Below are 142,751 nucleotides of genomic sequence, written 5' to 3' on the forward strand. Positions count from 1 at the left end.
TTCACGGAGCTGAGCAAGGCCTTGCTGCAGCACTTCTCGCTCTGAAGAGCGACCTCCTCAGCTCTCACATCCCTTGCTAAAGCCCACTGCAGAGCAAGTAGGTCTCAACTTCTCAAAGCACAATTCTCTGCACAGCCCCTCCTTAACCCTGGCCTTCCAGCTTTCAAACCACAGGCTATAAACAGCAGTTTCTGCTCTCACCTGGCTTCCTCCAGCTTTGTTTCTCCTTCAGATTACTGTTCACAAAGATCTTGTTATTTTCCTGCAGCCAAGCACCGTCTGTCACCACATGGAGATTTTTATCCTCCCTGCTCCTCTACCTTACCTCTCCTGCCACAGCACCCAGCTGCAATCATTCCTCACCCCCAGGTGTAGCTGAGGGCTAATTAGGTATTTGGGCTCTTTTCTGCTAAGTCTGAAATTCCACCACAACTTTCCATCCCTATGGGGATAAACGGGCAGATTTAAATCCCTGTTGTGTACAGAAGACATTCAGGAGCTTTTGGGTTGCTTTTTCACTTGAACAAAGCAGGAAACAGCCTGCTTTCCACCACTGCAAAGATCTGCGGCAGTTTAAGAAAGACATCTGGTTTTGCTTTGAGATGGATCCATATGTTTTAAAATCTACAGGGATACACTGAGATAGACGTGCTCGCTCCAGAAGAGCAAACAGTTCAAAACTTAGGTTGTTTTGCTGAGATCAAAGAGACACTATTCATGTTAAACTGACTGTGACCTCTGTCCCTTAGATTGCAAATGAGTGTCCTGGTCACCTGGGTACACTCGCATGTTTGTACTTGGTCTTGACTAGGAATTCCATTCATGTGGGAGAAGTTTTCAGTGAAGGGGTATGTTCTTGCAGAAACTGCTGGCTTACCACTTTCTACGAAGAAAGAGACAAATGATTTCCTTCCTCACCAAAAAAAAAAATAAAAATCAAAAAATCTTGCCTTTACTGCAGCAAAGATGAACACAGCATTCTCACCACCACTCTTCAGCAGGTTCAGGAGCAAAGTGAGGAGCTGCTCCTCAGCCCAGCATGAAAGAATAGCCCAACTAAATAGCTCAGCTGAATAGCCTATTTTTTTTTTGTTTGTTTTGTTTTGTTTTTGCATGTAAAGAAAGTAACCTCTACAGCCTGGTTGTTAGATCTGCACAAGGGAAGACACGGATTTCAGTCTCTCTTTTGGCAACTAGTAATTCATAAGAACAAGAATCCCCATCTTCGCTTTTCTTTGGGAGTGCTCTCACCAGCAAATAACACTCATGGTTCTTGATCCAAAGCATATTTAATTATTCCATGCAAAACTTCACTAAAGGGAATTCAGTGAGCAGGAGACTGGAACACTTTATAGGCTGGCAATCAGGGCATTGCCTTTCAAATTCCTGCAAGCAGTGATTAAATGGACTTTGTGTACCTATTGCCTGCATGAATGCTCTAATCATTAAGCTCTCAGATAAAAGAGGAGAGGGTATAGGCCACTCTTACCAGCCTAAGATAAATAAAACTTTTCTATCTCAATGTCCTTTTAAACACAAACAAAAAATACCCATAACACGTCAACCCACCAAGAAGCAAAACATTTTCTCTACCTGACCCTTCAAGGCTGGACTGTGGAACAGGCCACTGCCACGTAGGGTCACCTGGGCACCAACACCCACTGAATAACTGTCCCTTCCAGAGACACCCAGCGCTGGACCATCCACTTCTCTTCCTGGGCTGGTATCCAATTTAAACTGAGCTCTCCAGCACCATCAAGTCTGAGACACCCCTGGGCATACCACATGCCTGGAGGGAACTCTATTAGCAGAGAAGTGATTACAGATCCTTTCATGCAAAATTGCAGGAGAGTGTAAAGTTGCAGGAGAGTATAAATTTTAAACTTACAAACATACATACCGATTAAATCCATCTGTGGATCTAACCTTTAGTCCTTTTAAAAATAAAATTAAACATAGAACATACTTTCTCTTTCCCATCTAACCTGGGAATAAAAGAGACAATGAGCTCACAGCAAGGCCAGAAACCAGTCTGGAAATAAAAATAAAAAATAATAATAATAATAAAAAAAGAAAGTCGATTTGCTTGACCCTAGTCAAATGAACCCCAAGTTTGTTGTGCATTTATCCTTAAAGCACATTCAACAATAGGGCAACAAGATGCTGAAATGCTCAAAGGCAAACCTGTTCTGGTATAATCGGTTTATGCACATGCACAGCGTGCTGTTCATTGTATGCCCAATACAAACCCCTTCTCTGTGCTAGAAGACAGAAGGGTTATGGAGGTTTACTGGTCATGGAAGAGATTTCTTGCTGTATGTCACAACATAAGCTAGCAAATGTGTCATGAATCCATACCCTTACATTATAATGCAGGATAAAATCAAAACCATAGCAAGATACATCTTTAAAACAATGCAATCTATATGTGCATAGCATAGCTCCTTCTCAGACACTGGAAATATGGGCTAAATGTTAGTTTAAATCTGTGCAGCAGGTTCCTTGACTAACATTTGGCTGTCAATAAAGAGATTACTGTAGGATTAAGCCTTACCTTGGGAGACAGAGAAGAAACAAATCTCTAATTATCTCTACTCTTGTACTCTGTTGTACTCTGGCCATGATTTCTGTTTCTCTGGGGAAAAATAAGCTTTGTGTTGTCTTAAGTTTAATGTGTGTATTCTTTCAGTTAGTTTTAATATATTTTAAAGTATTAATAAGGTAACTTCTCACTTTTATTTTCTCATCTTTACATGTACTTTTTAATAGGAATATTTTTGTAATTGTTCTTACAGCATACACACTTATTGAAGCTAAACAGCCTTGTTTTATACATTTTACCCTATATCCTGATCTTCCCTTTCAAGAATGACCTAAAACACCTGAACCACTACAGAAGAAGGAATTTTGGATTTGTAATCAAACACTTTACCTTTTGTTACTAATTAACTAAACTACTGATAAACATTTGCAAAGCAAACTCTGTTAATTACTAAACACCAGCATGAACAGAAGTAACTAACCTTCCTCATTTTGGGAGGAATGCCATTCAAATACCATCTTATTCTTTCTCCTATAGACAAAGTTGAAGTCGGAATTAAAATAAGTGAGGACAAAAAAAAAGAAGTCTTGATCTAGAAAAAATATATCATGGTTCTGCTGAGTGGAGTGAAGAGGGAAGGAAAATTAAGGACATACTTTCTAATAGTGTGAGAGAAAACAACCCAGGATGCAACTGAGGGAGAGAAGGAGAAGTTAACATTGGAAGAGAGCTGCAGTTTAAAGTAAGAAAAGCATAGCAGAGTGCTTTCGGTGAATTTGGTGAAGAGGAAAGAGAAGGATGAATGAATAGAATGCAGTAGAATTATGATAAGAAAAGGTGTATAGAAATGAGGGTGACTGACCAGGTGTCACAGGGAGGTAAAGGAAGGGAGTAAGGGAAAAGCATGAGGTAGACATGAGAAAAAATACAAATTGTTCAGTGAGAAGGAAAACCATGATGATTACTGATGCTGCAGATGCAGAAGAAATTAAAATTACCAGGAAAAAATCACTAGACTGTAGTACAAAACATGAGATAGAAAAGGAAAACAAAAACATGAGGAAAGAAAAGAAAAGAAAAAAAAAAGAAAAAAAGAAAAAAAAAGGCTATTTGTTATTTATTCATTTGTATTAAATCTAATTTAAATTACAACACTTCTGTTTGACTTAGAGTAAGTTAGGAAAGCTCTACAAAATATTTTCTTTCCCTGGAAAGTGAATGTCCAAACTCACTTTTCCTGAAATGTTCCTATCCTGTTAGGAAAAGCAGAACAAAATGTGTTATTCTGAGTTAAACTGAATCGGTGTTAAGTTTGCCTAACCAATCAAAAAGACTCCTTATGGGTTAATCTATAACCAAACTTTTCCTGTATGAATTGTTGTAGGGTTTCTGGGAAGTTACTGTTCAACTATCACATTCTTTTCAATGAATTAACTTTCCAGGAGGCTGCAATCCCACAGCCTCCCATCTGCTAAAACTGTTAGATTAGACACTATTTGCAGGAAAAACATTATGTCACGGGATACTTGGACTAAACAGACACCTAGTCTAAAGACCAAAATGGGAAGGAGGTACAGAAGTGTTTCTTGCATAGAGCTCCCTCTTCCCATTTGTACTCATTTTTTGCACCCTCATGATGTCTTTCAATTTCCAGTCCTCAGCTCCTCTCACAACCAAAGTTACTTCTAAGCTCCATGCTTTATCTCTTATCATTACTTCCACATCTCTTTCCGCATCACCCCTTTTTCTCTCCCACCCAATCTTTATTTACTAGACACTCTGCCTGCTACGAAGACTAGTATGTCTGCTGTGAAAGGTTATATGCTCCCCTTGTTATTTTGGGCACATCTGCCTGTCCAGGCATCTTCATTCTCAGGTGGCTGTCACTCAAATGCTTTCCATGAACCCAGAAAACAAGTTTCTTAGCCAGTGCTAGTTAAGGGGTCAGTTGAGGATGTGAGTGTGCTTGTAACACATGAAGCTCTTGGTGTGTGCTGGCACAAGAAATACGTATTTATAAGTCACACACATATACAACGACAGCACCAACAAAGACTTTCAAGCATATAAAAGAGAACACTTTTCAATTACGTGTTGTGATGTGTATGCCCAGGGGTTTAACACATATGTGTGTGTATATGATAGGTGTGCTGATGATAAGAAATGTTTTCAGTTCTTGCCGATCTTTTCTTTACCCCTAGGACTTGTTATAGAAGAAAACATATTTCCAAAAATATATTACAAAAAATACAGCAAGATAGTTGTTTTGATAACAGGCATTTAAAAAGTACAAAAGCAATTCACTCTTGTATCACGGTTCAATTGTAACTAGAGTTCTTCTGGCTTCTTTAAAGACATCAACTTTATGTATTTTACAGAATAAATAAGCTTATATGCAAAATTAATTGCTATGTGTCACAAATTTGTAAGACTTTTTAGCCTTTCCTTCTGGAATCAACTAACCTCACTGATTAGTCACACAAGACAAAAACCTTATCAAAGCTTCCCTCCAAAGAACATTTGTGTCTGAATTATGACAGACCTAAAAGATGAACTAGTCAAATGTTTTCCAAATCCTGAGTAAATCGGCTTTGTGTTGAGATGAGTTGTCTTCCTCCCCCACAGAGGAATTTCAAAGGTGTGAGTTACTCAATGTACTTGTATTTTTCAACAGAAATAACAGATGTTCTCAAGTTTCTCCAAGCTGTGACTCCAACTGTTGTGCTGAAAAAAGTCATGACCCAGCTCCTACAAACATATTAAAACTGATTTTATTTCGCCATACATTTTATTAGCCAGTTGCTCTGTCTATTTATACTATTAAACATGAAGCTTTCAACGACAAAGGGACTCATCACACACTAACTGAAACCAATGTCAGCACTCCAACTGGGTGCCAGAGTCTCTTACAAACATTGCCAAGCATACTCAGTGAACTTACATTTTTAAAAGTCCAGTCTTTGCATAATTTTGAATGCCTTGAGGTAATCAGAATACCAAAATAATAGGCCTGGGAGCCAAAGCGGTTTGTCAGGGAGCTGTCCCTTCTCAGTTATACCCCAGAACTATAAGAACAGAATTGCCCTCTCTCTATTTTAGAACAGTGGTATTATTAGATGTCTGCTTGTATAAAACACACATAATTCAATGATGCAAACATAGGATAAAGCTCACAAACTGTTCATTGAGAATGAGCGCAGGGCAGGGCATGACTCAATCCAGTTCACAGTGGATAAGTGAACCTGTAAAAATACACAACAATCATTTGCATGTTCTCCCTAGTCCATCTCATCTCCTACTTGTGAGGTTGACAAGAGGTAGAACATGATGTGCAGCTTCTGAGTTAGGCATATGCCAACTGGCCATCTAGCACACCTTATGGAAATGGTAACAGCCGAGCTTGTTCTAAAACCTTTTCACCATGGGAGCACTCATGTCAATTTTTCTCTCCCCACTTGTCAATATTCACAAAACTTGTAGGGTTTCAAGTGTCTTTGATATGTAAAAACAATTTTCCTCTTAAGTTTGGCTGAAAACAGTCCATAGATTCAAAACTTGTTATGAACAAAATGACAGACCAAGACTTGAAACCAAGTAAAATAGCTCTATTGCACAAAATTAACGTGCCCCATGCTGAATGCATAAAAATTGCTTGATTGACAGGCCCTACAATGTAATTACCATGGTGAAATCATTAACTAGTACCACGTTAACTCTGTGGAGCTCTGCAAACAAAGATTCTTTTAGTTTGCCAGTAAACTAAGAGAACAATATCTTTCTCTTCAGGATGTGCAGGTTGCAATATTAAAGAATTTGTTATCCCAGTCAGACAAGTCTATCACAGCACAGTCTTCACTCAAAATCTCTGTTGATAACACCAGTCATTTGTTAGAGCCATATTCATAATCCCAAGAAACTGTCTTAAGAACAATACAAGTTGCACTTTGTTGCTTCAGGAGAGACCAGATGATTAAAAGCAACAAAAATGATTATTTTTCTCTCTTTCATAGCAAATTGCACAAATTTTAGTTTAAAGCCAAAGAAAGAATCAGTCTGTCTCCTTACAGCACTGTCTCAGTTGAAATATAATTTTGAAGAATACAAAATGTTTTGATTGCTGACAATTGAACTGATTTTATACAAAATAATTTCTGTGCTGCCTTGCTTTCTACACACAATAGATAATTGTTTAGGGCCCCAGCTTGCTACACATTCATGCCTCTGAGACTTTTGCACATAAAGGAGGAGGGAGCCTTCCTTGCCTTTAGTCAGAGAGGTTTTGTCTGTGTATGGTTATGGTTTATTTATAAAATAGAAAAAAGGCACATCTAATGTAATTTTGGAGTGTAACTAGGAAAGGACAGATATTTGACCAACTGCTTTGGTTCATGCACCCGATATAATATTCATAATATTTGGTATTACGAATACCTCAGTAAGTTAGGTACTACACAAAGACTAGCCATCTTTCAGCTGAAGGCATTAGGAGGGAATAAAGTCACAGAAATCATGGAAAAAAGGCAGGCTTACTGCAGAGAGCTGTGACGTAACAAACAACTATACAGAAATCAGGTTTCATTTGTCTGCTTCCCACACAACATCTCTTTTATGTAGGCTGCCACACAGAATAAAACAAACGTCCTTCATAAACTCTAGTGTGTTACATCAATAGAGCCAACTTTATCAACTGTACTCGTAATCTTGCCAAAGAACAATATGAAAGTTGTTTGACAAGACCTGCTTTTTCTGAATAAAACAGGCATTTCATGGTCATGAATGAAAATGTGATATTCTAGCTCCTAAGAATTGAAAATGTGTAGATCTCCCAGTTCCCTAGCTCTCTGTCCACCTCTCAGTGATGACTTAAGTCTCTAAAAATCTTGAATGGCATACCCTGGTTATTAACCCATATTCTGCTCCACTCTTATACCTTCCAGTTGCTTTTCAGAAGGTATAGCTTACAACACAATATTAATATTCACTTTACCTACATGAGAGATACTGAAATCAAAACATTTCCAAAATGAACGGAAACAACCAACCACTTCATATTAGCTCTTCATAAAACAGAATTATGCAGAACAGCATGCAACCCCATCCTGAAGACAAAAATTAAATGCAGATATGGCCACTGTTTGTCCAGTCAGCATTGTGGATGAATACAACTGTGATGCCGGTGGGGGACCTATAAAAACCACCACTATGCCCCTATCCCACCAGCCTCAGCACGATCCTCGCTGAGTGAGACAAACAGGGTGACCGTGAGCCCTCAGGGTGCAGTCTGGTGATACTACTAAGTCAGTAATGGTCATATCCACAGAAGGCACAGCCCCAGCCTCCCTTTTTCTCTCTTAGCCCCTATGGCAGATTTGTTCCTGGAATCAACAGATGTAAGAGACTTCAATATGGCAAATTAAACATCCTATGTTGGAGCTATTTTTGGAAGTTATCGACAGATTTGCAAGCAAGACAATTTAATTTGCTTTGGTTTTTATTATTAATTTTTACATTTTAAAATTCCTGCACCTAAAGACTACCCACATTGTAGTTTGCACTTTACAGACAAAACAAAGAGGCTCTTTTGTCTCAGAAGTGCTTATTATTTCTTATTTGGCTCACAGAGAGAAGATGAGCAATAAGAGAATGGGATGCTGGTTCATATGAAAGCATCTAGCAAAACAGTTGTGTTGCTATGCTTAGACTCTGACAAACCTAAGGGCAGAGAAGAGATGTTTTACAAAGCACAGGAAGATGGGCTTATGGGTATTTACAGAGATTTTGTGCTATGCGTAATCAGCAGCATAGGTGGAAGCCTGAAAGTATATGTACAACAGTGCTTTAAAAGACTGACATGATTTATATAATGGCAGTGACAGACTACTTCTTGGTATTGTAGAACAGACGGCTTGAAAAGTAAAGAGAAGTTGGTCGTATTTCATACAGTGAAGGAAAAGGAGCCAATGGCATTGTGCAAAACAGAGGAGTGACAGGACTGGGACAAAGAGCCAAGAAAATAACCCTTGCAAATGGACTGAAAGACAATGAAAGTGTTGTTAAGCACACATAACTCCCAGCAGGTTATTCTGTGGAAGAAGAGGGTAGAAGGCCACAAGAGCTGAGAAGGTAAGCAAGACATGCCTGAAAAGATAAAAAGCAGTAACTGGATGGAAATCAACTGTTAACAGACTAGAGCCCACAGATTAACAACTTGAACAGCTGGTTTGGATGAGATGAGGCAGCACAAGTGCATTCTCCCATTACATGTCCCGTAATTAAAGGTAAGAAATATTTTGTAAGAAATTCACATAAATATGAGACTGCAGTCTGGAAAGCAGCAATAATGAAGACTATAACTCAGAAACAGTACCAGTCCTGAAACACGTAAGCATATGCTGAACCTCAGGTAAGCTGGACAATTCTTGGTCTTTCTTAAAACAGATGTGAACCTCAATTAAGCTTAAAGCAATTTCATTCCAGATACTGTCTTTCTCCCAGTGTCTCTAGTTTTCCCACTGAGACCCAAAAACTGTGAGCAAGCAAAAATGATAGCCTTAAGAAAAGGCCTGTCTCCTGCTAGAGCTCTTGAGAACTGATCTGGGGATACAAAGAAATATATTTGGATTTGCAGGCTACCTGGAGCTTCTCCCAGCATACTAAATTCCCCTGGATCATAAAGGTCAGGGTGCAGTATAAACAGTAATGAAATTCCTGCTTTGTCCAAGAAACAAACCTTGTTTTTCTTATTCTGGCCAGGTGTCATTCTGTCAGGGAAAATGGATTTGCTGTAAGCCTTTAAGAGTAACACACTGGCCAATCCTATATTAAAAAGTTCCATGTGGACAAATCAGACTACAACATTTATGGAGACTCAGGAGAGTCTAAAGAGTACTTTCATGCAGCAATAGTAAGGAATACTCTGACAGCTAGGAAACTTCAGCTGTGAGCTGCTAATTATCATGTGCTCCAAACCTCTTCGCACAGACTAAAACCCTCGGCAGCTGAAGCTCTGCAGTCTCTGAAAAGCTTATCTGGAGTTTATCCTCCAGAGGCTGTGGGGAGAAGGGGAGTGACCCTTCCCTGACTAATTATGTAGCTTTATGTGCCTTCTCTGATGGAGACTTCCGAGGAGGAACCTGAAAGAAATTTCATTTTCAAAGGCTGTTATACACTCTCACTGTACTTTTTCCTGCCTTAGAAAAATAGTTACTCAATTTTGCACTTATCTAAACAAATGCTGTTTGAAATACATGCCTCTGAGAAATGGTCTATCACCCTTTCCTAGGAGGAGAAAAAGTTGCCTTGGTATAATCAGTGCCTCTTTCTGTGCCTGCAAACAGTCTGGTGTTTTGATCCCAAGCTGTATCCAGCCTGGGAAGAAGTGGTACCTCCCCGAGGTTGCCTTACAGTGGAGAAACGAGCACCTTTACAGCATGGCCTGTAAGGAATCAAAGACATTACTACCCTGTGGTGGTAGCTTGCAGCATTAACAAGATGAAATAGTCCTGTAAATTTTTAATATTCTGTATCCTGTATCCTTGGTAGTGCTCTCCCCCTTACCGCTTCTAGGGTTGGAACCAATTCATGTTTTGTTCTGATCTACAAGTCTATGAACTCTTAAATACAGAGCCATCAGGTCTTGCAATTAGACAGTTATTTATGACACACTGTTGGGGTTGTCTGGCAGACTTTCACATGACAGTCTTCTTAGCATAGTAATGTTTCATCTGGTATTTGGTAGAATACAGATAGTTTTTATATCTTTGTACATTATCTGCTAAAAGCATTTATTGAGCAACACTTCTTACCTAAATAAAAGCAGAGCACTACATTTGGTGCTCATTTCTTACTAACGGATTCCCTCATATTCAGTTGTGGAATTGCCTTAATTCTCTCTATACTGTTTCCAGCTGTAGCATGTTTCTTTCTTTAAGAAAGGGGTTTTGTTCCCTCAATCTTGGCAAGATTAAATCTAATCACTTTTAAGCCACTGTTCTGCATTTAAATATGAAGAGAAGCAAAGAGAAAGTACAAACTCATCAAAGTTTCCATCTTGGAGATCATTATCTTACTGTTTTCTTGTACTCGGCAAATAGAAAACCCCAAGCTTGTGCTTGCTCATGGTATCAGCGGTCAAGGCTCTAGCTTACAAATAAAACAAATAACATGGTAGCCATACGCTTAGTATTTTGCTTGTGTTGTTCCAGTTGCCTTGTTTGTGTAAATGATCTCTGTGCAGTCACTGTAGGGGAAAAAATAAATAAAAATAAAACACACACACACACACAAAAAAAAACAACCTCTATTGCTGGCCCAGAATTGGAATATATTTGATTTTTGCCTGTGTTATATTTCGAGTTCCTGTCTGCAGTAATTAATTATAAACCATCGCTCTCAGGCCTTCATCTCTATTACTGTTTTCTAAACAGCAGTGCCTGATTTTGTATATATAATGATTATTATTTCTTCCCAGGTGTATTACCTTACACTTATCTATATTAAATCTCATTTCACTTTCCTCTGTCCATCTCTGAGAAGCTGCCCTTAGCCTTATTCTCCAGTGAGGAGAGATCCTTACTCAGAGCTGCTTTGTTTACGGGATACAATCCTGGGAGGGCGTAATAGGTGAAATAATTGTGTAGCTCTTCTAGACTTTTCATTTCCTCTTTTCTGCATTCCAATTCTGCTCCCTCTGATGTAGTCATTGACTTCAATACAGTCAAGAACAAGCATTTAAAGAGCTGGCCCATTGTATGGATAATGGCAACAGTCCAGTTATTGAAATTTCCTAATCCTTTGTTTGGATTAAATTTCTTGTTCTCTTCTGAAACAGGCATAGGGGATGAGAGAAGAGATTAAACTATATTACACTGCAGCCCAAGCCTGCAAAAATATTTCATAAAAGCGCCTTGTAAATACTCTCAGTGTCTGCTGTTTTTCTGCACCTGAAGGAGTTGTTTAATTTCATGCCAAGACCTTCATTTTGGCCTGTTTGGATTCAGTTGTGTCTCTGCTGGACTCAACTTTGATTTTGAGCTGACAGAATTTTGGTTCTGGGCTAGCTTTTGGCACTGCAACCCCAGTACTGTATATCATCATTGATTTGTACCCTGATGACTCTGAAGATGAACTAGCTGACAGCAACCCTTTGGGTTTTAGATAGCCTTTGACAAAACCTTGCCCAGAAAGTGAATTTGTCTGATCCTAGTCAGCAGCCTAACTGAATCTGAGCAAGCCCCTCATAGAGATGAGAAAATGAATCTTTTCCACCAGTGTCACTTGAAATGTTCTTGAAATGCGCTATAGATGCCAGCATTGCTTCAGCAGCCTACTCGGGGGTTTGGGAGTTCCTATTTCCTTTCTTGCACTGGCAGTAATGATCATGCAGTCCCGCAGGGAGTCAGCTCAACAATGATACTAATTAATTACTGCAGACAGGAGCTCAAAATGTAACATTGTTGGAAACATCAAATGTCTGTGCTGTTTTGTCTGCAGCTGGTCTCTAATGGCTGCATTTGAGGAAAATCTTTAGCATAGCTAAGAGCAAAATCTCATTCTCTCTCACTGCTGTTAAAGAAATATAAAACTGAACGGTGGCAAATGCCACCAATTAGAAGCTGGCTAAAGTAAAATACAGGGTAAAGAAAAAATTAGTTTTCAACAGTTTTAACAGTAGGGTGCTCTTGGGAAGGATAGTGCTAGAAACATTTGTCTAGAAGACACCAGCTGGGTCGCTGAGTCAGTCCCTGCAAACACAAGCTGCCATTCAATAACCATTGAGTCCAGAATGATCCACAAAATATTGACTCCACATGCCTTCATACACAACAGGCCTCTTTCAACATCTTACAATAATCTTAAGACCTACTGTGAACACAAAAAGTGACATTGATAGCGAGCGTCAGGAAACGAACAAGTGAAATCATGGACACTGTCAGCGTCCAAGGACGGGGATTCATGATCCAGCCTTTCTCCCTTCTTTTAACCACATGAAGCAGAACGCTGCACTTGAGCATGTTGCAGGTTTGGCTGAAAACTCACTGTATAAAATAGTGATTAATTTTCAGCCACATCAACTTCCTGAAACCAGTTGAGAACGACCAGCTTCTTTTTTTGGCAAGCTTAGCTCTTGGCTGCTAAGCTTCCTGGACCAACCCACTGCTCAGCTGCACTAATACCAGGAGGGACCATGGTAGCTCTGACTTAGATGAGGGTAAACTGCTAGGGAACTGCACTCTGGAGATGAAATTTCTCTTAGCAGCAATGCCAAATGAATGACCAGCTGCTGCCAGACGGAGCAGTTCCGTGCAACTCTGCCCCAACTGGCAGTTCTGCTCAGTGAACCATTCAACAACTACTCACTGTTGAGCTGGAGTTTGTTTTCTTCTAGTTCAGCTCACCATGGCCACTAGAGAAATGGAGGGGAGAAGTAGAACCACCTCACTTTGGACTGGCAAACTGCTAGAGTCAAGTGGTTGTATTAGAACTGCTTATGCAATGTAGCTCTGCCTTTAAATGCTCATAATAGTATAATAATAATAATAATATAATATTTGTGGGCCAGCATACATGGTCATGAAGGCTTGTGATGGACAGAATTAAGGATGCAATCAAACTAAAGAAGTCTGGAGAAAAAAAAAAAAAAAGAATCAAGTAGATATGTGTAGCAGGTAAGGAGCTGAAGAAGCTGTTGACAAAATTTTCACATGAGGAGGTCTCTTCCTGAGTGAGCTTTGGTGACAACCTGCTTCACACACAAAGCTGGCCACGGCGACTTCCAGACACCCCTTCCAAAACTGCATTTCTGTGATTTTATATTTTCTTACTACAGGAACAAAAAGCCATAACCCTGTACTCACAGCAGTTTTAGTACAATGTGCTAAATGAACTGTGCTAATAAGTATATTTTAAACCTGCACAAGCTATTAATTACAATGTTTTTCTTAGCAGTTTTCATATGTCCAGACTTAAGCCAGCCAGCTCAGTTAAATTTCAGCTCTTCTTGGGGAAAACTCCTGTCTGGCTGCTATTTCCACTCTTGCTGCCTGGGAAAGCAGTCACTCAGAGCTTCCTCAGAAGACAGCTAATGTGCTCTCTGAATGCCTTTTTGCCCTTTTCCTCCCTTGTTTCTTCTGCTCTCAACCCAGCAATAGAATAGCTCTTCTGCTTCTCTTCGTAACACAGGACCTCTCACATGAAAAGGGTAGAATTCTCTCTTCACAACCTAGCCTTTATTTAGAAAATTTGGGATTGCAATTTAGCTGTATTAGTGGGATTTGTGGATAATCTGAGTAGCTCAAAGGGACATAATATGTCAGAAGATCCAGTGTTGTTCTTTTAGTTTACAACACGCGTTCAGAGTGCAAGTGTTACACCTGTAGTTCTAGGGTCTATATTTACCAATCTATCAATACATGCAGCATATTCAGCAAACAACAGCTGCAAAATATAGTAATTGTTTATTGGCTGTATGAAAAAAAGAAATAACTGCTAGGGTGTCACCTTGCTCTGAACACCACACCAGAAAAGCCAGTGCCTGTGACTCAAGGATACATAAACCCAAGAGAAAATTCAGACAGAGGGCAGCAAAACAATCCAGAGGTTGAAAAAGAATCTTTATGGTATATGGTTGAAGACATCTGTTAAATCTGTCAGAGTGGTGACGGCATCACTATGTACAGGTATATACGTCAGGAAAAGATACCTGACACTGGGGGGCTTTTCAGTTTTGCAGACAAGAACCTAACAGGATCTAATGACTGGAAAATGAAATGAGACAAATTTGAGATTGAAATAAGATGCAATTTCTTAACAGCTGGGGTAATTAACACAGGAACAACTTACCAGGGGAGGTGGTAGAGTCACCATTGATTGGAGTCTTTAAGGCAAAATTAGGTATTGTCCCAAGAGACATACTTCAGTCCAGCCTCTAGGAAAACTGAAGATTAGGCAAAAAAATCCTTAAAGTTGCTTATAGCCAAGAAACCTTTTCATACAATCCCATGAATATAGCCCACCAGAGTGCCAGCTATGCAGTTTGAACTGGGGAACTGGGGCTGGGCCTACAGTATCAAATTTATAATGTCCCTTCTGGAAGAAAATGTGCCCTCATATCCCAGGCACAAATTTGATCTAAATATTTATCATCTGCTAGCAGCAGATGGATTTTTAAAATAGAAAAAAACTCAGAAATCAAACATACACTGCCTATAAATATTTACAAAATTTTCATGGTTAATGTTGGCTTTTGTGTGTTTCTCTTTAATAGCATTTTGCTAAGTGCCGTGACTTTAGAAGTCAGAGATATCTAGCTGTGCATGCATAAATTTTCCTGGCAGACACTGTGGAAAAAAAATTAAAAAATTGAAGATAGCAACAAAAAGGATAAAAAAAGAAAACTTTGTTTTCATGACTATTTAATCTGTGTATGCTTTTCTTTTAGCAATATTATTTCTAAAATTCTATGTTTCTGCTATTGTGTGTTCACTATCACCATCATAGCTTGGATAAAAAAAGCTAAGTTGATGACTTTATAAAGTTTGCAATGATTGCTCAAATCTTCAGGGAACTGGATCCCTCCCTGTGACATTAAACAATTTACAAAACACCAGGAACAACCGTTCCAATAGCAAGAAGCTATTAATTTTCATCATTTTCATAATTTCACAGGTGTCAAATCTTAATCCATTATGCCCAAGTATATTATGCTGCATAGTTCCTTGCTGACTTGCCATGGGCTAATTATTGATGGTTCACTACATTCTAATAAAAACCTCTATTTCATCTGTCTGTCAAATGGAAATGAAATAACACAGAGAAGTTGCCAAAACGACTACTTGAGGCCATTTAAAAAAAAAAAAAAAAAAGAGATGTTCCATTGCTTCCATCCCACAGGTCATTCTGAATACTGCCTGTTGAATAATGCTTTTGCTTTGCTTCTTCAGTTTAACTTTTTCGTACTAACAATCTTAGAATCATAGAACAGCTTGGGTTAGAAGGGACCTTAAAGATCATCTAGTTCCAATCCCCTGCCATAGGCAGGGATGCCAAATAAGCACCTGCCTTCATACAAACATCAACTTGAACCTTTAAATTATTTTGAAAGAACATTATATTTATGGATATATTCACCAGTTATTTCAGAATACAGTAATTCAGTTGTCAGTGCTTTGGGAAAATACTTGCCACCCAGACAGGGAATTTATGCTTTAGTTGTGATTGTATCTCTAACCTGAAACATTGCTTTGTCTCACTGGAGGGAAAAGGTAGGTCTCCTGATAAATGCAGTGGAGGAGACTGTGCTTTGCTCTTTGCCACGCTGCTGTCTGCTACTGTGACCTTGCAGTAGACTCACCATTTCTATAAAGTTATGGTGGCTGAAAAAATTACCATCCTGGTGTCTTTCCTGCTCTCCATCAATACTTACTGCTCTAATTAAGAGGTAAAACAGACCTGTTTCAAGCAGAAGCTAGGTTGGACGTCCGTTATTTCACAGCAACAACGCACAGCCTGAAATACACACTTAAGAGGGCATCTTCTATTTCTACCAAGAGGGAGGTAAACACTGGCACAAAGCCACATCTGACACCTGTACATGAAAAATGCATCTGCTACTGCAGCTAAACCCTACAGGAGTAATGAATAAAAGGCCATGGGCCAACGATTTCTCTCGCTGGACGTGCACATATGGCTTGATGCAGCACTATGTGCGGAAACCTCCAGCCAGGTCTGAGCCAGAAAGTCACAGGTGTATTTGCATGACCACCATGTTGTGTCCAACCTAATTAGCACCGTGTCCAGCCTAATTAGCACCACCCACCAACAGGGTTAAGTGCTTTGGGTGCAGCAACACTCGTATACAAGTCTACAGACATTGCTTCCTGTGCTCTGTTGCACAGTTTAGAGGTGCCCTGACAAGTGTTTTTATAATAACAATTTCAAGTAATTTTATTTTATTGTTTCCAAGGCAATGTGAAACTTCACTCGTTGCTATTTTTCCATACCTTTTCTGTTTAAATGAATAGGAAAAAAATGCTTACCATGCCAAAATACTAGAATAAAATATGTTTAGGGTATGCTTATACAGGTGTCTAAAAAGAACCCAAACACTAAGAGCAGCTAGGTGAAAAGAAATCCCCAGGTCTCTATGCTCAGCTGCTCATTTAAGCGCTGACTCCCCGCTATCTTGTCTCTGGGGCAGCAATTTACAATTCTGTTAGATGTTACTGTAAACTGCTTAGTAGCAATGCTGTGTCCATTTGCACAAGCATGAATGATGATCCAAGGTGCGAAGCAACAGCAAATCAGCCTCTGCTATTTATATGTGACCTTAGGGAAGTATATCTGCTTCAGGGCATAGCTTTGAAAGTATTTTGGGGCGAGGTTGTGAGGTGTTTTTTTTTGTTTTGTTTTGTTTTGCTTTGTTAAAAAAAAAAAAAAAAAAAAGATTCTGTAGCAGTTTAAACCCTTTTAGTTTCTCAGATAAACTGGCAGAGCATACCTATTTCAAGCTAATGCACAGACACATTAAGTGCAGTAATGAAATCCATAATTCCTACAAGCAACTAAACTGGGCGTTATCAGCTAGCAGTTTACTGTGGCATCTTCAAACCTTGAGAGATTTGAAGGATGCAGTGATTGCCTCAGGGAGGATATTCCATATGTTGAGGGTGACCAAAAGGACATCATTAACACAATTACAAGAAAAGCAGATGGACTAGATAAGGAGACTGTGAGAGAAGAGGACAGCAGATGACAGGAAAAGACAAAGTTTGTGAAGTGTTTTTGTGCAACTGAGAATGCAGCTGAGCTGACAGAGCACCCAGCTGCTGCTGAGGGCAGGCTCCATGGGCATGCAGCACAACAGCCAGGCAAACCCTTACAAGAAGCAGCAAATACTTATGTGATAGGCTGGCTCCCACATCTGGCTCACTGGGGAGCTAGATAAGCATCAGTGTTGGCACAGGGAAAGTCACAGGAATCCAGGAGGAGGGGAGAAGAAGGAGGCAAAGCACTACTTCAGAAGCAGCTAGCTACTAGCTGGCTTACCTCTATCATCAAAATCAGGTCACAGCTCAACAGCTAGCAACAGTACCACCGAAACCAGCACAAGCCATTGCAGCCTGCAACTGCTCATCTCTCACCGCTTCTATCTGCCCGTGACCTAACCCCTCCGTGGCACCAGCAAAAATGCTGTTTGATAGACCACACCACAGAAATAGGCAGCTGGAAAAGGTGCTTCTCTTCCCTCCCCCATGCTGCTTTTCAGCCAAATCAGGTTCCTAATCTGGATTACCATGCAGCCGAGCAAAACAACTGTGTCAGCAAACTAGCAGGGATATCAAAGGGACAGGAGTGAATGGCTGTGAGCAGAGATTGTCTTAGGCCAGCACTGCTGCCAAAAAAAATTGTCAGACTGCACTCTCAGAGGGCTAGAGGGCTTGCAGACACAGGGAAATCTATGGAAATACACTAAAGGGGAGTACAAAAAGGAGCTACAGAAAGAGTCCAGGGAAATAAGTATAACAATAGTGTTTCAAGGAACCTCTTTGACAGGTCAGATCAAGCATAGGATAAAAAAATGTCATAAGCAGGATGAGAGATAATAAAAGCCTAAAAAAGCCCATCTGTGATATGGACAGAGATAACAAGACTTTGGAGAAGAAAAGGAAGCAAAACTCATATACATCAAGATAAACAGGTTTAAAAACACAGACTGGAGTCAAAGAGGTCTCGCAAGTTATAGGTCTGATTGACACTGAGTAGTTGTGTGCCTTCCAGGCAGGATCAAAGTCCCTACCTAGAAAAAAACAGGGGTCCCTGTGTAGGGACTGCAGATGGAGTTTCAAGTTCGGAGGATCTCTGAAATACTATACAACAGTTCCTCAACAGGTGTAAGCTCTTAATTCTGAATGAATTCCTATGCATTTTTTTAAATGAGCTTAATAGCTAACATACTGAAAAGTGTACCTGTTTGTAATATTAGAAATGGCTGATACAGACAGCATTGCTGTGGAGGACAGAGACCAAAAAATGTTGGGATGTTTTGCATACCTTCGTATGAGAATCCAGAATGAGCCAAAGCTGCATCTTTTAGTTTTCACCTTTTTTGACAGGAGAAGTATTTAGATTCAGAAGCCTAGATTTTGCCTCCACTGCAATTTTGCTACTGTCAAAAACCAGAAGTACATCTAGGAGTGTTTAAGAGCTGGTTTTGATGACAAAGTATTACATCGGGATGGAAAATGAGTCCACATTTGTCTATTTCAGTAATGGAATGAAAAAGTAAGCCATTTGCACTTTTTGAGGTTACACTGAACTTCTAGAGATATTTCCATGCGATCTTGTCTCCTTCAGTGCCATCCAGTGGCGTTAATGTGCAATATCCGAGAGGATATACAAAAACACCAGAGCAGACAAAACAGCTCTGTATTTTCAGGAGGTTCTGTTCATACCAGGTAAATTGCAGGTTGTCAGGGATATTGGTAGAACAATAATGAAAAACAGAGCCATGATTTTCAATAGCAATAATTCAAATTAGATTTGACATTGTTGCCTGGAGTCTCGGGAAAGCTCCTTATATCATTTCTAAAATAGTTATTTGTGTCTGCAAAATATGTAGCACATACAAAATTCATACTGGTACAGCACGATATAAAGATTTAATAGCATCCATTTGCGTAATGCGGCTATCCACAACCCAAGCCAATAAAATATTAGTTGTAATTTTTCTCTTTCTCCAAGGCATGAATAGTTTGACTGAAGGAGCTCAGGTATCTAGATTTACAGGTTCTTACACTCTCAATAATGCAAGTGTATTTAAAACATATTCACATATATATATGGTACTATATATGGTGTGTGTGGACATGCATATACGTGTACACACAAAAGTTCAGTGTGTTACAGCCTCATTAGAGATTCTTTTTTTCAGATAAGGTCTTCTTGCCCTTTTAGTGCTTTCCCGAACCCTCTTGAATTACAATGAACTCAAGCCAATATTTGCATTAAGATTCTTAATGCAGTTTCCTTGCTTTCTCCAACTCTAGGCTACAGCTGTCTGCCAAAGGCCTAAGGCTTCCTACCTAAAAACTCTTTAAAGAGTTTTAACTCTGCAAGATGGATTTCTGCAAACAAATGGATTTCTACCTCTTTTGTTCCTTCCTGGCACACAAAAAAAGACAAGGAGACATCTTATACAGAATTAGAAGGGCAGAATATTTTCTTGGTGTTACTTACCCTAGCAAATGCTTACTGCAAAGGAAAAATCTATTGAAATGCTAATGTCTCTGTGCACACAGAGTTTTCACTTTCCCTTCTCTAAGTCTGTTCAAATCCCAGTGGTTCCTCTGTCAATGCTCCCCCTTCCATCACTGCTTGTCCCTTGGCTCAGGGCTGAGACTTGATTCTGTGCAACTTTTTCTGCTCTACCAATATAAACAGCCTTCCAGATCTATCTTCTCATTCCTCTTAGTCCCAGGCTCCCGGCATACAGTCCCCCTCATCTGCATGTAGTCGTCCTTTTGTCTTGAACTCTTCCTCACTGATTTCTCCTCGAGAATTTAATTTCCTCCCTCACCTAATTCAAGTATCCTGTCCCAGGTTAATTTATTCCCCGTCCTTCCCCCTCTTCCCCCCAGTAGTTTCACTCTCACCATGTCCCCTGCCTCAATTCTTACTGCTTCCCTCCCCTCAGTCAGGTACATGTCCCCTTACTATTCCTATCAGACATACTCAAGCACCAGTGAAAAACAGGAATCAGCAGCTTTTCAGGAGCACAGGGAATGGTCTCTGTAACCTCACTTTCAGTGCCCAGTTCCATCCTAGTCCAGTGTGGCAAACAGAGCTGCAGCTCATAAACAGAATGGGTTTGACTGCAGCAGTGTGTGTGTGGGGGGGGGGGGGGAGGAGGGGAGTGGAACGGGACACATGCTAAGTCAGGAGTGTGGAAAGTTAATTTCTTCAGATGCTTATAAATTTGGCCAAGTGTAGTCAGAAGATCAGAAAACACCTGTCCCAAATTCAGGTTTTCATGACAAATTCCAGATCTGCTCTAGAGCATAAAGGCACTTCAGAGATAAGATCTCCACAATATTTCACCCTAGCCCTTTTTTCCTCTGCTTTTGTTCTTAGATCACAGTTGGTAGCAGGAAACTCATCCTAAACTGCCACATGGAAAATTTCATGCCAGACAATGGATGTTTCGCAAGTTGTATGCTTTAGTTTAACTAACTCATATGAAAGGAAATAACTGACAACCCTATTGTAGGCATTGTTTCAAGTATAACGTAGTAATACATGCAAAACCATACTTTAAGCTAGTAGTAAGAGCACAGGAGTAAATGAAAATGATTATCAACTCAGCTCTTCATTTTTACCTTTAGTTTTATCCACTGCAACTACACAGTACGTTTTCCTCCGTTGAGAAGTCTCAGGAGAGTGGGTGACTTTATAATCCAGAGCTGCTTACAGTAGCATAAGAGTAGCATACCTGTGGTGGAATAAAAACACAGATTTACTTTAACCTTCCTTCCATTGGCAGGCTTACATAGTCATTAAAGCTCTTTCAGCACGTATTTTCTGTCATTCTAAGGACAACTTGAAATGATGGCATCTAATATGCTTCCAAAACCTCAGGTACTGAGGTCAGAAAGCAGATGCACATTTCCACCTCTGGTTTACTGAACAGCAGTGTACTGAACAGCTACCTTGGCCCACGCAGACACGTCCCCCTGAAGTGCTGTCTCTTGCCCGGCTAGGAAACCTTCATTCAAGGCTCTGCTCCAGCAGAACCAGAACATTACCTTGGGAAACAGCAAAAGGTCTCTTTCCCTTCCAGTGTCAAGCTGCATTCCTAACGAACACAACCCATGGCTCTCGAGTGCTTGCTCATTACTTATTGTAGGTACCAGCCTACAGATGGTGCTCAGAGGATTTATTGTGCCAGGCCAGTCAAATCCCACGGCTATTACCCTTCTGCGACAATAACTCCAAGCTTTATCTTTTGCATGGTTGTGATGTTAAGGGCACACTTCTCATATTAAGCTGAATAAAGAGTGTCACTATATATTAACCTTAACTGCACAGAACATAATTGAACTCAATGGGGCTGCTGGCCTCTGTGTTTCAGCGGGACTCGAGTCTGGAGAAATAATAATTCACTAGTTTACAAAGGCAGAAATAAACTTTCTTTATTATACAGCGAGTGCAGGTGCAATACTGTGATTATAGACGCTGGTATGATTCACCTTGAGATTTTAGTTGTATCTTGCCAAAAGAAGCTATTATCAAGCCCCAAATGACTCTAACAACACTACTATCAATGTGGTATTTAGAAGTTCCTTCCCTAGTGGGAACAAAAACATCTCTTTTCTTCCAATCTTGAAAATTAAATGCACAGTATTAGCACCATCAATGAGGTGTTTAACTTCAAAATTGCCTCTCCTGGTGAGAATGAAAACACTACTTGTTTCTTTTTTTAAAATTAACAGCAGTGTTTTTCTCTCTTTTCTGCTAAGCGCACTTTTTTAATCAACCTGAGACACAGTATGTCCCTAGTGCTCAGGGAGCACTGCGGGTGTACATCTACGTGTGTCTGCGAGCCCGTGCGTGACATCACACGCTCTGGGGCTGGCATCGAGCCTGATTCCAGTGTGGTGCAAGCACACAGTCTCCTTTGTCCCAACAAAAAGGCTATGTTGATTCAAAAGAAGCACTAAATAACCCCAAGCTAACAGCACAACGTGCCAGAAAGGTGCCACACCACAGAAATTGCTCACTGCAGCCAAAAACTGTTGTGTGGCATGCCAGGAGCGTGATGACTCTGACCTTTCTCCAGCTGTCACCTGTGTTTGCACTCACCCATATGGTCAGTGGGCAGAGAGGTGAAACGCCTCCCAGTTCATTTGTCCTATAAAATTGGGCAAGGAAAAGTTGCAACCAGCTCTTGAGCCACTCTAGTATCAGATCATGCAGTAGGCTTTGTAGCTGTCATCAACACTGCCTAAGACAATGCTTTTCGAGGAGCCCATGTCTCACAGAAGATACCCAGATCTCAACACTGCACATATGACTGCTGGGATCCCTCTGAGCGTACCGCGTTGCCACTCTCACTCCCTCAAGTCCAACCCTGCCCAGCTCCTACTCTTAACTGGTCAATTACCAGTTCAGCAGGGGCTGGTCCTTAGCACTTTCACTTGGCAGCTCAGGTGGTTGCAGAGGAAGACAGGGTGTTCAAGGCTGTGCTGTGTGCTCTGCTGCCTTCACAAGGTTACTGGCAGTTCAGCCAGTTACCCAGGCCTGCTGGAATTCCTGCTGGCTCTTCAGGGCAGGTCCCAAGTCTGGGCCAAGCCTCAGCTGTCTTTGTTAGAAAGAGAACTGGTTCATTTGGGGCCGTGAACAAAGAGGCTGGCAGCATGTATGACCTCATCTTGAGCCCAAACTCAGACCTGTTTGCCAGGGATTCCATTCTCCGTTGCCTTTCAGTGTCTGTATCGACCTCGTAGTCCAGAATCCTGGTATCACGGAGTCAGAGGTTTGGGAGACAGGCCCACCCCATCTCTAGCAGGAAATCCTTGTGTGCCAGATCACATCTTTCCAATATTTCAGGGTGTATTACCAGATAACCACACACAGCACTAATCTGGGTAGAGGTGGGTGACACCACCCTGGTGATGACCACAGTGCTGTTTCTGAGCACTCTGACACCACCTGTGGACAAGCCCATTGCTCCCAGACACCCACACCAGGCAGCACACAGACCTTCTCCCGTTTTCTTGCCCTAGCTGCAAATACAGAGCAGCGAGTTTGTCAGATCCCATCACGCTTGTTACTGTCCACTCGCTCTGTCCCCAGTTATCCTTACTGATGCGACAGAGAACACCGGGTGGGTTAACTAAGTAGGTGACGGAAAAACCCTTCCACCCTACCAATGGATACTGAGAAAAAGAGCGTTGGTTTTCCTAGCGTTAATTCTACAAGCAGCACCTCAGCAGGCTGAGGCTGGGGATACTGTCACAGGGCACTCACCACTTTTTCCACACAGAAATCTCCACATGCGTTTGAATAAAGTTCAAGGGCGAACTTTTCCAACGCAAAGCCTGCCTACAGAGGAGCACAAGCAGATCCGCGAACCCTTCACGGGCAGTAATTTCCATTCTTCGCAGGTCTCGTTTGTTAAATCTCCCTCCAAAACGCTCCCGCACCCGCGCCCCCCCCGCCCCCCCCCCCCCCCCCCCTTTTCCCCTCCTCTCAGGGATCCACTCGCGGCCCCGCCCCTCCCCGCGGCCGTTGGCGGCCGTTGGCGGCCGTTGGCGGCCGTTGGCGGCGCGAGCGCCCCCTCGCGCCCGCCGCTCGCGCCGCCGCCTCGCGCCGCAAGGCAGGCTGGGGCGGGCGGCGGCGGCGGCTGTGAGGTCATCGCGGGCGGCCGGAAGGAGCGGCGCGGAGCGGGGCGGGGCCGGGCCGGGCGGGGCGGGGAGCGGCGGGGCCGTTGGGGCCGTTGCGGGGCCTGGCGGAGGGGGGAGGGGGGCGGCGGGCCATGGCGGGCAAGGCGGCGCAGGGCGAGCCGCTGGGGCGCACGGCGGAGGAGGTGGCGTGGGCGGAGGCGCTGCGCGGGGCCTGCGAGCCCGAGCAGCACTGGCGGCACCGGCGGGAGTTCCTGCTGCGCAACGTCGGGCGGCCGCCGGCGGCCGGCAGCGCCGAGCTGCAGCGCCTCGTGTCGCTCTCCATGGTGTGGGCCAACCACGTCTTCCTGGGCTGCCGGTGAGTGCGGGCCGGGCGGGCGCCGAGCCGGGGGGTGGGGGGGGCCGTCTGACGGCCTTCCTCCTCCTCCTCCTCGTCCCCCTCCTCCCCCCCTGTCGCCCCTGCAGGTACCCGCCGCAGGTCATGGAGAAGGCGCTGGAAATGGCCGAAGGCATCCAAGTGAGCGACGCGCCCGTCCGCACCACGAGAGACGAACTGGTTGCCAAGGTGAAGAAAAGAGGCATATCAAGTAGCAATGGTTAGCAGATCATAGCTGTGACAATACATAGGAGTTAGACAATGCTTGCCTGTGAATGTTCGAGCTTTACCTCGGGTTTAAAGTCATCCAGTTAATTTACTCTCGACAATCCCTAACCGTCTCCCCTCTTTATGCTGTTTTTTCCCTCACTAATTCTTTTAAAGTAGACGCATACGTACTCCGCTGGTAATTTAGAGCTCTTGTTTTGAAGACAGTCATGTTTGTAAATCTACAGCCTGTGCACACCTTAAGCCAACTTTTTAATGTCATCTAGATGATTGTACTCCAGTTTAACTGAATTCTTGTTGCTTTGCTTTATGCTTTTTAGTCAGACGCTGCTGCTTTGTGAGAAACTTAGCGTTTTGTTCTCTAAAGAAATTCTTAAATTGGTATTTTAGATGTTTTTATGATATTAGTACACAAAATGCACTTTTTCTTTTCTTTTTAGGTCAGACAATCTATTTAATGTGCTTTGGTCACTTTTGTTCTGGCCTGCAAGAATACAAGTACATACTTGCCTTCAGATCCCAAACCAAAACCTGAAGTCTAGCATATGGGCACTTTTAGATTTTTTTTTCTTTTTTTTTTTTATTTTTTTTGTGAAACAAATACTAAAATGTTCTGAAATGGTAGGTTGCACTCTTTGTTTTTTGTCAAAAATTCCTAAAATATTCTGAAATCGTAACTTAATTCCTGAAATTATGGTTCGAGGTGTAATCCAAACACATACCCTTTAACTTCAGAGGGATATCTGTTAGCAGTTTTTAGATAAATTGCTTCTAGATGAATATTTCACAGTGCAGAAATTGAAGAGGATAACGCACTTACTTTGTTTTGCAGAAGGGGTAGAGGAGCCCCCCAAGAAACGAGCTGTTGAGAAAAGCAGAGACGCTACGGATACTGAGAAGGATGTGAAAACACCCGAGGCAGAATCCCCAAAGGAAACAGAGAGTACATTGCCAAAAAAGCAGGAAAAAGATAGTAGCAAAGATTCAGAAAGTTCCCAGTCAACTTGCAGTACAAATCAAGCAGCAGTCGCAGCACTGAGCGCAGAAGCAGAAGAAAAACCTGTTAATGCTGAAAATACTACTGAGCAAAGTCCAACCCCGTCTTCATCTGAAAAAGAGTCGGGAGAGAATCCACCTAAGGAAGGCAAGTGTGAAAATGAGCCGTCACCTGAAAAAAATACATTAAGTTCGGGTCCACCGGCTGCTGCCAAGAGCACCCCGCAGGCGGCAACAGTGCCACCGGCTGCTGCCAAGAGCACCCCGCAGGCAGAAGCGGTGCCACCGGCTGCTGCCAAGAGCGCCCCACAGGTGGCAGCAGTGCCATCCGCTGCTGCCAAGAGCGCCCCGCAGGCAGGAGCGGTGCCACCGGCTGCCAAGAGCGCCCCGCAGGCGGCAGCGGTGCCAGCGACTACTGCCAAGAGCGCCACGCAAACGAGCGCTTCCTTGCTGTCTTCCAAAAACCAAGCGAGTGCCACGCCATCAGTGACCAAGAGCGTCACCCAGGCGGGCGCCTCGCTGCTGCTGGCCCCTAAGAGCGTCGCTCAGCCAGGCACCTCGCTGCTGCTGGCGCCCAAGAGCGGCGCCCAGGCCGGCACCTCGCTGCTGCTGGCCTCCAAGGGCAGCGCTAAGGCGGGCTCCTCACTCCTAGCCTCCAAGAGCAGCGCGGAGGTGGCTGCCTCGCTGCTGGCTGCTCGGAGCGGCACTCAGCAGGGTGCCTCGCTGCTCACCTCCAAGAGCAGTGCTCAGGTAGCTGCTTCGCTGCTTGCTGCTCGGAGTGGCTCTCAGCAAGGTCCCTCGCGGGCTGGGGCACCCTCCAAGGGTGGCACGCAGGCTGGTTCGCAGCAGCTGGCCTCCAAGAGCAGCTCGCAGGCAGGTGAAAGTCCCGCTAAGGCTTTGTGCAAACCGTTAACCAGTGAAGATGCAAAGGAAAGACAACCTTTTTTCAACAGACTCTACAAAGCTGTAGCCTGGAAACTGGTTGCTGTGGGAGGCTTCAGCCCTAGTGTAAATCATGCCGAACTTCTTAACTCATCTATTCAGTCTGTAAAAGCTACCTTAGATGTTGCTTTTGTTCCCCTGAAGGAGCTTGCAGACTTACCTCAAAACAAGAGCTCTCTAGAAAATATCGTTTGTGAACTGAGGTGCAAGTCTGTCTATTTGGGTACTGGCTGTGGTAAAAGTATGGAAAATGCCAAAGCAGTTGCTTCTAGAGAAGCTCTGAAATTATTCCTCAAGAAGAAAGTTATTGTGAAGATATGTAAAAGGAAGTATAAAGGTAGGGAAATTGAAGATCTGGTACTTCTGGATGAAGAATCAAAACCCTCCAATTTACCTCCAGCTTTAAGAAATCCTCGGGAGATTATGTAGGCAAGAGTCGCTGTTTGTACCACGTATAGTATTTCAATACAAGGACTGAAGGTTAATTTTGTACTTTAAAAATGTAGGCTTCCAGGTATTTTGTATTTCTTTCTCAGTTTTGCAAGACGATTCTCTTCCTTTCACTTGGTAGCAATTGTATAAAACTTGTTAGAGATGACAAGTGTGCATTTAAAGGTATGCCTTAATACATGGCACACTAGTGTGCTGTTTTATTTGCAAAAGTCTACCTAATTCTTCTATTTTTAATTAAACGATTAAGGTACAACTTGCTGTTTAAAACCTGACAATTTTGTAATTCTTACGATTTGATGGCGGTGTGCTCAATTGTCTACCATGTCGTTTTTTTAGTCACGTAGACGTATGTATATAGGGACCATAATACTTGAATGATTGGAAGTTGTTTTAAGAACTTTGATCAAAAAGTTGAATCATCCATTTCAGACGTGTTGCTCATAACGTTCATTGTTCCTCTTACTAGGAGAGAAAATAGTTGGTTGACTATTTCTATGGGACCTTGTAATACTTGCAATATAAATGACATCGTGATCCCATTGAATGTTACACTAGCGGGTAGATGCCATTTAACATTATAAGAGCAAATTGCCATTTAGCAGTCAAGTCACAGCTACTTCAGCCACCAAAACTCCGTAAGTGGATCTAATTTATATTGTGAAAAATCCTTTACAGTTTTTTCAAATAAACGTGGGTTTCTATACGAAGCATATTTTGACTGCTACTGGAACAATAAAACCTCTGGGATATGTGTTTATAGTACTTTGTTTTTAGCCATGAACTATTCCAACCATTTCAATGACTTTGCAACACCTTAAGGAAAGCTTTACTTTGAGTGGCTTCAAGATGTAATCCCACTAGGCTGAGTTGTTTTCTTGGGATGCCTAGTTGCAATACTGTAATACTAAGTGGACCTGTAAAATATTTCTGCTTTTCTAACACTTACTAAGAGGTAGATGAGCAAAATCAGGCTGTTGCTGTCTCCTGGGGACAGCAAGCGTATTGTAAAGTGTTCACACGAGTTGAGCCCTTTGTTACTTTTTTACATGATGTTCACAGTGGTTTGAAGCGAAGGAAGCGGGAGATTACCTTGTTTTCGATGTTCTGGAAATACCTGCACAAATTGCATGTTCTGATATATTGGATAATGACATGTAATTGTAAAAACATGATGTCTTCAGCGTTGTTTGGAATTAATCTTGTCTAATTACAGTAGTTAGTATCATTTAATGGAGGCCTGGCACTTGATTGACAGATCCATTGATGGAGTACTGTGGGAGTGAGTAGGAATCCCTGGGATCTCGCTAGCATATTCATCCACTTAAAGACTTTGAGTTCTTCTGTGATTGCTGGGACTAAGCCACAGTGGCGTTGGTACGCTGTTCCTGGTGTGATTTTGAACAGCAGGGGCTGGCTGGATGGTACAACCGAAGTCTGAGTTTCTTATGCTTTGGGGTGGTGGGGCCAGAACCTCCACCTCATCCCTGTCCCCCTGGGTTGTCCTTAGCTCTGGCAGGTTTCTCAGGAGCCCCCAGGTGTTACAGGAGCATGACCCAAGATTTGAATTGCAACATGTAAAATTGCTTTTTACGTCGTGTAAGAATTGGTGCGTGCCTCTAGCACTGAGAGCCTCATGCTCTAGTTTTGTAACTGGGAGCTGTACCTGTGCCAGGAAGCGTGAGGTCTCCCCCAGTCCCTGTTCAGGTGGCGATGCAGGGGCAGCTGCTTTGCAGGGGCAGGAGTTTGTTCTCCGAAGTGCAGCTGTTCTGTTAGTTCCTTTGGGTGTCTCCAGACCTCTGGTTGGGAACTGCAGCAGGTGTTGCGATTCCAAAACCTGTTTCCCATCCCTAAAAGGGAGCTGGCAGTATTCACTGACCGGGGGTGTTAGGAGAGCTACGGTGAGCGGCTGAGGTGCGAGATGCCTTTTCCTGACAAGTCCTACGCGGCATTTCTTTAACGTGTGCCTGTTACTGCGAGCTGTTTGGCTGTGGTTCGTTAAGGGACGAGCCTGTAGCTCCTTTGGCGGAACGCGGCAGCCGAAGCGCGTTGTTTTCCCTTCCCGTTGGGCGGGGGACGCAGCCCCAGCAGCTGCCGGCGGGGTTACAGCGGGGCCGCCCGGGGGCGGGGCCTCGCGGCGCGATCTGCATAATGCATTCGTGGTGGGCGGGGCCTAGCGGCGCGATCTGCATAATGTATTCGTGGTGGGCGGGGCCTCGCGGCGCGATCTGCATAATGCAGTCACGGGGGCGGGGGCCGCGGCGCTTCCCCCCGGTGGGGCCGGTACCGCGGCCGCCCGCGGGCGGTGCGCGTCCCGGGGCACGGCGGGGCGGCTGTGCGGCCTGTGCGCCGCCTCCCGGGGCCGGTACGGGGCGAACGGGCGGCGAGCGGCACTCGCCCTAACCCCGAGGTCACCGCGGCCATGGCGCCATATAAAGGCTCTGCGGAGAACACGACGCAGGACGCCCTGAAGACCTGCTCTCTAGGCCACGCACGGAGGACGCCGTTCCTCAAGGGCCGCGCGCCCGCCTAGGGGAAAGTCCCCGGACGGCGGGCAGAGAGTGCCGGGCGCCGCCGGCGCCAGTCCCCGCCCCGCTGCCTGCGCAGCGCCGCCGAGACGCCCCCGGGCAGAGCGGGTGGGCGCGGGGCGGGCCCTCGTCACGGCCACAGGCACGCAGGTAGTGCGCGGGAAGCATGCGCACCAACAGCACGGGGCTCACTCTCAGGGCGTCCGGACCCTTTTGGGGGCCCGGCACCGCACCGCACCCTCCGGGCTCGGTTCAGCGCCGGGTCGAGGTCCGCTAAGCTACCCAAGGAGCCTTTTATTACTATTATTTCTAAACTCTAGGCACACGTCCTATTTGTAGGAGCCGCACAGTCTGCAAACCCGCTGGTTTCCCACATCACCGAACTGGGGCACAGCTCTAATACAGCTTTGTTTTTGCTTTGAGAAGCTGCAATGAATTCCCGGCATCCCAGTTCCGGTTGCTGAAAAGGATCTATCTAAAGCCATAAAGCCAACATTTCCTGTGCTGGCATCCCTCTGTAGAGGTAGCACCTGAAGTGCAGCCTGAAGCCTGCAGACAAGCCTGCGGTTGAACCCTGTGCAGTGACCAATTTTTTATTTTTATTATTATTTTTTTTTTGGACCCTAAATGTTGCACTACAGAATCTCATCAACTTGGGCTGTTTTTCTCTGTGGGAACACATTTCTTTCGCTTGTAAATTATGGTCAGTGTCAGTCTTCTTTGATACCGTCTCCCTCTTACCCTAAGCAGATCTGTTCCCATTTACTAAGTTGCAAACTGCACAGAAAATAACAGCAGTAACTGCTCTGTAAAATGCATCTTTTATGTTGCCATAGGGTATGGAAGTTGAATGGGAAGAACTGTAAAAATAAACAGTTACTGCGAAGCAAAGCATGACATAAACTTAGCTTGCACACTGTACTCCATTTTTAACTTTGCTCATCATGAAAGAAACAGAACCCACTGGTCCAAAGCAAGAAGAGGAACTGGACATTGCAGCTGGCTTCTTCCTCATGTTAATACAACTGAACTGATCGCTACTTTGGGCTGAGGAAGAAATTTTCTTTTAGAGCATATTGGCAGAAAGCTTGGAATTTCTCCAGTTTCCAAACAGATGTTTGCATTCAGATGAGGAAGCACATACATCTGATCAGTGTGGGATGTTTGTTACATGGTGCTGGAGAGCTCTTTGATACAGCTGAGAATGAAGCTAGCTGGAAAAAAAAAACAACACATGCTAATATTTTTAAGAAATGTACTGGTTTAATTTATCACCTTATCAAAATAATCTTACGTTTAGTCAATATCTAATTTTTAGGTGTCTTACACTCGCATAAGTGAAAGAGAAAAGTAGTAGTGGTTGCTTCAGTATGATCTGTAATCTACCAGACAAATCAAGCCTAATTTTTTAAAGGAAAATCAAAATGACAAATCTGACATTACAGGGAAGTATCTTTTTTGGGGTGACCTGACGTTAGGGAAGGTGTTCGAGAATAACCTACCTGCACAAACACACTACCTCTGGAGCCCTGGAAAAGCCATCCTCTTTCCCGAATACCAGTTATATGGAGGCCTTTATATGGACTTTTTTAAAAAGTCCATCTGGCTTGTGCTCATTCGTTCTTTTCTTTGTGTTTCTTTTCTCAGTATCGTGTAGAACTCTTCATCTTCTTCATCCCATGGAAACCAAATAAGCATACCTGCCAACACATACACGTAGTCAAAAATCAATTCTGTTATCAATGCTGCTCCATTTGCCTAAAAGAAGCACCTGCTATCATCCTTTGAGCATTTCTACTAAATGCGAGGTAGCTCTTTCACAATGACTGCCCCTTTTTACACTTGTTCTCCTCAATAATGCTGCTTTTCGTTAATTTTTTCCACAGGCTGAAATTCTTCCTAGGCTATCAATGAAAAACTGAAAAGATGTAAACAGCTTGTGCACTATTAGGTGAAATGGGACAGGCACCAGCTATGATTCATGGACGTAAAATCAGGATTACCAAAGATGGAAGACAGGCAAAACTACGAATAGGGGAAATCAAATTTATATATCTGGAATTATTTTATCATAGTAAAATCTATAATGTGATGAAATAATCTTTCACAAGAAGAGGAATACTCTGGTTGAGACTCTTAAAAATATACTAGGACACGACAAAGGAACAAAAATGTTGTTTTCTCCATGGGAAGTGGGGTAGTTTATAGACATATAAATGCACTGAAGATTCACTACTTTGTAATAATGTATCTCTGATACCACTGTGAATGTCAAGCTCATGTTGACAATTCTCCACTCAGTGGAGAGGGTGAAATTTATGATCTTTCTGCCTGTCCATCTCTACCATCTCTACAGATAGCAAGGTTTGCTCTACCATGCCTCCTCTTATCTCCAGATTATTCTCACAGTCATCAGAAGTATAGCCGTGTCTGGGTCACGGAAGCTACTGAGCTGCAAATAGTCCAATGCATTGAAATTCTCCAGTGCTTGCTCCCAGGCACTCCGGGGCATTACCAAGCCGGAGAATTCAGCCTGCTGTTCTGGATTTCCTTTCCCCCAGGGCTTCGAGCACGTGGCAAGCTCAGGCTTCATTTTCCTAGGGAAATCTGGTCTAACATTACTGATGCATTCCTAGACTGCTCAAAATGTAAATCTTTCCTTCAGTGTTCAAAAGCAGTAGACAACATTGAAATTCAGGGAATGTTAGCTGATCTCTGCTGTACCTTAGATACTGCCTCCCACATCATAGTGACAAACAGCAAGTTTTTAGCACAGAAACCACCTGTAGCATGCCTTATAAATTACGCTACAATGACTTTCTCAGTTCTTTTTTCTTCTTACTGATGCTGCATATACAATTTGTCAGAAAAAGCAATGTCAAAAGTGAAGTCAAAATGTTTTCATTAACACTTAATTGCAATTAGCATTTAATTTTAAACAATGTATTAATTTTTAATTAACATTTTTGCTTTATTTTTCTGCTGTGTAGTGGAAATCTCTATTTCTCAGTTTTATTTCTTCATGAGGTAGCAGAATGATGCAGCTATTCAAACTTACTACAAGCAGAAACACAAACCTGCAAAACAGTTGACATCTTTCTAAGGAATTTCGTATTGTTGGTGTTCATCCTGTTCCTTTTGCACTGGTGTGTAAGTTGGGCTTTCTGCCTGCGCAGTAAGCGTTATTTTTTAATATTATATGAAATAATTCAATTGCTTGGATTTCAGTTACTCAGAACTGACAGCAACGAGCACCACGCAATAACGTTTCAGCACCTTACTGTCACTGGAAGTGAAAGTAGCTAGATTATTTTCATTTTCTAAATCTATTTGTGCAAAAATGAGATAAGGGGCATAAAAATCTGAGATTTTTATCTGAGATTTTGCTTCGTTAATCTGAGCTGTCACAACACACAAAGGAGCTCATTTTACTGGTGAATGGATTTTAACGTTCCAACGTCCTCTGAGGAACTCACTGACTTGCAGACTTCCTGCTTTTATGGCCAGAGTGACATCAGTGTAACACACAATGTTTTGAAAGTACTGCCTACAACTTTGTTTTCATTTATTTTATGAACTTGCCAGCACACTGATGACTCGGGCTAAGACATCTGTCTACAGCTATTGCTCAACACCTTAGCTGTAGATTCAGAAAAACACTGTGACAGGATAACAGTTTAGCAGCTGCGTGAGCTGAAAGTTTAGAATGTGTTTAAAGACCTTCCTGAACTGGGTGTTGAGGAAATGATACTTGGAGACTGCCATCATGTAGGATGCTGATCTCCCTGCTGGTTAGATGAATCACTGAGGTTCAACACGCTGCTTTTGTCATGGGGATAGCCGTGGGGCCATCTCACACAGTCAACACACTCACAGAATTGCAGGAAAAAAAAAAGCAGGATGTAAGGGATCCTCTGGAGGCCATCCAGTTCAGCCCCCTGCTCAGAGCAGAGCCAGCTTCACAGCCAGATCAGGTCGTGCCAGGCCTCACCAGCCAGGCTCCAAAAATATCCAAGGATGGAGACTACGCAACCCCTCTGCACAAGCCATGCTGCTGCTTATCCACCACTCTAGATCGTTCCACCCAGGAATGATGTTATCTACAGGATTAGCATGGCCACCCTTTTAGTGCTGGCCATTTACCTACAGGTAGGAATACGTAATATAATAAATATCTACTTCACTCTTGAATGCAGTCATCTCTGATGCTTTTTTTTTCCTCCCCCAAGTTTACAAGATCTCATATTTTTTCCCACTTTTTTTTTTTTTTTTTCAGATGCCTGAAATATAAATGCAACATACTGCAGGATGTACAGGTCTCCTGGTGATATTCCAAGACTCCACAAGATTTTTTTTTTTTTTTTAACGCTTATGATTTTTTTTTTTTTTTTCATGTAGTAGAGATCACAGGAAAACTTCTGAAAGAGAAGCAGTTCTTGGTGTTTCTTTTTAATAATTCTAAGTGCTTGGTATCACTCTCCCAATAGTACTACAGCTGCAAAGCATACGTATTTCTACTTTTGTTGCCTACTATAGGAGTTGTGGCCAGCATTTGATACAAATCCTGCAGCAGCCTTGGGGGAGACAAGATACTCTGTCAAAATCGAGAGATTTGTTGGCAGGCGAGTGGGTTTTAAGAGTCTAAACTTCTTTGACACCCTATTTAGAATCCTCTGAAAAGATTCCTTCGGGATAAAATGTCACTGCGCTTCCCTAAGTAATGGTTTGTCGTGGATCATTTTGCTCTCCTTTAGAGCTAAATAAGGCAGCTCTGTCCTACGGGAAAAGCTGCCTGAGTTGCCGCCGTGACAGTTCGAGGGTGTGAATTAGGTAGATGTGCGAGGAAGAGCTTCCCTGCCAGGCACCCTCCGGTGTCACGGCGTGAGATGTCTGTGTGGCGGTGCTGTTGGTACAAGCCTCACCTCGCGATGCAGAAGCTCCTCAGAAACCAATTGCTACAGCAAGCAGGCACACCTCGGGGCGGCGTGGGGGAGGCGGACGCGAGGCGCCTGCAAACAAACAGTTTTAAGGGGGTTGCACAGGAACGTTATCGCGATACAACTTACCCGTCCCCTCCGCTCGGGCACGCTGCCCTGGGAGAGGGGCTCAGGGGGAGCTTTGGGGCGGGTTGCGTGGGGTGCCGGAACGCCCCGCCAGGACGCTGCGGAAGGTAACGGGGAGGGGGGTTTCGACACCAAATCCCAAATTCCTGCGGGTTTCGGCCCAGTATTTCCTCACGAAATCAAAGGGCTTGTGACGGGGGCGGCCGTTGGGGCGGCCGTTGGGGCGGCCGTTGGGGCGGCCCCGCCCCTCCCCTCCCCTCAGCCCGCCCCGCTCGGGGCGGCAGGGCGAGCCCGCGGCCCTTTAAGCGAAGCCCCGCCCGCGCTCTTCTCCCGCCCCCCTCTGCCCTCCGAGCCAATGGGAGCGCACAGCGGAGGAAGGCGGGAGAATGCGAACCCCTGGCGGCGCCGCCGGCCGCGCCTTATAAGGGCAGGGCGTCGCGCATGCGCGCAGCCCGGCGGTTAGGGGCGGGGGCTGCGAGCGGGTCTCGCTGCGGCTCCGGCGGCGGCGGGGAGCGGGGCCGGGCGCGGGTGTCCGCGGGGGGGATGATGCTGGCGGGGCCGCAGCTGGTGGCGGGGCCGGCGGCGGGCGGCGGCGAGCGGTCGCGGCTGCTGTCGCTGTACGTGCAGGAGTACCTGGAGTGCGTGGAGTCGCTGCCGCTCGACATCCAGCGCAACGTGTCGCTGCTGCGCGAGGTGGACACCCGCTGCCAAGGGGGGGGCCGGGGCGGGCGGCGGGGGGGGGGGGGGGGGGGGGCTGTAACCGCCCGGCAGCGCCGCACATGCGCCCGGCGGGGCGGAGGGAGGCGGGGAGGGGAGGCCGGGCCGGGCCGGGGCTTTACGTGGGGAGCCCGGTGCCCGAGGGGGTGGCGGTGGGGGTGTGGGGAGGGGGCGGGGGGATCGGGGGGCCCTGCGGCTGTCCCCCTTCATGGCCGCGGGATGTAGCTGCTGCTACCCGTCTGGGTCTTCAGGGCCGGAGGGTGAAGGCTCTGTGGTGCCTGGGGGTCTCTGTCAGCGCTTTTAGGCGGTCTGCGGTGACCCTAAGCCTGTACGGGGCGGGTCTCAGCCTCTACTGACCCTGCACGGCTCTGCCATAAATGCCTTCAGCCGCTCGTGCACCACCACGCTCCTCAGCCGCTTAAAAAAAAAGGCGAGGAAAAGAGCCTAAAAACTCGGTAAAATATGTATATATATATATCTCGTAGGCCCAGGCCTGCGGATCGTCTGAAAGTACTGCTCGTACGATTTTGGCTGGTGTAGAAGGCAGTGATAGCTCGTGGGGGAGGAGCAACGCCGCTCCTGGGCTTGGAAAACTGAAACGCTTCAGCTTTTCATTAGCTCCGCCAGGCTTAATCGTGTTTTCTGCGAGGAACACTTGGTCGTGGCTCAGTTTTGTTTGAAACAGAGGTTTCAGAGCTATGTAGCAGGGTGTGCAGGTACCTCCTCCAACCCTGGCGGTGGGTAAGGAGGCGGCGTGGTGCACTTGCATCTGCCGTTCCTGAAGTCCTTTCTTCTTCCTGGGAGGAATTCGGCCACCCTTTGGAGAACAGGTCCCGTGGTGGTCAGGACAGGCTGCTCCAGGGAGCCATCAGCTTAAAAAGAGGGTGTCTGCAATGCAGAGCGGTTTTTTGTTCTTTTTTTCCTCTGTCACTATGGAAAAACAAACAGTTACTGCTCGTGGATTCTTCCAGGCAGGGCATTCCCCGTGTGGGGGATCTGTAACTATACCTATGCCACTCTTTTTGCCTTGCAGAAGAAGCCAAGGCAGGAGATAATGTGGGGGGAGTACCGTACTCTGCACTCTTCAGGAACAGAGTAAAATTTTTTTCCCCTGTCAAGGCAACAAATGTGGCTGCGCTTGTAGGCAAACAGAGCTTGTGCTTTTTATGACAGCTGGAATCCTTGCACTGAGGGAAAAATAGGCTGCATGACTTATTAGGCAGAGTACTGATTTTTATCTTCCCCTAGTGAAGGTCTCGAGTTAGAACAAAGTGCTGTTGGCTTCTCCTGTCACGCAGGTTGCGGAATTTATAGTAAAAAGGGGCTGTTGGCACTTAAGCTGCCATTTCAAGATGTCAGCAGGGAAAAAAATCACGGTGAACAAAGTTGTGATAATATCTGTGGCTTCCATTCAGTGGGAGCTTTAATTATTTCACAGCTGTACAAAGCAGGCAATATTCTTTAAAAATGAAAGCCAGTTTGTAAAACACGGGTCTGCAGAAAGAGAAGGATTGTACTACATGCATTCTGGTCACAGAAGTACGCAGTTGAGTATCGTACATAAATTCCCTTGCCTGCTAAAATCTTCAAGCTGTTTCCAAAGGAACCAGTGCTGTATCTAACACTACATCAGATCTCGCTGTCAGTTCTACTGATCTAGTTCCTTCCACTGCAGCAGTTCCTCTATCTTTTATGAATAGATCTAGTGTAACTTTTGGGCTAGAAAATACTATTTTAAAATCCAGCAACACAGAAAAGTAGAGAACAGACAAAGGCTGGCTGATGAGGCATTTGTTCATCTCGCGTTTGGGTTCGCTAAACTTGTTTCTAAGAGCTAAATGTTGTGGAAGATTCACAGCAATCCATGCAGGTATTTTGCATGACTTAAAAAAAAAAAAAAAAAAAGCCTAGGAGTGAAACTGAAACGGTTGTTACTAGTAGCTTAAAAATATCCTGTGATGCACTAAACAGTAGGTCACCTATTCTGAAAAGTTCTGCCTTTATTTAAAATGAAACTTGCTGTAGCTTCTTTGTAATGTGAACGCACCAGTTTGAGTGGTTTACGTTGACTTAAATCCCAACTGTACGTTTGCTAATGTGTAACTTGAAGCGTCATACATCTTCATAACTAAGTGGGGTTGAAAATGTAATACCAGACCTTTAGGTGAGTAAGAAGGGGAAGGAAGAGGACCTGAGTATCTGGAGTGCTGTCTGTGATATATGATGGCTACATGAATGACGTGATTATAATGAATTCTCAGCTTTGCATGATATGATAAGCTATCACTTTGGTTTGTAGGCACTGGAACTACTGTAGAAAGGAACCTCAACAAAAATTCCTGCTTTGTCAGGTGCTGAGGCAGCATCTGGACTATCCACGCTTCAGCAGCAGTGCTCGCCCTTCTTTTTCCAACGGCTTTAATAAGCTTGCTTTTCTGTAGAACATGAGAAACTTTTCTCGCAACAGATTGCAATCTTAAGCACTGATGTGATGTTCACGTGCAACTTGAATTAAATATCAGATCTAGCCCACTAGGGTATACTATAATTAACACTTGTACTATTTCTTTTCTGTTAGAAATATGTTTTTATATTTTCTTGAGCATGTTCAATCTCGTGTAATTGTTTCTATTATCTTCATCCTGTAGAAGCGCTAAAAGAAATAGATGATGTCTATGAAAAATACAAGTCGGAAAATGATCCCGTTCAGAAGAAACGCTTGCAGCAGCATCTTCAGCGTGCGTTAATCAACAGCCAGGAACTTGGAGATGAAAAAATTCAAATAGTTACTCAGATGCTAGAACTGGTAGAGAATAGAGCCCGGCAAATGGAAACACACTCTCAGTGTTTTCAAGATCTCTCTGAGAATGAAAAGCCTCTGGAAAAGGCCAAGATGGAGTCCTGCCAACCGGAGAGGTCTTCACGGAGACCTCGTCGCCAGCGAACCAGCGAAAGCCGTGACCTGTGCCATATAGCAAACGGGATTGATGACTGCGATGATCAGCCACCGAAAGAGAAGAGATCTAAATCTTCTAAGAAGAAAAAACGCTCCAAAGCCAAACAAGAGAGAGAAGTTTCACCTGTAGAATTTGCAATTGACCCCAATGAACCCACGTACTGCTTATGCAACCAAGTGTCTTACGGCGAAATGATAGGGTGTGATAACGAACAGTGTCCTATCGAGTGGTTCCACTTCTCATGTGTTGGACTCACCTATAAGCCAAAGGGGAAATGGTACTGCCCCAAGTGCAGAGGAGATAATGAGAAAACTATGGACAAATGTACTGACAAATCAAAAAAGGATAGAAGATCGAGGTAGTGAACGCAATTCGTGTTTTAAAGAGTTGGTCCTTTTATATTAAAATGTTTAATTTCCAGAGAACGCTGTTTTAGGAAATGCATAAGACTATGCAATAATTTTTAATCTATAATATTAATGGAGTATTAAAAGCTGTTATACCTTCTGTGAATCTTTAACTTTCTGCACTGAATAACCAAATAGTTGAAACAGGGTGGCTTCAGACCTTCACAGAAGACATTACAAGCATATGGCACTTGATTTCAATTTAACCCCATTAATATTTTTTAAAAAGGCAAAAACAAACAAAAAACCCGTGAGTCTTGAAATAACGGTGGTGGGAAAGATAATGAAGAACTTGTCATGTTATGGGGAAGGCACTGACATGCCTCACCTAACTGCTAGAACTTTAACAACTGAATTTATTCTTTATCCCAGGTCTTAAGTTTCCAGTTTTTGTGTTAACATAACACATTTGGAAATAGGGTTTTTGAATTCAACTGTTAAAGTCTTCCAGGCTAGAAGCAGACCTCTTCAGTGACTTTCATAGGACCAGTATGTTATTTCAAGGAAGAAAATACCACTAACTTAAGCTTTTTTTTTGTCGATATTAAACTCTTGTCTTTGTGACTTTACACATGGGTCAATTTTTGGATTTGACAGACTTGTGGTATGTAAGCAGTTTTGGATTTCCTTAGTGGGGTTTTGTTGGGGTTCTGTTGAGCATCTTGATACAGTCTTTATTGTTTAAGATGGTCTCCCTAGTGATGAAACCATTTCCTTGATCACTTGTATTTTGCCACTGCCTATACAAGCCTTGAAGCTGTAGAAGGATCCCTTGAAAGGGGATATTAACATTTCTGGGAACTGAAACTGCAAGTGTGATGAAATCTTCATCATAATCTCTAGAGATCTGGAATATGACTGATTTGGGACATCAACTTTGCTTTTTTTCAGTAGTATTTTGATACATGTGTGGCCATACCTGGGTTTAAGTATAGCACAATAGCTCTTGGACTTGGGCAACTATCCAAAAAGCCTGAAAGCAAAAGCTTTCACTGAAAGTATTGATGATGATAATAATAATAAAAAAGTGTGGCTGGCATACAGCCAATAGACAATTCCTAGCAGATTTCTGATGGGCTTTAACATTAAACATTATTTTTCTGAAGTATGCTGATAGTGTCTAAACTTAGCTGGTTGTTAAAAGCTTATTTTTTAACTTCCTCCACCCCCTAGAGGAGGTGGAAAAGAGATGGAAACAGCTGCTTCTGCTCCTTTGCAATGAGAGACACTAACAGAGGAGAAATAAACGGTATACCAGAGCTTATACCTAGGGTTATGCTTAAGTGTTCTTCCTTGAGAGACTGCCTGTGCCCTGGCAGTCTTGGCTGGGCAGATTGAGCAGGTGTGCAGGTTATCTCTAGGCGGGCTGGAAGTGCTCTAAGTCCACATAGGTCTCTGTTCTTTGCTGCTAAGGTCTTCCATGAGGGCACAGATGAAAAAGTGACACCATCTGTGGCCAAGTACGACTGAAAAGCACTGTTGAGTTGAGAACAGCCGGGAAGGCAGAGGAGCAAAAAGCAAGCTGCTGTGGATGAATACCATCCCAACTCAATCCTGCATCTCCACTAGAGGGCTGTGCCGGCTGGGGCTGGAGGGCTAGGTGTGCTGCATGTAGCGTAACGAAAGCCTCAGTGCTGCTGGGCCAGATGGTATGAATCAACGTGCAGGTCTCCAAATATTATTAGCTACATAAAACACTGAGCCTACTTCCACAATTAGGATCTGATTCCTTAACGGGATTTTAGCATTTGCAAGTAATATTAGTTAACATATGGCAGGGGAGTGTGGAGCCAATATTCTGAGATTTAAAATTTTAGTTTAAGTGGACCAGCTTCACTGGGGAGATCCACACTGCAGTAAGTACACTGCACTTGGGGGAAACTGCCCCAAGGGCTTTGACCATCAGCAGGGTAGGAGGGAATGTAAACCTTACTCTAAGGCCCTGACTCGCTTTCCAGGCTACTGCATAATAAGGTTACAAAGAGGGGATCATTGTTAGAGACTTTGTCCAGAGAACGATGCAGATGAGTGTCTTAAGTTCTCCTTGGTGCATGTTACTCCTTTTTCTATTTGTTACAGCTTAATAACCCTTAAATTTCCTTCCTGTAAAGACTGGAAGGCTTGGGCTGGGGACTGTATCAATGTGTAATATGTCCATAAAATGGTGATGCTTCCTAGTGTTAAAAAGAAAAAAAAAACACACCCATTTAAGTAAATACCAAAGTTGCAGTTACAATTTCACTCGCATTTTGTTACTATTAACACAACTGATTTATCTTGAAAAGTACACTTCTGTTTCTGCTAGCTGGATTAATAATGTGTTTTTCAAGGCAGAGAAGAAGGGAGCTTGTGGGCCTTGTATAATCATCTGGAGTAATCGCTGAAGTAGGACTAGCGTATGCTGTGGTGGTACAGGAAAGTTTAGATTCTGACCGTGGTTCAAGTATCTCTAACAAAGGGATGCTTTCTTTCATGCTAATGGCCCTTCTGGTAGGGAATATGAATTCTCAAGGTTCCCAGTGAAGATACTGCTGGGGAAAAAGCTTTTGCTTTGCCTAATACCCAAAATCACTCAAATGCAGGAATAATTCAGCACTGGTTTATAAGCAGATAAGCAGTGTGTCTCAAACATACATGGGTGCATCTAAAATTACCAATTTTAAATAATTTTAAGTTGTTGCTAAAACCTGCACAAGGAAAGACCTGATACCATCTGTCACTCAGCATTTCACCACCTTTCTAACCAAACCCAGATTTTGTGGTTTTGCATCTGTTTTCAAGCAAGATCAATGGTAATTACTGAAGACACATGACATGCTACTTTGAAATCAAAGGTAAGTAGAGAACTCTTCTGTTGCTTCTTAATGTTGAGCTCCTATTCTGAAAGGAATTAATCTCACTTGCAAAGTGAAAAGGAAATACAAACTTTTAGTTGCTTCATCTTGAAGATATGCACTGGCTATCATGAAGCAAAACTAGATTCTTAAAATCTGGGCAACAAACTGCGTTGGGAAGTTGATAGAAGTGTATGTAACTAAAGAGGTAACTGCTTCCTCTCTGGAAATTAATACTTCGTCATAATTCAGTGTGGATCAAATGTCAAGCTTGTATTTTGTTTTCTTTAAGCTTATGGAAATACAGTGTATTTTTAAGTTCCTGCTTTTGCCTTTCAGTTTCAAAGTAATGGAAGTTCATCAGCAGTGAAAGAACTATTTAAAAAGAATGGCATCAGAGCAAGATCTTTTCTTGAGCACTGTCCCGTGGACCAGTTTAATTAAATCATGACAAAATAACAATTTCAACCAGCCAAGCATTAAACCAAAACAAAAAATAGACCTAATAGAGAGCTTAGTATGTTGAAAGCAAAATGAACAATCTAATTTACTGCCTATATTATGAAGCCATCCTGGTATCTCCAGCAGTTACTGTATTTTTCTGGACAGGTCTTGAATACTATGCAAGATCAGTAGAAGTTTCCTCCCGTTGGCTGTGTCTTACTCTGTGTGAGTTGTCTGAATCCAAACACGGTAAATTAGCAGTTGCAACAGGTACAAATACCTTAAGTGTAGTCTTTTGCATGCTGCTGTATGTTCATACCTGTTGATTGCTAAAAAGCACAACGGTGATTCCTCTGTATTCAGACTAATTTTAACTGTATCTCTCCACCAAACATTGTATTATCTACACATCCTGAAATGGTAATGTGCTACTGACAAGTCTTGAAACTACTACAGAAGAGTGGTAAGTGAAATGCTCTATTCTTCCCTGAATTTATCTAAGGATAGGGCCTTTGTAAAGAAGGTGGCATTTTGTAATTTTCAAGACTTTTTCTCCATTTTCCTCCACTAGTTTCAGCTTGAAAGAAATGACTACCATTTGCCTGAATGTATACTTAAAAATGAGCAGTTTGGCACTTCTGTAGCTGTACCACTTCTGACTGCAACAGATCAGATTTTTAAAGCCAGTCTGGCTTTTTGGTCTTTAGATTCAGCAGGGCTGAACTGCATGCTGTTCAGTTTCCCCTGAAGTCCAACCAGTCTATCTTGATAAAACCGCAGTGATTGCCACATTGGCAAGCGAAGGGTTTGGGTTCTTTCTTCCTCTCATCTGCATACAGATGTCTTCTATTAAGAGCTCTTCATCTCTGGGAGTTCAGCAAATTTTTGATATTGGCACCTCAGGTTGAAGAAAATATTGTAGGTTCAAACAATATTGTCTATGCTATAGTTTAGAAGCAGAATATCTGTACCTTTTTCTGTCAGGACTAGCAAGCCTGGTTAGTCCCTGTGGAAGAAATTTGAGGCAGGGCAAGGGTGTTTTGACCTGTGGAAATGCAACAGTCTGGAGAAACTAACTGGGATGTATGTTGGGAAGTTCCCACTAGACCAGTGATGTGAGGTTACAAAAGTATTTGCACTTGCTGTTTTTCTTTAGACTTTTTATAGAAGTCTAACTGAAGAAAGCTTAAAAACCTTGAATGGAAGTATGTATCTATCTCTGCAATTCAAAGTAAAGCATCTGATCTTGAAGATAAGCATCTCAGAACCTATTCACGTTCCTTCTCAAAACTTCTTCTGAGTTACGTTAAGCTTTTTCCTTGAGCTGTTTCTAAATCCTATTTACAATGCATAGCTTTTCTTGGGCATAGTGAACAGGAACAGTTAAGTCTCTTTGAATAGCTGGTCTTAAGAGACCTGAGATATATATATATTTTTAATAATTGGATAGTCTAGTTCATCTTAAGGTCTTTCTCACTGCTAGTGGATTCTTATCCAAGTAAGTCTTTATTCAGTGGAATTGATGGTTGGTTTCGCATCTGATCTTCTTAAGATGCTGAGAGAGGGGTTTAACTCAAACCCACAAGAATTGTTTTTCTGTCCAGTGCTAGTTAGACAGATTTTGCTCTCACTGGTAAAAATGGATGATACAACTGATCAAGTCCCACAGACTTGCATCTCCTAGAAAAAAAAGAAGTTTCATTTCTTATACCATGCCTCTTTTACAACAAATGTCACAAAAGAGTTCAATGAGCTTGAAATTATCACCTTTGTAACGATGCTCTGATTATCCTGCAGTCCTTGGAACTGCTACAGAATTACAGATTTCCACTAGAGCTGGCTGGTAGACCATTCTATTTTATGGAAGCTTTGACAATTTCTTCATTAAATGAAGCTGTCCTTTGTCTTTAAATCCAAGTCTCTCTTTAAAATCAAGCTCACATTACATCTGAATCCTTTCTAATTTTTAGTAGGGAAAGGGGTTTTAGGAACGTGTTTTGACAAATTCTACATTTTTTCCCCCGTGTCCCTTTGGTTTACTAGGTAGGGCAAGTTCAGGTTTAAATAAGTCAGCAATGTTTTGAATTTAACTGCAGGAGTCAGTCTCTATTCTGCTGCAAACAGCAAGGAAGGAGATGGTGCTGCTCCAGCAGAACACTTTACCACAGCCCATTTCATACTTCTCAGAGATGCACTTCACGCACTGCACACTTTTTTTCTTACATATACATCACGGACATTATAAGCAGCATATGCAAAGATTCAAATTCTAATTACTTCTCCTTTACCAAAGGCCTATTTTACAGAATAAAAATTAGTGCTTAGCACAGCAAATGAATTCCTCCCTATAGTTTTGCTGTTACCAGTGAAAATGGTAAAACTAGTAAATTAATTCACTACAGTAAGTGTGCACAGAACTAGGAGAAAGTTACCGTTCACAGTTGGAGTGGGGGGCAGCAATGGGGTACTTCTGTGTTTGAATGTAACATGAGCTAAGAAGCCTAAAAGGAAACTCTCATCTTGTGCTGAAAGAGAGAATAGACTGAAAAGAATTTGAGAACATTTGAGAGAAACTTTCAGTAGAGAAATTAGGATAAAATCCTGTACCAAATTAAATAAGATTCTGTTGAGCTGGGTTCTACCCACCATGCAGACTTCCAGCTTCCTTTGACTAAAGCCTAAAAAAAGATTAAAGCTCCATGGCAACTGCTATCTTAACTCCTGACAGCCATAGTATAAATTACATCTTGAAAAAACCTAATACTGGAAGTTTTATTTAGGTCACCAGTCATGCTAGGAAATGGTAGGATTACAGATGCCACCCCAAACTTCATTCTGCCCCTGCAGGGTCTCAGTGAGGCGGAGATTTTAGTGGGAGGCAAACAGGATGCTATCTAACTCCATGCAGTACAAATTCAAAAATCTGTCAAGTTTTAAGTGTACAAATTTGTTTCATACTTCTTGGGAAAAGACTGGAATTTACTTGCTACTGTAGCCTTCCAATGAAGAATACAACAATGTTCACCTGGGAGGCAGCAGCTCAGGTGGGTACTAGCAAGGTTACCACTGCAGCTACGTTTGCTGGCAGGGGGGATGCTATTACCTTTTTTTTTAATGGGGAGCAAGTTGGACAAAGTTGCACAATTCATTTGCTTGCCCACAGGTGCCCCATCATTCATGTTCGTATAATGTGCCACAGAAGCTGTGTGCTCCTTCAGGGCTTGTATGGAAACGCTGTTTACTTGCTGCTTGGAGGTATTTATAACTACAAATAGGTTATTTGAGTGGTGGAAATGAATATAAAAGGACATTAAAAGCCTAGAGTAAAGGGAAACTATAGTAAATAACGAGCAAAACCAAACTTCTGCCTATTTACATGGTGATTGTCTAGTACTGATACTTCTTTAGTTTGACTTTCCTGCTCCTTGACTGGTTTTGACCCTGTCCTTTCTGGACTACATGCTTTTCAGGCCTTGAAGAGTGCCTTTAATTGTTGCCTGTGGACCCCTTTATTGGAGCAGCTGCATGCTCCCTGGTCTGTCACCTGCTGCTCTTTTTCTGGAGCTGTGCAGACCTGAAAGTATCGTAACGCTTCTTGTATCCCATTTAAAATGAGAGAACCCATCATTTCTCAAAAATAAAACCAAGATAATAGAACTGCACTACATTTGCAGCCCACTTTATAACTACATTATTGCCTACTTAGAAACTTTTAAATGTCCAACACTAACAATCTTTCTTCACTTCCTGGAGAAGTGTGAGAAATACAATTGTAGAAGCATTACCAGTACAATAACCAGTTTTACAGACCTGCCAGCTGGACTGCTTTTGCTCCTTCTTCCAGTAGCTGGAGTTGGCTGGTCACAGCTTTCGTAACTTGGAATAATTTTGTGCTGGTGTTCAAATGGATCCAAGACTTCAATGCTAGGAACAGATAAAAAAGTAAAAAGTACTCAAATATGTATAGATGGTAACTTGTATCAGATAAGCAAAACCTATTTTTTTTCCCCTAAAGATTTAATATTGAGATAACATGCTAAGGAGATGCTAACAAACAAGTGTATTGCCAGTTGAACACAGTGAGTTGTACAAGTTAGCCACTGGAGCTGAGACACAAGCTGCAAATGGTTTTGGGGAGACTTTTAAAGAAGTTTAGAAGTGGCAAACGACTTGGATTTCTGAATATCGTTTAGATCACTGGATTTTCTGCATCCGTGAAGAAGTGTCGTATTAATTTTGTAAAACTTGGAAGTGTCAAATAATGCTAAATGAGATCATACACAAACAGACCATTGAACAATTTCTAAATAAAAATACTTTTGGCTATGATTTCCAATGCAGTAATCTGTAATCTCATGATAGTATACACCAGAGTGACAAATTTATCTGTGTTACAATTGCATTTTATTTAGTGATAGAAGGTGAGAATAATTTTGAATCCTTCCCCTCTTATGCTGTTAAAATATTTGTGGTAAACTGTGAAGGTACTTCTGGGTGATTTCAACTTAAAGAACATCATAATGAAATTGTAGTCTAAACCATGGTGATTACCATACCAGACCTACTCTAAAGTCGACTTCAGAAGAAATACCTACCTATTCTCAAAGCACCGCCAGATCAGGTAAGTTACCAGAGCATGTGTTAATTCTTGTGTCTGTGCTGCAGTGGGCTCTGTTTGTCATGCAGAGATGTACTCTGATGCATTAGCTGATGAAGCTTTACTGAGCCAAAAGGCTCTTCTTCCTGTAAGCGTGTTATGTGCGCACTTTGGAAACCTGTTCAAGGATAAAATATGTTTCCATGAAAAGTGGCATTTTAAGTATTTTAATTTTTCTTTAGAAAAATCCTGAATATTTTGTCACACACTTGTAACTGTTGCCATGGAGATAGAATTGATTTGGGGAAGCAGGTCAGACATAAGTCTCTTATTTAATATATATATTTTTTTGATAACAACTCTCTCTCTTGTATTTAATGACTTGTCATCTGTACTTGTTGGCATGAGGCGCAACAGCAGAGAAGAAAGCACCCACGAATTTCAAGGGCTTGATTTTGTGGAGTGCACTACAGTGATTCAGCTGCAGCTTCAGTAACTGCCAACTGTAAAAGGCTACTAAAACTTACAAGAATTAAATGAACAAAAAAGCAGCTTAAAACTTTTCCTGATACTTCAAATCCTGTAAGTGCATCACAGGAGGATCTTGCTGACTATAACCAGAAATATTCCTGTATCTATTCAGTCTCCAGATGAAGGATTTTAAAAAAATAAAAATTAAAAATAATAATAAAAAAAATTGGGTATTTTGGAATAGAGCCTCTAAGCAGAAGCTGATTTTAAAAAATTCAGTAGGGGAAAAAAAGTTCTTATTAAGAGTGGGTTTGTATGCTTGCCAAAACAACAGATCACTTAGGCTCTTTTTCAAACCTTATGGCCAATGTAAATCCCCACAAAGATAAGCAGAATGTGCCCTGATTCTAGTCCTATTTTTCCTTCTCACTAAATTAAGTACAGATTCTAAATGTAATTATCTAATGAACACAATAATGACAGACATACTTTCATTCAAGGCTTTATAGCTGAAGCTAAGTTCTGCTAGGCTAACTGCTTTCAAATACCTTTTACTTCCAAACAGATAATCATTTTCTAACAGGTTGTGTCTTTCCTCTCCAGTCATTTCTCCAAAAGCGTTGTGCAGTTACACACTTTCAACAGTGTATGCTCATATTCAACAGCACAAATAACTGAATGAGGTTTAATTTTAAACTGTGCAGCAATAAAATAGGGAATCTACACAAAGCAGACTGTGTTCAAAAACTGGCTCAATATTAAAAAAAAAAAAAAACATGGACACAGGATGCCGAAACTTCATTTTTGTCTTGCATAGCAAAATTGAGGAGAGGCGCTAGGTAAATGCTCCTGAACTAAAGCCTGTCATGCACACACTGATTAATGAGATGGCACTAAGCTCGTTCCATTAAGATAGTTTTTGTGCTTTCAGCAAAGTGCCCAGGTTTCCATTGAAGGCTTAGCTTAAGTGCATTGACTGAAAGAACCTAACTAAGGTATCCAAGTTGAAGTCATCTAACTCCAGGCTCTAAAACATGGCTAACCTTCTGCTGGGTCAGGGTTTTTACACTCAATGGTAAGGAACTGAAGCAATGACTGTGGTATTGCAATTTTTCCCATGCTTTTGAAAAACATAGGAAGATATAATAAATATCGTATCTCTATTATATTACATTAATATTACATATTATGAGTTTCAGTTGAACATGGTACTGATACAAGCAACATCATTAAAATACAGACTGTGTAACTTTGGCATAGTTTTCTTTCAGTCTATCATTTCAAGCAGATTTCTGTTTAAAACAAAAACCATTAGAGATCACTGATCTCTGATTCACCAGCAGACGCACAAAATCTAGTCACTTTTTTTTTGTGTTTTGTCAGCATTAGCCAGCTTCCTCATTTTTCCTGTCTCAGCAAGTCATTCATCAGAGGAACTTGAACTAATGATTATAGTGTGCCATTAATGTAATAACAAAACAGGAACATATTCAGGAATTTACCTGATTTCCATCATGACTCCAAAAACAATTCCAATATGATCATCTGTAATTGCCACAAAGTACATAGTTGGTTAATTTTTCAATCATTTTTTAACCTGAAATTTAGAAAAACAGTCTTTTTAAGTACGTCAGATAAACATTATCCTTAATTTGATATTAGTCTAAGGAACAGCACATTAAGATTATTTAGTATAGTACAATAATTATAATTTTTTTAAAAAGAGATTTTTAGGAGGACAGGATAAACACGGCATTAATTCTGTGCCATTGCAAAAAAATAAAAGAAAAAAATTTTGTAAGAACAATAAATAGGAAAGTTGTTTTAAGACATTCTGTTCTAAGTTTTGGAAACCACACTTAATGGAGGATGGAGTTCAAATAAGCAACAAGAGAAGAGATGTAGAAGACAATGACTTCTAATGAAACATAGAACAAAGCCTAGAAGCAAGAAGACTGAAGAAGACAGCCCTCAGTTAAGTGAAAGTTTCCTTGTGAGAGGAAAGGGATAACCTTAGTGAGAAGTACAACAATTCATGTCCTTCAGATTGAGCACTCAAGGTTTAAATAAGGCTTTAAGAAAATACTAATAATAATAAAATAAATAATAATAAAAAAAACACCTGACCAACCATAATGACAGCGAAGCACTGGAATATATTACTTTGGAAACTAAAGATCTCCAGTGACAAAGATGCTACAAGACAGGCTAAACAAACACGTCAGCGTTGGTTTAATTATACACGATCCTGCCTATGGGCATGGGAAATGGATTGGATTGGCAGTTCTTGAGCTGTGGAAAGGCACTGACACACTGCTGGAGACCTAGACAAGGCTCCAGGAGAATTTAATCTTAACTTTCTCCTTCCTCCTACCTTTTCCCCTCAAAGTTCTCTCTGAAAGCTATTTGAAGAATGTATTTGCTCTCTGCCTGTGGTACAGGAGGGGAGCAGAGCCAACACATACCTCCTACATAAGGGCACATTTTGAGCACCACCAGTAGCCAGCTGGGTGGACACTTGTTGCATGTTCCTCACATTCCCCAGCTGAAAGTGGGAACTTTCAGTGGGAAAAGCTGAATGGTGTTGGAGGTTATGTTACCATAGTGGTACAAGGTCCACGTGGAAGCCTGTCCTTTATCTTCCCAGGGAAATAATATTATAACAATAACTTCGAGATCTGCTGAAATAAACGACCTCTTAAAGGGATTGCCAGTTTTGAATTCTTGTTGCATATGTAACTAATCACAAAGTAGTAATATTCTTCATGCTCACAGAAAATGTGATAGATGTTCAGATATTTTAAGCAGCAAACCTGGATACTATGCTTTGGTTTCTACTCATTCAAGAAACACAGGAAGAATGTTTTGCAGTATTTTCTTTGATAAGTGCTAATTTTTGGTGGAAGGGAAAATGAGTGGCAAAATGACTTCATGAATTTTTAGCAGCAAGAGAACATGTTCAGTAAGTACTTCTCACTTTGCTGATCAATTCTGAGCACTTTCATGCAAATATCTGCACTCTAAACTCTGTTATTTTTATAAATATCACAACTAGCAGCCGCTTTTCTATGTGAACAGTGCATTTAAGCTTACAAAACACAATACCCACCATTCCAGTGTGATACAGTCAATTTTCTCTTCTTCGCTGTACTTGAGAAGCAGCAGACAGTGGCCAATATAAGTCAAGACAGTAGTGTATTGAAAGAGGATGGATGTGCTAGTTTCAAGAATATGGGCTTGCAAACTGAACACAGAGAGACAGTGTACGTGGTATGAGATCTCTGATAAGTCAGTCACAAGTTCAAGACCTTTTCTGCAGATTTGTATCAATACTTTTAATATACATCTAATTAAAAATATGTATCCTTTTCTCAATTCTTAGTGTATTTATTCATATGAGTAATTAAGTGGCATTGGTGTTGGTGAATGAACCTTAAAATGTAGTGCTAGGCATAAGGCCTTTCATATGTTTCCACGAGTACGTATGAACTAGTGTACATGTACACACATGTACGTGTGAATAACTTCACCAGCTGACCTGTTGATGCCTTGCAGCAATGACCGAGAAGATCAGAGTAAAACATGTTAAATGAACACAGGGCTGAGACTATACGCAGTCAGACGGGAAACTGTTCATACTAAAGACAATCACAGCCCACCATGGATACTTCATACACGCAAATGAGAGTAAATAGCAAAGGTGATTAATAAACTTCTCAATCTTGTGAAAAATGTCATGCTGCTTACCAGACCATGAGACTGTAAAGTTCTTATTGAAATGTAAAATTTGATATTTAGAAAGAAAAAAAGATTTTCCACTTAGAAAATTAAGCAATCAAGGTGTGAACTCAATTATGACCATGACTGTCAAACACTTGCCTAATCAAGAACTTCCTGATACCAGATCATAATGGAAACTATGGATTGGAAGCAAGACAGAAAGGAGTGACATTTAAAAAAAAAAAAAATAATGTAGGACAAAACAGTTTCTCAGCATTCTAACAGGTGTTGCATAACATACCTGTCAGTAAGCTGAACAGTGTCTTGGGATTTGAGAGAAACTGTCATGCTGTGAATTTTGTGTCTTGTTTTAAAAAACGATCTGCATCATACCAAATGCTGAAATAATTTGTTTCCTTATGTGATATAATTTCTTATCGCATTGTATAATGACAGGGCATTTGGTTATTTGTATTATAGCACATAGAATGCAACAGGTTTCAAAAAATGTAATTACAAATACATGGAAATAGAAGACAGAGTAATCCTGCTTACCTCATCTCATACAAATTAATCATACTTGCAAGAAAAGGCACATACATTGTAATTAAAGCAAAACCTGACATATTAGGATGTTGTTTCTCACCTTTTCATCTCCACTAAGGAAGTATTGATCAATGGCATTATGTTTTTCACTAGGAAGTTGCAGTCTTTCCATTTCCTGTTTTACCTCCTTCTCCACTCCCCAAGGTTCTGAAAAAAAAATAATAAATATTGCCATTTGTCACTTGATACAACCTTTTGACCACACTCATTGAAACAAAATTCCTTGGAAGGAAAAATACACAAATCATTTACTAGTTGGTCACTACAATTGTAAGGTTTCTGGAAAACCTGCTTATTTTTCATCTTTTGTATATTATAAGCAAGTGATAGCTTGCATCTTAAATTACAATGAACAGCAATGGTAGATTCAAGATAAATTTATTGCATTTACTCAGAAGTCAAACAGACTGTTTACAGCTCTATACTTTATGAGGTCCATGAAAAGTAGCGAGATAAACTATCAGTGTGCTTACCTTCAGTTCACCCAGGACTGTCTTGCCAGTAGAGAAAAATTATGGGCTACAGATGAAAAAAATGTTTGGAGACCATTGGTCTCGAGTGACGTCTAGAGAGACAATGATGCTACTTAGTATCACCGTGAGCACAGTCACAATTCCTACTTCCCACTTCTTAGGCAGCTATGGTCACTAATTCTTGTAGATGAAGAAATACAGTGGCCTTTGACAGAAGATGGCCTGCCAGAAAAGTCTGCACAGGAGCTTTGTCTTTGTATTCTGGCCTCAGTTGACCCCTTGCAAACCCAGTCTCCAAATTCCCAATGACAAAAAGGTCTCTGGCAAAACAATAGGATTCTTTGATATCACATGAACCATGTTCTGGGAACAGCACCAAGAGACCTTATCCAAACATTTCTCACAGACCTCACAAACACTAGGGAAAAACAATTCACTCCAGTTGGCACAGGGAAGAATAAGTCGCATCTTCCTGCTCCAGTGAAGTCTTTATTACTGTTAGAGGGTTTTATCCCCAGAAAGTGACATTTTCCAAGGAGAAGGAAGGCAGCCTTAGCTCACAGTTTGGGTCCACAGTAGCACTGAAACTAACAAATGCAGTTGACCTTAATTAGACTTTGAAGTTTCTACTCAGATGCACAATATACCGTAAAGAATTGCTTATTTTCAGTTTTTAATTTTGCTTAGAGACACTTCCATGAGTACCTAATAGATTTTAATAGAATGTCTTTGATGTTAATGATTATCATGACTCCAAAAAAAGAATAAAATTGACGATTGACCAAACAATCATTCTATTATTTAGAATATTCTATTATTCTATTAAAATTATTTAGCACTTAGTTGCACTGGGAATTAACATATGATTTTTCTATACTTGTATTCATGGATGAGTCAGTGTCAGACACAAAGTGCTACCTAGCCTCAGAAAGGCCAAGCAGCAGTTCACCCTCAAGAATTGTCTACTCCTTCCTTTGGCAAGTCACAATGTAATGACCCATCTGCTTCTTCGCATATTTATTTTTCAAAAGCTGATAAATTAATAGAATCCAGTAAAATTTAAAAGAAAGCATGTTGACTGTTTTGCACACTAAATTATCTAATTATATGTCCTGTTTAATTAGGTTTTACACAAATGAGAAAAAATCCATAAGCATGCACACCCCCCTCCCCCAGTTTACTGAATAAAGTTGCATTTTGTACCTGTAAAATGAACCTTGGAGAATCTGTAAAATAGGCCAATTCTTCATCTGTAAAGGCAAAGAGTTTGTATTCCTCTTCAGCACTATTTCAGTGCTTTCTACAAGTCCCTTATTCCTTCTAACACTACTGCATTGTGATTTTACTATGTTCCACACTGTAATAATTATGGCGCTGCTATTCCTGAATCTAACGTTACCTTGAAGGAAAAAAGCAACCCACGCACCAATCTATGACTGGTGATTATTCATCTTACGTAGTTGTCCCTATTATGTTTTCAAGTTTGAAGTGGCTTGCTTTTCTATCTTCTGAACGCTTCTATCACATTGATCTTTAATTCCCTAGCACAGATAAATATGCAAATACAACACAAGGCTGAAATCCTGGTCCCACTGAAATCAGGAGTTCATTCTTATAGTTCTGAGCTTTCAACATAAAAAAAAAAAAAAAAAAAATTCTTCTTCAGTTTGTTTTGTAAAACTTGACTGAGAGATTCTAAAAAGTCTCCACAGGAAGATGTTGTGAGGATGATTCTTTTGGCTCTTTAGCCAAAACTTGTTTTTTGTTGGATGATTCCAGCGGTCCTTAGCACTGTGTACATTTATGCTAGTGGTGAATGCACCATTGCAAAGGGTTGGCCCTTTGCAACGTGTAAAGTACTTCAGAAACAGGCAAGACAATGCAGGCACAGATTACAAAAATTAGTACATTTTGTCTGTTCTTTATGGCAGAACCACCTTTTGAAGGCTTCAGTCATTTTCAAACACAGCATTGTGCCTATTGTGATGTCTTGTCTACTACCCCTAATCTGAAAGAATGTTTAGACATCAGAGAGCTGCCTATTTTGAACTTGCCTGGGACAACTGTGGCATTTCCACAACTTCTTCACTTCCATCTGTGTTTGCAATCTTGTTAGAGACGTTGATACAAAACAGTAGGAAATGACATAATGTATCATGGTAAAGTAGAAGAGATTATTGAAATACATTAGCAGAGACTGTGCAGTAACTGAAGAATATGGAATGACAGTATTGGTCATTTGAGATTTCCATCTACCTGATTCTATCAGAAGTGAATTGATCCATAGAAACAATTCTCCTTTATTGAATGAATGGTAACAGACATTAAACCACTCACCTCCAAGAAGAACTGAAGGTAACTTGGTCGTATGCCCATGGCCTTCAGATTCCTGAATATTATCTCAGTGGTATTAGTGTTTGGAATATGCCTGAATACTCTGAGATGAGAGCCCAGATGATTAATGAAGCAGGTGCAAATAAGGTCATTGCTGACATTTTCTGCCTTGATATGGAACTTGGCTGGGTAAAAAAGGGATAAAAACAAAGATTTTTACAAGGAATTAGGTACCTGAAGTTGCTGGAAGGTAGCAGTATCATTTTCAAAAACTCCTAAAGAATTTAGAAAAGGTGCTCATGAACACATCACAGGCCACCAAATTGGGTAGAGGTTCATTTTCTAGAGAAGAATATAGTTTCTAAACCTTCATTACCTGAAAATCACAAGGAAGTAGTCATTAGTTCCCTGCTGTTCCTTGAACAGCAGTCACAGAGTCTTGGCATACCAAGCTTAGCAAGCACATTGCACTGAACACCATGGCCTCTTCTCCATTCCAAAATAAAAGAGTCTATTAAAACAGAGAAAAGTTATCTGTAGCCTTGTTTTGTCACATCACTAAATAAAACCTGAAGACTAAGCACATATACAAGGCAGACCAAATTCCAGATGGAGATGTGCAACACAGTGCAAGACGTATGTGACAGTATCAGGTCTCTATTGTCAGAATCAACTAGACGAGTACATTACAGAATAAAACCCAGAAGCTCTGATGCAGCCTGATTGGACTTTTCATGCCAGTTATGACATGACGAGGAGGAGAAGGGCAATGTTACTATTCTTGCAGTGACTGTTCATGAATAAAAAATCTGGTTTTTACTCAATCGGATTGCCATATATACTAATTAACCACACATTGTAATGCTAAAAAAGAACACCATGAACAGTAGCTGGGATTACTGTGGTTTGATTTTCCTTCTTTTGAAATGTCTTGCCCCTGTCTCTCTGCCTGTACCGAACCTCAATGCAGCACGCGTTATGATTTGCTATGCTCCCAAAGTCATTACCACCTGCAAATCTAGCTTTTAAGCCCTTCAGATGTACCAGTGACAAAATACGGGATTTAATACATCAACATGCATTTTGGATTATTCTCTTTATAATATCTTGAAAATATGGCCATTTTGTATTTCTTCCATCCTCTTCCATGGAATTTTTCTAACACTTTGTCTTACCTCCCTGAGACTGAATTTGTCCTTGGAAACTATTTCTTCTTATATCTTTAATACAGAAAATTTCCAATGCAAATGAAAATCAAATTATGAGTGGCAGACATTGGACTTCCTCATTCTAATCCTGTCAAACACACTGCAGAAGGAATTATGATGACCCTTTTCTACTGTTGTATGTTGAGAAGTGGACTAGTCATAGTTGCAAAAGCCTTTAATTTTTTCAGTGTCTACAATGTTTACAGAGCAATGATGAATAACGGTAGGACACCAACTGAGAGAACACTTCCTGCCATGCATTAGCACAAATCCGTTTCTCAGAAATTTCAGTTTGACAATCTCAACAAACATTGCATGCTGGATTGGCACATCAAACCAGGAAAGAATGCCCTTCAACTTATGTTCAGAAGAAGTACCCGTATTAGAACTTTATTAGTGGAACATAGTAGACTGTTGAGCAGATGATATAAAGAGATGAGGGAATTCATAGCTACAAGATGTTCTCTTAATAATATTCCCTTTTAACATTCGGTTATATAATGACAAAACAGGAAATATAGACCAATGGAGGAAGTATAAAGAAATTATGAACAGATCTAACAAAAAATAACAAAAATATGATGACAGAAGTCTCATATTTAGTTGAATTCTGAAAACGGACTTTTTTTTGTCCTAAATTTTCAGTGGGGGAAAATATTTTTAACTAACCTGTGTGAACACAGAATATAATCTTTCACTGAATTTCTCGATGTAAGTATGAAGCAATCCCTGTGTAGAGAAGGACCTAATGAATAAATGTGCATTTCATGCAGTAACTGGCATGAGACAGTCTGATCAAAAACCTGAAATACCAACCAAAAAAAAAGTACAGGTTCAAATACAGAACTGAGCATATTTCCTGGGCATTCAGCTGCCATATATTCCTTTCTCTTCCCTGACCTTAGAATAAAATATGAGACAATAAAACTCTGAGAGGAAAGGAAGGGAAATGTGAAAACAGAGAATATGAAAGTATCACCCCCACAAAAAGCAAGAGAGAAGAATAAAACAAATGAGAGAACTGAAATGTCAGTGTGAATGAAATGCAGAAACAAAGGAAAAAAGCTGTCAAAAATAATTAGCAGAGTAAAAAGCAATCTACGAAAACTAAAAGAAGTGAAGGGTCACTTCATAGCTAGGTAACTGCATCTGAAAGGCATTATAATACAACCTAACTTCTCTTCCAAAAATAGTTGTAAGATTTTCTCTCCTTTTATTTTCTTAAGAAAATCCTAAAATATACATTAAAAGTGTCATTATTTATGACACACTATTATTTATTCTATAGCCATTGCTGAGGAGGAACCATTGTAAAATATATAATCGAAGGCTTGCTTTGTTTTTCAGATTTAGGAGTCTCCTGCTAATCTTTCTGAAATCTTTACTTTTGTCTTTCTACTTACTACATTTGACAGATTAATTCCCATTGAAATGTTGGAAAATGCCTATAAAAAATCCCAAGAAATTATGTCATTATTTAGCTAAATTGATGGCAAAATAAACACACGAGTCATCCTTTCTGTAATACTGAAATATGGATAACGAGCCCTTTATAAGCTAGACAGAATCCAGACAGAATAAAACATTAAAAAAATCTATTAAAACTTCATGTTTAAGTATATATGGCAATTTCTAACTGAGAAAGCCATAAAGCAAACTCTATTAGACAGCAATTTGATATCAACTTTCTTGTATCTTCCTCTGAGGGGCTTGAAAAGCTGACAAGGAACAGAAACATGAGTTGAAATTGAGGTTATTTATTTTGCTGGTTACTGCTTTTGTATGACAAGATTTTGAGTTTGAAAAATAATCTCATACGAGGTCTAGCAGGCTGTCTACCCACAATCAGTGGTGTAGAAAACACATGGAACTATTATCTGTTCATCATTCTAAACTTGTCTGGATCTAACTGAATAGATCTCTTGAACAGATCTCCATTGATTCCAGGGAATCCGAGCAGGTATCACTGATCCACAACATTCTAATTGCAATACCAGGGCCCAAGTTATAAAGAATGGAAGATACTTGCTTAAACTGCTGTGAGATTGGCCCTTCCTTGACAATGACCTTATTCTGTAAAATACTGCTCAAGGCAGAGTTCCACTGAAGCTACTGGATGTAATGCTCTAAGTAATGGTATGAACAAGTCAGAAGATTTTAATTTCAAACATCAGAATAGTTAAAATACAGCACAACCTTTTTTTTTTTTTTTTTTGGTGGTAAGGGAATCATAATGACAATATGCCACTGCATTTTCTAAGTACGTGTCAGCATATCATGCCTTTTTTAAATGATTTTTTTCTTAATTCTAGCCTTACCCATCATCTTTAGTGAATAAAAATTCAAATGAGTCATCCTATCAGATGGGAATTAGTAGCGTATACACTATAATGATAAGCAAATTGTACTGTCATCATTCTACAGGATTTGCTGTTTGGTCCTGTAGATGTAGAAACAGTAACATTTATATTGTCAGTTCAAGAGAGATCCAGGAAAAATTATCTCTATACTCTTCTAAGCCATCCAGCCTTATCAGCAGCATTGTATTCTATATAAACAATTCCAACAACTACGAAATCTCTTGAAATCATGCTCTAAAATCTCTAGGTAAAGAAAACAGAAGACACTTCAGGTACTGTAGGTATCTAACACTTTGGTTTTAGTACTCTGTATTTAGTTGTGGCTTATCCCATTGTACTGCACTTTTCATTTTACATTATGACAATGAGTTAAAATAGGGAAATTAATCAGGAATTGTAAGAACTACATGATGCTCTTACAAAGGATTAACTTGCATGTACCAACAGAGCTACAAACCACTGTGAATCTTGTGACAGCTACCAGAGTCCAGAGTTCAACCACACAGTGCTATGAAATCTTTCTGTAAACTTGTATGTACTGAAAGTAGAGTTCAGAGAATTGTCGAGCATCTGGAATGATTCAGAGAAGGCAAACGGGAAGGTTTTTGCTGCTTTTTGCAAATGTTTTGCTGGCATTATTTTCCATGATAGAAAGCACTGAATACCTTAGTTACCTTATTTTTTTTGAGCATGGTTTATCTTCGTTGATTTGAAGAACACTCACAGGCCTCATTTTTATAAATAAAGTGTACCATGGACTAAATCTAGCTCCTTTCTGCAAATGTGAGCAAAGCAGACTTGGCTGCTGGTTTCTTTCTCTTGCTAGACATCACTAGTGGCAGCTGGACCTCATGCTTAAGTGAGCCTCTCAGAAGGAGTCAAGTATAGCCCTGCTTTTCTATTGTCCCAATAAAGAGGGAGCATGGTTGTGTCAAAGAGCAACATGAGTTCTGATTTCCTACATAGTTCTCACCAGCTCCCAAGCTAACCTGAGGACAGAGACCTGAATCCAAACTCCTGCAAAGTGGAAGAGAAGACCTGCAGTAGGGAACGTAGAGAACTGGGAGGCAGATCAAAATCTGACAGTTCTTGGCTTCGGCTCCCCCTGGTGGGTAATGCTTACTGCAGAGAACAGCAGAGTAGTAGGGGTCCAGGTAACAGCCCTGAAACAGAACAAAGTAACAGTCAGGTTGACAAAGTCTTCTTCAAATGTACATAAATACACGACAGAGCAATGATTAGAAATGAGATCAGAGCTTTGAGCTACAACTCAACACATTTGCACTGAAAAGACGAGATGCAAGAATCTAGTTAGAACTGAACTCTCTTCAAATTCAGAGGAGAAAAACAAAGAGATTGAGGGTTTGTCCCAGGTGGAAACCTATTTTCAGCATCTAATGTCCATTAAAATAATAAAAAAAAAACTTGTTAAGCACTTATTTTCCAACAAGAACATTTTAGTGGATTTCCATTATTGACTGATATTTTGAAGGCTAAAGTTTGATGTCCTTTCTCAAAAACATTTTATTCTCAGGATTCAGAAAACATTTACTGTTTCACCAATTTAATACCAAAAAGATTATTTCTTTGTTACAGAAGTTTTAGTTCCACTGGAAAAGAAAAATATCTTTTTAAGTCTCTGATATCTTACCTAAAAAACAAAAACACACATCTACACATTTACAAGGGGAGTCAACTGAAAATTAAAGCAAATTTTATTCTTTATATTATTGGATGCAATTCTAAGACATTCTACAAGAAGGATGCAAACACTCTATTGCATTGTCTTAAATACTAGGGTTATGATAATGGTAATTTGTAATAACTATAATATTAAAATAAACATGAGTAACCCCTGCGCTACAAAACAGTACTGAAATTTTGGTTACCTCAGAAAAACGCATGGAGATTTTGCAGATATCAGCAATCTGGTAGCACAGGTGTAACACAATTAATTGCACATTTCTTTTCTCACCACTGACATAAATAAATCACGTAATTTTTGCATCCCTATGTTAACACACACACACATATATATATTTTCCTTTCAGAAGCTTACTTGTCGATCTGAAACATGGTTAGATGTTTTGTTATTAAGAGATGTTTTGTTGGGAGAAAAACAACGTTCCCATCAGAAAACAGTAATCAAGCATGAGAGCATTTGGAGTAAGAATGGTCACATGAACTCATGATTGTCAGTGTGCACTGATGGTCTTCAATTGACTGAGTCTATTTTGTTCAGGCATAGTGCCAATTGAATCAATTGCAAAGTCTGTTCATTAAATTACTTCTGGAGTTGCATCATACCGTAAAAAAAATAAGCTGTAGGCATACCTTTTACATCACAACTTTCATTCTGGATTAAAAAAAAAAAAAAAAAAAAACACCTTGCAGAATCTATAAAAGACAATCCTTTCTATTATTTTCTCCTTTTAAGAAAAGGAAACCATCCAACTGCCAGATCCAAATAAAGAACTTGTCCTCAGAAGCTCTTCACTAGATACATAGTTTTAATTGGAATTCAAAGCAATTAATAAAATACCCTAGAAACCTCCCCTAGAGTTAATTTAATTACTTCCCTCTCCCCTTATGGTGCTTCATGTTTGCCTCTTACATTGACTAGCATAAGGTTCTTAGGGCATGAGTTATGTACAATACAGACTGGCTTGTTTGTAGGCATGTGGGACTGCATCCTCCTTGTGGCCTCTGCAGGCTAATTAATCAGTGAATTTATGAATTCCCTGCTTGTGGATGGACTGGAGACTGAATGGAATTATTAACCTGCTTATAACGCTCATAGTACTGTAATAAGACACACGAAACTCATGCTCCTGGCATTTATCTACAGAGGTGAGGAGAAAGACTGCTTCTCCTTCATGTACATAACTGACTCCACCAATGCATTTGTGCACATAGACGGTATTTGTCAACAGAGACAAATATTGGATATTAGGGAATCATTCTCCTATGTCAGACTGGCTATTATTTTGGAGGATTTTTCTTTGCTCCTGCAGCACTGAAAACAGTGTCCCTTCTTATGATCACAGGTAACCTCAGGTTGGAAAGGACCTCAGAAAGTCTCTAGTCCAACCTCCTGCTGCAAGGAGGGCCAGCTGTGAGACCAGGCCAGGATTATCTCTGCATATCTTGGACATAAGGTGCTACAGGTGACACCGGGTACCTCTTGCTGCCAGCACACAGCTCAGTCTCTCAAGGATGGAAATGCTCTTATCTTACTAAATTTAACGTGGGGTTTCCTTGTGAATACAGTGTCCCATGATAAACAGGGGATCATACAGTCTGATGTATCTAGTGGTCCTTGCTAACTTCACTATCCATGCCAAACCCCCCAGCACCAATAATTTAACGTTAGGAGTGCTGTTGTGGTTTAGCCCAGCAGGCAGCTCAGCACCACACAGCCATTTGCCCACTCATCCCCACTGGGATGGGGGATACAATCAAAAAAAGGTAAAAGTGTGGGAACTCACAGGTTAATATAGAGTTTACTAAGGAGAGAAGAAGACAATAATAATATTTTTTAAAAAGTGACGCACAATCCAATTGCTTACCATCAGCCAATTGATGCCCAGCCTGCCCCTGAGTAGTTGCCCACCCTCCCAGCCAACCCCCCATGTCATTGTTCGAGGTGACACCATAGGGCAAGATGGACATCCCTCTGGGCCAGCTGCCCTGTCTGTGTCCCCTCCCAGCTCCTTGGGCACCTCCTGCCTCCTCGCTGGCAGGGCAGCACCAGAAGCTGAAAAGTCCTTGACTCACACTGCCCTGTAACAACTAAAACATCCGTGTGTTATCAACATTCTTATCGCCCTAAATCCAAAGCATGGCACCATACCAGACCCTATTAAGAAAATTATCTCTATCCCAGCCAAAACCAGGACAAGTGCATAATTGACTGGATAAACAATAATTTAAAAAACAACAAAAAAAATCTGTTCCAACAATGTAATTTTTTTTTTCTTTTAAATATTTCTGTTTCAATCTTTCTAAATTAACTTACCTAGGAAACCAATCATAAGCTAGAGAGGGGGTGCCTTTGCCACTTTTTCCAAGTAATTTGTAAACTCCATACTACCTCTTCTTACTCTACAATCTTTTATCTGATTCTTTAGGTCATCCAATTTTTTTTTCTTCCAATGAAACATTTAATCCTGTATGAGAAAGGAAAAAGGGGAAACATGCAGAAGAGAGAAAACTGATACAGCCAGGACAGAGTGTCACAAGTCTTTGGGGAAGTCCTCTGCTACTTTGAGAAATAGGGCTGTCATCCTGTATAAAGAACTCCAAGTAAGTTTATTTTCACATTGTGAAAAATGCAATTCCTCTGTCAAAAAACAAAAGATTAATCTGCCATCACACAGAGATAAACTTGCCCTAAATATCAAACACAACAGAGCCAAAATAATATAGGGAGTAATTAGAGAAAGAGCTCCACATGCACTGAAATAAGGCTTCTTCATAATTTCCCTTTATATCATTTCTTTGTTGTAACTTCACTTCAAATGTATTGGGGGGTTTATTCCCCCTACAAAAAAATATGCCAAGTGGGATGAACATTTTTCTAGGCTAGCCTTAATTTGTAGGTTCATATAACTACCTTTCTACGCAACTGATTTTGACTAACTGTTGCTGAATCAAACTAACCAAAACCCTTACTCCAGTGATAATACAGAGCAGCTGTGAAATGGCATCTCCTTACTTTTAAAGTTTTGAGGTTTTCCTGGTGAATAAATGCAGTACGTTACTTTTGCAATTTTCATCTATTTCCCACTCATGGGATCTGAGAGACCACCTGGTTCCTTCAGGTCAGCCACATGGAAGAACACTGGAAAGGACACTTGCAAATGAAAAAAATACAGTGGTTTCATTTGCTTTCCACAAAAAGTCCTTGTTCACTTGATAGAAAAATAGTGCTTTCTGACAATTCCTGCACTCTTGACCTGAGACTGCTTTCAGCACTGATGGCTGTGCGTATCATGTGCAAAATATGGCAGATTGGAAATACGTCCTTGTGTGGGTTTCTCAGAGGCACAGCACACAATACACTGTAGCCAGAATTCCTACATGAAGAACATCTCTCAGATATGATAGCTGCAAAAGCAGAAATGATATGAATATTGATTTCCCTTGGTCCCAGAAGTCTGGTTTGGAGCCCTGACTAGCAGATAAAAAAAACATGAAGCTCTACAGGCAACAATGCCTGCCCCTTCCTTGGCTTGGGAACAGCACTAGCATAGTGATCAGCATCCCTGCCTGGTAAGAAGAGTGTGACTCGTTTGCTCACAATATATTTGACAATATCAGTTTAATAGGACAGCTGATTTGCAGGTTCTTGTGCCAGGAATGACAACTGGGTTTTAGCTGGGTGCACAAAAAAAGAAGCAAAATTAGTAAAGGTAAGGACAGTAAAGGTAAACAACTATCCGTGGTGAAATGAAGCCGTGTTAAAGCCTCATTCAGGCTCAGATGTTGCTTACAGCCCCAGAGCCTGTCTGAACTGATCATATCCAATTAATCAGCACACTGGTATAACTCTGCCTGACCAGAAAAAACAGTTATGATGACAGTAGGAGCTGAATGGGGAAGGGAATTTGCACTTGATCTGAAACATTACAGGAAACCATTACTCAAAAGAAAAAGAACACATCAGTTTTACAGACAGGTGAGACATTCCAAGTTCTCTCTACCATGCCATGTTCTACATAGGTTCATGCTGACAAACATAAAACAAACAGCAGCTTGCTGCTGAACTCACAGAGGTCGACACTGCCAAACGTGCCAGAATTTCCTCATCCCAGTTGTAAACACTTGCCTTTTCATCCTGACATGTAATGTTTCTGGGAGAAAAACTTGGAATTGATCTTTCTAGGTAAACAGAGAGAAAGACTTAGCTAAACACATTTTCTTTTTCATTATTTGCAAAACTTCCAGCAGTCTTACAACTAAATAAATAAATAACATTTCATGACTTGTGAACAGCAAACCAAACACCATTATTTCATAATGACATTGGAAGTACACATGAAAGTTACCTAAAATGCAAACTAAGTTCTTAAACCAGCTGCCTTATGTGCATATTTTTCATAAAATTGCAGACACAGGCATTCATAAATATGCAGAAAAAAATGTCATTATCTTCAACTGCATTAGTTAACATTAAACACTTTCAAAGATAGAGGTCAAAGTCTCCAACTTAGTGGAGACTTAGTGGAGTCTCCAACTTAGTGGAAGTCCCAACAGACCTGTATAGGTGCAAATCAAAAAATATTGTTGTATAAGGTATCATGTGTGGACAAAGGAACATCAAAATGAATAGAAAGGGCAAAATTCAATACAAAGGTTTATTATTCCCAGGATCTACCAATCTGATTTTCTAATTCTTCTTCAGTCCTTTATTCATAAAATAAAAATATGTTGTAAATGCTACCCTCGCTCAGCAGTAAGCAGTTTGCTGTCTCTGCCAGCTGACTAGAAACCCCTCACCTGATACTTGGCAAATTGCTCATGCTTTTGGTAGCCTCAAGACCTTTTTTAGATGCATTTAAATACAAAGGGACTTTTTCACTATAACTTTTCAGTACTTTTAAGGTACTTCAGTACTTCATAGCACAGCCTTTTGTCTGCTGCTCCTGTATCTTCTAAATCTTTGCTACTTTCCCTCAAATAAGGTTCTTGGCAAGAGCTGACCAGAGGAATTGGGTGATTTCAATTTTGCCCAAAAGTCACTGCAAAGGCATTCAAGATAGGAGGAATGGAATCCGCTGTTGCTGAGGTTGATTCCATCTTTGCTCTAGCTTACATTTTTCTTACAGACACCGGTGCAATGAAGATACAATGAGAGAACAAACCTATCATGCATGGAAATTAGCTGAATCACCACATACTGAAAGGCAACCAGTGATAACTCCTGCTGCAACAAAGTAATGTCAGCATTATATCCAGTACACTGATAAATAAGACTTTCTGCACGAGTTGTACTAAATTTATTTCTAACAACCCTAGACAATAGCTTGAGTATTACTGTTTCTACCAGAGAGCTTTAGGTTTGCAACAAGAAAAGAAAACATCTCTTCACGCATACTTTGAAGAAGTTGAAGGATGAGGCAAGTAATGAGCAAACCCATTGCACTGAGATAACAGAGAGGAGATGAAGGGGGTGGGATAGACAGAAGCACAGAGCAGGTCTGTGCTCACTAACATTGTTTTACAAATTACATTGTGAAGTCCGGAGCACATACCACAGACAAGAAAGTTGATCTAAGATGAAGACTGAAGAATTAATATAAAGTGAAGCCAAAACTAGATGTGTGGTATCTTGTGTTACACCTTTTCTCAACAGATTATTATAGTGTTTTGTCTGTGAGTTCAGGTAATAGAAAATCATGCCTGAAACCCTAATGAGTCCACTCAGATCTCATTGTGCAGTTAAAAGGTGCTCTAGGCCATACCTAATACTTTCCTTGGCTTCTTCAGATTTGTGAGACACAGCTGAGTTTGTTACTAATGCAAAGAATTAATAGCAATACATGAGCAGAAACAGATCTTAATTAAACATAAATGAACAACTGCTTATAAGATTTTGATTCTTGATTCGCATTGCCTTTATTTCATGCCAGTGCCACTGTTCCTGATGAAATCGCTGGTGAAGTGGGGTATCCAGCACAAATTAGGGATGATATTATTTCAGCCTTCAACATCACTCTCACTCATCATGCCTCCTCAAGGATTTAAAATGACGTTGATTCCCCCCAGCGTAGCTTTTGCTGGTAGATTATTACTGCATTATTAAGCTTATTCTGCAGTAGTAATTTCATTCTCTGCAGCTAAACAGAATTTCACAGCATGTATTTTATTTTGCTTGGCCAAAGTCCAGGCACTTTGCTCCCCTAGCAGGGCCTAAACTGAAGCCTGCAGATTGTAGGAGTTACATATGCTTAATGGACTGAACAGAACATTGAACAGGAAAAGGCATTTAGGGTTATGGAGAATTAACATCTCTGAAGTTCTACTTTACGTCTTTATTACAGCAGTAACACGCTCACTTAGGTATTGCTTATCCTATCACAAGTTTCTGCAGAGCACCAAAACAAGTGATGTCCCTAACTCATTTTGTCACCAGAATTAAAATTTCTCCTCCTTTTAGGAAATAATCTATTGCTAAACATTCCATCTGTGACCTTCTCCTCATTTTGGGTTTCTAGTCTCACCTGTGAAAGAAGTTCAGTGGATGCATCCTGTCTGAGAGCAAGTGGTGCAAATTCCTGAAATACCTTACGTACATCCTGGAAAGAGCTCAGCCGTTTGCTCTAAGCTTGCTGCCTGTGTGTAGGATCATTGCTGAAAACATCCCTGTAAAACATGCCATGAAGATGACTAAAAGACAAGCTGGAGAACTTACCAGAAAATTAAGAAGCTGCTCTAATCATAAAACATAATTAAAGAACGCAGTTACTTCAGATAGGTGCTGCACAGTTCGGCAGATATAGTCCTTCTGCCTCTGTTTTAATAAGTATACATCTCACCGGGGCCTCATCTCTAAAACGGGACATAAAATCTCACATGGCTATTTGATGATCTTGATATGGGCAATATTAATAAAGATTCAAGAGAAGTTTTCCTTTAAATGATACCTTCTAATACTGCACTTCATAATATAAAAAGTGCTGCTTCTCATTTAAATAAAGTTACTATTCATTTGCAGGCAGGAATGTTGAAAGAAACTTTGCAGACTTAGTATTTCTTTCATGCAAGGGCTTAGCAATAAAGCTTCCAATGATTAAAGGGGTGAAGCAATTTCAGAGTAATGAAAAATAATCTCCTTAATGGACTGAAAGGAAAAACATTTATTCCTCCACCAAACAATTTCAGAGCTAAAGGAACTAAGTACTAACCTGGAAGGCTGCAGTTTATAAATACTTGAAACAAAGTTTTATCCAGTCTGTACCAGTGGTTGAGAAGCTGCAGCTATTCATCATATTCGAGCAGGTTTATGCTCGAGGAATGAGGATGACACATTAAACATTTCAGGTGAGCAGGATCTGTTGGAGTTTGATTCTTTGTTAGAGTACATTTCAGTTATATTTTCTTGTGATGATTTTCCGGTTCCCAAAAAGTGTTAAGCAACACCTGCCTGATAGGCATCCATCTGCACTGCTTCTTCAGTCAGAAGTGCCTCTTTGGACTCCCCACTTAGCATTTTATTCTCTTTATTTCAGTTAGCTGCATTCTTTCAATTATACCTTTAATTAATATAAATTACCTTTTATAATCTCCCTGTGATGACAGGATCTTCAGGTTTTTGCCCAACAAAAAATTTTGAGTAATGAAAAAAGAGGAACACACATGCAAAGGGAACAAATACAACCCTGATTTTCATACAGTACAAAAGCCAATCCAACAGGTTTCTTAGCATGTGTATCAGTTAAGAATTTATTTCATTACCCCTTCTTTCATATTCTAGGTTTAAAACATGTACTTTCTTTATACAGTAAAGCCAGCACTTACTGTACCCTCACAAAAAAAGAAAAAAAATGGAACCCCTAAATTAAATTTAAAAAAAGATTCCCAAAGCCTTACAACTTTTGGAGTTGGAAAACATTCATCATGACATGAAATTAGGATAAACAAGGTAACCATAGTTGAAAGCTCAATTTTTCAGCTTTTATAATTAATCCACCTGATAAATTCAAATTTCATGTTAAACATTATTTGCAAAAAATTAATGAATGGCTCTACTAAATTTGAGCTGCAGAATGATTCTTTAGGGCTGCTCTCTTACCTTTGTAGTAGGAGTTTATGTCTCAGCATTGACTGATTTTTATTCCCCAGAAAATTTTGCAGTTCAATCACTTAGTTCAGTCTTTGACCAAGACAATGGTGCATCTGGTATTTAAAAATGCAAAGCAGATAAATATACAAGTTTTGCTTATTGTGGAAAAAAATAATATATATATATATACATATATATCAAATACCTTTAAACACGTATTCACATATGCATCTGTCTTGTCATTTATGGCAGGGTACATGCCAATGGCAACTATGGCTGTAGAGGTGGTGATAATCAACGATAAGTCAGAAACTCCCTCATTTACACTACTCAAGGAGTTGCTGGTCATATTTTCTGCAAGTAATATATTAATAACAAACCTAAAAAACTGTAACTGAAATAAATGCACTAATCTGAATAGTCTATTTATAATTTCTGAAGATATGTGCATTGTATCCTCATGAAGACTAAAGACTGCTGACATTTGATCCTGAAATCATAAAAATTGAATTGTTCTATAGAAACCCATTGCTCAAATAGGTGCCCCTACCGTGAATTTGTATTGGTTAACTAACTCCTGATTGTTCCCTTCATGCATAATCTGACTGGCATAAATACAATCATTAGCATGAATGAACAAAATGTTCCAACAGTTCACAGTTCCCTTGATCAACAGGAAATGAAAGAGGAATAAAGCAATCAAGAATGGCTCTCACTACCCTTCTGATGCTCACTGTTTATTAGTCTGTGAATGTCTTGAAAGCAGGCTACTATAAATTTAGTAAGAAGTGCTGACTTAAAAATTTGTGCTATGGTGCATAAATATCAAACCATGTGCCAGAGCTCTATATAGGCTCACAATTTCTTGAGGATACTACTACTCCTGCAACTGAAACGTGTCCCACAACATATGATTTGAATTCTTTAATTTATAGCCACTTATTTTTTTTTAAAAGGAATACAAGTATATTTATATTCCTCTAAACAGGAACATAAATAGTGCCCCTATATATTTTGCTATTAAAAAAGCTGCATGTTTTTGAAAACTGCAGCACTCACAGCTCCCACATAGAAAATAAATCCCTATTTATCCGCATTAAACTTCCATCAAAAGAGAATACAGGTCTTGCCACACACACAAAAAAAAATTGTTCAGGAGACTCTTACAAGATTTATTTCAGGTTGACATCTGGAGCTTAAATCTAATTCCAACATGACAAATTTGTAATAAAATCATAACATATTTTACGTACCTGGCCAGTTGCTGCACTTTGTATGGTAACTTCAGAAATATAGTTGAAAATGGTTATTTCAATCATGCTCGATGTATCACGTTGAATTTAAAAGCAGCTTTCAGGTGCTGGCTAATACGTTGTTACATAAGAAGATCAAATTTGTTAGTGGTCTGCTCTAGTGAGCAGTACAGCAGCCTTAGGCATGACAGACAATGTTGTTTGCATAGCAGTAAGCAAGCAGATTTCCCTCCCCTAAGAAATGCCATCCATAAAATGGGTGGATAATAGGAGAACTGGACTTTGTGAAAACACGTATTAGAACTTGATGAGCAACTTTGATATTATGCTGTGGATTTGTTATGCATACAGCACTGCAGAGAGGATTTCAGCCTACAGAGCTGAAATAAAGGAAGAGCACAACAACACAGGTTTTGAACCACGTTTATATATATATATATATATATATATAAAATATATCTATGTATATACTTATTTATATATATATATTAATCACAAATAGCTTTTGGCAAAAGCCTCATTAACATGTCATTTGAATTCTTACTAGGACTAGATTTTCCAGAACTTTCTGGAAATTGAAGTCAAAGTTGTTCCTCTATATTCTTGAAGAACAAGACTAGAGTACAGAATGTCATGTTACTCTAAAATTACATTCATATCAGGTAAACAACTTTCTTCATAGTAAAGTCTGTAACTCTCTTTGACAGCACTTCACCTACTTAAACATTATTTTGACTGTTTTGTGACTGCAATATGACTTACTTTATACAGTGAGTATACATAGACATGCTATCCTGTAACTAAGCTAAGAATGAGGGCTTTTGTATACTAAAATTGACAAATATTATCATAAGTGATTCAAATGCTTAGTTTAAAAATTCTTACCACGCTTAGAAATTTCTGAGTAAAAATTACTTTTCCATAAACTGCCCACTTTTTTCTTTTGTGGAAGAGTTTAATGACAATGCAGATGAATTACATAGAAGTTTCAAATCTTCCATTTTATTTTAATTGACATTGTTTTCCCCTATGTTACTGCTTTCCCTTTTTTTCATTGGGAAACCACAAAAATTCCACGTGAAATACTCTCTGCAATTTCTTGCAGCACTTTTCAGAGAAAAAGATTAAAAAGTAAATCAATGGAATGACAACTGTAGGGGTTGTTCACAAATATGAACTCTTCTGTGGGTATCAGCTAGTTACAGCCTTCCAAGGATGCAGAATCCTGAATTCTGTGCAGAAGACAGAAGAACAATATTTACAGAGTCCGTGAGATGAGGGGTTATTTATGCTGGCTTCTCAACAATCTTCAAACAGCAAAGAAAACTATCTACCCACCTGCTATTTAGTTGTGATTCTTGAATTTTGCAATTAATAGTTCTCAAACACCTCCATACCATTGCAACATTCATTTGCTCTGCCTGCTTAGGTTGCAGCATTTCTTTCAGACTTCCTATCTCACCTCCACTGATACACATGAGTTTCTCTGGTAAATATAGACCAGATTTCAACATACTGAGCTCAAAAGCAAGAATTATTGCTACCAATATTTGAAAAAGGGAAAAAAAAAAAAAAAAAAAAAACACTTAGAAGCACAGCAGGAAAAATATATACACATATATATTTTTTCTACAGGAGGGAGCAGAATAGAAGTATTTTGTTTTCCAGCACATCCTCTTTTTCTCTGGTCTAAGCTATTTTCAAGTCTTGTATTTCTAGAGGGAAACTATCTTCATTAGCAACATGCTGTTACACCAGCTTATTACATCAGTTTTGCAGCAACAAGGCTGCTAGAAGCTTACAATGTTTTATGGAGGAGGAGGCTGGGGAAGGAGACAACTGAAAAATAGCATACAAAATATAATTTAATTCTTAATTTTAACTTCTTGATGAGCAGCATTCTAAAGATAGCAAAATTCTACTCAGCAAAGACTGTGTTACCCCAAATGAACTTTGCATTTATAGACATTACCATCTATTTTGTAACAGGCTGTCCCTCAGAGCAGGAAAGTAATTGTTTGGTTTAATGGGTCTTGGCACATTTGTTCAGATTAAGCAGAAAAACAGTAACTGTTTTTTTCAAAATACTTTCACACTCTTAGGGAGTGGTACTGAAAATGCAAGATTGGTTCCTGCCCTGGGAGTTCCCTGCAGTGTTGCTGTTCACTTCCCAATAGTACCACCTGGCAGCAGTAACAAGGAAACAAGCTGTCCTGAGAGGTTGTGCAATCGCTGCTCTTTGAGGATGTCAACACATGGCAAATAAAAGGCACTGATGACCTGCTGCAGCACTGCCACCAGCCCTGCTGTAAAAGGGAGGTCAAACCAGGCGACTTCCAGGGGTTCTTTCCAGTCTGCACCTCTGTGATTCAGTATGCAGTTACTAGGCTATTCACTGAAAAAAAATAAATAATAAAAAAATCATACATAAAATTTTACCCTTCATTTGTGTTTAACAGCCATTAACCGAGTTTTTCCTATCTTCTGGAGATGTTTTGTTTTTTAAATTCTAGTTTCACTTCAGGTTGGAGACGCCACGTATAGGACAAGGACTAAATAGTACAACTAATTGTACACATCAATGGAAGCAAATTTTCTGGCTAGTAACTGTTTCTCTCACATCGGGCAGCTTTGAATCTCTTCCAGCATAAGGAGAGCTCACAGGGGAAATCAAAAGTTCAAGGAGTTGAACTCGATGCCTCTGGTTATGACAATCAGGCAAAGAAGGTATAAATGATGGTGGCACACTCTCCAACAATGTTTTGTGAAGAAGATGCTATCCACATCAATTACATACACTTTTGGTCCTCCATACTGCACAGACTGGCATATTTTGGGCAATGGTATACGCTGTGGCTGTGCTTGCGTTCTGGATACTCCAACTTTTAACCTTGCCCAGTAACTAAGAAGGGCTGACCTTCCTCAGCTTTCCCCGACTTTGTCTGTCCAGCACCTGAGAGCTGTACAGAGCACTGTCACCCAGTATGTGGTTTGCTAATCACTATAGATACATCCCAGAGCACTCTATGGAACGCCTGCACCAAAGAAGACATCTATTCTATTCTATCACTCCCCAGGTAGCTGCACATATGTCTGGGCTCAAAAGCCCAGACACTAAATGCCCAGAGCTAGCAGAGATCTGTACACAGCAGCACTCTGTCTTATGTGCACGCTTCTGAGGTTCTCTGCCAAAAGGAGCAGGTGCTGTGAAAACGAACGACATCCACCAGTGGTATACAGATAAGCAACTATTGCTTTTTCTTGGAGCGACAACCCACACAGATTCCACTGTTGGTGGTTTATAGACATTGTCTCTTTGCTTGAACACCAATAACAGGCATTCTGCTCCAGTAATGACTGCTGTTACCGAAGGAGGGAGGGATCCAAGGGCCTCTGCTAACGCTCACCAAAATTTGCGCTGCTTCCACAGATAGGGGTATTCCGCTGAGAGGCGGTGAAGGCTGCCTGAGGTGGGTGGGTTGAACCAGACTCTGTCCTCATCAGCTGTCAACACATTTAAAAAACATCAGCAAGGTTACAGGTTATCATGTGCCTATCAAAGGCTGCTGTGGTTTAAATATTGTCCAGCACTACTTTGCCTATAGGTGTTTGAAGAAGGCAGTACCCTGAAACTGTCTTCCAGATTGAGAAACACTAAGAAAACAAAGAGGTAAAAGAACCAATTTATACAAAACTGAAAAAAAAAAAGAAAAAAAAAAAAGAGCAGAACCTGAAATAAAGCCCAAGTGTGTGTTTATCACTATGAATCAGAAGAGATTCAAATATTCATATATCTCATTAATGCTACTCTGCACCCAAAGAGGGAGAAGACGAACCATGAGGAAGAGTCTATACAATCTCTGCAAGTCTTGCTACTGTAGGATAGAAAAATGTAGGCTAGAAACCAAAGGAAAGGAAGAAGAGTTCTTCCTTATCAGCTCTTCAAATCATCTGACTGAACAGGTTCTCAACACATGCACGCACACTGGCTAATAGGCTAACATATCTGCTTGTACCCAAAACATTTAAAATAACAAAATAAGCAAGAAAGGAACATCCAAAAATAGTGGATCCACAACCATCTTGTAGAATTTCTCCCTTTTTCATACTGATTGCAATGTCTGTTAACCACATCCAGGTAGCCTTTGTGGACAGCTTACACGTACCTCTCTTTCTTTGCAGAGGTAAGCAGTGTATTTCCTTCCATCCTATGAAAACTAAAGGATACCACTAGAGCTCATGAACAGAATATACTGAATCTACACTGACTGCTGTAACACGAATTTCACTGAAAGCAATGCTTAATCACATGGACTACAGCTATGTAATCAACCTAAAATTATCCATAAGCATTTATACGCCACAGATGCACTGCATGGACGTGGACTGAAGCAGACACTAATGCTCCTCGGATCCAGTCAGTTTTATTAAACCATACTCATTTGCCTCTGCACCTGCTCATCCTTTTTCAAACATCCAATTTCTTCCAGGAACAGTTTTGCTAATTTATTCACTTCCACAAAGTGAAAGTCTTCTTTCCTTTTCCAATTTAGAAGCATAAAAAAACTCAGGTCTTTGTAATACTTTCCTACTAGCAGGGACACTAGGAAGCAAAGCATGAAGCATCTGCTTGGCAGCTACTGGCAGTGGGTAGCACGTAGTCACGAAAGGAAATCTTTCTGTGCATTCTTTTTCACATAAACATCATGTGGGTAGCTTTAATTTTGGCATGTCCTTACCTCTGAATGAGACTGATTTCCTCATTTTGTGTATATTTGTAACTTTAGCACTATTTTAATCTAGGAAATAACCTTCTATACTACATGCTGTACTTTTATTGTCTAAAGACATAGAATGAGGGGAAAAAATCATCGTATGCTGTATGCCAGTTAACTGAAATTTGGTAATATTCTAGCACTGATCTTCATAGAAGAATATCAAACTGATAATGCTGTGAAAATATATTACCCATCTACTGAAGCTATATACTTTCCATTAGACTTTTATCAACGGGAAGCTACAATTTCCCTGTACTATTATAAAAATCTCTCTTCAAGGTCAACTGAGCTATAGTTTTTCTGTAAGTAGAGATCAAATGGTTCCCTATGGTGGAGAGAGCAGCTCTTTAGATAGTAATGCTTTCTTTGCACTTGTTTTTCCTCCAGGAAATCATAAAATGCATTACTGACGACACTTACATGACTTAATGTAAGATCCTGCTCTGAACATTGACTCCATACAACACTTTAGTTATTGCCTCTCAGTGACACTGTAACAGGCACTTGTTTTAGAAGATTATCTTTTCTTGAAAGGTATCTTCCAAACTCATCCCAGAATGACTCCTTTTACTGGTTATTACCAGTAATAAAGATACTGGGGGTGAAATTCTGCCCTCAGAGACACCCACACAACCCCAATGCTCTCCACTAAGGTTGTGCAGATAAACTTTGGCTGTGTCTGTCACTGGTGTGACTTCATCAGATCCCACGGCTAGCAACTTGCAGTACGCAATCACAGGGTTTTCAAATTTCTGCCTTACTGTAAATGTGAATGCTTAAAACACATACCGTGAACAACTGGCATGAATGCTCAGACACCGTGGCAAGGAATACCTACGTAAAACTTTAAAGCAGATGGATGAACTTTCAGTCTAACATAGGACACTGGTATCAGCCTTTGCATTCTCATGTGTCTTGTGTAATTCAGCTATTTGGTGTCACTCCTCACTTTGCTCTTAATGAAAACGAGAGAAAACAGTTAATTCTTTCATCCTTGTCAAACATTCTAACATGTTTTTACAGTGCTGGTCAACATGTTTTGTCTTAACTAAGAGCACAACAGATTTTCAGAGGTTACTTTGATGGTTTTGAAAGAGTAACAGGAAGCATAGCAGTGAGATGAAGAGAAATTCTTCTCACAACCATTTAAGAGCCCCATTCTGAGACAAAGCCAAAGCTACGCTGGTGAAAGAACAGGTGACAATAATAGAAAATCTACGAACCTTTTGTCTTCTACCATATCCCAACCTTCTGAAGCATATAGCTTCATAACTGTGAGCTTTGCTTTTGTTGTGTTTTATTGCTGTAGGGCAATAAAAAGATTTATCTCCTGTGTGCTTCCCTCCCTCTCCATTTCCTCTAATCCTTCCTGAGTTCTTACACCTCTGTTCTTTTATCTGTTGAATTAACATCTCCTTCCCCTTTCATTCTACCGCTGAGCACAAGCACTGAGGGTGCCATATGATAAGCCACGCAGCGTACCTGAAGGAAACAATTTCCAGAAGAGAACTCTTCTTGGTGCAGACCAGCTCACATGACTTTCACTGCATGAAGTTCACTGTACAATCTGGAACCACTTGTGTTGCCTCAGCTAAAAGGAGGATAGCCTCCTCCCTCTGCTTTTCTACCAAACATTGGGCACCAAGAATTTTTTGTTTGTTTGTTTCCCTTATCCTTCTTTCCGTCACCAAAATCTCATTGCTCTTCAGCTGGGTATGCTTTAACCACCCACCCCACATCCCACCAGTTGCATTAACAGGAAAAGCTGGTCAGATTTTAGAAAAGAGTTCACCATGTTTCAGAGGCACTGATCATACTGTAACAAAAAACACTAAGACCCTATGCTAACAGCTCCTCTAACCTGAGACTGCTACACGCACTACCTTCTGTACGGACTGACAGAAGAACAAAAAAAGAAATGGGTGGGGGGAAATGACATTTAAAGAGGGACATCCCCCTTCTAAATAACAAGCAAACAGACCACAAAACAGTGGGGTTTGAAAAGTTTTAGAAGTATATGTAGTTTAAACTCTAAGAACCAGAACATATGAGTTGGAAAACTTAACACCTAAAATGATGTAAACGAATTTGCTAAGACAGAACTGTAACAGCAAATTCTTACAATTTAATCCTTGTTCAACAGGGAATGAATTGATCACAAAACAACAGCTTTCCAAGGCATTAGCAATATTAGCCAATTCAAATATATGCTGAAAGGCTTAAGAGGGAAAGAGATATTTTAAGTTAAATTTTGGTTTAAAAACTTCATTTAAGCACCACCTCCATTTTCTGCACCAAGTCTTTCTAAGGAAAATCTTGGGAGATTTATTTGAGAAGGGGAGAAAGCTTGTTTTCTCCTTTGCTTAAGCAGAAGGGCTTTACCAAGTGCTTACTGCAATTCCACCACACATAAAAACGACTATTATTTTTGAAGTCCCTTCAGCTAACGCCTCTAACGCTTCAGAGTAAAACAAGTAGCGTACGTGCATTATGGAAAATTTCCAAACTGACAAATTCCTTTTTAATCATCCTGTGTCTTGGACCCTACTACTTCTACCTTACTGCTACTAGTATTGACATTCATCTTCCCACTCCAACCAAAGCTCTACTACAAACCCCCCAAAAATTAAATAAATTTATATATTTATATATATAATTTAAGTGACTCTTGCCCTACAGAAATGAAGTACAAATCACTGTTTTTCCACTGCCAGTGACATTAGTTTACTTAAAAAAGGGGAATAAGTTATTTTCCAACAGTGTTTAAAACTCAGTCACTCCCTAGTCACGTTCTCTATTTATAGGTAAGTGTCTCACTTTAAGAGACACTGATGTGTCTTTCTTAATAAAAATCATCATTTTCCCTCCCCTCAGTTTCCAGTGCACAGGCTCCTCCATAAAACCAAGTACCTAGATTTTTGTGTGGCCCACTTCCAGCTATCATGTAATATAAAACGGTTGAACAAAAAATTACCTTTCAAATTTTACACAGAAAGGAAGAACTGATACAAATATTCCCAATGCAAAATGACTCCCCTGAAAGTAGACTTCCAAACACACGTTCTAAATCCCTGCTAACAGAACCAAAGGAGATTGCTAGGGCATCTTCTTAAGAGCATGTGATTTAAAAGTAGACAAAAAGCTGAAATATCAGGCATTTAACAAGGTTAACAAGTTTACTGTTACACACAGTAGCTTTGTAAAAGCAAGATATGGTTCTTATTTTGTCCTTCCCCCAAGCTCCCTAACTAATCTATTCAGACAAATTGTCATGGCAACTCCATTTAGACACCAAGGATACTAGCAAAGACAAGTCAATTCCCCTTGGAGAGAATTTGAATAGTGAAGGCTGTACCCATTCTGATGCTGGCAGAGAAAAAAAACTAAACACCCTTCCCTGTTACTGGATCACAGGCCACACCAACTTCTCCCTGCAGCGTTACTCCCAAACACTCTTGCTCGGGTTGCAGCCATGAGCCTCCGATCTAGGTCAAACACAAGACCACAACATTTGGATAAAGTCCTACCTTACGTACTTTACTAGGCTTTACTAAATGTGATTGGAGTTCAAAAAGTAACCAGATATTCCAAAATCAAGCATTTGTTAAGAATCAATAGTTTTCTTTATTAAAAAAAGCACACATCTTCTCATTGTAACTCTACAGTTTCAGTAAAAACTACCCTTTCTTACTGGACAGTAGCAGTGCAGACCAGATTTCTTCTAGACCTCTTCACAGTTTCTTTGGAAGAGTGAAAACATTATTTTTTTTTTCCTTCATCTGCAGTCACAACATTCCATAGAGCTTTTTTCTTTATATCATATGTATATTATAAGCAGCAATTTTGCAGTATATTTAGTCTATCCTCCTCCGATAAAAGAAAGAATTTAAGAGAATAAGCTGTAGGAGTGTATGTTGTCTGTGAGCTCTCTTGACCTGAGCAGGAGGAAAAACACTTCCTCTCCATCAGCTGAAGTCCTAACTTGACAGCTGTGTAAACTGTCCTGTACTGGCTGCACAGGCTCATCTCAGCACCACTGACCAGAGCATCCAGCCCAACATTCCTTTCACTAAGTGCTGTACATCGCACATGCAGTGGATTGCACTGTTTCAAAAAGCCACTGTACTTGGTGTGATGACTGCCTGTATTTCTCAGTGGGATATTTTCTTATTAGTAACAAACACAGCTACCCTGAAGAACACAAACATATACTGTAAGAGGGAAAATATTTTGTCAATTATTAGGAACCCTTTCTTGGTAAGAGAAAATCCTGTGCAAATTCAAGTGCAGCCTCCGAAGTACAATATGTACAGCAAGAAAAAATAAACACATACCACAGCAGATAAATAGGTATTTATTAAAGTTCATCTCAAATCAAACAAAAATAAGGGACATTAAGGCATCTTGTATTCAATAACCATTCATATGGTAAAGATGACGTCTCTTTCTGTTACAAGAGAGCAGACTAGGAAAAAAAAGGTTTTCCCAAAACATTTGTCAGAGTGCTGACGTGACCCACTGTTTTACCATTCCATCAGCAAACCTTTCCAAAGAATAATCATTTCTCCAACGGAAGAGCTACAAAATCCCAACACTCACTGAGACACACACAAGATAGCGCTCTTCCCTCCCCTAAGATACACGACCTTCCATAACAATGCACACTGGAGAAAGACTTACAGATGCATGCTGCAGAGGATAAAACATTCATGTTGTGACCACTCATTTTTGAGCGGACTAGCGTATTTGTCTTTGCTTTCAATAGTATTTGCTATTTCAGCGAATAACTAGTGAAAACAGAACTGCAAATGCTAGTCAGTATTGTGATGCAACAATTTTTATGTTCTCCATTTGTGTTAGATAAACAAATGACAAAGGTTTTCTTTCCATGGAATAATTTATTTTGACGAATTATACTGTCAAGCAACTAATCACTGTTATAGTGCTTTTTTCTTCCATTGGAATAAGAACATCAGGAAATGTTTACAGTATCACTGGGTTCACTATAACAGGATTTTACTACAGAATAAAATATAAATTATTAAACACTGCATATAGCACTATTCACTTCGGCACATTCATTCTCTATATCCTTTGTCACATTTTTACCTTCGTTTAAGGCAAGTTTTATTTTCAAAGAAGACCACAGTCTCTAGATAAACTTATATGACTATGTTTACGCATTAAGAAATTGAGTAATAGAAAATATTTACTTCAACAAATAAGAAAGTTATTAAGAGAAAGATGGTGACCCAAAATTGCACTGTATTAAAAGGTGGAGTTTCCTTGTACCAAAGTCCTTTATTCATCATCTTTAGAACCAGTTTTGCTTAACTATAAAAGAGACACAAAAAGAAAGTGTTCAAAGTTTAGACTGCCATTCCATTTATTAGGAAACAAGAACAACATTTCCACCTTACATAGACCACAGGTTTTCTTAATTAATAATACAAACTGATTGTGCTACTGTATCATGAGATTGAAATGCATCGAGTTATTTCTTAAGCACTACATAAGCTTGCTTCCTGAACCTGGAACTATCTTCATGTATTTTGCAAATTACTTCCAAAAATACAAAATGAAGTGCTGCAATTGATTTACAAGAAAAACAAACAAACAAAAACAAACCCAACACACACCAAACCAAAAAAAAAAAAAAAATCTAAACCACAACACAAAAGCTTTAGGGCACTTCATCTATTTACTTTGAATACTCGGTCATCTCCTCTCCAAAATAAAACAGATGCAATAACTGAAAAAGTATCTCCACACATCTCCAGAAGAGATTCCATATGGTGATTTGCACAATACAAAAGCAAACATTTTTTAATCAAAGTTTATAATCACTAAATGTAGTGCACCTATCAAGGAATGTTTCTGGAATCCAAAACACCAACTACAAATAGCCTCTTTTAACTTGGGAGAACTCTACCTAAAACCACCATCATTTGCTCAATGTTATTTAACAACCAGAAGTGGTGTTAGGCCTTTATGCTGACAATTAATTATAACTGTACGAAATAAAATAGTTTGTTATCAAAATTGTCAAGCAGCTATGCTGGTTTCCAATGAACAAGGAAAACCAATATAGAGCATGAGAAATACATGAATTAGAACCTAAAACGGGCAGTAGATCTTACTGTTTCTTGTAAATCTTTTTAATATTAAAAGATAACTTGAAAATACTTACATGCTGGATGTACACAGAAACAAATCAGACACCACAGTCAAATCCCAACAAAGTTAGGAAGAAAAGCAAGAAAAAAAAATCAGATGAATTTTCTCCAGATATAAGTACACATTATTTTTAATATACATAGGCAGTATTTTCATAATATTGCGCACCATAAAGTCACATTACCTTAATTACATCCACCCAGTTCCATCCTCGAGGAAGCTCCCCTTTGTGATCTGCAGAACAAGAAGGTTTTATTTTTAACACACAAGCTAAACATAATCTTTACCTTTCTTTAAAATCAACACAAAATTCTGAAGAGCCAGAAATGTTTTTCTCCATAACAAAGCCATGAAGACAAAAAAAACAACATGTTAATGTCTTGAACACATGTTGTTTTTCACAGTAATTCTGTTTAAATAAAAATGACTCAAGGCAGTCCACCTGATTTATAAGGCAACTCTCAAACAAGCTGGGTTAACTACCGGTGATACATTCTGTAAATGAACAAAATTTTACAAAGACTTTCCTTCATAAGGTCAATACTAAAAATGCCAATTATGCATTCACATTAGGTAAATGATACATAGAAATCATGGGGTATAATTTATTGCTGCAATAATATAACATTACCCAATCGTTATCAAAAATTAAGTTTGAACACATAAGAGTCATCAGCAGGACTTGTCAAAATACTGAACATTTTTCCGTCAAAAATGCAACGTTTCACTGAAAGCAGAACGTGTTTACAAAACCACCTCTGTTTTGAAGATACAAGGTAAAGATTTTGAGTTACAAAGCAAACATTTAAATATAGAAATTACATTTTTAATAACGTGAGTTATTTATCTGGACCCATCAACAAAATATATGCCTTTTGTTGAAAGGAAATTTTTAGATGTCCCAAAACGTATGTTTGAAAATTTCACTTTTGTCAACAATTGAAATAAAAAATAAAATTAATCAACAACATCTTGAAGTCCCTGCTGTATAGGAAGTTGCTTTACCCAGAACAACTGTCTTGGGCAAGAATAATCTAAAACAAACAAAACAGAGACCACAGATTTAAGGCAGTTAATCCTATATGCAAATAAATACTGATTCGGACTCTACAAAGATGCCACTGCTACAAAATTTGGACTCTCATACTGCTCAAACAAAACAATACTACAGCAGACAAACCTGTTTTGTCAGCTAGCTTTCGTTTCTGGGTTTTGGATAACTGCTCCTTTTTGTCCTTTTTCTTACTTGCTGGCACATCGGGAGCTCCAATTGCAATACTATTGCTTACTGAAGTCTGAGAAGGATGAAAATTGTTGTTAGTATTTTGTATGTTAGTTCACCTATTGTACTTCAGAAGCCAGTAATAATACAAAGTAAGAACACAGATTCCTCTGTGTGTGTGTGATTACTGAATCTGACATACTAAAATGTCTTGACTGTCAAAAAAGAAGCAATGCCATCAGCTGTCAGCAGCTTTTAATCAACACACAGTCATGACAATCAGAACCACGTGGAGGAGACTGGAATTATTTCCTTTCACAGCTTCAAGGGGCACATTTTACACTTTGTAAATTTGATCATGGAGTTTTACGTGAATGGATTCAGATTTCCAAAACAGGAAAACCATTCCTTCTTCCTCAAAGCAAGTCTGCAGCACCACAATGACAAATGATGCCCTTACACATCAGGAAGCAATATGAGAAGGAAAACACAGAAGCCACAAATAGACTCAGCCTGACTCACTGAAGACCCTAGAGGTGCATTTATGCAATCCACGACTTCTCAGGAAGCTTTCAATTATTTGCTCCCAGACAGACACCTTTCATGTGCTCCAGCTCTCTTTAGCTTTGCTTCTGCTCTATGCCTCCGTTTTTATGTCGCTTTGTAAGACAGAACTACAGCTCATACACATTTGCTGCGACAGCAAAATAACAATTAAGCATTAACGATTATGACCACTGAGCATCGTGGCACTGTACCACACTATGCGCCACTGTTCATCCCCTAACATGTTTATACCCAATGTACTAACACCTTAAAGATAGTGCAATGAAACATTCAGAGTTGGAATAACCATTTTTGCGGTTTTAAAAGCAAGAGATTAAAATCTAAATTTACTCACCACAGTGTTAACAGGCTGATTTTCCATGAACAGCTCTTTGTTATCTTTGGCATATTCAAAAAGTGTGTAAGTCATAGCAGTTCCAAGATTAGCTTCAACTTCTACCATCAACTTATCCAATATGCTTTGTTTAATAGCTGAAGATCTGAAAGAAATCATAAAACTCGATGATAATCTAGACAGAAGAAGAAAAGCTCATCAACCAAAAAGCCCTCACATAAAAGACTAGGGAGTGAAGCTGTCATAAATACTTACATCGTGTTGTTGAAAAAAGCATCCATTGATAAGATTGGTGCTGTTTGCGGATATGTTTCTGGCCAAGAGACTTCTATTAGAAAGGCTTTTGGATCTCCATTTTCACCTATCTGAAAGAAAAAGGAGAAAAAAAAATCAGAAATCAACAGTTTCCAGTCACTCATTAAAGACCACAACGCCAATACATAAGTCTCTCACTTCTCTAAGACCAACCGAATTATTTAAGGTGACAACTCTTTTCATAAAGTTACCAGTCAGAAAATAAAACTTTTATCCAGAAAAAAGTATTAAGCTTTTAACTTGAACATTAGTCTCTAACCTACAGTTTTTACCCTAGGAGAAGCAAAATACCTCACTCTCAATTTTAAAATACAAACGTGTATATAAAGTTATTACAGTTGCATGTCTGTGCCAGCAGAATGAACTAAATAATATTTGGCAGCACCTGTTTTAGAGAATAAATAAATAAAATTTATGTCAGGCATCTGCAACATTTATCAAGGCATCACCTACACTGTTGCTGTCTAGTTTCCACTGGTATCAGGAAGAAAACTGGTAGTATGGTTTACAGAGTTCTCCCTTTCTCAGGAAAGCACTGTCTGCGCACTGAGCAAATCCATACAGAAAGCTGCATGTCCATGCTCCTCCTGTCAAGGCAACCTAAAAACAGAGTAGCCTTACTTCAAATGATGTTACAACATTTTCCCAGTATTTGAAAAAGTCTTTCTTTAATCTCAATTTCTTAGCACACTGATTACAAAACACCTTTATGTGTGAGACGTATCTGAGATAAATGAGGCTCAGAAAAATGGCATATTAATTCCTTGACCTCGTCACACACTTTCTTGCACTACGCCTTTTCATAACACAAGTTTTCTTTCACAGGAATGTGTTATTGCCTTCATCTAACAGTAAGGTTTATGGTATTTCAATTTTCTCCTAATTTTTGACAGTTTTTAATAAATTACTAACAATTAAATCTAGCAAAATGTAGAGTGATACCCTGTAGACTTGCAGGCAGGTCACAATCACTCCTTTGAGAAAGTTAAGTTTACTTAGAACAGTCCTATCAGTGAAGGAATGCTGCATTTATACAAACGGGACTCCACTGCTGTTTATTAAATCAACCTAACTTGCTACAATTACTGATTTCATTCTGAGGTTGCTTCAGAGTTGTGAAAAGGTGACTTTAGATGCTTTCTCCCTGCTACAGTGGGAAGCACAAACACAAGAGCGCTTTCAGGTGTCTCTGTAAAGCTCCATAGCAGCACAAAGACCTGCCTCTGCCCTTGCCTGGAGCAACTTCCAGGTTTTCAAATTTGAAAAAGTTGAGTATATAACTTGGTCTAAAACAGAAGCTGTTTTAAAGAAGCTGGAGTTGTCTGTATTAGTTGGCATCTAAGAGTAAACATTTGATCAACAGAATACCTGATCAACACAGTGCCAAGGTTTTTCTTTACAGCTCATGAGATTTTAGTAGAAAGAATTCTAAAATAAGAATAGATTGTTCTGCATTTCCTATAAATGAAGTGCAATTATTTTTAAATGTTTATTTTGGTATCTAGCACTTTTTCTTTTTTTTTTTTTTTTGGCAAGAAGCTGCAACAGGCTAAGTTTAGGCTGGATGCTGGAAGGAGGTTCTTCACCGGGAGGGTGGCTGGGCAGTGGGGCAGGCTCCCCAGGGAAGCAGCCAAGGCGCTGAGCCAGTCAGGGTTCAAGGAGCGTTTGGACAATGCTCTCAAACACGTGGTCTGATTTTTGGGTGGTTTTGCGTGGAGCCAGGTGATGGACTCGATGACCCTTGTGAGCCCCTTCCAGCTCAGGATATTGTATGGTTCTACGGTTCTAAGCTGTCAAGAATTCCACGCCAGAACCTAACAGCAAATCTCAAGCTCAGAGGCCCCGGCACATCTCTTCGGAGCAGACACACAAAACTTTCAGTGCATTTTCTCCTCAGCGGCTTGACGTGGCACATCAGCCACCCCTGAACACGGGACAGGCACCGGTAACAGAGCAGCCAGCTGGGTTTGGAGCCTTACTTCTGCTTCGGAAGGGCTCCGCTCAACACCCCTCAGCAGGCCGGCTCTCGCAGGCCAGGCACCACACCGACGGGCGAGCGGCTCGCCGTGCGGAGGGACACCGAGGCCGCACCGGGCACGGACCCCGGATCCCGCCCGCTATCTGTCACGGCCCCCACACCGCCACACCCCCGGCCCCGCCAGCAGAAGCGCTGTGAGGCGACGCCGAGCCCCGCGCTGCCTTACCCGGTACTGGAAGGACACGGGGCTGAGCTCCCTGAAGCAGCCGTCACCTTCGTAGATGGAGCGCAGCGCCTCCAGCTCCATCTGAGGGACGGGCAGAGCACGGCGTTACCGACCGCGACACCCCCAAACCCCCTTTCCTCCACCTCCCCGCACCCGCCTCAGGGTGACCAGCGGGACGGGGGTGCCCCGGCCCTAAGATGGCGGCCGGGGGCACGCGGGCAGCCCCCCCCCCATCCCCTCACCTCCTGGTCCTCGTTGGCCGCCATGGCGCGCGCCACGCGCGCACCCCTGCCACCCTCCCGCCCACCCCCCGCCTCAGCCGGGGCTGCCGCGCACGCGCCGCCCGACCCCCTCTCCCTCTGACTCGGGGGGGCGGGCCTCTCTCTGATTGGCCCTCTGGGCAGCAGCGTGGCCGCCGATTGGCTCCTCCCGCCGTCCGTCAGGGGAACGGCCGGCACCCTTTTCCCGGGGCGGCTCCTGTACTCCGTGCCCACCGGTGCCGGTGCCGCACCTCAGGCGGGCGGGGAGCGGAGCGGGGCTGTGACGAGACGAACCGCGCCGAGCCGCCCCGCAGGATGACCCCCAGCCAGTGGGACTTCCCGGTGGAGCTGTGCTGCCGCCCCATGGCCTTCGTCACGCTGACGGGCCTGGACGTGGTGTACAACGCCGTGCACCGCGCCGTGTGGGACGCCTTCTGCGCCAACCGCCGCGCCGACCGCGTGCCCATCTCCTTCAAGGTGCTGCCCGGCGACCACGAGTACCCCAAGTGCCGCACCAAGGTACCGGGGGGTTCCGGGGACACCTCCTAGCGGCCTGCCAGTGCCTAACGGGGGCTGCAGGAGAGCTGGGGAGGGGCTCTGACAGGGGGCGTGGTGACAGGACAAGGAGAAGTGGCTTTAAACTGAAGGAGGGGAGGTTTAATTTAGGTGTGAGGAGGAAATTCTTCCCTCAGAGGGTGGTGAGGCCCTGGCACAGGCTGCCCAGAGAAGCTGTGGATGCCCCATCCCTGGAGGTCAAGGCCAGGCTGGATGGGGCTTTGGGCAGCCTGGGCTGGTGGGAGGTGTCCCTGCCCATGGCAGCCAATTCGTCTTCGTGCAGCCTTTGTCGCAAGAGGACTGAACCGATTCAGTAGCTCACTTTAACAACTTCAATATTTTCAGAGGACTTCCTATGAATGGTATATTCCGAAAGGGATCCTGAAGACTGGTTGGATGAACAAACACCTGAACTTGGTTCCTGCGCTTGTGGTGGTGTTCTACGAACTAGACTGGGATGAGCCTCAGTGGAAAGAGAAGCAGTCGGAATGTGCCACTCGGGTGGAAATTGTCAGGTAGTCTTGTTCCGTTTGCCTTGTAAGGTGCTCCAAGCTAATGGTTAAACATAAATTGTAGAGTAATTTCTGACATAAAATAAGTAAACATGTATCTTAGACACAAATGAAAGGGGAACTTGAATTTTGTTTTTTAGCATACAACTGACAGTAGAGGAACTTTTTTTGAATGCTTTATTTGGAAAAGTCTTTTAAATAGAAACTACTTCTGAAGTGTTGCTAAACTCAACACAATTCAGTCCCATTTTAAAAAGGAGAGCACAGCATTCTGTGGATGTTTTCAGTTTATTTTCTTATACTTGCATTGTTTCTATCTAGACTAAAGCGTCACTTTCTTCTGATGAAATCTTTACACTTTGTCATGTTACTTTTATTCTAGGCAAAGTTTGCAGGGAAGAAATACAAAAGTTGCGGTGGTTTTGATTCAGAAAAAAACACCATTACCTCCAGGTACTAGAAAGCTTTGTGTGCAGTTGTGATGATCTCATTTTTCAGAAAACCTGATTGAGCTGATAATTGCTTGTCTCATTATCTGCAGTTCTTAATACAATGTCATCTACATACACAAAGTATGATGTAGCTGCACAAGAAGAGTGCTAAGGGCAGTCAACCCTAAACATCTGAAACTTACTCTTAACTAAATACTTGTGGGTCCAGTCCTTTTTTTTTTTTTTTTGGCACTGTGCATCACAAATGGTACCTTAGTGTAATACCCATAACGTGCGTTTTGTAAGTTGTATTTTAAAGCTTAGTTGAGATAAACTGAAAAACTTAAAAAATCAATAAGAACTTAAAGGGAAGGGTACCTGTACTTACAAAAGCCTTTTAGCTTAACTCTAATAAATAAAGACTTGAAGCTTAAGGAAGGACAGCTTGTGATTTTCATGCATGCCTTCTCAGCTAGCACTGGGAAGTGCTTTTGTGCTTGGTATTTTGTTGAGTATTCTTTAAGTGCTGTTTTTGGGTGGAGATAAACAATATTTATGTCTTCCGATAATTTTTTTGATCTTCTCTTGGATCGTTTGTGAAGCTTGCCATTTTTTCCCCCCCTTCTGAGCATGAACTTTTTGTGAAGATGTGAAATTTGCAGGGGTTGCACATTGAATGAACCTTTCTTAGGCCAACGTTTGAACACAGTGGGGAAGTTGTTGTGTTTCTCAGATAGCTCCTACTCTGCTTTGGTCTTGAAGGAGAGCAAATGCTCTTTATAAAAAGGAATGAAGAAACCTTTTAGTGGCAAGATACAAATTAGGAAATGTGGAGGAAAAACACGAGTCAAGTGGAGCTGTGAAATGTGATCTGTTTTAACCTTACCTTTCTCTAAAACCACTGCTTCAGCTCTAGATGCATGCTTTCCAGTGTCTGGCAAAACGGTATTATTATTTTTCTGCATGTTGGGTGTATATATATGTCTTTTCAGAATGCTGTATTATTTTTCAAGGTGGGAGGATATTTAATTCTGTAGGAGATCAGAAATTTAAAGAAAATTGTCATGCTAACACTCTGCTGGTAGGTAAACCACTCCTATAAATTTTCTGCTATGTGTTCAGCTGGATGAAGTGTGTAGTATTCACAAAGAAAAAGGAGTGTGGTCTCAATTTTATTTGTATTGTTTGTCCATACCTTGTACTGATCAAGCTGTTAGAGTTAGCTTGACATTGCAGCACCACATAGTGCTTACTTGTGCTTTTCTTGCCTTTGCTAGGGGAAGATGTTATTGCATCAGAGAGGGCAGCAGCTTTATGTAATGCTTGTGACCTTTCTGGAAAATCTCTCTTTGTGCTTCCACACACGGATCATCTTGTTGGTTATATTATAAGGTAAGTGACTCTGTGTGCCAATGGAGATAGAGATTTGATAGGTTGAGATGACAGCTGTCTGGCATGCTCACTCTAGATCAACAGTGAATGTTTCATCTGTTGGCTGAAATTCTTTAGGTTATTCTGCAACCAGATGCAATCCTACATCTGCCCTTTCTATGTGAGGTTGAGTTACAATGACAGAGATGTTGCTATGTGGGCTTTCCAAGACACATTGTTAGGTATCTCAAAATGTTTCCCTCCTCAAGTCGGATAAGGGCAAAGTGGGCTTTTCTACCTCTACAGTGGTTATGTCAGTGCTGATTCTAAATTTTTCCCGGCAAGTTTTGTTAGGTGCAACTCTGTATTAGCAAGTCTTTGCTTATTTTTTCCTTCCACTTCCTGGCTGCAGAGATATGTCTTTCTACTTATGCTAAGTGGCATTTATCTGGATGCAAATACTGTCCTCGTCACTTTTTACATTCTTTCTATTTTAATATGTAACAGGGAGTACAGCTTCAAATAAATCAGCAAGGCTTTTCAAAAGCAGCAGAGGGAGACTGTCTTGTGCAGAGCTGAAAAGACAGGCTCAAACTAAGGCAAATCATGGTTTACTAAAATAATTTTTGATTTTTCCAGACATACTGAATATGGAGAGGAGAGTGTCATGGTCTGAGAGCCTAGTTCTTCCTTCTCTTGCTCTTGTATTTATATGTAAACAGTAAAATTCTTAAGATAAAATCAATGTTGTTACTGTGTCCATGATGCTCATAAACAGCTACTGGAATTGATCAAAATAAATTAAGTGCTATTTCCAGTTTTTCATCTTATGCTCAGTGCTGAAGAGTGTTTACTGCAGATTAACTGCCGTAAGCCTTTGCAGACCGTATATAGTTGCATTGTTCCACGAGGTTTGTGACTGTCTCCAACTTTGTGAAAATAAGGCTGTGTCATCAGGGATTTACAGCTGTTTATGCACATTTAAAAAAAAAAAAAGTTTGAGCTTATATTCAAGTACAAAATTTCTGATATTAGTCTTGACATTTTTAATTGAGATTTCATAGTAGTAAAATAGATACATATATTTTTAAATGCTCCCCTACGCCCAACGGACTGGCTTCTCTTTTCTTACACAGTTGTGATATAGTGCTAAAATAAGTATGCTAGGGGTGTTGAACTTACCATGTCTTCCTCCTCTGTCTGAACTCGTAGTTACCAGTGGCTGTTCAATGCTCTGTTCCTTTGCTTTTATCCTCATTCTCTTTGTTGTTGGGCAAATAGAACTCAAGTTACGATCTCCTTTAGTCAGTCTGTAGTCATCCCATCTTGGCCAAATCACAGAACTGGTACTTCACCCTTTATTTTGTGTGCATCTGCACTGCGCTATTGAATGTGTTTCTCTCCTGTTCTCTGGTCTTTTCTTGCTCTAATTGGTTTTATAACTTGATTGTACAGCATATATTTAGATCCTCCTCAGCCTCATGCTGCAATCAGTACTCTGGGCCTCTTTCTTTCTCCTCCTGTGACTTGCCTTTGGGCTATTTATCTTGTAAACACAAATTTGACTGTCACTTCTATAATCCAGGTAGCTGTTGATACTTGGACAGTGGTGAAACCTAGTCTGTGTGCTTGTAATCTTGCATCTTACTTATTACAACTGTTTCCTTTCTACCCCTCCCTCTCCAGCCTAGCCCTGGCAAATGAGATTTTGACCTGTTCAGACTCATCCCAGGAGCCTCTGCAAGGTTTGCTTGCTTTGACTGAGGCACCTGCATTTTCTATTGCCTTGCAAAATTCTGACAGCTTATCCTTGGACTTGAAGTTAAATATTAGTTTGTACGAGAAATCAATGCTTAATGCTCTTGAACCTACTTTGTGCTACCCCTACATCAGGCTTTGTGTGAAGAGTTTTCATCTGCTTGCTCTTACCATGTATAGCAGCTTACAGAAGACTTTAGTAATATTTCAAGCTATTTTTGCCAACCTTAAAATAAGCATGTTTAAAAGTAACTTATTCTGAAGTTAATCTGATTCCTTGTTTGAGAGAAACTTGGTTAAACTTTGTTGCAGGTTGGAAAATGCATTCTATGAGCACGCACAGACATATTATTACACAGAAATACGAAGAGTCAAATCTCACAAGGAATTTTTGAACAAAACCACTCATCAGGTAATGTTACGTCATCGTTGAAATACTGTGCAAGTTATACTTCATGTTGAAACATGAAAATAACAGTTGTTTGTTGCTTAAAAATTTATTCAATTTATTTATATATATTTTTTCTATTTTCTGATTTTATTGCTGCCCCCATCCAATTTGAGATTCCTTCTGTCTTCTTATAGAAAGGAAACCTGTTTTTATTTTCTGCAGCTGTCTGTCAAAAGATCACTGCTGTGTCATTCTGGCAGGGAGAACTAGGAGAGAACAGTTGCATAGTCAGTCTTTCAAGTCAACTGCTCTATTCTGTAGACCTCTGAAACTATCACGTGTATAGGTAACCTTTATAGGTAACAGGCATGTTCAGATGTTTGTGAATGATGTATACTGCTTTTGTTTTCCAGCTTTTATTTGTTAGACACCAGTTCAAAATAGCATTCTTCAGTGAGCTGAAGCAGGACACGCAGAACGCTCTCAAGTAAGGCTTGTAATCTTCCATCTTCTTGACCCCAATTTAATGCTGAGCCATAGAATATTATATTTTCCTGAAAGCAAAATTATTTAAATATGGAAGGGGTGTGTTCTTAATTGGGAATACACCAGTTAGAAGACTTGCTGTAGTAATTCTGTTCTTAAATTTCATTATCTTGTATATATTAACTCCAAAGTGTTTATACCTAGAAATTACCGAACTGCATATAATCTTGTACATGAATTGAGGGCTCATGAAACAAACATGCTGGAAATCAAGACAATGGCAGGATTTATAAACTACAAGGTAACAAGTGTGCTCCTTATCTTTGACAGCATATACTTAAAATAAGTCAATAAATGTATTAGTTGATGCATATTTAACGTGTGAAGGTTTAAAAGTTCTGTTTCATCTTGCTTTCAAGGAAATAGATTAGTGCAGCCATCAATGGGGTCAAGTTGTACTCAGACTTGAAAAGACTTCTGAATTCCACATAAAGATCCTTAGCTGAAGTTCAGGAGTATCTTGAAGATACAGAGTTAATTTGAGATGCAGTCATCTTGAGGGCTAAACACTTCACTCGTGCTCTGTGCAGGGGGGAATGAAAAGAAGGGTTGCTTGTTCCCTTAATATTTTTGTCATAAATGTATGTCACAATAGTTTAATTACTGCTTGTTTGGAGGAGGAAAGTAACGCTTCAAAAATCAGGCCATACTTCTGTGGTGTTCTGGGGGTTTTCAGGTGAGACAATACTATTCTACCATTTTAAATAATCCTGGAGTTGGACTCCATCAAATTCCATTGTCCTTCTTGAAGTGACTGCAGGCTTCAAAGTTAATGGTCTTTCTTAATGGTAGTGGCTCTCTAGCTCTATCCGGAATTTGGCTGTGAGTTATACTCTTCCATTGATTATCTGAGGGAGAAGGGAAGAAAAATAACATTAGATGAAATAGAGGACCACACAGTTTCAAGGGTAGTGTGTTATGTTTTACGCATATTTTTTTTTCTATTTTCTATGCTATTTGAGCTTTTCAGAAATACATAAAGTTAGTGTGGGTTCTCATTTATTTATTTATTTTTGATTCATTCTAGATCTGTCGCCTCTGTTTTCAACATAATACTCCACTGGATGCAATTGCTCAGTTCAGGAAACATATAGACTTATGCAAGAAAAAAATTGGAAGTGCAGAATTAGCTTTTGAGCATGCTGCCTGGATGTCTAAACAGTATGTTTTTGCTTCATATTGTTTGTTTTACCTCCCATATAAGTTTATGGAGCTCACTATTTTGTTTATCTGAGTAAGATAAATTTTGAGCTCTTTATTTAAGAAAAAGATGCACTTGATCTTAAAAGCTGCATGCCGTCATTCTGTTTTAAGTTGATTTTCTTTACCTTTTCTCTGGGAAAGAACAAGGTATGACAGAAGTGCAGCCATAGAACTTAAATCTAAAAGTATTTTCTGTCTTAAGAATAACCAGAACCTTTAGCTGAAATGCCCCTTTCAGTTTTTTTGTTTTGTTTTGTTTTTGTTTTTTTTGGTAGGTTTCAGGCTTTTGGTGACTTGTTTGATGAAGCGATTAAGCTGGGCTTGACAGCAATTCAAACTCAGAATCCAGGTTTCTATTACCAGCAAGCAGCCTACTATGCACAGGAGCGGAAACAACTAGCAAGTATGCTTTGTAACCATGATGTAAGTTGGGAGGGGAAAAAATGCTTTGCAGGTTACCAGGTAGTGAATTAGCTGATATTTCATTCTCAAATTGTAGTGTAAAAATCCCTAAAACGTGCTTAAAAATAATAATTAATAAGGAAAGAGTATGCATCTTTTGATGCTTGCTAACAATTAAATATTAAATGTAATTTCAAATATATATTAAATACAACTTCAATATAAAGTAATACTTTATATTGAAATAAAAGTAATACTTTATATTGAAAAGATTACCCCTGAACAAACTTTTTTATTACAAATAATTCTGGCATGTTTTTAAAATACTTAAAATAGCATACTTTCTATGCCTCTGGGTACTTGAAAACATTCTGTTTTATTTTTCCATTATGTTTCTCTATACTTGCACTATACTATTTTTATACAAGTGGCCTGAAAGGCTATAAATTTAGAGCAAATTCATTCTTTCAAGTGCATGCATATTGGAGCATCAGATCACTTTAATGGTTTAAAATAAAGCAAACTCTTTTTTATGACCGTATTTGCTGAATTTACAGTCCTCTGTGGTATATCCCAATCCGGATCCCCTGGAAACCCAGACTGGAGTGCTTGACTTCTATGGGCAAAGACCATGGCGGCAGGGAACATTAAGTATGTTTCTGTGTCTTGTATTTGTGGAGCTCAGACAAAAATTTCTTAGTCGCTGATGCTGCCAGCTGACTTCATAGGCACAAGCATATAATCCGTCTTCCAGAGCCAGATGCAGGGCTGAGACCTTACTCTGTTGTTAGTTGGTGATAGGATTTGAACAGGTGTCAGCTGGAAGTTCAGGAAGTGCTTTTGGTCCTTATAACAAATAGAAAAAGGAATATCTGGCTTGCGCAGAATCAGGTCTTCAGCAAAGTGCATGGGCCATACTGAAGCTCTGCTCTGCTTCATTTCTATTTCTGCCTGAGCTACCTCTGATCAATGTGCTGCAGTAGTAGTTCCTTACTGCAGTGAATGCATTCCTGGGAAGAGAGGTTGGAGAACTGGATACAACAAAGTAACAGTGTCCCTGAATGCAATTGCTATAAATTCATCCTTCCATCCATACTTGTCAGCTGTAGATGGGAACTTACAATATTTTTCTGAGAAAACTTTATGGATTTTGAAATGGTTTAAGAGGTTTCCATGACTAGATTTTAATCCAAGAAGAGAGTTTTGTGTTTTTCCTGTTAAAGAAGATGCTTTATCAGGAATTCAAACTTTTCCAAAATTCCTTCCCTTTCCCTCACTCCATGTTGTCTACAATTTTTTTATTCTCTGTATATCCTTTCAGCATTGTAACTTTATCGCTGTCCTCTTCTAAAGACTTCTTTCATTTGCTGTAAATATGTGAGTTTGCACTGTTTTATCTTCAAGTGTTACTGTTTTAAAATACGTTAGAATCTACTGCCAAGGTTGAACAGTTTAAAAAGAGGCGAGACTACGTGTTATGATGTATATGATACTGGGTTCAGGCTGGTTTATAGTCTTTTGAAGTGGTATGCAGTCTAAAGATTTGGTTGACTTACTGTGTTTTGTTGTTTTTGAGTAGCTTCAGATCACTGTTAAACAAAAAAGCAATATATTTGTTCCAGAGGTTGTCTTCTAGAACAGACAGATGAGTTCTTAGAGGGTTGTATCCATCTCCTAGGAAACAGAATGTTTAAGAATTTGAGTGTGCTTGAGTTGGAGCTTGTATTACAATATTTCACCGCAGAATTAGTTCCCTTTGGGCCTGGACAAAATTCCAATGTCATGGATTTTTCACTGTCTTATGCAGGCTTTGATCTTTCTGATCCTGAAAAGGAGAAGATGGGGATTTTATCCCTTCAGTTGAAAGAGAAGAATGTTCTTCACTCAGTAAGTATTTTTTCTACAAAAAATATTTTTGACATTGTCCTAATGTTACATATATAATGACATCAATACTGTTTTTATCTGTTAGGAGCTAATAATTACTTTGTTGAGTAATGCTGTTGCGCAGTTCAAGAAATACAAATGTCCAAGAATGAAAAGTCATCTGAGTGAGTATGGATAATGAGACGCATCTTTAAAATTAACTTTGCAAATAATTTCAGTATTGATCTGATAACATCTTTCTTGTTAATTTGTTTTGTTAAATCAGTGGTTCAGATGGGTGAAGAATATTACTTTGCGAAGGATTACGCCAAAGCTTTGAAGTGAGTGCCATCCCTGATTGTTTCCTTTGCACACTACTGTTCTCACTGAGACCACGTGTCTTACTGATACGGAATACTGTTGGAAGCTTACCTAAGATGCTCCTACTAGTACCTGGATTTAATCAAAGTGCAAGCTCTGGAGTGTATCAATTCAATTTCTGTTAAAGAAAGCAAAGCAGATATGATGAGTCAGTTATTAGAGTAAGAAGACTTTCCAATGTAAGTCATGGCGGGAAATTACTTTATTGGGCAGGTCTTTACTTTTATTTATTTTTAGCTTGCTGATGGAGTGTTGTCTCTCCTCCCAAGGATTGATTTCCGAAACTTCCCTGCTACTGCAGTAAGAATATAATTACACTGAATTAAAGACTTTGAGTTTACAAAACTAAAAAAAAAAAAAAGCAGCAAACAGAAAAAGAGGAGAAAAATGTAGCTGAATTAATTTTTATTTATATTGCAAGGGAATTAGCAAAAGGAATTACTTCTGTTGATACAGTTTTCTACGACTAATGGCTACAGAGCTGTGAAAGTTTAGCCCTGAGGATACAGCTACTGTCTCCTCTGAAGGAGGTGTGCTGTGTTTAGATTTTTAACTTCGTATTTTTAAGGGGAAACAGAGTCAAGGTCATGTTAATGAAAACACTGTGGAACTACTTAACTAGATTTCCATGATCACATGTTCTAAAGGCAGCATATTTGAGCTGGGAGAGAGATTTACTGTTATCTGACTGGAAGCTACAAAGAAGAAAATAGGGTAGAATAGGCAGATCAATTTGTATCAAGCCTAATTTTTATATGGACAAGCATGAGTTTAAACAAGCGCTTCTTGTTTATATTTAGGTAGGCAAAAACTGCTGTCTTTAAAAGAAAAAAATCTTCTCTGCACTGTTACTACTAAGTGAAAATTGCTCAGTGTTAACACCACAATAAGGTGCCCAGGTTTGCCTGATATAGGTGGTTGCATATGTTGACTGTAGATTTTGGAAACCCTCGAGGGGAAAAGGAGGTAGGAGATAGCATAAAAATAAACATTATTTTTTCCCTTCTGAGATGCTTAAGATTCTTCATTTTGGAAAGGGGCTTTTTTTTGTGGGTTTCCAGTTTTTCTTCCTTGAAGTTTGCAGCATACTCAACACTAAAGCATATTTCTAATTCAGTGCTGGACTAAGACTTTTCTGTCCAGTTCTTTTACTTCTTCTCTGTGTAAAGACAGGTGAGTTTCCCTGATTTGTTGTAAAAAATTTCTCTATCCTGAAATAGCAAATTAATTGAATAAATGTTTTTCCAATAATTTCATGGTGATTCCACTATAGTGCACATGTATACAAGCAGTCAACATGGTTTTAATCTAGTGTTTTAGTTGAGATAATTTTTTTGTGTTAATAATGCCAAATAAATGTAAATGTAAAAATAAGTGTAAATAACAATACCAAGTAATACCAAACTTCTTAAAATACTGGGGTGTGTAACTTGTTTTTCCTCTCCATTTTCATACTTTGCAGGCTGTTGGATTACGTTATGTGTGAATATCGGAGTGAAGGATGGTGGACTCTTCTCACTTCCATATTGACAACAGCTCTCAAGTGTTCATATCTGATGGCCCAGATAAAGGATTATATAACATACTCTTTAGAGCTACTGGGTAGAGGTATTCTTTTCAGGAAACATACTCAGTTAACCTTTGCAGAAAAGATTGAAGTACCTGTATTTGGAAGTGTGACGTGTCATTGCCAGACATGGTGCTTACAGTACTGCATATGATTTGACTACAAAAAAAACAACTGTATGGCTGTGCTGAGTTCTTGTATGCAGGAAGTTGAATTTTCATGCTCTCCTGTTATAATACTCATTGAATTCCAATAAGCTGTCAGAATATATGAGGTATATATGAGCTTCATTTCAGACTGAAAGTTGCATAGTTCAAACAGTATAACAAATTTCTTGAGCTTTGGGGATGGGGGGAAGAAATGTAATATAGCCAAAAGGAAGTATGTTTCTCCTAGTAAGTAACAAAGCTTAGGACTGTTTTCCTAGGCTTTGAAATAGCAAATATGCTTAGCTCAAACTTCTTACCAGAACTCTGCTGATGAAATGTGCATGTAGTAGTATCTTCTAACGACAAAATGTGACTTAAGGTAGCTGCACAGTAGTAATGCAAATACTTTGGTTTATATAATGGTTGTTACTTGATGTTGCAGAAATAATCCTTATGTGTCCTAATTCGCTAAATAATACCTCTTTCAGGGTAGGTGTGGTAAAAATGGTTTCTCATCTTCTGTTAGCTAGCCAGGCTATCCTGCTTTATGTTAAGGAATAGTCAATGAGAAAAAACTACCTTTCATTTTCAAGAGAAGACTCCGTATTTTAATTGGTCCTTTTTTCTTCTTTTCACCACTTTGAATTGCTGTTTTGGATCTTATCCTAGTTTGCCTCTTGCATGTTCCAGGCTTTTTTTGTTCTCTACTGTTTCTTCTGTTTCTAAACAGCAATAAGAAGAAGCTAGAGACATCATTCTCTTAGGATTTTCCTCTGATAAGTTAGGAAATGCTTGCTTATCCAAACAATATTTTACTTGGTTCTAGTGAAAGCAAGAGGGAACACTTAGAACGGAGGAACTTCTGAAACTTTAAGTACTTTCTCATTGGCAGAGGGTTGTTAAAATCGGGTGTTTATTTGCCAGAATGCTTTTTTCAAAGATGCAAGCTAAAGGAAAGGTTTAAGTTTAAAGTAAAACGATTTGCTTCTGTGTTGTAATCCTTTTTTTCCTGTTTGCTAGCATCTACTCTTAAAGATGATCAGAAATCTCGAATAGAAAAAAATCTGATAAAAGTTCTAATGGTAAGTGGATAAAACTCCTATTACCCTTTTAAATATTTTCAGAAGGAGTTGGTGTTTGGTAACCTATTTCTTATTTTCGTTTGTAATCTTCTAACTGGATACAGAATGAGAGCCCTGATCCTGAACCTGACTGTGATGCTGCTGCTATGAAAGCTTCACAAAAATTGTGGGCTGACCGTGTTTCCTTAGCAGGCAGTAATGTGTTTACAATAGAAGTCCAAGATTTTATACCATTTGGTAAGTAATAAAGCTTCAAGCAAACTTATACAAAACTAAAAATTTCAATGTGTCTTTGAAATAAATAATTAGGAGAAAATATACATTATATAATGTATAATATATTAATGCCAGCAACACAAACTCTCATGTCAGGACAGGTCTGTTCTTCATCTAAGTTGCTAAGAAATCATGGGAGAAGCCAGTGATCCCTCATCCCCAGTTTGAATTATTGGAAAAGAATCATCTGAGCATTATGTCTGAGGAAAAAAAAAAAAAAAACTCTTGACTTCTACTGAGGCCACCTATGCCTTTAAATATGGTAGAAGTAGTAAACCTTTGTTTTCTGACAAACTTCTGCTCTGGTGTGCTTTAAAATAGAACTCTGAGGTAAGAAGGCAGAGCATGCAAAGGAATAACTCCCTTGGAAAGGGGACACGAGTGAGCATTACTTACAGACGAAGTGTAGTTAAGCATCCAGGTTTTATTTTTCTGCTGAATGCCTGCCTCTCATCCTCTTTGCAAGGGTTTCAACCAAGTGCTGAAAAATAGCTTTCTGTGACAGTGCTAGTGGCCAAATGTGTCCCATGTACTCTTTAACTTGTGTTTGTGTGTATACACAGAACAACTCTTTTTTATAATTCTTATTAGAGAAGAATGCTTCTGGAATTTAGTATTGTAATTTAACTTTTTTTTTTTATTGTAGTGCAGTGCAAAGCAAAATTTCTTTCTCCAAGTTTTCATGTTGATGTTCCTGTGCAATTTGATATATACTTGAGAGCTGATTGTCCTCATCCTATCAGGTTTTCTAAGCTCTGCATCAGTTTCAATAATCAGGTAACCACATTCTATTTCTGACCTAGTGACAAGCTTATAATAAGAGTAGAATAGTATCTACTAGCCTTTCCAAACAAAAAATAGTAGTTCAAAAGTTCTTTTCCAAAAACTATGCTAATAGTCCAGTTGGAAAGGTGTTTTCTTTTTGCATTATCTATCACTTTTGACAACTGTATTGATATTATGATAACTTCCCAAATCCAGTTTTATTAGTTAGAGATCTTCACAGAAGAACAAAGATCTGTACACTGAAATGATCCTTCTGAAACTTCAATGTCTTATTTCTCTGGATGTTTCTGCATAAAGTTATGTTAGTGAATATAATGGATATTTTTATGAAGAAATTTCACTGTAATGTAGCAGCTAAGTCTAGCTTCATTACTGTGAAAAGCATTAAGAACCAATATAGTTTGATCCAGTAGCACAGAGCCTTAACATTTGTTATACTAGAATTACTCTCTACAGATGTCTTAAGTCTGAAATTATCAATATTTTTCCCGACTCTTCCACTGCAGGATTACAACCAATACTGTGTGGTAGAAGAAGCCTATCAACAAAGTGATATTCTAGAACAGTCATCACAAGGAACAATGTGCTTAGTCCCTGGTAAAACAAGAAAGTTCACTTTTAAATTTGTTGCAAAAACTGAAGACGTAGGAAAGAAGATTGAGGTTTGTCAGTTTGTTTCACACTGTTCTTACTGATGTTTATGAAGAACTTGAAACTACAAAGCTATCTCTAATCCGGCACCAGTTATGACAGTGTGGTTCCAAATGTTTGAACTTTTGGAACTGAATGTCAAAAACAAGCATAAAATTTCATTGAAAATAACAAAGCTCAGAATTATCACAAAAACTTGCATTACTTCAATTTTTTAAAATGTGTAATACATTTTTTTAAAAATGGTGTAACACCATGGGAGAGTAGAAAACTAGAAAATACGGCATCGCATGCTCTTGAGCTTGGATACTTTTCCATTGCAGTTTTAAATGAAATTCTGTGGCGGTGAGTTGTTGTGACTTCAGTCTGTGAAGCTGCCAGAGGGTTTTGGGTGACATACAGGCACAATAAAGATGCTTATGTTGGAAAGCTATGCTCTTACTGTGAGTGATCTGAAGACACAAGACGAGAAGTTCTCAGTATGTGTTCAAATTTTTTTGTCAGATCACATCTGTGGATTTGGTCCTGGGAAGTGAATCTGGCCGTTGTGTCATTCTGAACTGGCGTGGAGGAGGCGGAGATGCTGCTTCGTCTCAAGAAGCATTGCAGGCCTCACGTTCCTTCAGGCGAAGACCTAAGCTTCCGGATAACGAAGTTCATTGGGATAGCTTGGCTATTCAGGCAAGCACTATGTAAGTAAAAACTTGAAAATGTGTATGATGTATTGAGTGTCCTGAACACTCTGCCTAAAAGACAACAATGTTAGGAGTACTTTAATAGGAACATTTTTATATATTGTTCATCTTTCACACAGTCTTTTGTTAAAGCCACCTCTCCCCACCCCCCGCAAGAAACTGTGTTGGAAAATAATCATTAATAAGTAGGTTAACACTAACTAGATCTATTCAAAATTATTATATCCGATTACTGTTGGTGGGGGCACTTTTTTCTTTCCTGGGAGAAAATCTGAATTGTTAATAGCTTACTGGTGGGTTTCCAATCAGTAGTTTTGGAGTTGTTGCCATCATGCTGCTTTTCAAGACTATCAACTCTGCTAGTTGAATGGCCCACCCGTTGTCAGAACTCTTTGAACAGTAAGCTAAGTCCAGTTTAAAGGAGATTTAAACTCATTAATTATGAAACATAAAATAACTGAGTCTTTTTTCTTAAAGGATTATTTCTAGAGTGCCAAACATTTCTGTTCAGCTCCGTCATGAACCTCCTGCCCTGACTAATGAAATGTATTGTTTGATTGTGACAATCCAGTCACATGAGGAGACAGTGGCCAAAGACGTTAAGCTTACAGCAGGTTTAAAGCCAGGTATTTGGAGTTATTTTCTTCTAATCCAGCAGTATCCTAATGGACTTTGTTTTTGATGCAACGAGGAAAACTATAGTAAATGGCTGTGCTGTAGTAGTTAAGAGAGAAACTAAGGCTGAAGGTTGGGAATAATGGGATAGTAGTGATCAGAACAGAAATTAAGTCTCGTTTAGTTTATCTTAACCACTGTTTGTCAGTAGCATTTATGTTTACAAGTGTGAAAGAAAACTTGGAAGCTTTTGTATTCTTTCTTAACCTTTTAGTTAATGTTCAAATTAAATAAACTTTTTTCCCAAAAGATATACCTATTTTCTTAGTGTAAGCATCATTCAGATCTTGATAAACATGTTCTAAGGATAATCTGCTGTGGGTTTTGTCCCTCTTCCTCCCCCCACCCCCCATTTTCCCCATTTGAAATTTGGAGAGCAGTGGAGAACAGAGAATATTCCTTTGAATGAAAAGGAAGCAATGCAAATATATTGTTTATGTTCTAGCTAACTATGTAGTTATTAGTAGTTTTCATATGTGAAGTACAAATAGGCATACTGAATATAATATTTGGAGCAATTACCCTAAAAGCAAAAATACTTTTTAAGCAGCTAGCATATAGGGTGCAATGTTTGCCATTCGCTCTGAAATAGAACCACATTTTTTATACAGTTGTACAGCTATTTAAAGTCAGTTGAGTGTTCTTTAAACTTCAGTTGGATGTTTGGGCTTAGCTCCTAAAGTAGTGTGTAATAGTTGGTCTTGGTTTGGTGGTTTGTTTGTTTTTTTTCCCTCTCCCCCTTGATCATGAATCCGAATGCTTGATATGCAAGGTCATTCTGGGCTTGCTGATTTTAAAGTAAAAACAATTGAAATTTGACATTTCATTTATAGGAAAGATGATATATCTTCCCCAGGTGTAACTTTTGGCAAGATGTGACTTGTTTTCATTTGAAAACCATCCCATGTGACTGCAGTAATGTCATTACCCTAGTCAACCCCTGACTGTAGAATAGTGTCATTTAACATCTACACATTTTTTTTCGCAACTGTTTTCAACACAGTAAGATTGGAAAATTGGAAGAACAATTTCTAAAGGATTTAAAATCATTAAGCTGTGCTTTTGAGAACGTAAGAATCACAGAAGTGTGAAATTTTGCATTTTAATTCACATATAATAACAAGAAAAACCTGGATCACATAGTCATATTGTGTTTTTATATGGTAGGGAATATCTAGATAGGATTTCTGATTATTTTTTTTTTGAGATTCTTGTGGCCTAAATAGATTGAGTGAAACAGCTGCAGCACACGAACCCTACAGTTTAGAAAACTTAAGGTGCTATTTAATCTGTTTTCCTGCTTATACTTTTGAAAGCCTCTCTCCAGGAAGTAACATTGACCAAATGTCCATGTTACTTCCTAGTGTATTACTTTCTGATATTAATATCTTATTTTTAGTTATTGCTTACGTGCTTTGGTAGTGTAAGCTTGTGTGGATATGAAGATTGTCTTTAATCCCAGGGCAAGATGCCAACCTGACTCAGAAAACTCAGGTGACTCTTCATGGAACAGACAAGTGTGATGACTCCTTTCCTGCATTGCTCCCTGATATCCCCATAGGGGACTTGCAACCAGGGGAAAAGGTAATAGCTTACAACCTTCTTTCTGTATCGCAGTCAAGAAAATGGGGATCAACTAACAAGACTGTCATAGTAGGGCCTATATTTAGTTTCCAGTATCTGAACTGATAAATGCTTGGGGTATAGTTTGCCTAATGTTTACTTGAAGTTTAGCATTCCTTCAGCTAGATCCCCTTTTTGGCCAAGGGAATAGGACATGTTCTGATATTGATAATACAGCTGAGAGAAGACATAAAATAAGAAGGCTGTGCTACTCTCATTAAAATCATATACTATTTGGTTAAGATCACGTGGTTCAGGAGATTGTTTATGGTCAAAATAATATCCATTCTATTATTGCTTCCTTGGTCCAAGTAAGATGATTATCTAAAAGATGTTGGACAGTCCTAGACCTAATTAATATATTGTAGGTCTGTCTTGATTCATATTTGTTTCCTTTATCTTGCAGATAGAAAAACCAATATACATTCGTTGTGGAACAGTTGGCGCAAGAATGTTTCTGGTCTATGTTTCTTACTTAATCAATACAACTGTTGAGGGGAAAGAAATTCTCTGCAAGTGCCACCGGGTAAGATACTAAGATGCACCAATTGGCTGCTGGAGCTGCAGCCTTTAGATTGAAAATATTTCTTGCATTTCACTAATGTAATTTCAAGTCTTTTAAAAACAAAAGCATTTCTAGTGGGTAGAAAAAAATGCAAAATCAGCAGTATAGTAGTCTAATTTAAGGTGAGCAGCTTCATAAGTATAATTGGAAGAAAGGTTTTCAATATTCTTATAAAAAAAACACACCACAGATATAGTCTGCCCTTGGAAGGACTTAGTTAAAATGATGACTAAAAGTAATGTTATGTTAGTAACCTTTGACATAAGTAGACGGGTCTGAAACTGAATATAATTTTTTCCCCTCTTCATCCCATCCCTTTCATTACCTATACAGGATGAAACCGTAACTATAGAAACAGTGTTTCCTTTTGATGTTGCTGTCAAATTCGTCTCCACAAAGGTACGTGTTTTGAAAAGTTATTACTTCCAATAATCTTGCCCTGTTTAGTTAGAAATAGTCAGATTTTGTCTGTCTTGACAGCTGGAGCACTTGGACAGAGTCTTTGTAGATATACCATTTTTACTGATGACAGACATCCTGAGTGCCTCTCCTTGGCCCCTCACTATTGTAACCAGTCAGCTACAGCTGTCGGCTTCCATGACTCCAGTAGATCAGCTGGAATCTTATGTGGAGAACGGTGAGTTTTCTTACATTATGCTTTCTATCATGAGGATACTTCTTGTGTACTTTAGGAGTAAGAACAGGTGATATTTTAAATGGTATTTACTCACCAAACGGTAGAAGCATGCTGCTTAACACCTTACTTGCTTGCCAGAACAGAATTTAGAACAACAGGCTACAAATGTAGTTTTGCTTCGCTAGATCAAACAAATAGACTTGACTGATAGGTGGTAACCAAAATGCTAAATGTAACAGATGTAAGGGAAAGCAGCTGAGAATACTTCTGACCTACAACTTCTTAGGTATCCATGTGAAAAGTTACTCAGTATTTCCGGTATTTATGAACTATGTATATTTTGTTGATTGCAAACAAGTTATCACTTTATAGAAGGAACATCCAAAGGCTAAAGTGGTCCATGTCCATGATAGTATATTTGTGAAGCTGAAAGATGTGGAGATAGACAGTAGGCTAAAAAGATGAATTAAAAGTAAACATGTTTTTTAAAATATTAACACAGCTTAATAGGTTATTACTTATATAAAATATGTATATATCTTACAAGTCTCAAACTTTGAATTCAGTATTTCAGCTTTGAAGTCAAATGGCATACTTCCCAGTAGATCTGATTCAAAATCTTTGAACAAAATGTTGTCCTTGCATTTGCTGAGTTAAGAGACAGAAAACAAGTGTTCTATTCAAACTTGAAATATAAAGAAGGCACCCTGGATGCTTCCCTGATTGTGGGGCAGCTGTCCACCTATGTGTTCCAGGCTTTGCAAGACTATAGTTCTAGAAAGCAATGATTTTCCAGGTTCTTTAGTCAAAGTATGAGATTTCATCTTTAGCTCTGGCACCTTGTGCTTCTTGACTTCCAGTTGCTATTTCTAAAGAGCTAACAGCCAGGAAGTATAAACCACTTCAAATACAAGCTATTCTGCTGCCCATTTTTTGTAATTGTTTTTCCTTGTAAGACTTAAAGATACATTAATTTTGAATGACTGAGCAATTTTTTTCTTAGTGCTGTTTTCTTCAAAAATCCCTCTTAAAATCAAAAAAGTACTAGCTTTTTTTTTAAGCATGAAATAACTTTAAATAAATAAAAAGTGAGAATTCAAAGATGGTAGATCTTTCTTGTGTTCCTCCTCTTCCCCATCTCTCATCCACTTTGGTGGGAAAGGAGGAATGTCCATGGTGATGGCTTTAATTTTTATTTTATTTTAACTTAAAAACATGCTGATGTCTTGAAATCTTCTGTGGAAAAGTATAGAATTTGATTTGGTGTTACTTTGCCTTTTTTGCATACAAACTTTAAATTTGCAATGGCTTGTTCTATATAGGCACGGAAGATCCTCACAGTGCTGTTCAGAAAGTCAGCTGTACTTTCAAGTACTGGGATATTGCACAGTCTGTATTGAATTCTTGTACTACGTAGATATAGTTTGCGAAGTACTTCAACACCTTTCTGTCTGAACATTTGTGTCTGTGTAATACTGGCTTTTTAGACTTGGTGGCTTCTGCAGTAACGATTGTGCTTTGATTTTAAACAAAATTTTGCTGCTAGTTGTTTTACAGACAGGTGAGAGTGCCAGTGAGTGCTTTTGCCTTCGATGTCCTCCAGTCACTAATGCTAGTGGAGTGGCAACTGGATGTTACGTCATTTCGTGGAAGAGGTAGGCAGCTCTTGGCCTGAAGGGGGAGAGGAAATAAGTTAGTTTGGTTTTGGGCTGATGCTATTTTTTGACTTTTTTGTTGTTGGGTTTTCCTGTGACAAGGACTGTCTAGACTTTGGATCTTAGTAATTATTTGGTTAGACTTTTGAGCAAATACATATTTTATTAGTAAATGTTATGTGGCTATGGTCTTAATGTTCCATGAAGCTTTTTTTTGGTAAGATCTTTGGTCAATTACAAAGCTGTTCTTTTACCACCTTGCTGTAATCCAATTTCAGTCACGTGTAAGTGATGTTCTTCTGGCATGCTCACTTGATGCTGCGCAACTCTCAATGTGTTGTGTGTTTGTGATATTTTTCTGCAGAAGCTCACCTGTGGAAAGTGTACCTGTTGTTAGTACAGTCATCACTCTGCCTCATGTGGTTGTAGAGACCATTCCCCTCCATGTTAACACAGGTAATGTTAGTTTGGCATATGTGCTGCCTAGAATTTTTAAATCTTCCGAAGTAAATAGCTGATAAGTTTTATAGCATCTGGAGCTTATGTTTACTGTCGCAAAAGACAGGAAAGTAGTGCTGGATATCATGGGGGTAGTGAAAGAAACTGCATTATCACTTAAACTGCCTTGCCACTCTTCCCACTCCCCTAACCTAGAAAGAATTGGAAGGTAGGTACGTGAATGTGTTCTCTTAAAAGCAACTGAGTTGTGCTATGTGGCAGCGTGGAGACCACAGTTACCTCTACTGACACAGCCTTCCCAGTAGGATTCTCTAGATGCCTATGGCAAGAATTGTTCCATCCACCCACGCTCTGGCCACATCCCAGGAAAGAAACAGCCTGGAGAACTGGAGCTGCTTGTGGGCAGGTGAACTGTTTCTCTTCTAGCACTTCACCTGCACGACAGCGGAGTCGGAGTGCAGAGCTCACTGAACATGCAATTCCTATGCTTTCTTCAGTTTGTTTTCACTTGTACTGAAATTCTTCCATCATCCTTTCCTGTTATATTTTGGAGGAGCTTCCTCACAATATCTGAAAATGCTGGCAAGCTGAAAATATGCAGCAACAAAGTGATTTCTTGGTTAGCTTTCTGCATACTGTGAACAGTCAAGGGGTTTTGTAAGTAGGTATTGAATGAGTGAAAAACTGGAGAGGGAGGAAAACCATTGTAAGACTTTAATGAAGTTATGTTCTGTTCCTTAGTCTTTTTTTAATCTCATCAGAAATGCTTTAAATACCTTTTTTTTTCTTGAAACTTTTTAGTGCTCTTTGTTGGACTTGTTTTTTTATTTATGAAACTCTAAAACACAATTTATTTGAGATGGCTTATTTTCTTTCCAAAGATCTACCCTCATTTGGTCGAGTCCGAGAATCCCTCCCTGTCAGATATCACCTGCAAAACAAGACCAATTTAGTCCAAGATGTGGAGGTGTCAGTGGAACCCAGTGATGCCTTCATGTTCTCTGGCCTTAAGCAGGTATGTAAACGTCACGTTTTCTAATCCTGGCTTCTCTGGTAGTGAAGAATGTGTTGATTTGCAAATGTGTGGTAAATTCTGTCTGGAAGGACACATGTATGCAGATCCCTTTTAAAGAAGGGTCAGATAGAAGCCTGCCTAGGTGCTATGTGTCATGTTGTTTGTAGGTAACACAGTGTTTCAGTATAAATTTACAGTTTTAACCCATAGAGAAAATGTAGTTGCATTATTTCCAACTTCTGAAAGTAAAAAGAATATAAATAGAAAGTAAATAGGAATCTGCAGTTGGTCACGGAACTTGTCTGTGATTGTGGCTTTTTTTACTTTCCTTTCTAAGATCCGATTAAGAATCCTTCCTGGCACACAGCAGGAAGTGTTATACAACTTCTATCCTCTGATGGCTGGATATCAACAGTTACCGTCTCTTCATATTAACTTGCTGCGATTCCCCAACTTCACTAATCAGCTGCTCAGAAGATTCATACCTACACACATTTTTGTAAAGGTAGGACTGAGAAGTGTCTTGTGTTTAAAGGCTGAAGTCTTAGGGGTTGAGTAACATCTCTTGAGTTTAGGTTCAGAAACACTGTAATATCCCACAATTCCTTAAATAACTTCTAAAAACACGCTCTCTGTGAATCACTGTCTAGACTTTTTTAAGTAGTGTGGATCTGAAGACAGTTCAATCATATCACAATAAATAGATCTTGTGCTTTTTTAATTTTTTAGAATAACTTAAATCCAGTTGCCCAAAACAGTGCTTTATTGTTCTGCTGCTGTCTCCAGAATATTGCATTCACTTCTCAGTCAGACTCTGAGCAAGCAAGGAACCTGAAGAGTTTGTTTATATGACTTGAATTGGACTTGTTCAGACGTATGTAATCCTGCTTCCAGGACACAGGCCTGGCATTCTTTCAGTTCTATTTCAGCCAGAAGAGATAGGCAGAACTTAGTTTTTATGTATGCTGTCAGTCAGTGGCTCTTCTAGATGGGTTGTCAAGATGTCCTCCATAAGTCAATACAAAAGGCTTTTTTCCTCAAAAGCATGGTGTTCAGTGCTTCTGTTGAATCTCTCAGGATTCAGAATACTTTTTTTTTTTTTTTTTTGCCTTGAAATTGTCAGGACCTCAAAGAACCTTTCTGTAAGGATGATGTTTTTTCTTTAAAACTTCTTCCTTGCTCTCTCCCATCTCTAGTGATTCTGTTGGAAATTCTTACAAGCAGCTTTCAGTCTCGTTCCTGTTTGGTGCATTGCTGATTAACAACTTCTTTATACTGCAATAATACTCAGAACTCTGATCAGCCAGGCCTTGTGCTGAGTTATTAAAATGTGAATGGAGATGCTCTTGATATATAATGGGACAGCTGTAAGGAGCTGAGCCCTTTACTAGGTCAAACTCGTATTTCAGTTGGGTATCCTCCATGTTTGTACTACTACTGGCAACCATTAGAAGTAAAGATGGGAGCCACGTGATATATTGAAAAGTGAGCTTCATGACAGCCTTAGTCTTCTGCATAGTCTAAAAGTCTCTGTTTTTATTTTCTTAAAGCCTCAGGGTCGTCAAGCAGATGATAATTCAATTGCAGCTGCATAACTTCGAGACTCTTACCTCTGCACTTGAAGAAAAGGAGAAGCTGCACAGAATATGTAAAACTTGCTTTGGAAACATGGCTTTGATCAAACTGTAAGAATTTTATTTTTAAATTACACCTCGTAACAGAACTAATGTTTAAAAAAAATCTAGTCTTTCATAGACTGTCTTTAAGGAAGAAACAGAGAGAAAACTTGGTGCTTTATTTAACTGGAACGTTCTTTTGAAGTTAACTGTACGTCAAACTCTTAAAGGTATTATTTTATAATCATACTAAATGTTTTGAATATTTAAGTGGAGAAATGCAAATTTATTTGACCAAAACCAAAATATGTTTTCATAATTAACAGTAAGCTGAAGTGCTAAGTTTGCACTTTTTACTGAGGTTTACAGCATTGAAAATTATCCTTTACAGAAATGTGTTCTGTGCCACTTGTGTTGAGGCTAGAACACAGGTTATGCAGTAGCATAGTAAGCTTCAAATGATTAACTCATACTGTTGGAATTGAGTGGCTTACTGGTCATTTAAAACCATAAATCAAAAGGCACTGTTTCTTCTGGGTAAGCCATACATCTGAATTTGAACTCAGCAACAGCTAGTCTAACGAACAGCTTCCAGATTAAAGATCTGTTTTGATAGTCTCCTGGTGTGCAAATTAAAAAAAAAATAAAAATCTTACTGTTGTACAGCTGCAGATGAACTGGTGTTTAAAATAGAGTAAATCATGTATATATTTAAAAATAAACAGAAAACTTCAGTTGTTTAACTTTCTGAATAATTACATTTTGATTGCTTGGAAAATACCTTATTTATTGTCAAAGTGAAGTTCTAATAAACAGCTTGTAACAGAGTACTTCTGAAACAGTGTCCTTAACTGTATTGTTTTCACAGCTGTCGTCATAACTTTGATCTGTCTTGTGCGCTGACATACGTTTATGGCACTGAAGTCTAAAATAACAGCTCTACTACTCAGACAAAAGCATTGGAGAAGTGTGGACACAGGGCACACAGTGAAAAGACTGCAGGCTCATTGGCAGTCCTGAGGAAATATGCACAAACATATATAGCTTTTCTGTAGAGTACAGATGCAGCTGTATTATGAGGTGGTTAAGCATTAGTGTGGAGAAGGAAAAGAAGACTGACAAACCATGCTGGGAAGAACATACAAAACCTTCCTTATTCTTTGCTGAAGTGGCAGTTGTGGAATAGGCATCTTATCTCTATTTAGAAGACAAGAATGGAAAAAGTATTTCATTTCCAGAAGTGTGGTTGTTTTGTTTCGTTTTTTTTTGGTTTCAGGTAACCAATTAGGTGCTAGAGTTGCTGCAATCTTTGCTGCTGCTTCATAAAAGACGTGTTGATGCAAGTGATACAAGTGTACAGTAGAGAACTTAGTGGAGAACTAGGGTGCCTTCCCCCCCGCCCCCCCCCAAATAAAAAAAAACAGCCTAACAGCAAAATGGTAATGTGCATTCCTGCACCAAGGGCATAAATGCTTTCATGGTTATAGTGATACTGAAGTCTTCAGTGAATTGCATAACTAGGTTTTTATTTTAATTCATGAGTAGTAAAAATAGGAGCTGTATAAAAATAACACAGAAATGCAAACTTATCTTACCCCATGGAGGAAAAACTAATACTCTGCTCTAGTTGTAATTCCTATTCTTTCTCCATTTGCAAAGATAATCTTTTCTTGGTTTTTGTTGTGATCTTATTGTGGCTGTGAACACTACAAAGCAAAGATTTTTCTTAGTTGTCTGTAAAGTACTAGGCACGCCTTTTATGCTATGTAAATGACTGATGTGAATGAAAACATGCAGTAAGCAGGAACCACCTTGCTAAAAATGCTTGAGAAGTGATTAATGATGACTATCTTACTGACTCATAGGACTAATGCTGAGGGGGAATGTTTGCGATTCATAACACAAATCCCTTTGGAAGTCTTGAGGAGATAAAAAGGGTGCATTTACTTAAGTATAAGTGCAGTTTTTTATTGCTTACTGTATTTTGATGAGCACTATTTAAACTTAAATGTATACTACTTAAATGTAGTCTATTTTAATTGGAACCAATTAAGCATCAAAGAAAAGAGAAGCTACTTTTAGTATGTTTTAAAAATAACTTTCAAGGAGAAAGTAAACTGAGGTCAACATGTTCAGACTGCTTCTGAACTGGAAACCTACCACTAGCAACATCATTTCCTCCCCTTGTATGCTACCAAGTGCATGAGAGGGGAAGAAAATGTCCCATCACCTCAGATCTGGCCTACAGCGAAGTCGGGAGCCAAGAAAGGAGCTCTGGCCTTTCTTCTTTCCTTTCTGGCCTAACTAAGCTCTAGATACACAAAGTTTAGGAAAAGTAAAGGATTAAAAGGCTCTAATCCCCTATAAATTTTTTATGGTCTTGCACTATGTCTTCTCAATTTTTCAATTTACAGAGAGGTTTTGGAGATTTACCAATTCCCTTGTTGTATGTCATAATGAACAAAATGTCTTCATGCTTTCTTAGCCTTTGTTTGGGAGATTGGGATTTTCTAGGTAAAAATACTGCTATGACTCTGTGATGGTTTCGCTCGGGTGGGTGACCGAGCTCCACCACAACCGCTCTCTCACTCCCACTCCTCAAAGAGGAACAGGGAGAAAATACGATGAAAGGGGCTCAAGGGTTGAGATAAGGACAAGGAGATCGCGCAGTAATTATTGTGATGGGCAAAACAGACTCAGCATAGGGAGATAGTAAGATTTATTGCCTATTACTAACGAGCTAGAGAAGTCAGAAACAAGGGAAAGAAACCAAAAGCACCTTCCCCCCCCGTCCACCCTCTTCCACCTCCTCCCCCCGAGCGGCACAGGGGAACGGGGGAATGGGGGTTATGGTCAGTCTATAGCAATTCTTCTCTGCCGCTCCTTCTCAGTCACTCTCGTCCCCTGTGCTGTGGGGTCCCACCCACGGGATGCAGTCCTTGCTGAACTGATCCAGCGTGGGCTTCCCACAGGCAGCAGCTCTTCAAGAACTGCTCCAGATATGGGTCCGTACCACGGGGTCCATCCCTCGGGAGCAAACTGCTCCAACCTGGGTCCCCCACGGGCAGCAGCTCCTGCCAGGTCACCTGCTCCTGCGTGGTCTCCTCTCCACGGGCTGCAGGTCCGGCCCGGAATCTGCTCCGGCAGGGGTCTTCCACAGGCCGCAGTCTCCGTCGGTGCAGGGCCACCTGCTCCACCGTGGTCTCCTCCACAGGCTGCAGTGTGGAACCCTGCTCCACCGTGGTACTCCATGGGCTGCAGGGGGACAGCCTGCTTCACCATGGGCCTCACCACAGGCCGCAGGGGACTTCTGCTCCGGCGCCTGGAGCACCTCTCCCCCTCCTTCTTCACTGACCTTGGCACCTGCAAGGCTGTTCCTCACTCCTCTCACTCTCCCAGCTGCTGTGTGGCGCAGTGTGTTTTTTTTCCCTGTCTTAAATCTGCTCTCACAGAGGCGCAAACAACATCAGTTATTGGCTCAGCTCTGGTCGGCAGTGGGGCCCTTACCAAACATGGGGCAGCTTCTAGATCCTTCTCACAGAAGCCACCCCTATGGCCCCCTGCTACCAAAACCTTGCCACATAAACCCACTACAGACTCCTTCAGGTTTGAGGTTGCCACATGTACAGTCGGAAGAAAAAAGCTGTCAAAAGACAAAGCTTGGATTTTTTCAGGTACCTCATTCCTTAAGCCTGCTCTGCTGCTCTCTTTTCAAAGAAGCAAAGAACCTCTCCCCTCCTCCTCCACATCTTTTCAGGGAAGAAGTCAGCCTGATGGCAACAGCGAACGTGGGTATCTTACCCCGACCTACCTTCCCTGGTAGAGCCACACGGGTAGTAATCTCTGCTCTGTTTCAAGGACCAGGCACTTTACCTCAGGAACTAAATAGAGGCTGGAGACGTGTGCGGGATGTGCGTGTTCAGCTTTCTCAAATTCAGGATAGCTGTGTGGGTTACTTGGCATCTCTCAGCTTTCAGGGTATCAGTGGCTCAGTGGGGTACTGAGGATGCTTCTACCACCTTAATATATTGGTCCCATTGCCTCACTACACTGCTTTATAAATACTTCATTTATAGCACTACTTACCACATGAAGAACATGGTTAGAGTAGAAAAGTTCAGTTGGAAGGGACCTACAGTGATCATCATGTCCAACTGCCTGCCTGACTGCTTCAGGGCTAACCGAAGGGAAAAGCATTTTACTCAGGTTGTTTGATAGCTTGAAGGGCTGCTGAAAATGAGTTTTGTGGTCAGTAAAAATTAAGATATATCCTAACTAGCCATTATGATTAAGAAATGTTCAAGAAGAAATTTACAAAATAATTCTAGAAAATTGGTTTGTTGGAGCTCTCCTTGGTGATGGGGAGAAATAGAAGCATAGTTTTGACTACTTTGAGGCTTCTGCTAAAATATACACTAGGAATTTTAGGGTTTTTGTTGCTTTTGTTTTGTTTTTGTTTTGTTTTGTTTTGTTTTTTTAAGTGGGGGATGAGGAACAAACCTGGTGGAAGTAGCAAATCCAATTCATTTTAAATTAAGAGCTAGTATGTTAGGCTACATTTATGTGCACTTACAAAAAGCACAGAGGTGACCTCAGATAATAGAGGTAATAGAGATATGGACTGGTCCTGAGATACACAAAGTGGTTAAAACTCATCCCTGCTGTTCTGCTTCTCAGATACGTCTCAGACAGGATCTCTCTGCACCAGCAACCATGCTATTCATGGGGAATTCAACAACCCTTCCCTTCCCTGGTAGGCAGGAGCAAGGTTCCTGGGATCCCAAGAAGGTTGCATTTTGTAGAGGCTGTGAGCTCTCAAGCCCTGCATTCCTGCTTTACCAGGTTGTTCGCAGAAAACACAGCTCGTTTGTCTGAACAAAAAGAGGAACCACACAAGGTCCTCTTAACTGTTCTGGGAGCTACTTCCTGCTTACAGCTGATGAATCTCTGGGAATCTCTAGTTATCTCTACCTGTGTCCTAGAAGTACTCAACACACTGGTTTTTATTGCTTTAAACTCTTAAAGGGTCAGAAGACAAAGCAGTTTCAGTTCTTGGTTCAGAAAACTAGGAGCTGTTGTTCTCTTCAAACCTCGTTTTTCACAGCATCTCAATAACTCTCCCAAACCTTAATTTTGTGCACTTCAGTCTGGATGTTGAGTGGCTATCATTTGGCTTAGTGCACTTCTTTCTTGTGGGGAGCAGCTTGCAGGAAGAGGATGGTTACTTTTAACATTTAACCACAGCTTCTCCAAGGTGTGTTGTTTATGTGCATGTTCACATGGACGCTTAATAGATGCTTGTACTTCCTCCTCTATTTCAAGGTTCCCCTGGGAAAAAACCATAAGGAATTCTGACTCTTCCATGGATAGGTGGAAAGAAGACAAATTGTCCAAGAGTAAATTGCTCATTTATTATCTGGTTTCTGAACCCCCTCATCTTTTGCACCCCAAAGTGTGTGCTGTAGAGCTTAGAAAGCCTCCCATGTTAGAGTGTGTGTCTTTGGTCATGTATCTGGAAGTTCCTCAGGTTAGGAGTAAGGAGCCTTCCTCACCTTTCACTGCAGAGGGCTTTGTCTTGTAGCCAGTGAAATTTCACAAAATGCAAGATAATTCACATTGCAGGACGTGAAATAGGTAGACTTGAGCATGATAAGCTTAATGAGAAGAATAGGCTAGATTGTTTGCCCTTTTTCTTTGCAAGCCTTAAGGAAGCGTACCATTCTGAAGCAGTTTTAATGGTGGAGGAGAGGAGAAAAGATATGCAGATACAAATGGGGATGGATCAGGATATAGGAAAACAGAACTGTTTTCCAGTGTTACCATTTTTTCTTATTTCCAAAGAGATAGCAAGTGTCAGATAATTAAAACCAGACAATCTTGTCTTTAAATACAATTTTAAAATGCCCAAAGGATTTGTTCAAGACAGTATAAATTCCCTCACCTGAACAGAATGTAAATGTTATTCTATTTTTTTAAAGAAAATTATGTCAAGTTTCCATGCCAAATCTCCAGATTTGCTAGAGAACATGATACTGTGCGAAGGCGATCAAGTTTATATAGCAATGCTCATAGGATGTGTTGTATCAATGCAAAACTATGTTAACTATGCGTGCTGCTTACCATAGTCTGAACTTGCCAGTGGGATGAGGAAATATGGGAGTCAAAAACTTCTCCCTAGAAAGTAAGTGAAAACACGTAGCTGCCATTCTTTTTCCTGCGCTTAGGAGTTGCTGAAAAGTATCTGATTCCGTTGGGATGTTCAAACCTGACCTTCAAGCTGAGATCTCAGTTATTCTTTCTAGAAGTTCAGCTGTTCATCATCCAACAGTCTTCCTGCTCCAGAGCATGCACATACTTTCTCTCTGTAAACCATTTTGCACGTAAATGTTTGGCATTTCTACCTTATCTGCACTCTTTAGCAATTACTGTTTTTTTCAAATATCTTAAAGTAGCTAAAGGAAAAGCTTGAGCTTCTTTTACAAGAATATTTGTTTTTCCCTAAGTGAGTAAAATTTGGACCACCTCCTTTTAAATTTATTCATTTCCCCACCTATTTTAATAAGTTATTGTGTGTAATACATTGAATCCAGCTGGTTCTCTTCATGCAGCTCTTACTTGTGTGTGTGTGTATATACACACCTATGTACATCAGTGAAATAAATACCCAAATGAGGATCGACACACACATACACACCCCATATTTGAGTTCTCTGACCTGCACAGAAAATAGTCCCTTAGTCTGCAGCACTCAATGAATTTAGCTGGATTTCTCGTCACCGTTTAGACTTCGTGATGCCATCTTAGCAATCTCGCCATGGGTTTCTGAGTTGTCCAAGCAGTGGACGCTGTATGGCAGTGTGATAAAAGGGGGTTAAATTCTGTCTGTAGCCTACAGAACTAGGCACGGTAAGGGAGGAGAGGAAAAGGCAAAGCCCTGCGCTCGGTATGCAGTGCAGGGATGCTCCTGAAGCTTAAAGCACTCTGCTCTGGTGTCCCAGTTGCTCCTTGTTTGCTGCTGAGACAGCCCTACCCCAAGGGCACAGTGAGGTAAACGTGCTGGCAGCTGCTGCGGGCAGCTCCTTGTGAAGCCTCAACCAGAGGGTATTAAAAATGTCTGCTTCACCCCTAGAAGGTAAGTAAAACCCCAGAGCTGCATGCATACATCTGTATATACCTGTATATACCTTCTCTGTTCTGTGATCGATGTCAGGGGATCGCAGTGTGCCTCAGCCTGTCCTGGAAGCCCGTCTGGTACCCAAACATACCTGATCAGTAACGGGCTGTGAGGGCTGTGCTCCTCAGGGTACTGCACAGGTGGCAGGACAAACAGCTGCAGCAAATATCAAGGCCTGTGTGACCATCACAGGGGGAAAGGAGATTGGAAATGTGCTTAAAAATACTCTAATGCTTACTGCTTGGTTCTCTATGACAGTTTGTCTGTGGGCCAACTTTAGGAAGCCAAAAAGCAACACAAAGGTATTTTAGTGCAGCTTTCAACTACCAGCCTTGTTATGATGGAGAAAATTAATTTATACTCTCTCCACTACAAAGTACCCTGTCTGTAGCCCCTACGTCTGGCCTGGAGGTTGCAGGGAGGGTGGAGGAATGTCATCTTCTACAGAGGCATCTCTCAGGGCCACCACTCCATGAGGACGATCACACGAGGAGCGTAGCAGTCGCTTGTGCTAGTTCATGACCTTGGAGATGCTGATTGCTCAGAGTGGATTTGGACTTGAGAAGCTTTTAGTTCAAACATGCATATACCTGAGACCAAAGGGGATGCTGATAAGGATGATGAATGTGCTCAGTGAAGGAGTTTTTGGGTAGCGAGACAGGAATGCTGTTACCCCCTTAACCTGGCACTTTGGAGTTCATGGGTAGCTACAAGAAACACCTATGGCTTTGCTGCAAGTAGCTGCCTTCTTCGGTCACAAAGCCTCCTGCACCCAGGATCCCGATCTGCTGGAGCTTCCCTCCGTAACCATGTGCTGTGGCTCAGGAACAAGGTGTGGGGTGCTCCCCAGGCTCATCTTCCTGGGGCAGCCGCCGGCTATGCTGCAGTTCCTCACATTGCTTTCACTGTAAAATAAGGGATGGTCTTTTCCACTTGGGTTCCACAAGGCTTGCTGAGCCCATGGTAGTGAGACACTGCCCAAATCCGCTTGCACATTCTCTCCAGTTCTCCCTCTAAAGAAGAAGAAAGGTTTGGCATCCCCCCAAGATTTTGCTTCCATAGGCCTGGGGCTGCCTCAGGGTTTGGATGGATGCTAGAGGGACAGGATTGCAGCACACGCAGTCTGCCTATGCCCCTCCCTGCTGCCAGCAGCTAGACCTCAGCCAACGCACCTCAACCAAATCTACCTACAGGACCACAGAGCAGACCCAGGAAGGAATTGCACACAGCAAAATGACAGTAGGATAAAATGTAAGTATCTTAAATCCAGAACTGAGATCTTCAAAACTCTTCTGGGCAACTTCTAATTCTTGTAATTTAAATTCTTTTAAAGGCAGAGAGTAGACACCTGACTCCAGGAGGAGGTTTCAGGTGTACATCTCTGAGCGAGATCATTAAGCCTCAGAGAAACAGTTTTCTGAGAAGCTTCTTGGTTCTATTTGCATTACTGACGCCTGGTAAATCCTCAGTTAAAACTTCCTTTTCTTGCTTTTAGAAAGTCTTTTTCTCTATAGCATCAGCATGCTTGATCTGCGCTCTGGGTTTGTATTTGATGTCGTGCCAACCTGCAGCCTGTGGAGCTGAGGCTTGCCCCACATGCCTCTCCCACTGCGTGCTACTGTGTGGGCGTTGCACTGACCCCACAAAATAACTTGCAAAATAATGAAATCACATTTTGGTGACCACATTGTGTTTCAAAATCAGCTCTGTATTTTCCTTGCCCTCTTGGAAAGCCAGTTAGTATCACAACACAACTGCACGCCCAAAAGCAGACAGTGCATGGTGAAAAGCCCTCATACTTCAATAAATCTCAAACTGTATTTTTTCTTCTTTCCCATTGTGTTTATTTTCCTGTGTGCTCTGGGCCCCTCATGAGCATTATGGCACAGCTTGACCAGCACAGGGATGAGAGCTGGGGGCAGCCCTGCAGTGATCACCCACCTGGGCTCTGCCCTGCACCCAAGTGGTCCCCAGCTGGAGCTTTGTGCCCCAACAAGAGGGGTGACCCAGCCTTCCCACCGCTGCCCTAGCCTTGGTGCCACCTCCTTCCTCCCATTCCTGGTGGGGCAGCAGCCTCTGGCCCCAGGAAGGGGGAGATGTAGGGCTAGACGACCAACCCCAAGGGCACCTAAACCAGTGCTGGTGGAGCAGCGGCTCTGCCACCAGCTCCCTTGGAGTTTCCCGTTTGTTTGTTTGTTTCTGGGAGGAGTTTTCCTCCTTCCTCCCTTTTTCAATAAGCTCACGCCTCCTTCCAGCCCATGCCAGTATGAACAACCTGAAGCCATGCCACCTTTTAAAGGCGACAGTGATTGGCCTCAAAAAGGACCATCAACATCAACTACAGGTTTAGCAGTCGATAGCTGCGGTGTCTGGATATGCTCTTTCAGCTCCAGGAAGCAGAAGTGTGAAAGCTACCTGTTGATTTCTGTAACTCACAGGATTTCCATGAGTAAAGAAAAGGATAAGCCTAATTATTTTTTTTCTACTTCTACCACGTGTCCTGGCAAAGCTCCTCCTGTATATGCAGTCATGGTAAAAATTACTCATTCTTGTCTCTTCCTTGAAAGAAATTATCTGGTTCTTGGCTGTTATCACGCATCCCTCTTCTGCACAAAGATGAAGCAGCAGTGTCTTCATTTTTATAAATGAACAGACAAACACATTTCCATGAAAATCAACAGAAATTTCATGTGCAAGAGCCACCTTTGCTGCACTAGCAGGAGAAGATGTTTCCTCCTGTGTTTCACATTTACCAATGAAGTAGGCTCAGATTTAGCTGCTGAAATTTGCAAGACAGTAGGAACTAACCCAGGAGAGCTCAGAAAATCCCTGGTGTGGCTTACAGTGCAGAGCTAGGGGATCTTGGCAAAGTTTCCATTTAAGCCAGCGCTGTGCATCCTGATGGGGCTGGGCAGGGTGTATGAAGATGTGTCAGGGAGAGGAGAGGGCAGAGGAGAGAAGGGGAGCACAGTGGGGACAAAACGGGAGGCACAAATTCAGCATCATGGTGAACATCCATCAGCACGCCAAGCTGTATGAGGAGATGATGTTATAAAGGGTTGTTCGTGCTCTGCTCGCCTCTGATAGCCACTGCTCATCGTGCCTGAGATTCGTAAAACAATAAGCTGATAATGGCTATTGTCTCAGTAGGAACAAAAGCTGAACTTTCTGGTTTAGTGTGATGCCGGGTCCATGGATAATCTTCAAAGAGAAGCTACAAAATTTAAAAGGCATTAAGCTCTGGGAAGCTTGAAATCTGGCACACCTGGTTTACAAAGATTTTCTTTTTTTTTTTTTTTTTTTTTTTTTTTTTTTTTTCTTTTCGCCCTGGATGCTGCTGTGTGTTCATTTTTCTGCCGGAGTGCCAGAGGCGATTTTCTCTGTCGAGTGCAGACTCTTGACCTTGGAGTGGGATGACAAGGGAGTTATCCCAGGGTGTGCCTATGCCTGTCAGGCGATACGAGGCACCAAATAGAGCCGTCTGTCTTCTTTAGCTGAAATGGTTTCACAAATACTTCATAAACACCCGTCTCCACAGAGAGGAGAGCTGTCTGCATTACCTCGGTGCATTCAGTATTGAGACTGATGACAACTAGGGTCACCGGTTAAACTGTCTCATCCTGACAATCTGAGGCAAAGGGAGGAGGCAGGACAGCTGCCATAAATGCCCATGAGAGACGGCAGTCCCTAGGGCAGGCCCTCTGGAGATCTGTGGGTCTTCGCGTGGCCCACAGAGCAAACCGTGCCTTCTGCAGGCTGTAGTGGGAGCAGTGGAGACCCAAGATGGGAACTGGTCATGATGATCCCATGGGGACTTCATTGTGCAGGTGGCAGTGTCCTCACTGACTTTATGATGGCACAGGTGACAATATGAGGCTTGTGCCAGGGGCACCTCAGAAACATCTGGGAATTTGTTTGTGGAGGTGTGGAGTAGCTCTGCAGGCTCAGTATTTGCATGAGGTCTTCTCTTCCAGCCAGCCTGAACTGGGAGCCACAAAGTCAGTGATGTGAGAGCCGTCGGGTGTCAGCCCCACACCTCTGCTTGGCTGGGTCAGGGATCAGAAGAGCCCACCTGCTGCGGGCCACAGGCTGTGCAAGGAAATAGGGAAATGGGCAGAGAAATTGATTTTATTGCTCTTTCTTCCAGAGCACTCATGAAAATTAATGGCTGTTTCATTCACAATTTCTTTGTATTACTGGTAGGGGAATCATAAAAAACACCACAGCAGTTCTTTTGGTATATCAGCGCATGAGCTGCCTGAAGGCATTTTTAGTGTTTTTTTTTTTTTTTTTTTTTTTTTTTTTTTTTCCAAGGCAAAGCAACAAGCGGATATTTTAAGCAAACTGGTGTGCCATTTTCATAATTAAAATTGCATGTTACCTGCAAGTATGAGTCCTTTATGACGGCGATATTGCTGAGCTGCATAGTTTGAAGCACTAATCCTACCTCTGTCAAATACGTTGCCTAAGCCTTGCCCTCAAGCCTAGCTCTAATCTGGCCAAAAGCCGCCCTCAGAATGGCCCCAAATAGCCAGCAAGTAAGAAACAATTAGTTGGAAGGCACATGCAAGTTTCTCTCCTGTAGATAACTACATTTAGAGGGTTAAGACATAACAGTACCCTTCTCCTCCTATCAATTCTCATCAATTCCCTAGCCTTGCCAGCCAGTAATTTCCTACTCAGGAAGACTTTCCTGACCCCAGCCAGCCTCCCTTCCCCAGTATGCATTGGCTGTTCTTAAGCAGACAGCACCTAACTGGACCCTACCTGCTCGTCTATCCAGATGGCAGGCACCTCATTGCCAAAACTCAATGCTGTCACCAAGGATGTTCCTGAGGAGGAAGCTGGGCACAGCTGCCACAGCCAGGAAGCTCCTTTCCCTGCTTGTGTCCCACGGCCTGGTTTGCCCCGGCATCCCTGATGCCAGCAGGGCTGAGTCAGGCAGAGGTGCAGGGCTTAGAAAGCCAGCAGTCAGCTATATCCTGGCTGCCGTTTAGGCTGGGGCTGGCCCATCACTCCTCACATGGAGGCTCCCACGAGTTTCACTGGGTAAGTGCCTGAGTAAGGGCTTCTGCACAGGGCTTTTCGGGAAGGGTGGCAGAACAGGGCCCAGGGCACAAAGACTTGGCTCCTGGCAGAGCAGAGACCATCAAATAGCAACTCCTGTGGTGATTTTTAAGGAACTTCACAAATGTGAGCAGTATTACTGTCCTCATGTCACAAAACAGGTTACTGAAACCAAAGGGTAAAGCTAAGCAAAGTGCTGCCTTGTGGACTCTTGGTTGCAAACCAGTTTTCATATGATGTGAACTAAGTCAATGTGGAGCTGTATTTACCTACAAAGGCTGCCACAAGTTTGGGAAAAGCTTTAAGAAACACCCACTAGAAGCCCTCTTCCATGATCTTTCTTTTCTTAGGCAGAAGTTGCCATCAGTGCTCACATCTCTACTGTTTCAGGGCATTCACTTGAAAAAAACACAGTGCTCATGACTTTTTGCAGGGCATGACAAGAAGAGCACCAGGCCTTCATGTTGTGGGCACATCTCTTCCTGGCCCTTCTCTTCCCCACACGACCACTGCAGCAAAGCCAGCAGCCTGAGCCAGCTTACCTTGACTCTATGTGTGCATCAGGGCCATGCTGGCTGCCCACGTGTAGCTCTCTGCTGAGGAGAAGACAACTCCAAATTGCCCCAAATCATCACACAGATCCCTTGCTAACACACTTTCTATGCTGTGAAACTCCAAAAAAGTGAAAGATGCACAACCACCATTAAAATATACATATTTTACCTCAGCATTTCTTTTTCCATTCTGTGGCCCTGCTGATTTCTAGGGGAATACTCTTTTCCCTGAGTTTGGTTTGTCTTTCTGCCCTTTAACACCATAAATAATGCTGTTTGCTGGGGACCTCCTGCCACTGCAGATACATTTCAAAGAGACCAGTCTAGATCTTCAGAGGTTTCTCCCCACCAGCAAGGTAAACTTCTACCTTTCCAAACACTTCAGGGATACTTAGAAGTGCCACTTCACCCATTTTCAATACTCAACTATAAAAACATAGTAGGCTGTCTTTTTGCCTGTATCCCTACTGGGAAATACCAGGTCAGCTTTCATTGCTTGCTTGGAAGGAAGAAGTCCCTAGAATTGAGAGTGCCTGGAAAGGAAGGAGATGCTGTTCCAGCCCAAAACAGGAAGCTACAAAATGTACATAAACCAAAGTTAAACCAACCCCCACCAAAATTCTGAGGAAAAAAAAAATGAATTAGTAATGAGGGGGAATAAGGAATGATTAGTAAAAAGGGGGAATAAGGAATGATGAAGTTTACTCAGTATGTACTCTCCGGGACCAGCTCAAGCATCATCCCACCCGTCATGCCTGCTGCTTTCACTTTTGGGTGCCACAGACCAGCAGAGCGGGTGCCACCAGCGTGCACAAAACACCAGCATCCTCCCGAAATCACTTCAGGGCATGATGAGCCCAGGCGTTTATCGCCCAGGATAACTGGGCGATATGCAGGGAAAGGTGGTGTGCCCGATGGAGAGAAGACCAGCTCTGCAAACAAGGTGAGGGAAGAGGTGATAAAAGCAGGGTGGGAGCAGGCCAGCAGGCTGAGGAGTAGCCTTTAGGGAAGAACCAGCCAGGGGCAGGGAAGACATTGACAGCAGGCAAAGTGTTGCTGCAAGTGCAAGGGAAAAAACTGTGTGGCATATTTCACCACACCGGTTGCTTCAGAAAGTGGTGGTGGTGGGAAAAGAAACTCAGGTAATGGAGAGAGCAAGGCCAATGTGGTGACCAAGGCGCTGTGCGTGCGCTGCTGCCAGAGAGGAGAGAAGGGTGCTGGATGTGGCTGGCACTTGGGCCTTGGGGTGTAGACAAAATGGCGGCCCAGGTGTTAGTGCTCAGCACATATCAGGAGCAGAAACCTAAAAAACGTCTAGAGGTGTAATTTGGCTCCTGTGTTCTTGCAGGTAGGAATAAAGAAACAGAAGAGCCCAACCAAGCCCTGAAGTTACCTATTGACTCCGATCAGCGGCCGAGATGTCAGCGTGAAGTGCTCCCACAAAGGCGACACAAAGGTAAGCCCTGCCCAGCAGAACTGAAATGGAAGTGTGATGGGAGAGATAAAAGGCTGGCATAATGGGGAGAGGAGGAAGGCACCAGGTAATAACAACATGAGCATGACAGGATCATGACAGTAGTTTCAACACACAAAGCCTAGTTATTTTAACAGGCAATCAATGGCTCAGGTGAATGCTGTGAAGCAGCCCGGAGGACAATAAGGATGCTGGGGGGTCCTTTTTCAGCACTTAAGGCTGAATGAGCATCTGAAAGTGCTCCTGGGAAATGCTGACAGCAGCACAAACAGAACTGGTGGGTTCTGAGGCAAGGAGGTCCTGAGGCCTTGCTGTGCTGGCTGTTTAAGCAGGAGCTGCAGAATTGCAAGCCAGTGTTGTTACACTGTGCTCCTGACTCTGAAGGACCCACCGTGGTTCTGGGCAATTTATTTGACCTCTCATTTCCCCTTTGGTAATGATGGGTTCATGCAACTTGTCTCCCCGTAAAACTCTTTGGGATGCTGGTAAATTTGGCTTTGAAAATTAACAAATTTTCTAGACAGCACTGGCCAAAGAACAAAAAGCAAGGAGTGGGAATATCAGAGGAGCCTGAGCTGGTAGGCAGTGCCCAGGGAAGGCAATGAATGAGAACAGACAGAGTGCCACAGGATCTGAACAAGGTTAGAACTGAGTGGGTGATAGCTCGAGGGGGCAAAAAGTGCTAAGGGATGTTGCTGTGAGGGAATTTGGGAGAAACAGGTAAAATACCACAGCTTGTGCATGATGCAGAGCGTGGTGGCTGCAGCCTCCTCATCTGGCTGTTGCCTCCTCTCGCCTCGTGTCCCCCTTTCCTCTGCCTTACCTTTTGCCCCTTCTGCCCCCCTCCTCTAAAACACGATGTTTTGCTGTGGTCTTGGGTGTTTCAGATGGTGGGGGTGAGCTTCCTAAATCTGCTTTCTGACAAGCGTGACTGGCACCTTGCTGTCAGTGCCTGCAGCCGAGCAGCATTTTGGACCTGGGTCCCTTCATTTCTGCTCACGTCCGGCCTGTTTTGCTCGGTGTGGGCAGCCAGTGATGTGGAGCGTGGAGGAGGCAAAATATTAAACTGATGGAAAAAAGGACTTTGTACTGTCCCCATCACTATCAGATCTCAGTACCTCCGAGACACAAACTGGGGTTATTATGGGTGACAAAGGTGGGTACTGATGGACTCAGCAGGGCTGGTGGGGTCCATATAGAGCTCAAAGACCATGCACAGGAGACTTGTTGGGATCCATCCCGAACCCATCGGACATCACCCAGGGCTGAGCAGCGGCTTGCTTCGCTTTTTGGGGGACACTTTCCGCGCTGGGACAGGGAAGCACCCCTTGAGGGATGCGCTGCGCTGCGCATCTGGCCGGGAGGAGGCAGGATAACGCCCGGCCCGGCCCGGCCCGCTTGCAGGGGCGGAGCAGCCGAGCCGTGCCGAGCCGTGCCGGAGGTGTGCCGAGGGCGGAGCGGCCGTGCCGTGCCGTGCCGAGCCGTGCCGAGCCGTGCCGGGGCTGCGCTAGGGGCAGCCCGGTGCGGTGCCCGGTGCGGAGGGCATGCCCCAGGGCCATGCCGCGCAGGGCCGAGCGGTGCCTGCAGATCGCCCCGCACTCCCTGGCCATCGTCCTGGGCGCCGGGGGGCGGCCGGGGGGCGGCGGAGAGGGGTCGGGACCGGCTCCGGGACCGGGACCGGGACCGGCTCCGGGACCGGCTGCGGGGGGAGCATCGTCGGAGCTGGGTCGCCACCGCATCGGCTACGAGATCTTCGCGGACTTCAAGCGGGAGAACATGCAGCACTTCTGGGACCGGCGGGCCACGGCGGCGGTGGCCGAGACCTTCTTCCTGGGCTGGATCGACGAGCAGGTGCTGCTGGTGCAGGGCAAGGAGGAGCACCTCGAGGTGCTGCGCCAGGGCTGGGCGCGGCGATCCCTCAAGCCCCCCAGCGGCTTCCACATCAAGTGCCTGGGTGGGTGCCACCGCGACGGGACGGGACGGGAGGGGACAGCAAGGGACAGGAGGCAGCCCCAGTATACGGCCCGGGCACCCCCGGGCTGCTGGCAGGGGTCCGGGAGTGGTTTTAGGGTGCGTTGTGGGGTGCTGGTGCCAGCCCTCGTCCCTTGGTCCCCAGCAGGAATCGTGCATGTTTTGGGCCAAGCTGTGTCTCGCCAGAAATGTGGGATGCTGTGGGGTGTGTCCTGGTGTCCTGGTGTGGGTGCGGAGTTGTTGGAAGCGTGAGAGGACTGAGGGGTGGAAATCTGGGGAGGTGTAAGGCAGGTGGCTTTTGGAGCGGTAAATGGAGAAGTCTGTCCTGCCACGGTAGGTTGAAGATTTGAGTTACAGTGCTGCGCCCCAAGGGGAGTCCTTCACAATCCTACATGCCTGTGGTACAGCCTGGGAAGTGGCATGGCTTTCACTGAAACTCCTTCAGGGAAAAAATTAAATCCCAGCATGGACAGCAAAATTGCTTGCAGCACTGGGAGTGGAACCTGAATATTCCGTGTTTCTCAGTTTCCTTTTTTAATCTTGGCTTTGAGTATTTTTAGCTGTTGCTGTCCTTTTTGCAGTGGGCAGCACAGAGGGACACACACAGTGGTGTCCCTCGCGCAGCTCCCAGCCACCTCTCTGCCACCCGCTGTCTCCCCCTCCGATCTACTCAAACACAATCATTTGTCCTGTGCTGAGGGGGAAGCTCGAGACAAGCTGCCCACTTAAAAATGAGTGGGTAGGCCCTATTTGCTCATTATACAGAAATTCCCTCTGAACCTTGGCAACCAAACAGCACTGGAGAATGGGTGGCAGATCCACCATGGGAATACCCAAGTTTTTCTGCGTTCCACTGATGTATAGAAGAGCATGAAAACTGCTTGGCAGGTAGCAGGCTTGTGTTGTGGCTGGGGTTTGGATGGAGCTGCCGTTCACAGCCAGCATGCAAGGGGAGAAATCCTGCACGTGCTTCCCACCAAAGGCTGCTACGTGCTCGTGCCTTCGTTTGGGGAACACCAGAGCATTGTGGAAGGCATGGGGACAAGGCTGCGGGTAAGGCTGGCTGCTGGGGTACCTCCCCTGGGCCTTCTGGCTCCAGAGGAGCTCTGGAATGGGCACTGTTGCCTGGCCGTGAGTAAGGGTCGGTGTATGATCTTTGGGGTGTCCTGGGCCCTGCCCGAGGGGTGACATTCCTTAGCCCGTGGTGCACGAGGGCTGTGGAGCACTAGGCTCAGACCTTGGCGTTGCTGGTGGCAGAAAGGAATGTAAACAGCTCTCTGCAGCCTGTTTTAAAGTACGGAAATACAGCTTTTGCTAGGGGTTTGTGTTAATAAGTAAGCTGCCTTGTGTGCAAATAATGTGCTTTCCTGGCGGGTTATCTTCAGTGTGAATTTGCAGGAGGCTTGAGCCCAAAGTTTTCATTTGACTTTAAAAATAGAAAGTGCCTCTCGGTCTTTGATTAAAGCTGTGAAGGAAGAACAGGGACCTGCTTCTTGCACCAGAGTCTTGCCTGTAGTGCAGGGTCCTCAGCTCCACTAAACGAGATGGGAACAACTGATGATTTATGTTTTCTTTCACTGCCTTTTTTCCACGGCCAGACTGATCATGCTGGTCGTCTGTCTAAGTAGATTCAACATGCACTTACTGTAAAGAGACCAGGGGAGTTTCTCAGTTAAAGAAGAGGCAAAGTAACGGGCCTGGCCTGTGGGCATGAGCATCTGCTTAAACCTGTGTATTTGTGTTTTCAGCATAGTCAGGTGTAAGTGGCTCTGCCGTACTTAGGAGCCCTCACATTTATTCTCCACTGTGTAGTGCTGAAGCAGTGAACAGGCTGCGTACAGCCACGCACCCAAAGAAAGAAGTCCCCACGCGTTTTGGCTTTTACGGGGCAGTGGTGAGGTGAGGAGCAGCGGTCTGGTGCTGCCTGTTGATAAAAAACTGAGGGGGGCAAGGGGAGGAAGCAGGGCAGTGCTTTGCCGAAGGCATCCCAACCTGCCTGGGGTGGCAAGGCAGGGGGTGCCTCCTCTTCCTCACCTCATGGCCTGTGTGTGCGTGGACAAGGCCCAGTGCCTGCCAGGTGAAGTTCTCAGGTGACCTCGAAATTATGAGCATGTCTGGGGGCTGCTTTGGCTCAGGGTTGGAGGGTGCAGGGAACAAAGTCCTTGGCATGTAACATGAAAACTCACTTCTGGGGCGCTGTCCTGAAAGCAAAGGGCTGCATCAGAACAGCTTGCCTGGCCACCGTTTTTGCCGTGATTGGAGTTGCTCGCGTGTTAGGAAACTGGTGAGTGTATCTCAGCGTTAAGCTGGCTGAGGGGGACGCTTTGGGAAGCCCACGCGGATTTTGAGTAAACAAAGCCGCAAAGCCAGCATGTGCTAAGTGTGCTGATTTGGAGGGTCAAGGAACCCGTCTGTAAATCCCGTAGGCCCCATGATGAAACTCGTCGTCTTTGCTAAGAGTGACTTGAAGCTTTCCTGTAACTTTGCAATGCTTTTGTAACTTAAGTCTTTAATGAGCGTTATTATTTTAATAGGATTTCTTTGACACACCTTCCATTTGCTCCCACTAGTGTTTGTCATCCTGGATGTTGATTTTTTTTTTCCCCTTGTTTTCAGCTCTTCGGTGCCTCCCCAAGCAAAGCACTGCTGGTGTAGCAGGCTTGAGGATGCTGCACCTCATTTCCCTGTCTCCATCGCCTTTTGTGTTCGCAGAGGGGACTTCCTGCTGTATTTCTTGCATTTGAGTTCTGCGTCTTGGACAATGGGCGTCTTTGAGAGGTTTTCATACGCTTTGTGGAAGGGCCGTGCCCTTTTGCAAGGGCTGCTCTAGCAGTGAGCTGAACTGAAGTGACCAAACTTTGTAATATTCCTGCGGTTGTGCCCAGAGCAATTTCTGCAATTACAAGCTGATGTTTCAGTCGGCGTTTTCAAGAAACGTATGGGCAATAATTAAACTAACTAGCACGAGTTATAATTCAGCGAAGTTGGTGGGGCTGGGCCGCTGCCCATTGTTTGTGCTCAGCCAGGCGCAGGGGGGGACGAGTTTTTTTTTGCCACGCTGGGAGCTGGAGCTAAGTGTTCCCTTTCTTCCCTCTCCCTGCCCTGTTCCCTCTTGGCACCAAAAATTAAATTAACACTCCAGCAATTTAGGTGCACTAATTTTCACCGAATTTTCTCCAGTCATTAGTGGATGATTATGGTGCTATGTAGACTATTGGATATTAAATGTTATTCATTTATAGCCAGTCATAAAACATGAATTGTCTATTTTTTCCCTCCCAATTATCTCCTTTAAATGAAGAAAATTTCTTTTCAGCGAGGGAGTTTTAGGTTTCATAGTAATAAAACCTCTGAGGAGGAGTTGACCGCACACTCATCTACACCTTTTGTATGCCTCATAGTATTGCCATGGGAACTTGAGGGGATTCAAACTGCATTTTTTTTTCTTATTCTCTCCCACCCCAACTTAGAGCTGACTAAAGAATCAGTTTTTATTTCTGGGAGGTGGCTATTGCAACCTAAAAAAAAAAGGTAGATTTGGGTAAATTTAAACTAGTGGCTTGACTGAGGTGCTTCTGAATTTGCTCCCAAGTTTGAGCAAAGAGCTCAGAAGTGTTGGGTTGGGCCTTCAATGTACTTTGTTAGAGTAGCCTTCAAAGGCTGGGAAGAGGGGGACAAGAGCTAAGTGAGCAGGGATTGCATAAAATGTGCCTGATTTCTGTGTATGGGGTTTGTGCTCACGCTTTGGTCGTGAAACCTTGGAGCTGCAAATGCGTTTTGCTCTTTAGAGGCAGCTGCAGATGGTTTTGCAAGAATAACACAGGTTACTGCCTCTATCTAAAATGCACTGTGAAAATGAAAAACACACAGGAAGGAAAGATACGACTTCATTTAACTTCTTTTTCTCCCCCCCCTTCCCACTCCTCATGAAGAAGCAAAGTCAAACACACTGATGCATTGTATTCATTGTGCTACTCAAGTCAAGGATTTATAAGGTTAATGGACAGCTCGTGCTGTCTCTCTCCCTTCTCCACCTCCTTTCCCCCCACAAAGAGTGCCATTGTGTGGTAGAGAGCCCTTGGTGGTGGCTGTGACTTTAGCAGCAAACTCTTTTCGAGTGGGCCCTTAGGCTGCCTTCGTTGTGTGCCGGATGAGCCCCATCTTGCTCTTCACCTGACCCCCCCCCCCTTTTTTTTTTTTTTTTAAAGAGGGAAACAAGCCTTTTTTGCTCCTTTTTATTGATTTTCAACTTCCAGTGCAAGAACTCGGCAGGAAGGAGGCGAGTATTTTCTCCTGACCTGTCGAAGGCAGGTTTAAACCTTCAGCAAGCTCTGATTGCAAGTCTCGCCAGTAATTTCCTTTTGTGTCATGGTTAGGCTCTCTTTGTAATTTGCTTGTGGAGGCATATTGCCTAATTTTCTATTTATCAGATTGTAAGGATTGTAGTGGGCTGAGCTGGGACCTTGTACGCATGTTGCCATAGTATAAAATTTGGCTTTAAATGGGTTGGTTTGGATTTATGGAGAGTTATGTTTTCAGTGCACAGATGTTATAGGAAGAGTCAGCTGTGTGTGAAAACACTGCTGTCCCAGGGCTTGACTGGTGATTTTTTCATTCAGAGTTTTTGTGAAGTGGATGGCAGGGATGTCGGCTGTCTCTCCAAGCTGTTCTGCTGCTGTTGCCTTGGGCCACTCATCCAGAGCACGAACCTGTCCTCCTGGCCAGCAGCGTTGCAGCTTGTCCCCAAGGTAGTGCATGACAGAGCTAATTTACCACATTCTTGTTTGCATTCGAGACATCTGTTTAGGGAGAGTAACAGGAAAGTTGCAGCCCGGGAGTATCAGGTGTCCTCCAGGGCTCCTGGCATTCAAGCCTGCCTTCAGAGCGCACCACGCCTGCCTTGGGCTTCAGCAAACACGCGGTGGCTGGGCTTCTCTCTTCTTCGTAGACAAGGAAAGCCAGAAGCGTAGGGAGGAAATAAAACAAAAGCTGCAGCCAGATGGTGGTTTCCATCACAGAAACCGTGGCTGTGAGATGTGGGGATGGAAGGAACATCTTAGTAATCAATTCCTGCAGCAGCAGGAATGTAATGGGGTTCTGAAATTTCAAGCCCTCTAACTTGTTTCTACTTTAAAGATAGAGCATAAATGTTTTGATTATTTTCTAATGATGTTGACTGCTGGAAATGTTATTGCAATATCCAGTTTCCACTATTGAAATTACTCCCTGGGTGGGCCAGATCTGGAAAGGTTTTTAAGGATATTACTTTCTTCTTGGAATAAAATCCCTTCACCTAATATATAAACATGCTTTCTTCTGTCTGGTGTATTTGATCCCTCGGTTTGACCTGGAGTTTCACCTGAGACCTGTGGTGAGAAGTGTATGAATGCTAAGAACGTACAGGCATGTGTATTTTGATGAACCAAGGTGCTTTCCTGTTGACATCTGAGCACATCTTCACAGCTCTTTTTTAATCAGGCTCCTGCTCTGAGTCACAGCAGCGGCAGAGCACGCCGTCCAAGGGTTCTTCTTCTTTATTAAGTCTACTCTGATTTTTTCTTATGAAAGGAAGTTACTTTATAGTGCACTTACATATGTACCTTATAATGACTTCTGTAGTGTGTTTTCTGGAGCTGGACATGCTTCTAAACCATGCAACATGAGACTTTGTTGTTCTTCTTCCTTGGGCTGGGGAGGCCGAGGTAGCAGTCTGGAAGCAGTCAAACACAGCGCTGTATTAGCTTAACCTTGAATTCCACTGTCAGCTGATTAATGGAGCGGTTAATGAGGGTGTACCACTGATTGCCTTTTGAGAAAGGCAAACCACTTGAACTCTATGAAACGACTCCATACTTTGTTCGTTGCAAAATTTATACACCGTGACAGTGAAAAATGTCTCTATCCGAAGAGCTCGGTTTGGGTAGTTTCATAAAGGTGTATTTTTGAAGCGGTTTTTGCTGTTAGTGCTTCAGAAGGTCTGTATGCTACTTGTCTTTGGAGGAGAGCAAAGATACCAAGGGCCGCAGTGCTAGGGGGATCCCACCAGAAAAGAGGAGAGGGAAGGTGGTAAGTCCCGGTGGCTTTCCCACTGGCACAGCAGGTGTGTTTTGGGGGAAGACCTGGGTCTGGACTGTGGCAGAGCGGTGGCTCGGTCCCTGCACTGGTAGCAGGGCAGAGCATCGCTGTGGCCATCCTCACCTGAAACCACAGCTGTGGTAGCTCCTGCTCATCTGCTCCCTTCCAGTTGCACATGCTGTAACGTGCGTTTGCACTGGGTGCTCAGAAGGAACAAAGGAGAAAAACTGCAAGGATGGTGTTTAACACCGGGGCTGTAAAACTCACAATGTATTATTAGCATTAGGGGAAGCTGGCTGCTGACAGGGTGTTTCAGGCATGGCGGCGGAGTCTTATGAGGTATCGCGGGGCTATAAATTTTTTTTTTTTTTTTTTTTTAAAGGGAACTTTTTTGGTCCTTTAAAAACAACAAAAAAAGCCTGTATAAAATCTAGATTAACTCTTAGCTTAAGGAAAATAGGCAAATTATTATTCCCTCTTTCAGACTCAAGCTGTATTTTCTACTTTGGCAATAATGTCCACGAATATTTCTGTCTATATGCAAATGATATGAAAGAAACAGATAGGTTTTTGGATGCATAAGTCTTGCTCCATATTATTGTAAGCCTTGGTAGCCCAATAAATATATCAGCTGCCCCTGAGCCTTGCCAGCCTCTGCTCAGCCCGTGTGGGAGCAGACTCCGGCCTTGCCTCTTGCTCCAGCAGGCTGGTGTTTAACGTTTGCTCCTGTGCTCGTGTACAGCAGGGTTGGTGCCCAGACACGTTTCCCTCTCACTGACAGACGAAGTAACAATAGCTGGCATAAAGAGCAAGCCCGTGTTTTCTTTGGGCTTCCCTAAAGGGCCTCCTTTGTCTTCACTGTCTCCACGCAGGGAAACCCGTACACCTTGCTTAATCCCAGGGTGCTGTCAAGGTGCTCTGGCTTCAGAAGCCAGAAGTAATCCAGTGCCTGTACAGGAAGAAGATTTCCAGAGCTGATCGGCAGGAGGTTGTGCCCGGGTACTCCGTGAGCCCAGTAAGGTGCCTGCATCCTGCTCAGCTCACCTGTGAGCTGAGTGATGATGGCTGAATGAGCCTGAATGGTGCTTTTCAGGTGCTTCGTGTCATGTTATGTGCAGCTGTGGTCTGCTGGTGAGGAGGTCAACGACTTGCATTTGCTGTTCACTAGGTCGGTCTTTAACCAGTTGCAAATCAAGATTTTAAGGTCTGTTTTCAAGCAAAGATTGTATATAACACACTAGGCATTATTAACATAGCATGTCAGGTTATTATTATTATTTTTTTTTAAGTGTGAATTTTACCCCTAGATTCTTCCAAGAAAAGGGAATTTAAGGAGCACATTAACCTACTGTTTTCAAAGTGGAGCTGAAGAAAGCTTTGAGGACTCTGAACTTTCCTGACAACGCTATTAGTTTGTCATAATTTTCCTTTTTGTTGGAAAGAAATACTTATTTTTTTTACTGGCTGAGAAAACTTATGCAATTAAAGAGGAAAACACTAGTATTGTGAGAAGCTAAAACTGGCAAAGAATAGTCGTGAAGAGGTAATGTAAACGGTTGCTGTAAAGGGAGCATGAAAATTAAAACTTTCAGTCTGTAATCTGAGATGCTCTAAGAACAAGTTGGTATTTTTCAAACAAGCATCTTCAGAACAGGTGTCACCCTTGCAGAGAAGCCTCCTTTATGAATACGAACATCTGGAAGGAGTGGGAGACCCAGAGAGGAGGGAGGCTGGCCAGGTTTCTAGTGGTATGGACAGATAATCTTGAATGCAGTGCTTCTTGTGGTAGGGAAGCAAGTCTGATAGTGTTAGATCTGTTCTGTTTTTATCAAAAGTGGAGACTTTGATAGTACTTCATGCATTTTCTTAGGAGCTCTAGCTACGTACTATCATATCCTATCTTTGAGCTGACTAGGAGATGCCTGCAAGGTGTAGAAGGAGGAGTGTAGGACTCGTAGGGCTGCGAAGCTTTGCAGCTTTTCTCAGAGAAATTTTGTGTCCTGAAGCATCCCCCAGTAGACGCTTAAAGTGATTTTCAGCTGGAGTTCTTGTTACCTTCATATAGATGTGTATGTGCAGGTCTGTGTATGTGTGGGTTTTAAAAGCTGTATGAACAGAGCTTTCCCATTGCTTTTCCCTGAGTAGTCCAAATTCAGCAAGACACCGATGCCCACATGAGAATGTAGCTGCCCAAGTCTGACTTCAATGAGAGGATTCACACTTTTATATGTAGGCACGTTGTATGTTCTTGTACTTGCCTGACTGTCGTTAGGAGGTTCACCTGAGGAGTTGGTCTGTCTGGTTATTTCCAGAGTGGGTTGTCTGTGTCTAAGCCAGGAGCCCTTTAATTGCGATTTACACTTGCAAAATCAGAACTAGTATTCTTTCCATTTTTATTTTTGATGTGTTTAATGCTCTGAAGAATAAACAGCAGAAGAATTAATCCAAGTGCCTTCAGGTAAAGCATCAAGCAGAAGTCTTAATTAATACTTTATCAATAAAAGTATGAAGCAAAAATCTTAATTAATACTTTGTCAATAAAGACAAAGTAACAAAAAGCAGGCAGCTTGATCTACAATCCTTTGAGTTTCTTTCATTGGGCAGGAGTTAGTAGCTCTCACCTTGTCGTTTTTCATTTATGGTGATAGCTTGTAGCCTTTAGTTTATAGATTTCTTATTAATTCAAGTCCTTTGCTTTTATTTCCAAGGTATTTTTCTTGGTTAGTTTTTGTTAGAGTTGTACAGCCAGAGCTCCTTGGTGAGGCTGATGGCAAAGAGCTGTTGGAAGGTCTGTAGGGATATGCTTCTTGGCTACATTTCAATCACAGCATGGCTGTGAAATGTTTTAGTGTCAGAATCACTACATCTATCATTGTTCTGCTTTTCTGTGTCAATAGCTAGCCTCATTCAGTGACATACTTGATCTTATAGAGGAAAAGCAGATTTATCTGTAGCCCAGTGCCTTAGTCTCTTTCATTTTCCTGCTCGAATGATTTTTAGAATTCTGGTTTCAGTGATTACTTAAATCACCTCTAGTGCCTCCTTTCCAGTGTCTCCAATGTTTGTATTGAGACAGAGGACAAAATATATCCTATCTTTTGGGAGTTGCTAGACACCAATCATCTTGTGAGCTGGAAGAAAAGTGAGCTATAAAATTCAGAGGGTTGACTTTTGTGACAAATATTGAGAGTAAAAAGGAAATAAATTTGACTTTTTTTTTTTTTTTTTTTTTTCCACTAGCTAGGAATTTGTTGAACAACTGAGACACACTATTTCAATTTTTTATTGTTTCCATGCTGGTGAACACATTTGCTCAGTGGCTTGTGCATTTATTTCCAATTCCTGAGGATTTTCCATGGCTTTGAATCCTTTACATTGCCTCCTGTCTCAGTGAGTAATGACCAGATGGTGTAATGGTCCTCAGCTTTCTTTAATTTCTATTTCTGTCAGAAATACAGCGAATATAAGCCTTGCTTTTCACTATTACCTCCCCATAGGCTCTTTGAAAGGAGTTCACAGGTCGTTCGGGATTCTGCAGACACCAAGTTGAAAACCGATGACCTTGCCAAGCCCTGTGTTTAACACCCAAGTGCACAGGTCCCTGTGCTACTGAGGCTTGTACTCCACTGCCAGAACACTGCAGATTTCATCAAAATTTGCCTTTCCATAGTTCACAGCTCCTTATTTGTTCCCACGTATTTTTGTGTGTCCAAACATTGTTTCTTGCCTGTGTTTGACAACACACGTGCTTTGGGGCCAAGGTCTTTGGTGGTGGCTCTGTCAGGTCGATGTGTGGGCACGGACTCAAGGCCGAAGTCCGTAGGTGCTCCTGCAGTGCAAACAATTAGGTAATTGTACTCACATACGAGGTTACTTGTGAATGAGAGGTAGTCTGTAAATAGGCAACTGGGCAAAGAGTTCTTGCTCAAAACCTGCCTGGATTTGCTTTACCTGTTTCTCACTGCTTAGGCTGTAGTAATTACTTGTGGTACCTCTCTGCCTCCTTCATGAATGAGATGCATGCATAAGGTTTTTGAAAGCTTTAGTAGAGAGCAGTGGTGAGTTTGCAGTCACATACTTAGAGATATGTTTGGCATGAATATGGAGCCATAAACACAATACTTCATAAATGGCTATCTGTATTTTATTTCCTATGGTTGTTCACTTAAGAAATGAGTACAGAACCCATTGGGTCAGTAGGCATGGATGTGGGCATGTCATACTGTCCTAGTCTGTGGTATTGTGTTCTCAGAATATCCCATAAAAACACCAGCAGTAATTGCACAGTGCATTGCAGAAGGGAACTGGAGCCTGTTATATGGATATATGGTGTTTCTTTCAATGAACAGCAAGGTAATGATCGTTGCATGATGTTAGGTAGGTTTTAGGAATATGGCTTCTCTTGCAAGCTTATTCTTTCCTAATTACTGTTTAAAAAAAAAAAAAAAAAAGTGAGATTTGCACCTCAAGTCAAGGTCTCAGTGCTTTTGCAAGATGACCAAGCTTTTCTACCTCATTAGGCTGCTTGATGTTTTCCTGGTCATGTTTCAGCTGACCATAAAGGTATCTGAACTAGTTTCGAAGTGGCCAGCTCAGGTTTGGTTTGCATTCCTCAACTCCAGCAATAATTATGGACTTCAGCAGTGGCTAACTCATCCTGCTGCTCTGGCAGCCTGTGATGAGCTGCTGCAGTAAGTGATTTAAGTCCCTGGATGGAAGCTAGCTCAGGTTTTTTAGACTACGCTGCAGTGCTGGGATACTGCAACCCTCCTTTCCAAACTGAGCTATTGCAGTGAATTCCTTGTGGCTTTCCGCTTCCTGCCTTTTGAATTTCTTTTTCTGTCAGCTTAGGAAGCGTGGCTTTTACCTTTATCTGTAACTGACCTTTTCTTAATGCTGCCTCGCCAACTAAAAGCTTGCGCTGACATGCAGGTTCTCATCTTCCTCTCCACTGGTGGCTTTGTGCCAGGATCTCACCAGCCTGATGAAGTGTGGATAACAGCCTGTCCCTGCCCAGCCTACCTGCTGCCCCACTGCTGGCAGAATCGTTGTTTTTCTCCTTGGCTCCCCTCTAGCTGCTTCTACAACCACCATCCTTCTCTGGGATGTCAGGTGGCTCCTAGTGGTTTCCAGAAGTGTCTTAGGCTGGAGATGGTGCTAGCCGGGGCTAAGCTGTCAAAAGTTGGCTCTTGGAGTGGATGTGGTGCTGTTTGGCTGTGAAGTCAGACCACGCGTTTTGTAAACAACGTGGTTTTGACCCTTAAAAACATGTGATGGTTAAGGCAAGGCATGGTGCCAAACAGCCGTGGGAACAACTGGGCTGAGAAACAACATGCTGGGGCCTAGCAAATGGGGATTTCTTGGGTGCTTGTAGGGTATCTGTGGAAAGCACTTGGGTCAATTGTTTGACTACAGGAGTATAGTCCCTTCTTCGCATTTTTAGCAGGAGCAAATCTCCCTCTGGGTCTGCACTGCCACCATGGTTTCAGCTGGCGTGGGTCAGCGCTGTGTAGGTCTCCTCGCCTGTTCTCTCCCCTTCTCATGGAGCCTACAGTAAGCCAGGTCCTAACGTAGGACAGAGATCTGCATAAATCCTTAGGGTCATGCAATCCTAACTTCTCTGAATTACAGTCTGAGAACAGGTATTTGTGGGATCATAAGGAGCCTCCAGAGGTCTCTGGCCCAACCTCCTGCTTGCAGCAGGGCCAGCCATGAGAGTAGGCCAGGCCATCTAGATGTAACACCCCATTAAACATGGCGGCGGCACCTAACAGCAGATCTGGTGGATGATTTGCACGTTTCCTGTGTGTTTTGCTGTGGACAGGTCCTTTTGTAACTGGCTCCTGTATAACGGGTTCCCCTGGGTCCTCCAGCCTCAAGTTTCTCTATGTAATGAGAGACCCAGGAGCACCAAGTGCTGTCTGGCGTGTTCCACCCATGCTGGTTGGACATGCTTTTTTCAGGCAAATGGGATAACTTTTTGAATCACTGAGATATGAACAAGATTAGTTAGCTCGTGCCCTCAGATGCAATGGGCTCATTCTTTAAAGAAAAACAAAACACAGCAAAAAACACCACAAAATGTTGGCCTGCCTCAGCCGCACTTGTCTGTTTTGACAGACCTTAAGGTGATTGACAGAGCCATAGCTGCCAGCAGCTTATTAGAGGAGGATCCCTTATTACCACACTGCTTGTTCTTGGGAAATACTATTTTTTGTGCCAGCCACTTACATGGTTTACTTTTTTTTTTTTTTTTTTTGCCAGAAACCTGGCAATAGCTGCTGTAACTGTAGTAGACCTTTTGAAATAGCCAGTAAGCCTGACCTTTCTTTCATTTTAAATGCTGAGAAATGGGGGCGTTGTAATGACTTGGTGAATGGAAGTTCCAGAAAACAAATTAACCATTTTTTTTAAAGTCTTATAACCTCATTTTCTACTTCTTGTGTGACTTTTCTTGCAGTTGACCTGCTCCTTGTGCAACCCTGGTCTTTGCTCAGCTCATTAAATCGTGCTTTCAGTCTGACTTTAGACTTACTAACTGCTCTTGTTAGTGAGCGTTTCCTTCTTATCTCCTGCCTTTCATTCTTATCTTGGCCTTTGGGCGGAAAACACTTTACAGAGGCTACAGGCCTTGAAGTTGGTCTCCTTGAAGGCAGGTTGGAGGAGACATTGACCATTCATACTTTAATTTCAGTGTTTCTGCAGCCTAGTTGATATCCTCTGGGCTATGAAAATAAGTGCTTCATCTTAATTCGTCTTCTGAATCAATTAATTTAAAAAAAGACAACCTCAAACCCTAGTTACATATTTTTGCATGGACTATGATGTCCCTAAAATACAGAAACCATATAAAGTTTGTAAGCTTTCTGGCCCATCTGCTGCTATTGCTAATATGACAGATCTGTTTATCTGCTACTGATGCAGGGTTAGGTTGGTTATGTTCGGTGCTGGTTAGCAGATACGGACAACCACACCACAGCTTCTGGACAGGGACTAATTAAAGGAAGAAGCCATCTAGGTGTTTGACTGATGTGCTTTTAGCAGCTGTTACCTAAACCCTTCTGGGTTGCTGGAGCAAGGAGGCAAGCTTGGTAACTTTAGAGCTTCTCACTCCTTGAATAAAAGACAAACAACTTTTATTTGTAGCAAGACAGCAAGAATTCGATTGTGTTTCCAGATAAATGAGATATATAGATGCCTCAAGCTAAGAGGAAAACAGGTGAGAGAATATATGAAAACCTAGGCTATGTGATTTCTTTTGTCTTTTTCTTCTTACTAGCAATATCCATTTTATCCCCTTCTTGCTCAAGAAATAGTTTTTCTGTTGATTTATTAACAGATCAGCTTCTAAGAGTCCAGCCAGGAAATAGTTCCTAGGTCTCCAGAAATGAGAGTGCTCTTTCAGAAACAATTTACTGCTCTCCTCATGGTTGTGAAGATAACATCAATAACATCAGCTGGGTAAAACTATTCTGTAAGTGCTGGAGCCAAACTCACCCTGCACTCAGTAGAGAGGAGAGGTCACATTTTTTAGTTATTCCAGGCTAACATTGAAGGCTGCTGATAGAAATGAATATTCATGTTATTTAGTTGCTAGCCAGAATAATTACATTTTTCTGTTGTCTTCTGGACAAACTGTATCTTTCTTTGTAGTGCTGTAAGTGTCTGGTTTAAGGTGGATTATAGAAGATAGGGTGGAATAAAATCAAACTATTATCTCCTTGTGTATTCCAGTTACTCTGGAACACTTTTGCATTTAAGCATTACAGAAGTGTCTCTGTGTAAGCAGTTTGCTGCCAGCTGAGTGAGAATATATACCTTTCCTGACTGTATAGCTCATACAAAGTATGCTGCTCAAAGCTTTGCTAGAAATACATTTAGTGGCATTTGCAAGCCCAGGCAATTATACACACAGTTTTCTAAATGTAGAAGCCAGAGGTGCCTCTCTGACTAATATATTGGAAAGGGTACGCCTGACTTTATTAGATAGGAGTCTATTCTTTGATCAAGTCACTAAAGCTATTTTTTTTCTCTCCTTTCTGATTAGCTAGCACTGTCTGAGCAAGTTATCCCACACTCTTAGCTCCTAACTCCTTGAAAGTAAAACATTGTTCTGTTTCTTTGGAAGCTTCAATCCTGAACAGGCTGTGGTGTCGCTCCTTTTTGAAATTTATTGCTGTGCATCATAAACAGCATGTGAGGGGAAAATACAGATGTTAATGTCAAAAGGCTTGCTGTTGGTGCAGCTTCTATTTCCTTCTCTCTGTGTGTTTGCCACATATTTAAATGAAATCTCTTTTCCTTCGCCATCCCATGTTTGTGTTGGGTGTCAGAGTGTGTTACAGTTGATGGTGGTGGCGCTGGGCACGCTATGCTCGTAACGCTCATGACTGATGATGAGTGGACAGTGCTGAGAACGCAGATGAACTACAAACACAATTCAAGCGTCTTTGTTCTTTTTCTTCAGAACGTCTGGTATGGGAGTTTAACTGCAGGGGGGTGGACTACCTCGTTAAGTGGAGTTGGTTTATTTATTTGTTGAAGGTCACAGCTTTTTCCACTGGAGGAGTTTTTGCATACTTATTCTGGATGAGAAGACAGCTGGACTAAGTTTTTGCTCAGTCTTTGGGCAGCGGCCCAAGTACTCAGGCACTTCAACCTAAAGGATAGAAAAAATATTCGAGAAACATACAGCTGACAACAGTAAGGTAGATGGAGAATTGGGGAAACTAAGACAGGAAGTTAGGCTTCCTCTCTGATTTTTGACATTTATACTGTTTTACCAGTTTGTTTCAAACCTAGTAATGTGTGATCCTCAACCATTCAGTGATACTGTGATTTTTTTCCCCGTCTGTTAAGCTATTGTATAAGAAATAGAAAATGAAACTGAAGTTGATACTATACCAGTGCATAGCTACTGTGGTGCATGGCTATGTTGCATACTTTGTGAAGTTTGTTTCCCCAGCTTGGAGAAAAACACCAAAACGGCAACAATAACAACGACAAAAATGCAAAGCACACACAAAGAAGTAGAACTGGAAAAGATGTAAGGAAAGGTAATAAGGGTGCTGCAAAGCGCGGAGCAGCTTCAGTACAAGGAAAGGCTGAATAGGTCATGACTCCACAGCGTGGAGGAGAGGTGTCTGAGGGAGGGATATTGTGGGAGCTTGTTAAGTTTTGTGGAGAAAATTAGTAGGGAGTCCTGTGGAGAAAATTAGTAGGGAGATGATGTTCTTCTGTCTTTTCTGATGTAAGAATTTGGGAGCATGCAAGTTAAGTTATTAGGAGGTAAGTTTGAAACAAACAAAAGAGCTACTTTTTCACAACACGTAATTAAATAATGAGAAAGTCATGTTTTAAAGGTTTAGCCTACTCCATGTTTCTTTATGAAACATTTCTCTTAATAATAATAAAAAACCCTGAAGGTTTTTCTGTTCAAAAGTAAATAGATACATTCACAGATCAAAAAATCTAGCATACACAAGAACCTCTTTGTGTACGGCCAGTTCTTGCCTTGTTCTGCCTGTGCCAAATGTGAAGCTAGTTTTTGTAGCCACTGAGGGCTCCTGGCTTACAGGAGATGACACATGGAGATGTTTCCTTTCTGCTCCGTGTAACACAGGTGGTCACCGAGTCCAAGGGGCTGAAGGGAAGTGTCTTGGCTGTGTTCTCAGAGCAATTACGGCTTGCCATCCGTGGTTTGTCTTCATTGAGAAGCTGGGCAGTAGGAACTGGAGATAGGGAGCCCTCCTAGCTGAAAGCCCAAGCGTGAGTGTATTGAGTGAAAGATCCCAGCTTGGAAGTGCTGGGCTTCAGTTCCCCATTGTGGGGCTGAATGGGGTCAGTGCACTGGTATGCTGCTGATTGTACGATCTTCCTTGTACAGACACATCATTTTCTTCATCTGATAATTTGTTTCAAGGACCAGAAGAGTGAGTCTGTGGTATTTGCCCCTGACACTGAAAGAAAAACATGGGGACCTCCCAAGAGCTTATAGGATTGCAAGGGCCTGCGTGAAGCCAGGAGTTCTTGGTGTCTGGTGCTCACAAAAGGAGATTTTTACTGTGGTATTCATTTTAAAATGGACTGTTTAACTTACAGATGCTGTGCATTGCACAAAATGAGTTCAGCACGTTTGTGTCTTTCAGGTCCTGATCTCAGCAAATGCATAAAGAGATTAAATGCTTCTTCACAGGGGTAGTTATAATGACTTCAGTGTGATTACTCATGTGAGTATTTGCCATAGCGTGACCGTAACGTACAAACATTTGGGGTAACACGTAATCTAGGAGGGTGAGGAGAATTCTTTCTGCCACCTCTTTTGAGTAGCATGAGCAGAACAGAGATAATATAGGTTGTTAATTCCTCCAAGAAACATTTTTTTTTTTTTTAAAAAAGAGCATTACCTGTGTGCTGTGAAAATATTTGGCAAGTAAAAACATACATACCTGTTGAACTCTTCTGGAACACAGGGCCTCATTTAGGATTTTTGATGATTTCTGGTTGTTGCATAGGTTTGTGTGTTGCTGTTTTGTTTAATGTTCCTGGTGGAACACTTGACTGGGGCAAATTACGTGGCATTAAACAGTCATGGTGGGCTTTCTTTCTGTTGGTGTCATTCCTTCAGCTTGGGCCAGGCAATGAGAATGATCTACATATTTTTTCTTATTGTATCGGGCTGTATGTAAGGGCTGATAATAAGGGTGGCAATAGCTGGGCACTCTGTAACTCCTGTAGGGAACACCAAGAAGCAAGATGCTCACTCGAGAGATGCGTTTCTTACACCTTATGCAGTGGTTTGAGAGGTGGGTGCTTGGGCATCTTTCTTTAGGTGGATCTGCTCAAGGAGTGGTTTCACAGGAAATTAAGAATTATTCCAGCTGAATTAAGAGCTCATGATACCTCCTCTCTCCCCGCTGCTTCCAGCAGTGTACTCTTGCTACTTCCCTTGCGTTGACGTGAGCTTTTACTGGGCTCTCCAAGAATTGCTTTGATTTGCTGGCCCTGCTGCCTGGATAGTTCTGTCTGTACTCTGCTAACTCCTTAATGGGCGCCCCCCAAAATGCCAGGAGCAGCGGGGAGAGCAGAAGGAAGGGAAGGAGGAAGGTCAGGGTGTAACGTCCACCTCACCTGGGGCATTGGCAGCTTGTAGGGGTTGGGAGAGGGAAGTTGAGTGTGTTAGAGATTGAATGGAAATAGTAAAAGTGAACAGAACAGTTGGAATATGCATTTGTTTGAAGAGCAAACCCACTAGAAAGTCAATGCATGCCATGCTCGGGACCTTGTACGTGTATGTGTGTGTGTTGTGCTGTGGCTGTGTGCCTGATGTGGCTGGGGTTGCAGTGCTGTGGACTTCTGAGCAGTGTCCAAAGGACCCTTTCCCTTGAGAATCAAGAAATAGTTTACAAGTTTAATGTAAGATTGAACAGAGATTGAATACGGGGTTCTCAGTATACCAGTGAGCTCTTTTCCCTCCAAACTTCTCATTCCCATTACAAAGCTCAGATCAGACGTGTTGGCATGGAATCCCGTGGCTTTCCTCGCTATCACATAGGGTTGTTCTGCCAAGTACTCGTGCACATTTTGAGGACTTATCCCTGCTTGGCTCCACTGACGTTATGGGTACTCACCCTGAGCTTCTAAAATAGTGGCAGAGCTTTATAAAATAGGGTTTTTATGCTTACTTCTGGTGAGCTTGTTTTACCACAGGGCAGCATTCTAGCAAAGGGCATCTTGCACCAGGCTCTGTAAACAAACTGCTTTTGCTGTGTCTTTGTTTCTGTCCGTCCAGCTTATTAGCTGCACTGTGGAAGCTAAGATAAGTGCATCTTGCTAGCTGATGGGTAAAGCGTAGTTCATTTTGCTCCAAGCCATTTCTTGAGTTTATATTACAAAGGGTAAAACGCTTTGACGCAGTACAGAGCAGAGGTTCAGCTATTAGGGGTGTAATTATCTCGATAAAGAATGTAGGATGGTTAAGTGCTGCTGTCAAGCAGTGCTGCATTTTAGACATTTCTGACAGGTAAAGAAGTCTAAGAAATAGCCACAATGCTTCAAATACCAGAGCACTATCCAGCATTCACACTGTCTTTCTTTTTCTTTTTCTTTATTTTTCCATCTGCATTCCTTGCCAAGCTACTTCTGGTCTACAGAAGTCTAGTGCTTTCCTGGGCAGGCATTTGAGAGGGCACAACAGATCCACTGAATACTCTTCCACAGACTGAAGACCTGGCTACCCTTATTTTGCTCCTGTGACCTCTCCTAAAGGTGATACAGGACCTTCTTCCTGCTTTTTCTCCTAAAACATCCACAAGTTTTGGTGAAGAGGTGAGCTCACGTTCCTCTTCCCCCCACAGTTACGTGAGCAGTTTCAGCTCAACTAGGAATGCTTGATGTAATCTCCCGAAATCATGCACGTAGGTGTGTTGTCATTATTAGCCTGCTAGTGGCCATTTAGCTGTTCTGTCTCGGGTGTAATTAAATGTGTGTTACCTGGGAACGAGTGAGAGGAGGTGGGTCAGGAAGCTGGAGCTTGAGACTGATCTAAGGCAGAATGTGTTCGGGCCTGCGGACAGGAAGCATCTTGCAAAGAAAGTATGTGCAAGTGTCTTCTAGCCATCACAGTGTCTTTCATACTGGAAAAAAAAAAGAAAGAGATTTCTGCTCCCTCAATGTCCAATTTGTGCTGTTATTTGAAGAGTCTTTTGCCACTTGATGTAGATTTCGTCTACAATGCTTTCCTCACATCACCCTGTCAATGCATGGGGTGTTGCTGCCTAACTGAGACAAAGTATTTTCCTCTGATAAGAATACTTATTGTTCTTTACAGAGGGGTGAGAAGGTGTGTGGGGTTTAAAGATGACCTGCACAGAGTGTGTGTTTGGGTTGAAGCATTTTAGGACCCTGCACAACTGCAACAGACTCTTTAGGGCTCTGGGAAGTGAACTATTTCTTCGTTTCAACCTCTTTCGTCTATAAAATGAAAATAAAGTCCTTGTTGCATGCCCTTCCATTATAATTT

At 41.3% G+C, this 142,751-nt stretch overlaps 5 protein-coding genes and 1 long non-coding RNA gene across 13 annotated transcripts; 4 read left to right on the forward strand and 2 right to left on the reverse strand.

The window, feature by feature from the left end:
• Window positions 1–23,828: 23,828 nt before the first annotated feature.
• Window positions 23,829–28,165, forward strand: CDKN2AIP (CDKN2A interacting protein). Of its 3 annotated transcripts, XM_035326048.1 has the most exons (5): window positions 23,829–23,860; window positions 24,061–24,298; window positions 24,406–24,536; window positions 25,377–25,768; window positions 25,811–28,165. In XM_035326048.1, exons 2-5 carry the CDS (start codon window positions 24,075–24,077, stop codon window positions 26,909–26,911), a joined length of 1,848 nt encoding a protein of 615 aa, XP_035181939.1. In that variant the 5' UTR covers window positions 23,829–23,860; window positions 24,061–24,074; the 3' UTR covers window positions 26,912–28,165. The 3 variants fall into 3 exon arrangements, with proteins under 3 accessions (XP_035181939.1, XP_035181936.1, XP_035181937.1); XM_035326045.1 differs by having other exon boundaries at window positions 25,377–28,165; XM_035326046.1 differs by having other exon boundaries at window positions 23,839–23,864; window positions 24,030–24,298; window positions 25,377–28,165.
• A 6,784-nt stretch (window positions 28,166–34,949) lies between these two features.
• On the forward strand, window positions 34,950–38,824 carry ING2 (inhibitor of growth family member 2). Its single transcript, XM_035326049.1, has 2 exons — window positions 34,950–35,235; window positions 37,889–38,824. Exons 1-2 carry the CDS (start codon window positions 34,965–34,967, stop codon window positions 38,557–38,559), a joined length of 942 nt encoding a protein of 313 aa, XP_035181940.1. The 5' UTR covers window positions 34,950–34,964; the 3' UTR covers window positions 38,560–38,824.
• An 801-nt stretch (window positions 38,825–39,625) lies between these two features.
• LOC118166872 lies at window positions 39,626–61,004 on the reverse strand. 3 transcript variants are annotated; one of them, XR_004750773.1, is made up of 10 exons: window positions 59,711–61,004; window positions 58,625–58,814; window positions 55,961–56,094; window positions 54,087–54,268; window positions 51,317–51,423; window positions 50,060–50,194; window positions 48,453–48,547; window positions 46,478–46,657; window positions 45,693–45,806; window positions 39,626–40,778 (listed from the first exon to the last, which is right to left on the reverse strand). It is a non-coding gene; the product is annotated as an uncharacterized LOC118166872 (long non-coding RNA). The 3 variants fall into 3 exon arrangements; XR_004750772.1 differs by having other exon boundaries at window positions 59,541–61,004; XR_004750771.1 differs by having other exon boundaries at window positions 58,625–61,002.
• A 313-nt stretch (window positions 61,005–61,317) lies between these two features.
• RWDD4 (RWD domain containing 4) lies at window positions 61,318–84,633 on the reverse strand. 4 transcript variants are annotated; one of them, XR_004750770.1, is made up of 11 exons: window positions 84,531–84,633; window positions 84,289–84,369; window positions 82,025–82,134; window positions 81,770–81,914; window positions 80,827–80,941; window positions 79,831–79,880; window positions 79,660–79,662; window positions 69,577–69,923; window positions 67,448–67,551; window positions 65,877–66,018; window positions 61,318–63,534 (listed from the first exon to the last, which is right to left on the reverse strand). XR_004750770.1 is itself a non-coding variant. In XM_035326057.1 (9 exons), exons 4-9 carry the CDS (start codon window positions 82,048–82,050, stop codon window positions 78,771–78,773), a joined length of 372 nt encoding a protein of 123 aa, XP_035181948.1. In that variant the 5' UTR covers window positions 82,051–82,134; window positions 82,538–82,684; window positions 84,289–84,369; window positions 84,531–84,572; the 3' UTR covers window positions 77,804–78,770. The 4 variants fall into 4 exon arrangements, 3 of the variants coding, with proteins under 3 accessions (XP_035181946.1, XP_035181948.1, XP_035181945.1); XM_035326057.1 differs by lacking the exons at window positions 61,318–63,534; window positions 65,877–66,018; window positions 67,448–67,551; window positions 69,577–69,923 and adding exons at window positions 77,804–78,803; window positions 82,538–82,684 and having other exon boundaries at window positions 84,531–84,572; XM_035326055.1 differs by lacking the exons at window positions 61,318–63,534; window positions 65,877–66,018; window positions 67,448–67,551 and having other exon boundaries at window positions 69,159–69,923.
• Window positions 84,634–84,808: 175 nt separating this feature from the next.
• Window positions 84,809–108,245, forward strand: TRAPPC11 (trafficking protein particle complex 11). The gene is made up of 29 exons (XM_035325262.1): window positions 84,809–85,067; window positions 85,449–85,618; window positions 85,998–86,068; window positions 87,324–87,438; window positions 89,488–89,587; window positions 89,980–90,053; window positions 90,257–90,353; window positions 91,140–91,273; window positions 91,591–91,738; window positions 92,275–92,368; window positions 93,525–93,604; window positions 93,690–93,768; window positions 93,870–93,924; window positions 95,427–95,572; window positions 96,701–96,762; window positions 96,867–96,999; window positions 97,685–97,815; window positions 98,331–98,486; window positions 98,980–99,167; window positions 99,648–99,796; window positions 101,308–101,429; window positions 101,875–101,994; window positions 102,367–102,432; window positions 102,514–102,670; window positions 104,217–104,325; window positions 104,690–104,781; window positions 105,666–105,799; window positions 106,137–106,304; window positions 107,350–108,245. The coding sequence occupies exons 1-29, from the start codon at window positions 84,864–84,866 to the stop codon at window positions 107,392–107,394; spliced, it is 3,399 nt and encodes a 1,132-aa protein (XP_035181153.1). The 5' UTR covers window positions 84,809–84,863; the 3' UTR covers window positions 107,395–108,245.
• Window positions 108,246–123,126: 14,881 nt separating this feature from the next.
• Window positions 123,127–140,112, forward strand: LOC118165688 (storkhead-box protein 1-like). Its single transcript, XM_035323900.1, has 2 exons — window positions 123,127–123,638; window positions 139,879–140,112. Exons 1-2 carry the CDS (start codon window positions 123,242–123,244, stop codon window positions 139,929–139,931), a joined length of 450 nt encoding a protein of 149 aa, XP_035179791.1. The 5' UTR covers window positions 123,127–123,241; the 3' UTR covers window positions 139,932–140,112.
• Window positions 140,113–142,751: the final 2,639 nt, after the last annotated feature.

The sequence above is a fragment of the Oxyura jamaicensis genome, chromosome 4 (genome assembly GCF_011077185.1).
Source record: "Oxyura jamaicensis isolate SHBP4307 breed ruddy duck chromosome 4, BPBGC_Ojam_1.0, whole genome shotgun sequence".
Lineage (NCBI taxonomy): Eukaryota > Metazoa > Chordata > Aves > Anseriformes > Anatidae > Oxyura > Oxyura jamaicensis.

Coding starts and splice junctions, on each gene's coding strand:
- LOC118165688 (XM_035323900.1), top strand. CDS start 123,242: ATGCCGCGCAGGGCCGAGCGGTGCCTGCAGATCGCCCCGCACTCCCTG. Junction 123,639..139,878: donor CTTCCACATCAAGTGCCTGG/GTGGGTGCCACC, acceptor TGTGTCTTTCAG/GTCCTGATCTCAGCAAATGC.
- CDKN2AIP (XM_035326045.1), top strand. CDS start 24,075: ATGGCGGGCAAGGCGGCGCAGGGCGAGCCGCTGGGGCGCACGGCGGAG. Junction 24,299..24,405: donor CACGTCTTCCTGGGCTGCCG/GTGAGTGCGGGC, acceptor TCGCCCCTGCAG/GTACCCGCCGCAGGTCATGG. Junction 24,537..25,376: donor AGGCATATCAAGTAGCAATG/GTTAGCAGATCA, acceptor TTTGTTTTGCAG/AAGGGGTAGAGGAGCCCCCC.
- RWDD4 (XM_035326055.1), bottom strand. CDS start 84,554: ATGGCGGCCAACGAGGACCAGGAG. Junction 82,135..84,288: donor CCGTGTCCTTCCAGTACCGG/GTAAGGCAGCGC, acceptor TTTTTCTTTCAG/ATAGGTGAAAATGGAGATCC. Junction 79,881..80,826: donor AAAGCTAGCTGACAAAACAG/GTTTGTCTGCTG, acceptor CTTGTTCTGCAG/ATCACAAAGGGGAGCTTCCT.
- ING2 (XM_035326049.1), top strand. CDS start 34,965: ATGCGCGCAGCCCGGCGGTTAGGGGCGGGGGCTGCGAGCGGGTCTCGC. Junction 35,236..37,888: donor GGTGGACACCCGCTGCCAAG/GGGGGGGCCGGG, acceptor TTCATCCTGTAG/AAGCGCTAAAAGAAATAGAT.
- TRAPPC11 (XM_035325262.1), top strand. CDS start 84,864: ATGACCCCCAGCCAGTGGGACTTCCCGGTGGAGCTGTGCTGCCGCCCC. Junction 93,925..95,426: donor GATTACGCCAAAGCTTTGAA/GTGAGTGCCATC, acceptor CATACTTTGCAG/GCTGTTGGATTACGTTATGT. Junction 105,800..106,136: donor TGTTCTCTGGCCTTAAGCAG/GTATGTAAACGT, acceptor TTCCTTTCTAAG/ATCCGATTAAGAATCCTTCC.